The 144,179-nt window shown below is 37.5% G+C and overlaps 3 protein-coding genes across 17 annotated transcripts in view; 1 reads left to right on the top strand and 2 right to left on the bottom strand.

The window, feature by feature from the left end:
• LOC147158083 (adhesion G protein-coupled receptor B1-like) overlaps positions 1-2,602 on the bottom strand; it is a 21,498-nt gene extending 18,896 nt beyond the window's left edge. For all 3 annotated transcript variants that reach the window (XM_086062665.1, XM_086062667.1, XM_086062666.1), the window contains exon 1: positions 2,193-2,602. The gene's annotated coding sequence lies outside the window, so the exon portion shown is untranslated. The remainder of the gene's footprint in view (positions 1-2,192) is intronic.
• A 48,661-nt stretch (positions 2,603-51,263) lies between these two features.
• Positions 51,264-142,212, bottom strand: LOC147158081 (sodium bicarbonate cotransporter 3-like). Of its 10 annotated transcripts, none has more exons than XR_015091176.1 (29): positions 142,071-142,212; positions 126,616-126,697; positions 123,214-123,363; positions 122,243-122,381; positions 121,525-121,685; positions 119,390-119,578; positions 116,804-117,175; positions 108,293-108,408; positions 106,162-106,319; positions 105,742-105,829; positions 104,953-105,099; positions 102,666-102,772; positions 99,685-99,859; positions 97,992-98,125; positions 97,655-97,900; positions 95,881-95,986; positions 95,385-95,546; positions 94,913-95,026; positions 94,585-94,746; positions 92,772-93,023; positions 92,641-92,709; positions 92,392-92,565; positions 92,179-92,316; positions 90,367-90,467; positions 89,655-89,762; positions 86,483-86,658; positions 81,594-81,874; positions 76,013-76,075; positions 51,264-52,750 (listed from the first exon to the last, which is right to left on the bottom strand). XR_015091176.1 is itself a non-coding variant. In XM_086062425.1 (26 exons), the coding sequence occupies exons 1-26, from the start codon at positions 142,110-142,112 to the stop codon at positions 86,577-86,579; spliced, it is 3,774 nt and encodes a 1,257-aa protein (XP_085918551.1). In that variant the 5' UTR covers positions 142,113-142,212; the 3' UTR covers positions 83,116-86,576. The 10 variants fall into 10 exon arrangements, 7 of the variants coding, with proteins under 7 accessions (XP_085918551.1, XP_085918553.1, XP_085918552.1 ...); XR_015091177.1 differs by lacking the exon at positions 51,264-52,750 and adding an exon at positions 63,982-65,009; XR_015091178.1 differs by lacking the exons at positions 51,264-52,750; positions 76,013-76,075 and adding an exon at positions 63,982-65,009.
• Positions 74,331-82,652, top strand: LOC147158082 (homocysteine-responsive endoplasmic reticulum-resident ubiquitin-like domain member 2 protein). Of its 4 annotated transcripts, none has more exons than XM_086062433.1 (9): positions 74,331-74,405; positions 74,790-75,027; positions 75,624-75,701; positions 77,259-77,360; positions 77,505-77,629; positions 77,712-77,825; positions 77,907-78,197; positions 79,945-80,053; positions 81,612-82,652. In XM_086062433.1, the coding sequence occupies exons 2-9, from the start codon at positions 74,878-74,880 to the stop codon at positions 81,786-81,788; spliced, it is 1,146 nt and encodes a 381-aa protein (XP_085918559.1). In that variant the 5' UTR covers positions 74,331-74,405; positions 74,790-74,877; the 3' UTR covers positions 81,789-82,652. The 4 variants fall into 4 exon arrangements, with proteins under 4 accessions (XP_085918559.1, XP_085918560.1, XP_085918562.1 ...); XM_086062434.1 differs by having other exon boundaries at positions 74,344-74,405; positions 74,794-75,027; XM_086062436.1 differs by lacking the exon at positions 74,331-74,405 and adding an exon at positions 74,453-74,651 and having other exon boundaries at positions 74,794-75,027.
• Positions 142,213-144,179: the final 1,967 nt, after the last annotated feature.

The following is a 144,179-nucleotide window of genomic DNA, read 5'->3' as shown; positions in this document are numbered from 1 at the left end:
TAATGATAAAACTTAGCTATATTTTAATGCTAATTGCTGCAAATGAAAGAAGAGACTTTAATCTTTCTTTTGGTAGGTTTCATGTTTTTATAGCAATAGAACACAACATTCTGTGGACCTTGCAAAATCAGTCAAAATCCAGTAAAACAGCCTGGAGCGAAGGGGGTTGCTTCAGTGAAAATGGCTGGGAGTGAAAGAGTTAACCTGGGTTTGATCGAACTCTAAGGGTTCGGTGAGTCAGTCTCAGGGATTTCTTTATTATTGTAATCCCTTCATACAAACTCAAGGAACAAAAGAAAGTGGGTCAGATGAATGTGTGCAATATGATTCACATGTATAACGTAATGTTTGGTATTCCACAGGGTTCAATTCTAGGGCCTCTGCTGTTTCCATTTCATCTATGGCCCCTGGGTACCATCTAAAGTGCTCTCTCTAAATGGCTACTTATCCCTGTTCCTGTTGTCTTGAATTTGAATTTTTTTTTTCCAAGTCTTTTATTTTTCAATAAAAAAGGGCTCTGTGAATTTGCATAAAAAACCTGGTGGGGTTCAGTACCTCCAACAACGTTAAGAATAACCGGCCTAAAGTGAAGAGTGAATGAACCAACCCGGCGAGTTCTCTGCAGGATAATTGTGACGAAACAGCAATTACAGCCCCTTCACAGAAAGCTATATCGCCAAGCTTTTAGTCTTTCCTCCCACACACTGAACCAAACTGTGAAGCATCTGCGTCAGTCTGACGTCCATAGAAGCATTACCACTAGCGACGGCGGCCACTTAGATACTTTTTTTTTTTGCATGAAGCACAGCTCTTATTACACAGTAAACAAGAGGAATGATTAGCCCGTGCCAGAGACTGATTGCATGCCAATGAGCTTAATAGCAAAGCACACCTGAGATGAATATATGCAAGAGGCTGATGATGCAAAATGCATGAGGGCGATTGAACTTTTTAACAACACATAACTACAACTTGCATGAATGCAGATTGCATTTCTTATGAGTATGCAACAGATGCTATTAAGTAATCCGGGATGCAGAAAGTGCACAGAGTCAACATCTCCACTTGACCTGCCCTCGCTGAATAGACAGGAGACGCTCTGGCTGGTTGCTAAGCAATATCACTCGCTTGTGTTCAGTGCAATTTGTCTTATTCTTCTGCTTAGTCATTCCTTAGTGACTATTAAATTCAGGTGCACAATGAGGAGCTAATCATAAATATATCTGAATATAAAGCATAAAGGCAACAGCGCTATATGATTTGGTAATTGCAGTGGCATTCACTCAGACTTACACCTGCACTTTTCAGGCTACATCTGTTCCTCCCAACCCGTGTCTCCACTCTGTGAGCAGCATAGCAAAGACACCTGCTTTGTATAGAGAGGGCTGTCTCTCTCTCCACCCCCCCCCCCCTCTTCCGTCACCAACCGGAAGCTCCATGAATGTGCATCGGATGAAGCACGCGGTGAAAAGAAAGGAGGTCCAGCTGTCTACGCACATTGCCCACTTTCCCTCCTGACCTTTCTCTCGCTTTTTTTCCTTTTCTGCCCGACCATTTGTTGCTGGTGGCAACATTTTGACAAAACAAGCAGGCGAAGGAATAAGCTGGGGACTGTTGTCATGGAGACGCGGTTCGGGATATTTTGGGTCAAAACTGGATGATGCAGTTTATAGTTTTGAAGTGTAAAAAGAGAACAGAGCAACATTGCAAAATCCAAAATTTTCTTTCTTAGAACTTTACTTTGCATGGCTGACGAGACCACCTTGCAAATGCTTTGCAACACGTGTATGTGGGACATAAACAGACATTCAGTCTTCTGACCTCCTCCTGTTCTTTGTGAGGTGCTCTTTTGCCCTAGCAAAGCCATTTGGAAGCTATTATAAGTCAACCACCGCACTCAAATTGCTCACATTTTGAAAAAATAACCACAACAAAATGACAACAAACCCAACATAACCCCTAAAGTTCTAACAACTTAACAGAAAGTAAACCTAGTTATGCAGCAACAAAATTAACCGCATTTAAATTCGATGCATGGCGAAGTTTATGCACAATTGTGAACTTTATGGCACACAGGCGCATGGAGTTGAGAATTCAGCACCATGGACAGCAAAGAGAAAGTTTCAATAGAAGCTGCACAGCGACAATTTACAGAAAAAAATACGAAATTAAGATAAAGTATATTTTCTTACCTCGTCTTTCAATTTGAGGACTTCGGACGTGCGGCACGGAGTTCGTTCTGGCCAAACTTTTTTTTTGTTCAGTATTCGACGCTACCTAAACAAAAAAGATGCGCCAGGTCCCCTCCTGACCCGAGTGGGTCAGGCCCAAGTGTCCGTAATGCCCACAAGCAAATATTTTACTTTAAAAAGGCGACTCTTACAAACTCCAAAGAGTTTACTACCAACTTTGTTGAGTTGCTATATCCAGAGAAACTGGCGTATAGCTCGCGCTGTGATTAATCTGGCTTGCAGTGGAGCTCCAGTTGACAATCCGGAGAACCAAAACGGTGTACAGTCTCGCTTGCCTGAGCTCCAGAATCAATGTTGGTACTTCTACTCCCGGCTTCGGAGTCTTCTTGCTTGTGGCACTGAAAGTGGCTTCAGTCTCAGTGTAGCGTGTGGCCTTCTCCTCGCGGTTTATATCCAACCCCGCCCCCCCGCCCTTTGCAGTCAGTGCGTGGATGAATTGAATGAGGCAGCACCAAGACAGGAGGGGAGGGGAGGAGTGTGAGTGGGAGAAGTGTTTGTGTGCGTGCGCGCGTGCCTGGAAGTGTGAGAGTGAGCGTGTTTGCGCACAGAGCCGCGAGGAGTGCAGGGAGGGAGGGGATGCATTGATGCAGAAGGAGGGAGGGAGGCGTGTGCGCATAGATACAGGCGATTATCAACACCAAACTACGTAGATATCAACGCAGAGCCAAAGGTACCGGAAGGAGGATGAGCGCAATCAGTGAGAGAGCTCTTGGGGTGAAGCCAAGATGGCTTTTCTCGCATAAAAAGTACACTTATTGGCAACGTGCACCGTATTCTTTTAAGGCAGTGTTTCCCAACCTTTATTAAACCAGAGTGCATATTTTACATACAAAAAAATCCCATCAAGCAAAAACAGCCCCTTTAGGGTTGAATGCATTCTCCATTCATCTTGTCTAATTTTATGCACAAATGTGAAACCTGGGTCTCATATTATGTTATTTGAATGGCAACAGGTCAGGGTTCTAATAGTTTTGGAGTTTTTATTACGGTTACGTTTTATTGTGTTTTGACTTTAGTTCTTCTAATTCAGTCAGCAGGTTTGTTAGTTTTTTTCTCTCAATTTCCCCCCCTGAAAATGTTTCGTTTTAGTTTTACTAGTTTTAGTATTAGCATCAGTTTTAGTTAAAAAAATCGGACTATTTCTCGATTGCAAGATAAAAAAAAGTCGCAATATTGTTTTAACAAAGTGAAGTAAACTACAAATCTTAAAAGACTGACATTCCTTCTATACAGATGTACATACAGAAAATACATTTAAAATGAAATGTATGATATTAATTGGACAAAACAAAAAAACTAAGTTCACAATAAATTTTAGTAAAACCCCCAAAATGTTTTTTATTTCATTTCAATATATATATATTTTTCAATTTTACTTTGAGTTATTTGGTTACTTTTCCTCAATTATAATAACTTGGTTGGGCAAGTACCGATACCAGGTATCAGTAATGGGCCGATACTCTGCCTTTTTTCAAGGTGTTGTTAGGTATTGACCGTCATCTTGTGGCCGTTTTACAATCAGGAGCTATAATTAGAAGAAACGAAAATTGTCTTTATTTTTATGCAATTGTCAGTAAAATTACTGAGAGATATAGGTTGTGTAATAGACTGTGTGTAAATGTTTTTGCAATCTAGTGGTGAACTAATAGAATGACCTAAATTCGAAGCGTGTGCATTTAGAGACCACACTTCGCAAACCTACCACCAATATCTACGTTCACTACGTTCTTCTCCTTTGGGTATTCGTAGCAGAAAGATGTCGGCGAAGCATGTCAGCCTCCTTCCTGTAAGGTGCGGCACAACCTAAGTAATATAATTAGCGATTACTAGACCTACGATTATATATATATAAATTAGTGCTGTCAAAGTTAAAGCATTACCTGATTAATTAATCACAAAAAAATATCGCATTAATCATGAATTAACGCAATTAATTAATTAATTAATTTTGACCATAGATTATCCTTTAGCGTAACAGCTGATGGCTACGTTTAAGGTAGCACAGGTTGTTTCAGCAATAAACATAATTACATGCATTAAAGTAAAGCATTTAATAAATGTTTGCGTATGACATTTAGAAAATGTGTTCATGTCAAAATATTGGTGTCATTTCCCTCCCATTTTAAATTATGCAAGTAATTCATTGATTAGAAAAAGAGGATGAGCGTGTGCAGTGGATAAAAAAATGTTGAAGACGTCCTCATAACATTAAATGTCAAAAGAATTAACACATAACCGGTGCTCTTCAAATTTGGCGAGAAAAAAATATTGATAAAAAGCCTTTTTTATTAAGTGAGTAATTAATCCAAATTCTAAAATATGATTAATCTGATTACAAAATGTAATAATTTGACAGCTCTAATATAAATGTATGTTGATGTGGTAGAACATTTATAGTTTTTGCATATTATTGAAATTAAAATGAATTTAAAATGGGTTTTAAAATGAATGAACATTGAAAAATAATACAAATCTACACACTGTCCCTTTAAAATTATCTATTATTTCTTGGGGATATTTTATGTATAAAAGTACTACTAATATCAGTACTTGGTATCTGTGACAGTTTAAGAGTTGAGTATTGGTATCAGTCTGAAAAAAAGTGGTATCAAACACCTCTAATAATAACTAATAAAAACATACATGACGTATCCAGTCTGTTCCTTTAGTGTGGACGGTACATCCCACATTTAAAGAAGAGGTTAGGCTACCTCATCTCAAACGTGCACACGCACACCTCCCTGCCTCCTCTTTAGGGGATGTAGGCGAGCCTGGGTGGTTCTCTGAGTGTGAAAAGGAATAACCTAATGTGGGTGTCTGCTTGTTACAGTGCTGTTGGCACTGTTTCAAAAGTGAGAGAGGAACCACTTTCTGATCATGATGAATCAGGAAGTCTAAAACAGAAGCGTTAGTCATTGTTCCTGCTCAATATTTTCCTACAGATTCCCGAAGAAGAAAATGGGGGCGGTGTGTCATTTTGTCATAGTGCCATGGGGATCCACAGTATACTGTATGATGTCATTAAAAGTATAATAATACAACATTAATCTTCCTTTAAAACGAGTCGATGCTGTTTGTTTTGGTTAGATTTTAGTTGTCATGTTCCCTTGTATCCCCTTTTGTCAGTTTCTCACTTGTCATGTCTTGTTGCAGTTTCCAAGTTACTGTATGTCTTTTTCCTTGTGTTAGCTTTGGTACTTAAAACACTGTAAACATTTTTTTTTGGGGGGGGGGGGGGAACCTAAGTACCTTTTCCATTCTCATACATTTTTTTGAAAGCACACCTGCCTCGCCGCCTTACTTCCCTGCGTTTGGGTTCACATCCATACTTGTGCAAAGCTCTTTACCAAGCCTCATATACACTTAAAAAAAAATTACATTGATGTGAACATACCCCGTCAACCAAGGGAACGTTTTTCCCTTTTAGTTTGAAATAACTTACTTTAACCTCCAGGAACATTGGCCCACGACAGAACCCAGCTAGCTAGCTAGCGCTAAATTAACACCTGTGAAGCTTAATCTCTCTAGTCCAGCGTCCAAACTTGTAAACTGTGAGCTGCGCTGGGGCATTTAATTAACTTGGCACTTCATGGAATGCCTTAAGACCACGCTAATGTGTAAGCTTTGTTTATGTGGATGATATATTGGAGAAAAACAAAGGCGTAGTTTTAAAACTTGGTTGAAATATTTTGACGTTAAGAGAGATGTTTTAACACAGCTTGTGCTTTTTGTTTTGTGTCTGGCGGATTACACCCTGTCCTCCTGTTTACAGAGATCATCTGCTACGCTGATGATTTGCCATTGACTACATACCCATTGATAAAACGAATCATAGGGTAGCACACCAAACGATGCCCTTACAAAACGAACACACTATGGTAGAAACTATAGGAAAGGTAATTACAGCAACCTGCTAAAGCACTTTTTCCCGGAGAGTGTTTACTTGGGGAAAGGCTCCCCCCAACCAATGAAAAAATGCCCCATTGGTTGGGTAGTTTTCAGTTCCAATAATTGCAGATAGTCTAGGTAGGTGCCAGGGTTATAATAGTTTTGCATTTTTCATTACAGTTTTTATATTGTTTTAACTTTTGTTTGTTTAAATTCAGTTAACTTTTTTTTATTAGTTTCAGAGCGTGTTTGTTAGTTTGTTATTTTTCAAAATGCTTTGTTTTAGTTGTTTTTATTAATTTTATTATTAGCTTGAGTTAGATTTTTTTAAATTGTCATTAATATGCACACACAATTATTATGGTTAACATTGGAATACAAACTTAAAATATTGTTTGTTGTTGTTCATGCACAATGTAATATGGAATGGAACACCCCATTTTTTTTCAAGAACAGATCGAATTTTTATGAGTTTGCCATGAACATAGCACCCGTCAAGTGAGTATGGGTAACTTGATAGTGCCCAAGCCACAAACAAAACTTCTTGATGAGAACTGTTCATTATCGTGCTTCCTTGCCTTGGAATGGACCCTCATTTAATGCAAGAAACGTCAGCAGCAAGTCATCTTTTAAAAAGTTATTAAAATATACATTACAGATGAACTAGTTTATTCCTTATAATTGGGGAATTTATGTAATTGCATTTATTAATGGATGCTAATGTAAACTTTGTATGTTTTTGTTGAATTGTTTGAGGACCCCAGGAAGCTAATGGGGATCCTAATAAAGAATAAGAATAGTGCAATTTTCTTTTTGGATTAAGAGCTATCTTTAGCATGAAGTAATGTGAAATTCTGCACATTTTTAAAATGGTAAAATACAACTTGACCCCATTCTCCACAAATATATGCATTGTTATGAAATGTCCATCCATCCATCCATCCATCCATCCATTTTCTGTACCGCTTGTCCTCACAAGGGTCGCGTGGGTTGCTGGAGCCTATCCCAGCTGGCTTCGGGCAGTAGGCGGGGTACACCCTGAACTGGTTGCCAGCCAATCGCAGGGCACACAGAGACGAACAACCATACTCACAATCACACCTATGGACAATTTGAAGTGTCCAATTCACCTGCCATGCATGTTTTTGGAATGTGGGAGGAAACCGGAGTACCCGGAGAAAATCCACGCAAGCACGGGGAGAACATGCAAACTCCACCCAGGAAGGCCGAAGCCCGGACTTGATCTCACAACCTTTGCACTGGGAGGCGGTCGTGCTAATGTTATGAAATGTATTACTGCTAAATTTTGACGTGAACGTGTCTGCTGCGTTGTGACTGGAATTCCCCCAGTACATGCTTTCCAAGTAAGGGGCGGTAATTAATCGCGTGTCCCAAAAATTTGTGGCGTTAAAGGAACTTTAAAATAACTCAAAATTAACACACAATTTTTGACACCCCTAATAAATATAAATATTGTATCAAATATAATTTAAAATGAACATTCATGTATGATATTAATTGATGACGTGAACAAAGGAATTTTTTGTTATATAGCTATTATAGCTCGTTGAATCTAGTTTCAGCTATAATTTTTTCAAAATAATTCATTCTTTTATTTTGTGAACAAAATATTTTCAATTTTGATTGTAGTTATTTTGTTCATTTTTATTTGAACCTTGGTCGGTGCCCATGCGTGCAAGTGACGTGGGAGTCATAAAAAGTGTCTACCATGATACAATGCAGCCATAAAGGACAATCGATTAAAAATAACTTAAACATTTATTACCCTTCAGTTGTCCATGGCTCACTTAAGGGTGAGGCGTGGGCTGATGCAGACACAGTTACATAAACAAATGACCATAAAAGTAAATGCAAGCATAAAAGTTTTGGCCTCCGTGGGACATTCCTCACACTGTGCCGGTGTTATAGAGCTAGCAGGTAGCAGGGGCCCCATAAAGTGTCAATATCCTAGCCAAAGTGCAAGCAAATATGCACAAAGCCACAGATTGTTTGTGTCAATGCTGAAATAAGCAGTATTAAAGTCGGGCTTTGCAATCCCCAACTTCTTAAAACATTCTATAAAGTGCGGCTCTTCAGAACCAGCTGTGCTGTGTTGTATTGCTGGCCACATGCTGGCAGTTGCTGACCTTCTCACTCCCAAGTCGTTTCTGAAGACTGGCTGCCCTGTTTTTTACGCTCTACGATTGAGTGACCACGTGTGAAAGCAAAGTGCAAAAATGTGAGGAAGGCTCACAGATCTGAAGCGCTGCATCCATGAAAATGCAATCAATGTTTTACTTGCGTGTTTGCTAATTCTCTCCTTGTTTTAATGGTAATTAAACAGGGACTCATTTGCATGAGATCGCACCCTCAATACAAGCTGATGTAAACGAGGCTTGAAAAAGAGGGTGAAGTATAGACTAATATTATCTTCAAAATATATTTACATTCTTTTTTTAAATCAGGAGAATAGTGTCATGTGACATCACAATTATGATTTTTTTCACGCCAGTCATTTTGGCATACAACAGTAACATAGCGTCTACACACAAATTTGGTGGAGATCTGTATCAAGGTGAAGGTACTCCCTCCCATTAGGTTCAACAACAAACTAACAATTGTTAACGGACACAATAGCAGAGCTGCAGTATAACATATTTTTTCTTTATTTTTTATTTGGCCTTGGTGGAGGTCTGCCAGCTACTCAATAACATAATACTTATACAAGGTTAAAAAGGAATTGTTGAGTAAGTTGGTTTACATTAGCAATGGTTGTTTAAAAGTGCTTTATAAATAAAGTTGAGTTAACTTATCTACCACTGTTACTTGTGTGTTTATTTTATTTATTTTAGCAACTTTAGTTAGGCACTTCAATAAAAAAAAAAGTCCTCAATTGGTTCTCACTGTTGCTTTAAAGGGGATCTGCCATGACAAATAAAGTTCTGAACAGTTTGTATACAAATTTTGTTGTATCTCTGGAGTGCTTGCTTATACATGAGGGTAATGGAAACACACATAATCAGTAGTCAACTTGTGGCTGTTGTGATGGTATGTTGTCTGATTTCTTTATTTTTGAGATCCCTTCATACTAACTCTCTTCTCTCTTTATATAGTACTTTTTTTAAGCTACGGAAGAGGCAGTGAGCAGTGAAAAGAAAAAAAAGTGGGCAAGATTCTGACTAAAGTGAGAATTCTGACTTTAAAGACACAATTCTGACTTTAAAGTCAGAATAGAATAAAGTGAGAATTCTGTGAATAAAGTCAGAATTCTGACATTAAGGTGACTTTCTTACTTGATTCTCAGAATTCTGACTTTAAAGTGAGAACTCTCACTTGATTCTCATGATTCTCACTTTAAAGTCAGAATTCTGAGATTAATTCTGACTAATTCAGAATTCTCACTTTAAAGTGAGAATTCTCACTTTAATCTCAGAATTCAGATTTAGAAGTGAAGAAGTCTCACTTTTAAATCAGAATTCTGAGAATGCTCACTTTAAAGTCAGAATCCTGAGAATCAAGTGAGAAAGTCAATTCTGACTTTATTCACAGAATTCCCACTTTATTCTATTCTGACTTTAATCTCAGAAATCTGACTTTAAAGTGAGAATTCTCACTTTATTATAAATATTAAAATTAAATTAAATTATTAATATGAATTCACGTATATAATGGAACGTATGGTGTTCCACAGGGTTCATTTCTGAGGCCTCTACTGTTTTTATTCTATCTGTCCTTGAACCATACAAAACCGCCATATTCTCACACTTTCAACATTTTCCTACCACCAGAGTAGAGGAAACTGTCGAATGGGACACTGTGGCACAGCCCCAGTCCCAAACTGGTTTTGTAGCCTTTTGTCCAAGTGATGATATTGATGTGGATGTGACTCAGGGATGGATACGGCAGTCACGGCACCTGCTAACTGTTTTAAACGTTTTATTCAAAAGAATGCCTACTATGTCTCCTTTCAAACAGATGCGTAATGATGAACGATTTCCCCTTTCATTAGTACAAAAACTTTTGTCCAGACTCACCAGGGAGTACTATAAAAATGAGACCAGCTCTCATAATCAATGTCTCTCAGGTCTCATAAAATGATTGTAAACTCTTTTGATCTATCTGGCACCCATTGCTGTGTCTAATCAAAACCCTGGGGAGTCTGCGCAGTTATTGTGGCAATCAATAAACATGCAGGGAAGTAGAAGCTTTTTATCCCCTGGCCATCATGTGAGGAAGTTTGCAAAGATTCTGGGCAGATTGTTCCGGCACAGTATTATCCTTGTGCATACATAAGTGTATGTGTGATGAATTCAGCCAAGAACAGCGAGTCCACTGCAAATGCAGTGCAGGTTTCCCTGCGGTTCATCAAGAATATCAACAATAACAGCATGCTGTTCTAAACTGTCTCCCTTGTTTTGGAAATAAAAAAAACAAACCTTCATTAGGAATTAATGGTGCAGGTGGTGTGAACACGGCATAACCGATGTACGCAGCAGTGACTCAGTGGCTTTTCTCTCCACACTGTGGCAGAGAAGGCCTTCCTGGTGCAAAGTGATGCTAGAGCAGGAAAGACATACATGGTGCTACCTGATGATGACTAGTGCAGTGAATCCCAAAGAAGTGCAGGAGGAGCTGTATAACCACAACAAAGGTTCACTGGGCTAGCCTCGATGCTGTGAGTCATATGTTCCGATTCGATTCTCAGGGAGGACTTCTTATTCTGCTGTTAGAGCATATGCAGTACTGTATTTTGTTTGCAAAAAAAATTCAATCACCACACATACAATAATAATATATTTTAGTCATATACATATATAATATTGAATAACAAAATCAAAATGAAATAGATACATGAATAAAAAACAAACAAAATAAAGGTTAGCTTCTCACTATTTTCCATCTTTGCAAAAATGTAGATCTTTATAACGCAGAGAGACAAAAAGAGTGATTGATTGCCATTTTGCTACTGTAAATTTATTAAAATGTAACCTATAAGCAATAAAAACAAAATTTAGAAACAAAAACACATATAATAAAATGCCTCCACATACCTGAAAAGAGCTTAACCCTAAATCTCGATATTTGAAATATGGCAGTATTATGTATCTATATATCCTACGTATATATGAGGGATGTAATGAAAACCAATTTGAATCATTTTTATTTAGCAATCCAAATTTTATTATTTGAAAACGTAGTGTCCTTGAGTCGTATCACACTCATGTATCAACATACGTATCAAATCAACTTTGATAACATGTTCAACAAACATAGAGACTAACCCTGAACAGCGAGTTGACACACCCTGAGAGAGGAAACTGCGTTTTTGGTTCCAGGACAGCTGATTTGAGGTAGTTATATCAACGCAGAGTAGTTTCACCTGGCGTTGCTACTACACTAAAAAAAGACCACATCAATGGAGCCCCGATTCGTCGAGTCACCATGGCAACGGGGAAGCGCAGAGCGCGGCGCCGCCCTCTGTTTCCGCGTTTTTTTTTTTACCCCTCTCAACTGAAAATCTTAATGCGATGATATGACAAATTTGAACATGTTTTTAGAAAGAAATTGCAACACAGTAGCGGCTCTCCGTAGAGGAAGGCGGCGTGGGAAAACGTTGCTTCTCGGGTGTCGGGTCAATGCATAAATTTAAATGTAGTCCTTTGCAATCACAATAATATTACAGGGGAAACCTGTTGAATTATAGCTCATTAATTAATTTTATTTAGGTGCAATCTTGCGGGGGAGAAGCGCACTTAAGATGAAATATAAAAACATTATTCAAACGGTTATAAGAAAAAGGCGGAGCGCAACATACAATATATGCTGTGATGTGAGTGCATGACTACGGCTGGTAATGTTGCAAATGTTATCACGGATTAAGTTGTGTGTGTAGATGATGGACTGTGATGTGAAACGGTACCGTTCAAAAAGATAACTGTCCAGAAATGCCAGCATATCTATGCGCGGTCTGATAACAATCTCACAACGAATATTTAATTCCCTGCGCAATAATGCGACATCTTCATCAATAGGGTCATTGTCAAAAGGACATGCCATATTCGTGACAAAAGTGGACTTTACGCTCTAGACTATAGGCGTATTTACGCAAAAAGTCGCCGCAGTGGACTTTATGAATGAGGAAATGAAATGTTGTGTGAGGCTGAAAGGAGGCGGGGACAGAGAAAAACTCGAGGTTCATTGATAAACCTGCTATCAATCAGGTTTGGTTCACAGACAATGTTACTACGATAACTGACCGAGAGCTTAAATTACCTCTTTTTATGAAACAGGTTAGAGTTACCTCTTTTCCTCTGGTTTCAGTTACCTCCCTTTCTGAAACGGATTTCAGGGTTTCTTGACACAGGGTTCTCACTAAACCTGCTTTGTGAAATACACCCCAGGTATAAATCGCTTTGGTGTTTCTTTGAGTTTGATTAACTTGAATAGTATGGTTTTGGAGAAATTTTACATGTTGTTACAAATGACTAAATATCACAAAAGATACAGCCATACCATTTTGAGTTGAATCCAAATCCCATTGAATTGAAACGAATTGTATCGTACGATTCGTACCCCATGTATCAAGACACGTACTGAATCATCTTTTATTGGATAGATGCACGCTCCTAATATATATGCATATTGTCACTGCTATGTGAAAAACATTTATGTAATCCCCCCCCCATTTTTTTGATAAAACAATACAGAATCCCAAAAACCTAAAAAAAAAAGGAAAAAAAGATGAACATAAGTGTTTTTCACATAGCAGCGATGATATACAGTATATATGTTTCTTGTCAATTTTTATACTATTTTTAGTTTTAGCTAATTATATAAAATATGTTAGTAATTAAAAAGAATAGTACTGTAATGTTTTAAATGTAATTTTGTTAATGAAAATGTTTATTAAATTTACCAACCAACCTACCTACCTATTTTGCATCTGAATACTCAAAAACATGAATTACTAATTAAGTACCATATACCAATTAATGCCTGCGATTGGCTGGCAACCAGTTCAGGGTGTACCCCGCCTACTGCCCGAAGCCAGCTGGGATAGGCTCTAGCGTCCCCAGTGACCCTTGTGAGGACAAGCGGTTAAGAAAATAGATGGATAGATGGATGGATACCAATTAATGCATGACTCCTGGTGCAACCAGCATAATTTTTGTTCATGTTTATTTTTTGGCGTATTTTGATGGGGTGAATCTTAAGAGAGCAAAATGTTTTCAATTCATTTTGCACAGCAGTCAGCCTGGCTTGTCCTCTGTGCAAATGTGAAGATGTCATTCAGGGAGGGCCATTACTCGTGTTTTCTCTCTTGCTTTCGCAGGGCTTTTCATTCTCTAGTCTTTCACTGGCTCACTCGGTTTCCCCCCCTTTCTTTGTCTTGCACACATGCAAGGCCAGAGAGAGTGTGGGAGTCTGAGGGATGACTCATCTGTTGCACACCTCATCGCTGTCCAACCATATATGGGCTTCCCGGAAAGCCATTTTACTGCGTTTGTACTGTGGAGTGGAGCAGGCAGGCGACTCAGAGACAGCATGAGATCTCCTCCTCATTTACTGTTAAATGTATGTGTTGATACCTAATTACATTGAATTTTTGATTAAATGACACCTGCTATATGACCAATGCGAGCATCTGCAGCTTGCAGGTCGGTTATTCATGACAAGATTCTGCATATATATTCGTGATAGCATGCAAAAATTATTGTGGTGAATCCTGCCAAATGTTATTGAACATTATCTGGTACAGTATCTGCACACTTCACTATAAAAAAGACACATTTGAAAATATACAATGCGTGTATATTGTATCATTTTTCATCACGTGCAGTCACCTCAAAAAGGAATTTTTTTTCATTTTTTATTTTTTTATTTGTATTTTTAAAGAGCTCAGTATTGTTCATTCGGTAATGTCATCATCATTGCTTTATTTTTATTTATATATATATATATATATATATATATATATATATATATATATATATATATATATATATATATATATATATTTTTTGTATGTGGGTGAGTATGTGTATGTGCGTGCATGCGTGTGTGCGTGCGTGCGTGCGTGTATTTGTTAGCTCACCAAAAACCTATTAGAAAAAATCCCATACCGTTCACCTAAACCGAACACCGCCGTCAGGAGACCCGAGGGGACCAAAGAAAACAAAGGAAAGTGAAATCCAGCACCGACCAGACACCACCCACCGGGCCACCCACCAGAATTCTTCCCCAACCCCAGAAACATCTCAATTCCAACAAATCCCCCCCCCCAAAAAAAATCAGGGAGACCGAAGGAGAGACTGAGGGAAGGAAGGAAGGACAGACGAAGCCGAGTGAGATCCACAGCCTCCACCGATTCAATGACCTGAGGAGGAAGCAGATTGTGTCTGAGTTTCGATAGATGCTGGTGTGGTGGATCTGGCATGCATGAAAATCTCCACCAAAGAGGGGAGCCGTCGACCCCTGCCAGGACAGAGCAAGCGCAACACCTCAGGGCCCCCCAGGCCGCGGCAGCGCCAAAGGACGACCCCCGGGCCCCGCCAGGGCCACCGGCCAGAGAGCAAACCCAGGAGCAGGAGCGCCCCCCACCCCAACACGGCCCGCGCCCCCGACCCAACACAGCAGGACGGGGCACTGCAGGCCCGGGCACTGCACCCGGGCACCCCACCGGCCCACAACCCCCGCACCCCCCACGACCCCCCCGCCCCCATCCACCCCCACCATCCACCCCAACCCAGACCCAGCCGCCCCCAGGCCCCAGACCACCCCCCAACAAAGCCCCCCCCCCCGTACTACTCGGATGTTTGTGCCAATACTTTTGGTCGAGTTTTCAAATAAGTAGGTTGTAATGGCTTTAACCACATCATGTTAAGCATTCACACTTTTAAGCGTTGGGCACTGCCAACGACAACGCATTTAAGTTATTTTGTTTAAATTAACATTTACGTGTACATTTATGTTTCCAGAATTATTATTTACACATTCATACATTTTGGTATGTTTTTGTACAAGTAGCTAAGTCGATGTGTCAAATCCGCTGCTCTCCGTTATTCAATTGCATTAACCTAAAGTACGATAGCTTTTGATTGGTTAGTGTTTAGTCAGCTCATAGGGGATCAGGAAGTGTTGTCGCTCTAGCTGCCGTGTATGACGAGTAAAGTTTGAATTAAGAATGAATTTGTCTCATCTTGCCTTTTCCTTTTATAAACAGTGTCCCATTAACCACCAACGAATCCTCACATTAGACTATTGGTACGCTACATGTATTTCTCGTAAGTTTCAGAGTTTTTTTTCTCGCAAATCTGCCCCCGCCCTCTAAATTAAATATATTTATACATAGCACTAATACACTGTCGTAAGATAGTGTGCAAGTGGCAAATGATGGGAATCAAATGCAATTGGAGAGGCAGAGATATGCCACTAAATGGAAGCAGGCTTTAACAAACACAGGATAGTCAACAGACTAATTTTCATCCTCTTTACATGGAGATGGTTACATAAAAACAATACCCACTCCAACTATAACATCTGCACACTCCACTTTAGATTGATCATCAAACCACTTTGATTTCTTTTTACTGTTCTACTATTGTGCAGAAGGCTGAGTCACAGTCGTGCATTGAGGAGATGCCCATCAACCGTCATGGGCTCTCTGTTGGCTTGCCCAACTTTCTGCAGGTAAAAGCTGCTATTGAAATACAGAGACTATAGAGCAAATGGATTGACAAATGGAGACACGGTTCATCAGTTAGCAGCTGAGTCAGTATGACACACTGATGACGATCATTAAACTTATCAAAAATAAAAAATTAAAATAATTATACAATCAGAAGGATTTTCTATGGCTATAGCATGCTTACATAATGCAATGTACACAAGTAATAAAGGTAAATAGTTGTAAAGCTATTTTGTAAATGAGCAACAGCAATAACAGAAATGCAAAAAGAAGGCCAGTCGCAAACATAAATGCAAATAGTTGTGTCAGGAAGCGATTAATTGAAACTTGAAATTGAGGGTGTTATGTTCAATGTAATGGTAGGATGTGAACTACAAGAGTCATTATCTGTTTTGTCAATTTGATTTTAGTTAGATTTTAGCCGTCATGTTATCCTTGTGTCTCCTTTTGTCATATATCTCGCTAAGTTTTATTGTGTCCACCTGTGTTTGTCAACCCTTGTGTCATCCAATTAGCTCCATCAGCCACCTGTCTTGTCCAGGTGTCTCTCATGATCTCATCCGTTTGTTTATATTCATACAGGATTCAAAGAAGGAGGGAAGCATAGGATATATTTCACTTGGATTCGCCCAAGTTCCGACTTCAAGCGTTCGAGGCAAATGTAAACAACAAAGATGGCTGATTTCCGATAATTTGTTTGTTGTTGTGGTTGACTATGTCAACCACAACAACAAACTAATTAAGCAAATTAATGTTATGATAAATACATTTATAATAAATGTTATATAAATAAATAAATATTCTATTAAAATGTGTATTTCCTTTAAAAAAAAGAAAGAAAGAAATGAAAGAAGTCAAACTTGTGATATCTGCCCCTGATCAACGCAAAATGAATGACAGCAAGCAGTCAAGACATTTTCAATGTAACAATTTTACAAATTAATTCAACAGCATGATCTCTTGCTGTAGGATATATATATATATATATATATATATATATATATATATATATATATATATATATATATATATATATATATGTATATATATATATATATATATATATATATATATATATATATATATATATATATATATATATATATATATATTATGAATACCCTACAGATAGCATTAACATGCCCCATATATTTGGATAAATTCATGTTACACTGCCGTGCATCTATCTATATTTATATCTATATTTCAGAGATCCATGCCTCAATTGGGGTGGGGTGGGGGGGCAACAATCATCTTGGTGGTCAGGCACAAACCCCTATGGCTCGTCCCATGGCGATGGTGTGTATGGGTGTGTATCTATCTAAGTGCCATAGAAATTTGGCAACATGTAATAATTACTCAAATATATAAAATATTAAAGGGACAACAGTAGGAATATATTTTGTCTATAATTAATGTGGTAACCTGTTTTCTGGGTTGACCCAAAATTACGTAGTTTTTTTAAGGTATTATGACATTTTTTGAAGTTATCACGTTAATTATAGAGACAATATTAGCTTCTTATTGTTGAAATGGCTCAATGAGGCAACTATCCCTTTAAGTAAGTGGACGGTGTTTTATAATTAGGCAAAATTTACTGTTTGATGAAAATGACTGCTTATCTTACAAATAAAAATATGACAATATAATGGTGAGGGGGAGAGGGATACAGATATTGAATCTTTTAGCATTTGAATATTCTACTAAAAATTTAATCAAATAATCAAATATTTATATATTATATATTATAAAGCTTTTTACCTTAAAAAAAACATTTACAGTTCCTATTTTGTAAATTCACATGCAAAGCAGTAAACAATTTTCTTATGTAGAAACATTTTCTGTGGGGGAATTTCAAATACTGTATACATTTCTGTTTAAACTCACATTTCATATATCAAAAATATAAGCCATCTATAAAAAAAAGCCTTTATGCAACATCACGTAAGTAGCAAGTATTTCAGCAAGTGAAATATTACAGTAGGTTAAAAAGTTGTGGTGTTTTTAATCCCTGCATAAACTTGCAATGTGTCCACTTGGCTCATAAAATCCACATTTTGACGCAAAAACTGTGATGCAAAACCACTTATTTTGAGCCTTGCTGTATTTGATTTTAAATGTATTTAGCTCTTTTGTTGTTAAATGTTTTTTTTATATGTTGTACTGTTAATTATGTAAAAGCACATTGAGTTTTCTTGTGTATGAAATGCGCTAGATAAACAACCCGTGTGTGAACATGCCAATTCCACACAAGAAGCTTGAGTAAAAATTCCTCTTGATTGTGAGGTAGACAAGCAAACCACGTGCTCCTTGTATCCTAATATTTCCCCTGCAGTTTAATTACAAACTCACATTTAGTTGACAGTATCATATGAATTAATGTATTTGTTTGGTCTCTTCCCTTTTTACTGTTGACTGCTATAAGCGTTGTAATTAGCTGTTTTTGCTTGTGTTTGTTTTGACATTTGCTTACAAGATGAAGTCATGGTCCTATTGCCTTATGTAACTTATACTTTTCTCGGTCATTGTCACAATGGACTTGAAATTGCTACTTGGTCACCTCGCCAACAACATGCCAACATGTTTTGCAGTTGTCTATTTTTAGGGACAAAAACAATCATGATGATTGTACAAGATGATAGCAAATCTGTTATTGCCAAAAATTTATTTCCAGAGCCTCGCTGGCATATTCCTTGACCTATGTTTGACTGATTGGATGCTATACTTAGGCAAAAGTGGCCTCACGCAGTGAAAAACGAACAGGTCATCAAAACATATGGGATGTAGTAACCAATATTTTGATTTGAATTGGTAAAATGTTTTCAAGTCTCTAAATAAGTCATTTATTTATTTAGTTTTGCTTTATATTGTCTTACTATTCCTGAATTATTTATTCTATTCCATGTAATGGTGTGCGATACTGCAATTTTTGGTAACGATCTGATGCCACGTAAATACAGGGCCATTATTGCCGATACCGATACTGATATTGATACTTTTTGAAAATTATGGTATATATATTTTTTTTCTAAATTAAGGTAGCTGTATCATCGAATTGCTTTTTCCACAATACATTTTCAACCTTTAAGTGTGTTTGTGTTGTTTTATTTTTAAACAAAAGACAAAAATAGGACAAAGTTTATTGATAAATAGAAAATACTTAATCAATGACCCCCCCCCAGAAACATTACCACCATAAAACAATATATTTTTTACTTTTTTAAACAAAGTGCACAAAGTGATCATAGGAAAATAAATTTAAACAAATACTTTATCATATACTGTTCAGTAACTATAAATACAAAACAAAAAATTCTGCTTTCATCACTTCTTTTTCAATCTAAATAAACAAGATGTTAAAGATTATCATGCAACAACAAAAAGAGCCAAACTAAACTACTAGATCGATATTATAGTGCCAGTATCGATCCAACATAGATACTGAATTGGTATCGATAATATCAATATTTGGATCGATCCGCCCACCACTAATTCCATCTATTGGGTATATTGATTTGTATCAGGAAGATGGTTCCACACGAGAGGAGCCTGATAGCTAAAGTCTTTACCGCCCATTCTACTTGAAAATATTTTTGGAACTCTGAGAAAATTTAAGCTCCGAGAACAGAGTGTTCAACTCGATTGATAAGGCACCACAAGCTCTTCAAGGTATGATGGTGCCTGGTCATCTGGTGCTTTGTAAGGAAGAGGATTTTAAATTAAATTCAACTTTTTAGAAGAGGCCAGTGCAAGCTCGTCCGGGATGAAAGTAATATTTTCTGCTTCATTTTCTGGTTTGAACTTGTGCAGTGGCATTTTGGAGCAGCTGGAGGGTATTGAAAGACTTGGTTGAACAACATGTTGGCAAAGAATTGTAATAATTCAGTCCGGAGGTCACAAAAGCATGAACTAGTTTTTTGGCATCAGAGCAAGTGGTAGGAAATTACTTTTGGGGGGGGGGGGGGCATACCTCACAAGTGAAGGACTGTCTGAAAGATTTTCTAGCAAATGGGCGCAACATCATTTTCTCTATAATTGAATAAATGAACCATGAAGCCAGCTTCTTTTATTTTATTTTATTTTTGTTTCAGAGACATAGCAGAAGCTAGTGAACTGAGGATGGGGAAAAAAAGGACTCTTACATCTTCTAATTAAATCAAATCCAACTTTATTTATATAGCACCTTTCATACATTAAAACGCAACTCAAAGTGCTAAACAATTAAAACAGCCATAATACAATAAAAATGAACACCCCTTCCCCCGCACACACACATACCCCCCCAAAAAAAACAATAGCGGGGGGCACGGAGAAACCATGTGAGGTAAGGCACCCGGGAAACACTGGAGCTAAAAACTAAAAGACAACAAAAACAGTTAAAAGCTAAAGGAAAACAGAATAAAAGGCAAAAACAAAGCTTAAAGACAAAATGATAAAAGGAAATGGAAACTAAGAATATAAATAAAAGGGGTTAAAAAGATCATTTAAAATGCCTAACTAAAAATGTGTATCTTGAGCCTCTTAAAAATATCTATCGCCTCTGTGGTAATTTTGGATAACATTTTTGGAACAGGATACAATTTCATCTACTATTGTCAGCTAGTGTAAATTCAAAGGTGTTTGGGAAATGGTAAGATAAACTATTTTTTTGTGGAAAACATCATTTTGGTCCAGACTTGTCTCATGATTATTATTATTTTTTTTTTTAATAATTCAGAACTGTTACAGCTGTAGTTGTTTTTCAAAATGCTATATAAACAAAAGTTGAATTGAGAGCTGAAGGATTAAGCAGCACAAGTCGAAGTAAACACTAACCTGCATGCACTGTGAAACAACTGCGAATGACTCATTAAATCAGATTTCAGGCCTCTAATTAATACTTGGATAACTGTAGCAATTATTCATGGGAACTTGAGTATACTTTGAAGAGTTTGATGTTGTCGTTATCGCTTAGATGTCTTTGCCTGGCTGCCAGAAGTTAACACGAGACGGTGACGTATGATGTCGTCACCTTTCCCCAAATGCGAAAGTGCTGCGTGCATAGAGACTATTTCAAACACACATAGATACACACAAAACATTCTTTACCTCAATGAAAAAGTCTTGCAAATTAGTGTAGATTTTGCTTTTGCGTTTCACCATGTTAAGTGCCAACTCCAGTTCATTTTCACAACAACATATCGTGAAAAACACTTCTGTCCATTTTTGTCATTTTTTCAATTTTTACGCTTATGGGATGAAACTGAACGGCAGACATCCCAAAAATGGACATAAGTGTTTTCCACCGGACATCGACTATATGTTCCTTTTCTTTGTTTTCATGTCCGACCATCCTTGAAATGGATTGTTTGCTACTTGCCCATATATGAAATTAGATGCTTAGTGGCCTACCAGGGAGCAGCATTGAACCACTTTACTAAGCCAACCACTCATTCGCATTCAATTGTGACACAGCATCCTCGCGCCTTCCCAGGACATACACAATGAATGGGTTCCTAGACACCGTGCTGTGCTTTTCCAGATGCAGACACTGTGCGTGACTTAACCTCTGCCAAACCCCAGAGACTGACTCACCGATCCCCTGGGATTTGATCAAACCCAGTTTGAAAACCGCTGCTCTGTAGTGACTACTGGTGTCAATAATGTCTGTAGCTTCAACAGCTTCCTCCTATCTCTTGGCTTGAAGTCACGGAGGTGGTTCAAAAGCTCCTTGATGGATGTTTACAGCAGGTTCCGCAGTTGTGTGCTCTTTTTGGAAACAATCCGATCCGGGACTTTAGTGATCCGTTGCACCACTAGTTATTTGGGTACGAAAACTATGAGGTGGTCAGCAAAAAATGAATTGCAGTATGTCCAAGATTAGATCACTAACATCTGAAGTTGCACAAAGAACGGTAAGTAAGCAAATGTTAGTTGCTTGTCGGCTAATTATTGTTGCTAGCTGCGTAGTTAATGAGACTGTCAACTCACTGGTAACACATTGCAAACATCAATCTGTTGCACCATTCTGGGTTCATCCCCTGAGTCTCTGACTCCTAATTTGATGCTCAACCCAAATAATATTATCTATGATGTTGTTAAAATGACTCGAAAGGACTTGAAACTCAACTGTGGATCGCTTGAGACTTGTCAGTCTTGACATGGGACTTGACTCGGGACTTGAGGACAAAGACTTGAGACTTACTTGTGACTAGCAAAACAATGACTTACTCTTACCTCTGGAATAGCACCAACAATTGTAATTCTCTTAACCGCCTGTGCAAGGACTGTCAACAAATCATTAGGGTGACATATGTGCCACAAATCACAATATATCCAGTATTTATTTATTTATTTATTTTAATTCTGATTGTTGTAGTAATTGGCAGTGGTAGAACATAGTATGATATCTGTCATTATGGAATGAGACATTTGTATGTATGTATGTGAAAATAAATGAACACACCCTTTTTGTAGCCTGGAGTCTGGACATAATTTCCATTCCTTGTATAAAAATAAAAAAATAAATAAACAAATATATAAATAACAATAATAATAATAATAATACAAAAGAAAAAAATCAAAATTAATATGATATAAAAAAAGTATTGAAAATAGTTACTTTGCCTGGTAAAGAATTACTTTTATTATGAACTAATTAAATTACTAACTCAGTTACTTTTTTGAGCAAGTATTCAGTAACTATAACTAATTACTTTTATAAAGTAACGTCCCCAACACTGGATAGGAGGGGTATGATTCTCACTTTGGGTGTGAGAGGTCCCAGACGAGCTAGGGGAAGAGGGAAGCTAGGGTTTTAAGTGGTTGAATGAAAATTTAAAATTTATTTTGGGAATGTATGTGTTTAACAAAGGGTTTACAAAGGCTATTGTGTTTTTTCACAGAGTTTCCAAAGTATCTTGACTATCACAAATTTCACAAGAATCTGATGTCTGATACAGAGATGAACTGCCCTAATAACTTCCAGCTGCCCAGAGCAACAGAAAAGCAGGAACAATCTTGAAACCAACAATCCACCAATCAGGAGCAGGAGTTCGCACAGACAAGACTCAGGAATCAAACGCATCAAGAGGGTGGGGACATTGGTGGGCGCAAACCAAACCAAGCTCTGCCATTTTGGAGGGGGTCAGAGTTTAGCTGCTTCTCCTCTGCATTCAAAAGAGCCAGATGAGGTGGCTCGGGCATCTGGTTAATGGCTCCTGGACAGATGGGGGGGACGCACGTCCCACTCGGAGGAGGTCCCGAGGTTGACCCAGGACATGCTGGAGAGACTATTTCTCCCGGCTGGCCTAGGAATGACTTGGGATTCAACCTGGAAGAGCTGGACGAAGTGGCTGGGGAAAGGGAAGTCTGGGCTTCCCTGTTCACTCACCTTCTGATAGTTAAAGCGGTGTATACTGTATATTAACTTAAATGTATTAAATTTCCTTGGGGAAAATGATTCTAAATTTGAATGTGTGATTGACCATTGTTTAGAGAGAGTGTGACACTATAAATGTTTTACTTTAAAGTTTACAACCGGTCCACTGATGGCAAGCGTAATGCTGATGTGGCTCAGAATTAGAAATTGCTATGACATGCTTGGGTGTTGACTGCGGTAGGAGCATGGATAATAACTGAAGATGTGTGAAATTAAATGTAATCATCTATCTCTCTATCTGGATGTGTCAAATAATTGGCGAGGCATGCATTGTTAAACACAGGGTTTGATTTTGCATTTGCCTAAAAATACGAAATAAGATGATAGACTCAAATAATACACAGAATATTATTCTCTTTTAAACTCAACCAGCATACTTATGCAATGTTGGAACAATAAAGACCCTGCTGTGAACTACAAAATCAAATAACACGCCTGAAGACAACCAAGCTGAGCATAACAAGCAACAAAATAGACGCGTCTTTTTGTGACATACTCAGCATATTGATAAATATAGGTTTTGTTTTACAGCACTGTCGAATCATGTTTCCATTTTTTTTCCGGAGTCTTGCCAAAGCTTAAACCTTTTAAAGCAAAGATTAACGTCTTCATGTGTATTTGAACTTTCCTTTCTATTTTATCACAATTGTTTGAGTGTTTCCAATCAGTCGAAGCGGCAGCCTGCTCTCTCTGAAATAAGGAGAAATTACTACTGGCACATTTAAGGCTGTGGAATATATTTGGATTTGTTATGGTTCACGGTAAATTTCAAAAGTCACATTGTTGTGGACACTTTGCTTTTGCACCTTGCACTGATAAAATTTGCACTAAATGTATTGTAATAAAGGAGGTGAGGAGAGAACAGAATCTATAAAAATTTTTTTAGATAAAACTCAGACCTCATTGGGAAATAAGCTTTTTCTGGGCCTTTTATAATGCTTGGATGAACATATACTGTACAAAAAATGTTGACCAATGCACTTCCATTGTTGAGCTCAAAATTAATTAAATAAGACATATGGGAAAAGCCATGCAATAAACACACAACCAATTTTAATTTTAATTTCAATTGAAAATTTAATTATTATACTCATTTTAATCCCTCGAGGTGGAATTAAACTCACAGTCTGTTTTATATTTGTGCTCTGTGCCTGTGCTCATTCAGGCACACACTGGGAGATGTCAAACCGTGCTGTTTCCTTTTCTTCTACTCATTGAATTCATTTATTTTGATTAGCATTGGTCCAATGGTTGTAAAAAATGTTTTATTAAACAAACTAGTTTCTGCCTCTCCTTCCTTTATTGGACATAAAAAAAAAAAATCCCAGCTTTTTTTTTTTTGCTATAAATTTCTATCATTTTTGGAAATTTAGTGGACATTTTATGGTAATTTTCAGGATTTTTTGTGTGTGGACATTTTATGATAACTTTTTGAACATTTTCTTTCCTGACTTTTCTTAAACCAATTTTCTGACTCTTTTTGGTGGCAATTTTGTGGACATTTTATGGTAATTTCAGGGTGTCTCCTTTTGTTTTTGGACATTTTGTAGTGTTGTTTTCTTTTCTTCCTTTTTTTTTTTAAATTCAATTCTCTGACATTTTTGGCAATTTCATGGACATTTCATGCAAATTTTCTGCTTTTCTTCTTCCTTTTTGGAAATTTTACGGCTATTTTGTAACGTTTTTTCTCAGCCTTTTTTGCTATCAATTTCTAAAATTTTGGGCAATTTTGTGGACATTTTATGGCAATTTTCAGGATTTCTTTTTTTGTTTTTCGACATTTTAAGGTTACTTTTGGAACATTTTCTTTCCTGATTTTTCTTTAAAAAAAATGTGACTGTTTGTGTGTGTAATTTTTGGAATTTTCAGGGTGTCTCCTTTTGTTTTGGACATTTTGTAATTACATTTTTTCTTTTCTGACTTTTATTTTTTATTAAATTCTCTGAAATTTTTGGCAATTTCAAGGACATCTTGTGCAAATTTTCTGCTTTTCCTCTTCTTTTTTGGAAATTTTATGGCTATTTAAACTTTTTTTTCCCAGCCTTTTTTGCTATCAATTTCTAAAATTTTGGGCAATTTTGTGGACATTTTATGGTAATTTTCAGGATTTCTTTTTTTGTTTTTTTATATTTTATGGCTACTTTTGGAACATTTTCTTTCCTTTCTTAAACCTATTTTCTGATTTTTTTTGTGCAATTTTGTGTCTCCTTTTGTTTTGGGACATTTTGTAATTGCATGTTTTCTTTTCTGCCTTTTTTTTTTCCAATTCTCTGACATTTTTGGCAATTTCATGGACATACTATGCTTCTTCACTTACCTTTCATCTAACTTAAAATTTTGACTGACATTTTCTGAAAATTTTAATATTTATTTTTATAATATAAATCATTAATTCATTTCAAGAATATCTAAAAATTGACATGTAAAAAAAAAATCTAATATATTTTTTTAGAGATCCACAGGGAGCCACAGGAGAGGGACCAAAGAGCCACACATGGCTCCAGAGCCGCAGGTTGCAGACCCCTGGTCTAGAGTTTGGTGCATCCATAAAGTGGAGTATGGTGAATCCATAATCACTTTTACAAAGCTTTGAGTCCTGTTAGTGTCACAAACTCTTGTCAGCTTTTGCACTTTTTGTGACATTTTTGGAGATGGATCATGGAGCCTTTTCTAGTGGCGTTAGCATCGGCGACTCGTCCCATCCCTTCACACAAAAATTGCAACTAAAAGTTGAAGAGATTGTAGCCGGCTTCCTTATGAATGTCAAGGAAAGATATTTTGAATTTCAATTATTTATTGCATAATAGCACTTCCTTTCTGCAAATTATATTTGTGGGTGTCTTTGTTGGCGCAGCATGTAACTGAAAATATCCATCCATCAGCCCCTAAAATAAATATGCTGTAGAAATGTTGTTGAGACACCCATGACGAAGATGTCTGGCCGACAAGGCGATGTGTGGTGATGAAACGCCACAGTGGGGAGTTAAATGATGAATTAGATCACACTTCCTCCCACATTAGCCTGGGCACAGAACCAACAGTCGCTGACCAACCCTGCTATAACATTCTACACGTCACACCAATAGCTGCTGTGGATGACAACTTGGTCCAGTACCATAACGGGCTGGTAGTGGCTTGTAGGACCCCAATAAGAGGCGTATCTTAGTCTTCCTCAAAGAAAGCGCCAGGAAGGTTGAGTCATTTATCCCTATGGCGCATTGTGGCAAGACTTCCCACTCAACATTATCGATGTAATTAGAAAGGACGTCACCAACCGTATTGTCTGCCATTTGCTGCGATGTCCTGTGTATTCGTCACATACTTTATGAGGCACATGCATGAAACCTTCGGAGCCCCCCCACACTTACCACGCAATGCCTGCCCATTAAACTGAAACACATGCAGACTTAAGATTTATAAAGTAAATGCACGAAATCAACCACAGGGGAGTAGTTAAAACTCACTTTTACTGTTTAATTTGATTTGATTCCAAGATCATGACTGCAGAAAGATACAGTAGCTTTTAGTTGTTGATCTTGTTTTGACTGGCAGGAGAAACAGTTCTATAGAGCTTTGTTGTGTAATCTGATTAAATCTTTCTTCATGAAGATGACAACATTGGCTTGCTCTGTCAGTTTTGTTTGGCTTTCCTCAGATTTCGAAAATTCAAATCAATCGATGGATGAAACAATTTCTTTATGTTGCTTTAAAAGTGAATAGAAACAATTATATCATGACATTACCGTACACAGTGGCCTTCTCAAATGTATCCAACTGTAAAAATGTTTAAACACTGACTGTTATTTTTTCACTGATGATTCTGAATATTTCTTTCATCTGCTTTAATTGCAGGCCATGGTCTAGCTCACATTACCAAGCAGACTCGTGACTTTGGTCTCATTGTGATGGCCATAATTGCTCCTAGCTAATGTGCTTGTTTATTTCCGAATGGTAAGCACGATTCATCAGTACTTTGTTCCCAACCTTTTTATGCTCTGTAATAAAATAGGAACCAAGCGATTTCCAGTCCAAAGCCCGTGTTGAGAAAGGGAGAGGGTTGAGCGTCAGGTCTCACCAAGAGCCACAGAAACAAACAAGTGAGCTAGGACAGGCTTCATTTCACCCACGACCCGAATGAAGAGAAGCAGCATATAAAATGGATGGATGGATGGTGAAAGCTCACCCTCATGACATTGCTGATGGTGCACTCCATCCCGAAATTGAATATCAGCCTCCTCTCCGCAATACGCTATAGATGATTTATGGGGTTCAAAGCTTGTCAGCTTGAGCATAAAGTGCACTAACATTTTCTGGCTTACAGCTGTGTTGGCTATTACACGCAGACAAAATAGATCAAAAGTAATAATAAACTAAAAATTTATGAAAATTAACCAATGAAAATCGTATGTTGTTTTTGAACTGTGGTCCAAGAGAATAATTTTAAAAAACACAATCATGAAACAGGCCTGGACAAAACGGACGATACCCTGACAAAAGATAAAATAAATAAATAAAAGACCACTTATTCAACCAAGGTGGGTCCTCTGATTAGAACCACAGGTGTCTTTAAACTTGTAATAAATCAGTCAGCCTATTTAAAGGGTAAAGTAGTCAATGTATTGGTTGGTGACATGGTGTGTACCACACTTAACATGGACCAGAGAAAACAAAGAGTGGATCTAAAAAAAAAAAAATATTTTTTATATTCTTAATTTTTTACATAAAAAAAAAAATGCAGATAAAATATTCTTTACATGAATTAATGATTAAATAAAAAAATAATTATTAAATATTTTCAAAAAATTTCAGAGTCCAAAGTTTACATAAAAAAGAGATGGAAGTTAGATAAATATATTCAAAATTGCCTAAAAAATTCCAAAAAGTGACCATAAAATGTCCAAAAATGAAGAGGAAAAGCAGAAAATTACCGTAAAGTCTCCATGAAATTGGCAAAAATGTCAGGGATTATTTTTTATTCAAAAAAAAAAAAGACAGAAACAAACGTTCATGAATTAATGATTAAATAAAAAATGAATGATTAAATATTTAAAAAATGTTAGAGTCCAAATTTTTAAGTTGACAGAAAAAAAGACGGAGGGATGAAAACGTTTTCAAAATTGAAAAAAGATGTCCAAAAACTGACCATAAAATGTGCAAAATAGAAGAGGAAAAGCAGAAAAATTCCATAAAATGTCCACAAAATTGCCAAAAATGTCAGGGGATTTTTTTTTCTTTGGAAAATTGATGGCAAAAAAAGGCAAAAAAATTCCAAAAATACTCATGAAATGTCCCAAAAAAGGAAAAGAAAAAGCAAAAAATTACCATAAAATGTCCATGAAATTGTCTAATATGTCAAGGATTTTTTAATTAAAAAAAACTATAAAATGTCCAAAAACAAAAGAAGAAATGTCCAAAATGACCATAAAATGCCCACAAAATTGCCAAAAATGTCAGAAAATGTATAGCAAAAAAGCTGAAAAAAATATGTCAAAAACAGCAATAAAATGTCCAAAAAGGAAGAAGAGAGGCAGAAAATGATCATATGTCCATATAATTGTCAGAAATTTAACAGAAAGGCAGAAAAGTCTAAAATTGTATGATAAAGGTAGTACGGAAAAAAGTGGAAGAAAATAAACTTTAATTAGCTTTTGGGCACTCAGTATACATTGATATATTACACAAACACACTGTTCCGTTTATCACAATGTTCTAATGTTTTGCGGCTTCAGACAGACTTTTTAAATTTATTTTTTATTATTTGGCCAAAAACAGTAAATGTTGCTGGCCCGTGGTCTATAGGTCCAGATGGAAAACCATCCAATGACTTCTCCAAACCCAACCTCACATAAATTCTGTTTTTAAAATCTGACTTAGCCATACATGGAAATTCACACACATTCTCTGCAGTCCCATGATGATTAATTGATTGGTTCATGCATCATCCTCCCCCAATTCTGTATTTCTCACGAGGTGTCTTCCAGTTTGTTACATGATTCTAATTTCACCAGGGATTTTGTGTGGGTCTGTATTACGTGACACCACGCAAACAAAATGCAAGTGGTAGGTGGCTCATAAGACGAAATAATGCATGGCTACAAGACAGCTGGTAACATGCTGCTCAGGATTACATAATGACAGATTTCTGAATATAGAGAAAAAAATGTAGCCTTTAGTTGAAAAATTCTAAAGAAATCCAATACACAAGTGATGGCAGCCAACCAGAGACCATCATGGAATCTTTGAGTGATGACATCATACGAGGTCCTGCTGTAGTGAGATGTTACAAACAAGCAACAGAAGGGCTTTCTTGTGATTCATACATAACGACCTCCATCACTGCCTTCACCGTATGTGCTATATTCAAAATGTTCAATGGCATTGTCACTTGTCATGGTTTATCTAGCCCCCCCCCCCCCGTCACCATGACAACGCAATAAGCACCGTTTAAGAAACTGGCAGTATTTGTAAGTCGTTGGGTTCACTTTTCTGTTAAATCAAAGTCATTTTCATCTGTGCCTAAAAACACCCAATACAATACAAAATTATTATTATTATTATTATTATTATTATTATTATTATTATTATTATTATTATTATTATTATTATTATTATGTGATCAAGTCAACTCTCCCATTTGCTTCCTCTGTTCCATGTTAAGCGTGGTACACACCATGTCACCACTGACTACTTCTCACCCTTTAAATAGGCCAACTGCATGCAGTTTGGTAAAAAAATAAATCTATCTATGTGTACTGTATATTATAGCTCACTCTGTTCCTCTCACTCAAAAACTGCACCCCTGAGCTGGTCCTGGGGGGTTTCAAACTGTGATCCTCTGTTCCAAATCCCTAGTCCAGTCGAGCAACTGAAGACCCGAAACCCTCTGGGTATTTTTTCAGTTTTAATGCTGCAGTCGAGGATGGTCGGAAGTCGGATTGATCCCTGTTGGTTTTTGCCAGTTCTGACCTGAAAGCATTCGAGGCGAAAGTAAACAACCAAAATGGCGGAGAGCGATAATTTTTAATTTATTTTGGTCTTCAAAACTCATTTTGACCTCCAGCAAACTTGCCTTCTCGCAATTGTCATGTACGTTGTGTTACGTGAAGTTATGTCAAATATTTATGAATGAAGAAAGCTATCTAGTTTTATACTCGAGTAAATTGTGTTTTGCCATTCACGGTCTGTGTTTCCAAAGGGGTCGCCATTGTAGAATGACGTCACATTGTAGTCCTTCGGTGGTTGGGGTACTTGTTTTTTCCTGACTTCGCAAGTGGGATTTCCGAGTTCAAAGGGCCGTTCCCGTACACACTTCTTGGTTTGAAGTCGGAAAAGTCCGACTTCCGACCATACTCGAATGCGGCATAGGCAACAGTTGCTTGTGAAGACAGTCCAACTTGGATGTTTGCGTCATTGATGATTTCTGTGCAAGTTCTTCTTCAACAAACTGCTCAGTCTTATCTGGTAGACATTCGACTCATCCATCAGCTGCCATCGCCGGACTTGAACTCTATGGGGCTTCATGAGTGCCAAAAATATGTTGTTGCGCATATGTCTTATGTCTATAGGCGTGTAACGTGACATATGTCTGTATTTATCAAACGTTGAACTGTCCTTGTGTCCATGCTAAATGTATATGCCAGTGCATATGCTAGGTGTATATGCTATGTGTCTATGTACGTGTCTATGCTAGGTGAATATGCTACGAGCATATGCTACGTGTATATACTATGTGTCTATGTACATGTCTATGCTAGGTGAATATGCTACGAGTATATGCTACGTTTATATACTATGTGTCTATGTACGTGTCTATGCTAAGTATATATGCTACGAGCATATGCTACGTGTATATATACTATGTGTCTATGTACATGTTTATGCTAGGTGACTATGCTACGAGCATATGCTAGGTGTTTATACTATGTGTCTTTGTACGTGTCTATGCTAAGTGTATATGCTATGTGCATATGCTACGTGTATATGCTACGTGTTGTTGGACAATGTCGTGGCTACTTGTCTTGACTTATGTCCTCTGGATGTGCCATTTTGACAACGTAGTTATGCTTTGGTACAGCGGTGGCACCGGGCGCAATGACCGTACTGGTAATCTAGCTTCCAGATTGGCCTGGAGAGCTCGAGGACGGCATGCTACGCCAGCGCCAAAATACGTTAAAGTACGTTATTGGGGCGTAACGTACTTTGTAGATTGGAGCTAGCGTAGCATGCCGTCCTCAACTCCTTGGCACTTAGCATATACAACTAGCATAGATACGTACATAGGCACAGCATATACACCTAGCATATGCACTAGCATATATACCCATCATAGGAATGTACATATACACTTAGCATGGACACAAGGACAGTTCAACACTCGATAAACACAGACATATGTCATGTCATACGCCCATAGACATAAGACATAGGCGCAACAACATATTTTTGGCACTCACGGAACCCTAAATAACTTGAGTATGAAAATGAGCAAGTAGTGGATCAGAATAGCGGTTAGCAGCTATTCAGATTGTAGCTAGCCTTAAAAGATTAATATCAGCAGCATCGTTTTGTGTTATCTTATTACTTAAGCTAATGCTAATGCTATCTTCCTCATGCTAAACAATCAATAAACTCACCATTATGCAACTTTTTTTTTTGTTTGGTCGCTTCCTGTACCGCCACAAAGCACTAATGTCCAATGATGGCAACAGACGTATCTACAGTAAATTGTCTAATTGGTTCAATCCCTGAGTGCATTTGACTTTAGGTAGCAGAAAATTATTTTTCGTGGGTAATATTTTGCATTATTTTGGTGTCATGTAGCAACAAGTTTACTGTTTGCACCATATCAATTCCTGACTGCTGCTAAATTGTTATAAAAATAAAGAATTCCTTCTTTAGAGCACTTTTAAAACAATGCAATTGATTAAAGCGCTATATGTACACAGCAGTGCAGTTTAAATACAACAAAGAACAATGAAAAAATCTGGTAGACGTATGTGAAATTAAATAAATAATTCAAGCTCATTATGCGTGTGAACTGATGGCAACAGTCAGGTCATTAGCACTTGCTGGGGCATCATATTTGTCTCTGACTGTGAAGCCTGTGAGGGTTTGCAGACAAGTGTTGGGTGTCTGTGTCTGGTTTGCAGCATTTTTGATCTTTTGGCACCATGCAGGCAATCTGTTGACTCCTACGTGTCACAAAGACAACAGCAAAAGCACGCTTCTTAACGCCAGGGCTTGCTGCCTTTTCCCAGACTTGTGTAACACGCGTTTTGATGTCTTTAAGCAAAAGTTAGAATAAAGTAAAAACTTTGTAAAAAAATTGTAAGTGTAGTTTTCAAATATTGTTAAATATCTGATCTAAAAATATATCAAATGCATTTTTTAAATTACTGTATCTACTAATTAAATTAGGGGTGTCAAAAATTAGAGCTGTGCAATTAATCAAAACTCAATTGCAATTTTTACACTCCACAATGACAAAATCAGCATAATCCTAAAAAAAAAGATTATTAATACTGTACTAATTTTTGAGTTGTTTAATTTTATACATTTAAATCATTTAATTTAAAAAACTTGCATAATTATAGTGTTTCAAAGAATTGTATTTGTCTTAATATTTTTTATTTGTTTTTTTACGTTTAAACATTTTCTTGTTTTGTACCAAAAAATAAATGATCGTACTACTGCACAGTGCACATGCTGCACTCCAACTTAAAGTTTTTGGCAACATAAAGAAATGAAGAAATATTATTCTAAATATAGATTATTATAAATTAAAATAATTAATAAATAATAAAACGTGTGGTCCAAAAGAAACGTATATAATTATAGTGTTTCTATTTTTTTGAATTGGTCTTAATATTTTTAAATGTTAATTAAAAAATGTTTTTGTTTTGTACCCAAAAATAAATAATTATTTGAATAATCGCGATTACATTAATTGCCAAAATTATCGTGATTATTATTTTGTCCTTAATCGAGCAGCCCTAGTCAAAATTAGTGCATACATTTTTTTTAATGCGCGATTAATGACCGCCCCTCAGTTGGAAAGCCTGTACTGAGGGAATTCCAGACACATCCACGTCAATATTTTGCAGTAGTTATTTTAATAATAATGCATATATTTGTGTAGACTGGGATCAAGTTGTATTTTACAATTTTTTAAATGTGCAAAACTTCACAAGTGTTATCATGTCATGTTAAAGATTAGATAGCTTTTAATGTGAAAAGAAAAATGCACTGAGCTGTCACCAATGTCTTACCAATGCAATTATGCCATCTTGTGGCAGAAAAATGACCTCAACACAAATCAATATCACACTTGGTGTTGTTGTTTTTTTACAGTACAGTACATCTTCTTAATTTTAACTCCATTTTATAAATTAATATGAAATTACACTATCAATGACTAAAAAATGCAGCCATATTTCTATTAGTTTAATGTTTTTCCCCCACTTTTATGTTAACAAGAGTATGAAAACTTAGGGTAAAAATATTGTAAATTTTATTGTATATGTAGAACAGATATAACATTTGAGATTAATCGCAAGTTACCTAATTAAGTCATGCAATTAATTACGATTAAAAAGTTTAATCGCTTGACACCCATAAATCAAATACATAATATGCGAGTCAATATTGATCAGAAATAAAAATAAAAATAAATTCAAAATTGTTTCAGCATTTTTGGCCACACAAAGTAAAATAAAGCTGTTGACGCTCAGAAGAAAAACTATCTTTACACATTTATTTAATTTTTGTTAGCCAAGCAGATTTGAAAACACAATTCTCAGGCAAGGCGAAAGTATCAAGGGGCCGTTATAGATGTTCGCCACTCAGCTGGTGAGTTAGCACTGCTGCCTCAAAGCAACAAGGTCTCATATCTAAACCCCTGGCAACAAAAGTGAGTGCACCCCTAAGTGAAAATGCTTTTCCCCTCAGCCTATTTTAGCAAGGCGGTGTTAATCTTACCTTAGACATATTCATCAATATTCACTTGAGACAATCTGTGATTGACAGCAGCAATGTGTTCATGCTTGTGAGAGGTATCAGTTCACCGAATGACTAAAGCTAATAAAGACTAATGCTTTCCTCACTGTTATTGCACTGATAATGCTTGACAGTTTCGTCATTATGTTCAGCACCCTTAATGAGGATTTCCTTTGATTTAATATTATGCTCTTTCCTGCTCGATAACATGGCGAGCAGAAATGACCAGAACAGGTGCAGCGCTCCTCATATCGAACATGTGCTTAGAATGGTAACCAGGTTGTCCTTTATCACCATGACAACGTCAAGCATCTGCGTTGGAACGCGTCATCAAGTCCCTGAGCTGCACAGCAATATTTTTCCCCAGTAATTGAAAGAAAAACGTTTCATTTCTGGTTGACTCATGTTGTGATCTTTGTGTCAACAACGGGATGTGACGTGAGGAGTCCTGCTCTTATCAGGTCAGGCTCTGATTAACTTATCACCAGTTCATGGACTCTGTACTCACGCATGTAAGCGGGTTATTCCAAATCTTCCAAAAAATGGAATTTTGACCTTAACCCGAATATTGATGGCATGTCACTGAGCAGTGAAGGCTTGCGAGGATGTGCGCACATAGCGAGTGTTGATGGCCGCCACCCTGGTCAATCACCAGTTGAAAAAAATGTTAAATGAGTCTGAATTTGAATTGTCATATATTTATTTCTCTCTATAGAAAAACACTAGATTAGCCCATTATTGGGCTACGGGCCGGCATGGCTCACTGGTAGAGTGGTTGCCTCCCAACTCGAAGGCTATGGGTTTATTCCTCAACCCTTGTGACCATGTCCAAGTATCCTTGAGCAAGATACTGAACCTTAATTTGCTCCCAGTGGACCGACCTGGCATCAAACTCCCATTGGTGTGTGAATGTGTGCAAAATAATAAATGTGAGGCTTTATAAAGCGCTTTGGGCACCATATGGTGCAGATAAAAGCACTGTATATCTGCACTCCATTTATCAATGGGTATTCAGTAACCTGCTTTAAGTACCGGGTGCGTGTGTGAAAAATTCAAGTGGATAGATTTGATACTATAAAATACTGGTTAAAGCCCATTGAGAAACTTACTTCTTTTTAAAGTATATATTTTTTAATAAGAAAATATAGGGGTGTCAAAATTTGTACGTTTATTTTGAGTTAATTAAAAATTCCTTTAACGCCATTTTTTTTTAACGCTCCCTTACTTGGAAAGCCAGTACTGAGGGGAATTGGCAGTCGCAAGGCAGCTGACACGTCCACGTCAAAATTTAGCAGTAATAAATTTCATAATAATGCATATATTTGTGGAAACAGGGGTCAAGTTGTATTTTACAATTTAAAAAATGTGCAGAGTTATTTCATGTTAAAGATTAGATAGCTCTTAACCCCGCAGAACCCAAGATCCCTTTTTTTCGTTGGAAAATTAGGAACTATGTACTAAATGCTATAAGTCCACTCAACACCAAAATATAAAGTTTTTCAATTTTAACCCTTTATTCTCTAATTTAGGATTTGGGCGAAATTTGACCCATTGAGATTGAGGAGTATAATTTCAAACATTGATCTGCTGATCAATATAGGTGTACTCTTTCTTTCTTTTTTTTGCCGTCCCAGTGCCGAGCTTTTTCAAAAGGCTCTGGTCCAGCATACGCTTTGCCATTTCAAACAAACAGTGTTGGCATTGGACTTGATTTCATAATTGTAGGATCCACGGCCTTTCTTGGACAGTTGTTTGTCAGTTATCAGGTTGCACTTCGACATGTGGTTATTTTTCTCACAGTTTCTGTGTTTTGGATTCCCTTTGCCAATAATTTCTCAATGAGGGGCATGCAGGTGAAGAAATTGCCAGCAAAAATCAGGAAAATTACTTTCTCAGCAAGCTATTTGCATAACCTCACTAGAATGTCTACACCAACTCTCAACTGTATTACTGAGGTAATTTAGTAAAATATATTATACAAATGAATTTATTTCAAATCTTTAACCAAATACAGGCCTGTCATCATTCTCCATTTACAAAGTCACCAAAGCCAAGTGCCCGACATTTTTTTAACCCATACACCCAGAGTGCCATTTTTGACTCATCCTCTTTTGAACTAGCTCAGAGTTGCTAATTTATGCAAAAAATAATATAAAACATACCTCTGGGCATTCTGCAAGCTAATATCAAATAGATTAACAAAATATACACAATTTCACCAACTGATGGTTTGCAGAAAATGCAATTTTGTTTGGATAGATTTCCAGCTCAACAAAACAGCATGTTGCCAGCCATCTTGTCACTGCCCCTTTGGCTTATGTCAGTTCAATATTCATACATTAGATGGCTCTATGCAGGGGTCAGAAGTGGTACTCTTTTGAAGTTAAATTAGTAAAAAAAAAAGAAAAAAAGTTGTTATTTGGGTAGCAGAATTAACAGGGGCCAAATTTGACCCCGTGGGTTCTCCAGGGTTTTAATATGAAAAGAAAAATGCACCGAGCTGTCACCAACATCTTACAAATGCAATTATACCATCTAGTGGCAGATATATGACCTCAACACAAATCAATAACACACTCATTATTTACAGTACAGTACATCTTTTTAATTTTAACTATATTTTATGAATTATTATGAAATTACTATACCAATGACGAAACAATGCAGCCATATTTCTAATAGTTTAACATTTTTTCCACTCTTATGTTAAGAAGAGTATACAAAATTAAGAAAAAAATGTTCTACAAGTATTCTACGTTTAGAACAGATATAAAATTTGCGATTAATTGTGAGTTAACTATTGAAGTCATGCGATTATATATAATTACATTTTTAATCGCCTGAACCCTCTAGTAAATGTATATATATATATATATATATATATATATATACATTTTGCCACTTGCTGTGGATTAAAAATGGCATTATAACGCCTAAGGGCTAAGGTAACAACCAACTTAGGTTGTGCGCATCACATAACCAAACGCAGCAATCAGGTAAGCCATAATTGGTCGTTATCTGAGCCCTGAGCAACTGTGATGTCATCGTCAGTCGACAGCAAGTGGCAAAATGGCCGCCCCCTGACGGGTGGATTTTGCTGCTTAATTCATATTCCACGAATGCTGTTTTTTTTTATTAATGTTTTTTCCCCCCAAAGAATTGAGAATCAAATCAAGTCACGTAAATTCTAACGATGCCCAATCTAATAACTGTGACACTGAGTTAATGCTAGACTTACCTGAAGCACCTCATAGGATTAGTGGGTTAACAAGCCTGCTGAACCAAATGTATCAAGAAGGCATCTTGACACTTTCGGTTCATTAACTTGTATAGCTCTTCATTAGAATCAGTTGGCCTTTTTCACCAGTAGTTTTTTTCCCCTCTCTTGTTAAGTAAGTGAAATCTATGCCAGACCACAAGGGTAAAACACAAGCCGATTGAGGTGCCTGTCGACTTACATACTAACATCAATATAAAGACCACACAAAAAAATGACATTGGAATCTCTGAGGTATTTCCCATTCATTTTGAGGACAAGATGTTTGCAGGTGCCAAGGTCACAAAAGGGCTTTTAAGATTTCGACTTGTGCCATGAGAATTGTCATTTCCTCCAGTAACTTCCATTTCTTCTGTGGCGGTATTATGTGTATTTGAGAAAGTTTGGACCTGTCGAGACACCATCTATCCATTTTCTGTGTTCAGTTTCCAGCATTCCGAGACAACTGGTGAACTTGGCTCCAGGAGTTTCTCACTCACAGTAACATCTGGTCACTCCCACAAGATATTCACGCACCGCATGGTTTGAAGAGACTCGCGCCATATTCACTGGTAATAGTCACTGGTAAAATCAACACCTTTCCCACCCTCAGACTCATACTTGAATTTCACACGTTGGATTCTCCTCAGTTCTGACAAGTGGATGACTGCAAATCCTATCATCCAGTTTGTCAGCTGCTGACGTCCTTGACCCCTGTGATTCAGCATGTTCTGTCAAACATTATAATTTATACAAACAGCGGTCTTTGTCAACATTTATCCTCCAGTGTATTCACAAACAAAGTGTTTGCTTTGATAATCGCTAAAGCTCCATGACAGCCTTCCGGAATCTCGGCTTGGTGGAGATGGACAGAAAGCAGAATGCTGCGACAGAAAAACGGCGATGGGGTCAAATGGAAAACGAGCATTGAAGAAGGTGGAATTCACAATTCAAAATGTCACACCGGTGGGCGTTGGTTGGGTAAGTGGTTCAAAAAGATGACAATAGCAACTCCAAGTTTGAGTACTTGAGTAGTCACCGATACCATTAGTATTTTTGATGCATAACATATCCCCCAAAAAACAATGACCGATTATTTGAAAGAAAGACACATATATATCCCAATATAGTAATTCTTGTTAAAATTGCATGAAATTAATGGCAATTTTCTATTCTTCTAAATTCTCATTTCTAGTTACCGATCGTAAAACAACCACAAGAGGGCAGCCGACACTCTTATCAGCCTGATACCGATACTTCGGTATTCGCCCATCCCTAAAATTTAATGTACAGCATATCTAACCAGGGTTATAATAGTTTGGGATTTTTCATTATAATTTGTTTTTATTTCATTTTGACTTTCATATTTAAATTTTTGCTTAATTTTTATTTCGTTTTTATTAGTTTTAGCATTAGTTTTTTTTATTTATGTAGAACTGGTTCACCTTCCTTCTTCTGCATGGACATACAGTAATACCTAAACAAAAGGAAATTATTAAAACACCCCCCGAAAGCTCATGTATGATGGCAATTGATAGTAAAAGATAAAAACGAAGGAAATGGTCGCTATAGTTTTAGTTTTCTAAACGTAAGATGTAGTTTCAGTTAGTTTTCACTTCTTTAAAAGCATTTTTGTATTTATTTTATTTTGTTTACAAATTATTATTATTTTTTTCAATTTTAGTTATTTCATTCGTTTACTATAATAACCTTGGTCTTGACACACTTCATAACCAAACAATTAATTAATTAATTAGTAGTTGAGTTTGACCCCTTACTGCTGCCCTGTGAGGTACAGCATTGAGGTCTTGTGTGATTTGCAAATTACATGTGCTCAAATGGAGCCATTTTGTGGGATTCATTTGTTGTACTACAATATACTGTATATACACTTTGATTAATGAGTCGCACTCCCAGTGCAGGCCTGACAAAGGTGGCTGATGTCTTTGTTTTCTGTTATATTAGAACAACAGTATGTAGGCTAGATAAACTGCATCGGCGTATTTTCGCGTGTGAACGTGATTACAGCAGAACGAGTGGCAAACAATTTGACAGTATTTCTCTAAACTCTAGTATCGAGTGATTGCAAAGTAATGGTTCAAATGTAGACGGACTGAATGTTTCTTCAGCAAATTTGAAAAGACTTTTCCAAGCCAAAAAGTAGACTCTGCCAAACCCCATCAGGAAACTAATGCAGGGATACCCCTGTAAGGATTATACTGATTATACAATAGCTCATGTTTAATCATATTTACTGTTTATGTTGGCAAGTATCGACTAACACTAGAAGGATTTTCCTCCCTTCTGGCAGTCCTTTCAGCCTGTCATGAAAATCAACTCATCCATTTTCTATTGCGCTTGTCCTCATTGGTGTCGTACATTTCCTTAGAATGGCCGTCAGTCAATCACAGGGTATTATAAACAAACTCACATTCACACAGTCAATTTAGAGTCTTGAGTAACCTAACAAATGTTTTTTACAATGCGGGAAGAAGCCAAATGACCCAAACCTGGTCAGTTAATTAAGGATAAATAATGTCCTAATGGATTTCTTTACATAAACACAACTTGGAAGTGACTTTGGAATTATAAGAATAATTTTCTATGCTGTAAATGTAAAGGCTCACTTTACAGCTAGGCTGTAGTGAATCTACTAGTCTGGCTTGAATGAGCTCTAAAGCCCTTATCCTGCTGAGGGGCAAACATGTTCAAAATGCCCTTTCTTAAAAGACTCAAGGCAAAGGTTTAGGGAACGTTTGCGAAATTAAACGATGCCTGACTTGAAATCAACATTCGATAGGGTTGTGTTAAGTTATTAACATTGTTTTTCAGTTTCAATTTATATTTTAGCCGTTTTGGATTTAGTTATAGCTGTGGAGCTCAATGAATGGGATTGTCTATTGTATCTGTCTCACTCTCCTGAGAAAATAAGGGAGTGTATGTAGTCTGGTACCTGTCTCTGTCGGAAGAGGGGAGGCACAGGCTGATTATTGTTTTTCTCTAATCTGATTTATAGCTATGGGAACTTGCAGAAGGGAGGAGAGAGGAATTCTCTTGTATTTACTGAGTTGTAAACAAATGTATTGTGGGCTGATGGGAGGAGACTTTTCGTATTCACCCACTTTTCAATAAATAATGATGTGCCGGGGTAGAGAGGAGACAATCTGACCAGAACACGGCTTCAGTGTCGTCAGTTTTTGTCAGCAGAAGCTTCTGATAATTATAATACCTTTGCAAAGGGACTTCTTCACCAGAATCTCACCATTCAGTTAATTGAACACGCAAAGAGTACAATACTTAATATTGTCTACTCTAACAGTTGCAAATGTTCACCCCTGCTAGCCACAATAGCTAGTTAAGGCGCATAATAAGACACTCCCTTAGCTAGTCCTACTCTTGCTAGGTGTCTCGTCTTCTGCACCTATAGTCAGTGTTTTAAGTGGTCCGGAACGCACCGGTACGGAGCTCTGGCACTTCTAAAAATCTCCCTTGAGCGTCCAGGTACTTCTCAACGTGCAAAGTGCGTACTGTCAGCGTTCCGGTACGCTTGACAATGCATGTTTTTTAATCCCAAAAAGCTGTTCTGGTGAGCGCCGCTAATCCACGGATTTACATATAGTATGAAAATCCTTCGCTCATAACATCACCATGCGCACGCTTAATTCAGTTAATGTATAGATCTGTGCTTGACAAGAGACGTGCGCATACGACGTATGTAATTCAAGTTGGCCGCTGTAAACTTGATGCTAGCGGCTAGCCCAATGCTAGCAGACCCTAATGCGTGTGTACAACCACAACTCTTTAATTAAGAATAGGTTTGCCACCGGTCCCATTTTTCCCAGAATTGTTCTCTTTTTTTTTTACCAGCTGTCCTGGGAAAATACAAATCTCTGCTAGGACACAATTTGTCCCGTTTTTTAGGAAGAATGCCAAAAGCTAATTAGATTTCCTTAATTCTGTAGTCTAAAAATGCCCCTGTGCTACTGTGGAACATTCCTGTAGGTGTACTTTGGATTTCCGTAATTCTGACACCATCTGTGCTATCTGAAAAATTCCAATGGTGTCTGAAAGCTAAGCCCTTGCGCTTTACAGAAATAGTACAGTCATTACGTTAATTTCAGTCCTCCTCTCACGGAGGCCAGGGAAGTCAGTGAATCACAACGAAAGAGTGCAGAGATAAACAGTGGGATTTGTCAGACATTTCTACATCAATTTGAACAAAAATGTTAACAAGAAGGTATGTATATTGACACTTGTATCACATGATGGCTTTTTATAGAACTTACCAAGTCTGTGACTTTGTAGTACATATGTAATTGTGGGTAACGTTTTTCTAGAATAGTTACACGTTGTCACGTCGTGTTTGTATCTTATAGTTTTTTAGAGTGTAAGCCTTGTTTGTAGTTTTCAGTGTGTGTGACTAGCTGAATAATGAATATTCCCGCAAAGTTCAGACATTTTAACAAAAATTGGCACATCCAAAATTATTCATACATTTCTCCTCAAAATCAATAAAAAAGCCTTTGTTGGTTATTACAGCAAATAAAACGCATCCTATAGTTACTGATCAGCTTTTTGCATGACTCTGCTGATATTTTTGCCCATTCATTTTTAGTGATGAGCTCTTGTCATGATCTTTAGTTTCCTCCACAGATTTTTAACTGACTTCAAGTCTGGACTGTCTGGGCCACTGCAAAACGTTAATATTTTTGTCCGTGAACCATTTCTTAACCACTTTTGCTGTGCGTTTTGGGATTTTGTCATGCTAAAATGTACACATATTCGAAATTGGCCGGGTGTATGAATAATTTCAGGCTTGACTGTTAAGTGCCCGAGCTTGGTCAGAAGTCCCTTTTTTTTTCCTCACAAATCCAAGGTGGCAACCCTAGTTGAGAAAGTGAAATAACAACACTACCATGCTGTCTTGGCTAAAAGCTTCAAAAAGACCACGGACTCTGGAGTGGATTCGCAGGCTGATACAGCACGGCTGTATAATAATAATAATAATAATAATAATAATAATAATAATAATAATAATAATAATAATAAAAACCTGTGCTACTCATGCTGAAGCGAAAAGTGAAGCCGGCAGCGGCCATCTTGCGTTATTAAAATTATTTTCTTCCTCTCCAGCAAAAATACCACCATGTGTGGCGTACAGTTGTACCAATAAGTATAAAATAAGTGTGGGAGAAGCTCTAAATGCAGATTTCATCAGTACGAGTTCATCAGTAAGTTATTTTTCTGAGTGCTACTCAAAGATTGGTCTGCATTTCTGTAATCAGAAATAAAAGCAAAGCCATTCATCCATCCATCTTCTGCCGCTTATGCGAGGTCGGGTCGCGGGGGCAGCAGCTTTAGGAGGGAAGCCCAGACTTCCCTCTCCCCAGCCACTTCAACCAGCTGCTCCGGCGGGATCCCAAGGCAGTCCCAGGCCAGCCGAGAGGCATGTTCCCGGGGCCTCCCGCCGGTGGGACATGCCCAAAACACCTCTCCAGGGAGGCGTCCAGGAGGCATCCGAACCAGATGCCCGCGCCAACTCAGCTGGCTCCTCTCAACGCGGAGGAGCAGCGGCTCGACTCTGAGTCCCTCTCGGATGACCGAGCTTCTCACGCTATCTCTAAGGGAGAGCCCGGACACCCTACGGAGGAAACTCATTTCGGCCGCTTGTATCTTGATCTTGTTCTTTTGGTCACATCCCACATCTCGTGATCATGGGTGAGGGTAGGAATGTAGATCGACCGGTAAATCTTTTGGTTCAGCTCCTTCTTCACCACGACAGACCGATCCAGAGTCTGCATCGCTGCAGACGCTGCACCGATCCGCCTGTCGATCTCCCGCTCCCTCCTGCCCTCACTCCTCCACTTGGGGCAGGATCTCATCCCCGACCCGGAGAGGGTACGCCAACCTTTTCTGACTCTCGGATTTGGAGGTGCGATTTTCATCCCAACCGCTTCACACTCGGCTGCGAACCGCTTTAGTGAGAAAGCAAAACAAATGAAAAAACAATCGCTGTGAAATGTAAACTTCTGCAAGTCACGATTCACGATACTGAGATAATACTCTGAATGGTTGATGCAAACAATGAAATTTGTTCTTTGCTAGGCTCTAATTATCCCACTGATAATGTTTTCGGCGAAAAAATTTTACGGAGCATGAGTGGCCAGAAAAAGTGGAAGCGCTCGAGGGGCTCTAATCAAAGGAAAAAAGGAAGGCACTGCAGGAGAAAGAGTTGCTTACCTGTAGTGCAGTACTCGGCAGCAATCTTTTAAAAAAAAAAATATTATATATATATATATATATATATATATATATATATATATAATATTGCCTATAGTCATGGGTGACTCCATCACCCGCAAGTTCACAACCTTAAGCTTAAGATTTTTATTATTTGAGGACTACAGATAAAAACTAGCATTGTGCTAAATCTGGAGCAGCCATCTTTTTTTTTTACGTTACTGCACACTGTCCTTTTAATAAACTAAACTCAAACTCAAGAGGCCAGCCATGGTAGTGTGTCAATCTGGAGCCAGAGCGCCCAACATTGAAGCTATTTTTAGAGTGCTAGCATAACCCAATGTAGAGGCCAATACAATACTTTGATATACATGTAGTGGTTAGTTAAAGGATAGGCTAACAAGAGCTAGCTAACAACAGCAACTACATGTCATCAATCTCCAAAGAAAAATGACTTGGCATTGCACAATGGTCTTCCAGAGATGAGACTTTTATCAAAAATATATTTGTTATTTTTAATAATCTTCAAAGCTTTGATGGAACATTTAATCTACCATTTAGTCTGTTTCTTTCAAACGCTTGCCAAGACAATATTGGCACATTAAATTTTGTAGCCCATGTTTTTGCATCATGTTCTTGAAGTCTCACATACGCATTTGTCTGGGTTTGTGGTTAAAAATAACACGTAAAAATACAGCCTTGGAAGCATCCTTCTTGCCAAACCCCCCATTGATCTCCCTCACATGCGTCACAATCAGTGCTGGCACAAGAGCAGGCCATTGACATTTTTCCACATTAATGACTAACAAAGAAAGGAAAAGGAAACATCCAAGAAATAATTAGTATTTATAGCCCAGCATATATTTAGCACAATTAAGGTGGGTTGGCTGTGAAAAAATACTGTTTTACACCTATTCTTGTGACTTCCAGAGCCGCATCCGGCAGTTGATGGTTGGTGCAAAAAAATAAATAAATGTTTTTTTTAACACTTTTTAAAGTGTAAAGATATAACTTTTTCATAAATTCAATTTGGGGTTTGATTACCGTATTTTTTACGATTTGTTTTTTTACAGTGTTGCAAGACGACCACTCTACCACTGAGTCACGCCACGCATCATGCATCATTATCATGAATTATCAATCATATTAGTCATTCTCAGTCACAACTGGTCCAAAGAGGATTTAGTCAGACTGACAGTTTTCTCTATTGTGGGTGTCAAACAATGACACAATGATCTGTGACATTTCCACAAAGCAAACTTTTCATCAGTATAGCGCTCAAAACACACTCATTTTCCACATTTTGTTTTTGTTTAGTTCCAGCCTTATTCGTATATAAAATAATGGATTGTATCTACCCCCAAAATTCTACACACAGCCGTCACTTAATACTTTGTTGATATATCTTTGGCAGCAATTATTGCCTCAAGTCGTTTTGGAACTCCGAAGTTTGCCAAAATTCAGCCACTCAGGAACGATCACAGAGTTGTCCCGAAGCCCCTTTTTTTGATATTTTGGGTGTATGCTTAGGGTTGCTGTTCAGCTGAATAATGAGCTGTTGCCCAAAGTCTGAGTCTCTGGAGCAGATTTTTATCCAAGATTGTCTCCTTTAATCCTGTCTAGTCTCCTTTGACATTCAAGTTATATTTTACATTAATTTGAAGACTCTAAAGGTGCGAGTCAAGTGGGATAGGCTACAATTCACTTATTACCCAATGAGGACTAGTGTCATTACTGTAATGTAATTTTGAGAACATTTACTGTGCAGACCTCAAAAGTCAAAATCAGGACCCATGATTCTATTGTGAAAACAAATAACATTTAGGCCACTCCTCCTGGCTCACGAAGGCCGATTCCGCTTATTTCGAGCCTTGGGTGTTGCTGTCTTGCATGTTCTCCCTGTGCCTGCGTGGGTTTTCTTCAGGTACTCCGGCTTCCTCACACATTTATAAAACATGCATGATCAGTTCACTGTTAACTCTAAAAATTGTCCATAAGCGTGAAAGTGAGTGTAAATTATTGTCTATATGTGCTCTGTAATTGGCTGGCGATCAGTCCATGGTGTACTCTCTCCTGAAGTCAGCTAGGTTAGGGAACGCAAATATAACAATATAATATATAATATAATAAGATCTATGGATGAATATTTTTGCTACTTTTACGAAGGACACTGAATTAAAAAATCTGGCTACCATAAGTTTGCTATGCAGTTTTGTATGGGGTAGATGCCACGGACTTCCGACTTCCGGCTTTTACACATCAGCGCCATTTCCGGCCACTGCTGGTCGCGTTCCAACACTCGCACCTCCACCCCTGCGCCCCCCAACCGTGCGCTCCCGCTCATCGGCGGGAGGGCGTCTCGGCTATCTGAAATGCATCGGACACTGAGACAGACACTACACACTCGCAGCCTCGCACCCGTCGACTGGAACGCGCAACCGAGGGGCACAAAGGCGAAAGCGCAAGTAATGGGACGCGGCCCACACGTCGCAAACCGGAAACGGAATCAAAGTTGATGGGTAAAAACCCGGAAGTCGGAAGTCCCGCCTCCTCCGTGGCATATAGTCCATAGTCTCATTTTGAAAAAGGGAATTCAACATTCCTCTCCTGCTTCTGTGTAGATAAACTTCTGTCAATCTCGCATGCTGCTGTTGCTCTATCACTCTCTTCCTGTGCTCTTCGGGTTTCCATGGGGACAGTGAATCATTCTGTAGGTAGGTAGGTACCCAATTGTCAAAGACTTCACTTCAATTTCTACAAATCAACACGTGAACTGAAAGCGAAGGGAAAAAATTACTCATTTGAGTAAGCTATACATTTTATTCAGCACTATTGTCAGGGGACATTTTTTAGCAGATGGGGGGGGAGGGGCACAAGTGGTTAGTAATGGTACTTGTAGAAATTGTGAATGCTATAGATGTGAGTAAGATTTATTCAAAGTGCCAGAGAAAGAATACATTGAGGGCTATAATGCAGGTTCAAGCCTTACAGACCATCATTGAAGACAACATGCAAATATGGCCCCTCAATGCTGTGAATATTGTATTGGTGACAACATTGGATTGGACAGTTATTACACTTTTGGCACAATTATTTGAAAGTCCATTTGGCCTTTGATCTTCTGTCAAAAAGAGCTTGTTGCAACATGGACCTGGCTGATCTCTTATACTCTGCTGCCACTTGCTGGCCGGTTTTTGTAATACTACCTTTACTTTAAGCGACCTCTTCATGTCAGAAGCTGTATCAAAGCCTCCTGTATGCTTAAGCATAAAACACTTTTTTTTTTATGTGTAAATACGTTTTTGGTATAAGTATTAATAAATGTGTTTATACGTTTTTGAGTTTGAATGAGTTTAATTAATTTTGTGTACTTCATCTGTCCATTTTCACTATTGTTACCTAAGGTTTGTTAAGACTGTTATTTCATTATTCTATTTCGATGGTTAGCTGTTTTGATAACAACTGATGATTGAAACACATAAGAGACATGTAGGTTTTAGAACAGACAGCTCTTCCTGTGAAGGAGGGGCTGCCCTGTTTTATAATCTGTTATATCATGAGGGGGCTGCCTGACCTCCTGAGGCTATGGGAGACGGAGGTATGACCCAGTGCTGCTGTTCCTACTTGACCATATCAAAAGAAAAACAATCATTATGGTGCTAACTGAGACTTTACTAGTACAAACTAACTGCAATTACTTGAAAAGTTGACGAAATCTTGAAAGCTGGAGGCTACTTTCTTAAACCTTGAGTTTGATCAGGTCATTATTATGTTGGAGAATCCACAAGAACTTAGACAGCACTGGGAGGACTTATGGGAGTGTAATGCACTTGTGGTGGGAACGAACTGGGGAATTCAAGTGAGACTTGTCGATTCAAAAGCAAAATTGACCCAATTGGAACTAAGGGAGGTGCACTAAATTTGTTGGGCAGTTTTTGTAGCTATGCTCAGGAAATACATAGACAAGAAAACTGGACTGACAAATTGATTATTGATGATAACCAAGCTGCAGAAAGCTGCGACGGAGAAGATGTGTTGAGAGACCTTTTCCTTTCAGCTCAATATAATATAATCATTCCAAACACCACACTCAACAGCTTGGTAGTGTACAAAGACAAAAATACTTGACTTTTCATGTGTGGAGGCTGAATTTCAAGCATTCAGCAAAGATAAAGCTACAGTTCCGGTCGACCATATGAAGCTTGGATATCGCCGCTCACAGTACGCACCACGATGGCATTTCTGCAACTCTTGTCAGAGTGAAAAAGAGAGCATGGATCATAAAAGGTGGGAAAGGTTAGTTTGATAACCTTGGATCCAAGACAAAATGAAAATATATTATTCTTCACAAACAGGTGTAATTTTTGACATAAATACTATGTCAGGGTCAGCATTTGGAAACAGTAATCCACCCCTTCATTTGATCTCTGCCGGATTACTGTAAGGCATTTTATTTTGGAGTCAACCAGTCCTACCTTAACTCATTTGCTTCCAAAACCATATACATATGTTCTATTTTAAATATTACTATGCTCCCAAAGACGTATTTATATGTTTGTTTGTTTTAAATGTTTTTTTTATGCTAGCACATCCAGAAGGCTTTGATGCAGTCACTAACCTGAAGAGGTCGCTTAAAGCAATGGTAGTTATTACAAAAGAATGGACAGCAGGTGGCAGCAGAGTATAAGAGATCAACCATGGCCATGTTGTAAACAAGCTGTTTTCCCCAGTGTTTTCAACAGGTTTGTGAATAATGATGAAACTTTTGCTGCAAAATGGAAACAGATAAAAATATAAAAAATTTCCTGATGAAAGAAGAGACTCTAATCTTTCTTTTGGTAGGTTCCATGTTTTTATAGCAATAGAACACAATATTCTGTGGGCCTTGCAAAAAAAAAAAAAAGGTCAAAATCCAGGAAAACAGCCGGGAGCGAAAGGGGGTTGCTTCAGTGAAAATGGCTGGAAGTGAATGAGTTAAATGTCTCCAGTTGGCTCAAAATGCTGCTGCTTAACTGGAACATGTGAGACTTAATTTCAAAAGTATGTTGCTGAAGCTGGGTCTAAATTTGCAAATAGGAATTTATTATGGCGTATGATATTTCCAAGAGGGCGCATGGAGAGGATGAACAGGACCAAGCATTGAGCCCTGGGGTACACCTTGGGATAGGGAAGCATGGGAGCAGTTATGAGCAGCTAGCTGTGAGTTTGCTGATCTGGAGATGTTGAGGGGGCGGTTTCAAGGCGGGAGAACACAGTCTTGTTGTGATTGATAGTGTACCAAACTGTGCCATAAAGTTGATTTTAGGCACAAAGGTAAAGATTTGAAATGGGATTTAACCACTTATCATTGTGTTGGTGTTGACGCCAGGTTTTGGAGACGGCAGCAAGTTTCAGAGTTTGGGGTACAGAGCCAGAGGTCAGTCGTTAATCACCAGATAGTAGACAGTTCTATAAGATCAGCTATATGTTCTAAATGAGTATCAAAATATTTGTTGTTGTCAATTACTTTGTACAGTTGTAAGATTTTTCTCGCGCCATTTTGTAAACATGAGTCATCTATCGCGAAGCTACACTTTTACATGCAAGATGATGAGCAAAAGACATGAAGATCAGACTTTCAGATCAGCCATTGCCATGACTAAAGCAATACAAAAATAGGGATAATTGGCCTGCCCAGTTTGATCAAATTTGATACCCAATTACCTCTCATGAAAGGGCGGTCCTGCTTGAACACAGCAGGCTGAATATACCAACTTGTCTGAAAAACAGAATTACCGAGCCATTTATAGAGGCGATAAGGCCACAAGACATCTGTGTTTCTTGTTTTTTGTATTTGCACCAAATTGTTTGTATGCTATAAAAATTGGAATACAAATTGGTGGCGAGGATTAGGGTGCCAATTTACTTGACTTGCTATTTCCGAACATATCTAGAAACTGACAGGTCGTTTTTGAAGCACATTACAGCTGAAGTAAATAGATATTAAACTGTGTGTTACAAATACACATTCGTAATTGTCTTTGGCCTCTTTATGTAATATGTATTGGGTGTATTCTGTTCCATCAGTTGTTTTGTGTTTGATTTTAATGTCCTTATATATTTTGTTAAATAAGTAAAATTTGTTAGAAGCCATGTTGTCTCAAAGCTACTGTATGTAACGAACCCAGTGACAGCTAAATTGTTCTTTAAAAAACTAACTTCTGCACTGGCAGCATGTATTTAGTTCCCATTCATTTACGGTATGAATGCTTGTATGAAATATTCTCGTCTCTCTCTTTATATATGTTCCCTGTTGACTGATGAACAGTCCAGTGTGCTTTTTTTTTGTTGCCCCAAGTTAGCTTGGATAGATTCCAGTTCTGTGTGACTCTGGATAAGGACAAAAAAAACAAAGAAAAGAAAAGAAAAATAAATAAATTGTATTGTATCAATGTATCAATTCTAATTTAACTAATACATTTCAATCAAATTGTTCCCATTATAAACATTTATTAACTGTACTGGCAATGGTTAAATCAAAACAAAATATATTTATTATGCAGTTACTGCCTTCCACAAAATTTTTAACATGTTTATTTTCTGTAATTCAGCAATAGTTTGTCTTCCACTAACACTTCCAATTCCATCACTTCCGATTTTTCATTTTGCGCTTGTGGTGTTCTCCAAAGTGAAAATCATGTGTTACCGTAATGAAAAACCTGGCATTAGTCACCACTTTAACACTTATTGCCAACTTAACCACGCAATTTAGTTAGTTAGGGAGCCGGGCTTCAAAAATGACCCCAAGAGCACAGTGAAGACTCCTCCAAAAGGTCACAAAGGAACCCAGTACAACAATAAGGAAGAGGCCGGGCGAAAACGGCATCCATAGACTCCTGACCAAAACCAACAAAAAGTCTTGTCTTAACTTTGCAAACAAAACACCTGAACGATTCTCAACTTAACCGAGATGCGTACTTCGCTAATTCAGCCTTTGGTTCACACTACATGACACACCTCTGTAGTTTGTACACATATTCCATGCTAGTTATAAACCTCACAATGTTTTGTTTCAATATATTATGGTAGGCTGAATAACACAAAATATATAACACTTAGGAAATTAAATAATGAGCTGTTCTTGTAAACATTTTGGAATTCAGGGAATGTTTGGGGGTGTTGGCATAACTAGCTAGTTAATTGAATGCTGTGGTTGCGACTCATGCTTGATGCCTAAATGCGTCACTGAGCACTAAACCATGATGTCATAGTCAATGTGTACTTAGTGAGTTCTGAGCCGATCTGGATGTCTTTTTATTGTTGTAATTCTTTATACTTTGTGGACTTAAGCTTGAGAATTTCTAATACTTTTTTTTTTTAAATCAACATATTTGAGAACTTTGTTTAACACAATGTCCCAACTTCATTGGAATTTGTACTTCAGCTAGCATTTCGAGTCCACTGCTGCAATTATAAGAACATTAGCACAATTTTAAATGTGCAGCCGCTCTCCAAGATTCAGTAAGTGCAACAAACACAGCCGGTTTTGTAAATAACAACTTGAAGTGCTGCTTCTATGCAATTACTCATCCTCCACTACAGTACGTGATGTGTTTGGTGTAACCGCTGCTCATCTGTCCACTCCCACTTAAAATCACGCTTGGAGGCTGCGGGTCGGGAAGGCCTGTAGCACGAGGAACATCTAAAAACAATTCCCACCTGCTGTCAAACTCTGCAAACATTCTCCCACATCAAGACAGCGCTGCCTTACAAATCATCATCATCATCATCATTCTCACATCTCATTGTTAACTATTGACAGGTCAGTCTCGTTAAAGGTGTAATGTGTTTTTTTTGCGTCTTGTTCTACCATTTTCATATATAACCACAAAATGAAAAAAAACGAAAAAGTTAGTGTTTATCAAATGTTAATAATGACATCATTTATGAGGTCACAATCTCTGTTCTATTCCATCCATTTGGACCTTTGCTGAGGAAAATGCAGTAGAATGTTTTAGACAGGCTAAGTCAATCACCAGACTAACCTAATAGAACTTTTTTCTTCAAGGGCCACAAACAGAAAAATCGCTGGATGCCTGGGCCACATTGACATGTTTTACTCTATTTTAAACACACCAAAAATCAGTCAATCAAGCAATTGGATATTGTTTATATATTACAACTGATACCTTAACAGCATTCGACAAGTAAAAGATAGTTAGATAGTTAGATAGGCAATAGGAGGAACCAATTTTTGCTTGTAAAAAATATCTTTCTTCAGCACAATTCTGAATGTTTAAATGTAAATAGTTAATGTGCATCTTTGTATATTTAAAAACGCTCTACAGCATTTAAAAAAAAGACAATAGCAGATGTCATTTTAAGTATATGCTGCGGGCCACTTAAAAAGGGGTGGCGGGCCACAATTGGTCCTCAGACCATAGTTTGGACACCACGGTAACAGAGCATGCATTTGAATGAATGAAGAGGAGATTGAAAGGAGAAACCTCCAGAAACAAACAAGAACGTAAAGAGGCCACAGTAAAGGCCTGGAAATGCATTTGAAATTAAGAATGCAACAGTCTGGTGAAGTCAGTGTGTGTGTGTGGGGGAGCGGGATTCCACAGGCTACCAACTATGAAATGTTATTCACCTGAAGTCAATTGAATGATGTCTGTTACAATACTTTTGCTCACAATTTTTCCCCGAAAAACAATATATATATATATATATATATATATAATATATATATATATATATATATATATATATATGTGTGTACATAGTTGTAAAATACTTATCCCACCCAGATCCATTTTAATCCATTTTTTCCCCTTACGCAATTATGCATTATCTGAACTAATATAATCAAAGTCACGTCAGGACAGAAAGAGGAGCAAATTTGAATAGAGAATGTCAGCACATTGTCATCTGAAAACTGCTTCACATCTCGGAATGTGACCCTCTGGAAGGCAGCTGCAACGTCTTCATTCTTTCCTATTTGATGAGATGGCCTTGCTATAATGAGTCACCTGCGAGAACGGAAGGTGGAGAAAGTTAATGTTCACTTTAATAAAGAAAGAAAGTATTTTGTATGGTATGATACAGTGCATTGAGGATATTTGCACGTGACAACAATCATCTCCGGCAAGATTATTGATTGCACAAACTTTGTGTTCATGTCTTTTGTTTGAACCAGAGGAACTGACTCGATGTTTAATGCCAGTGCAGCTGCAGCATTAAACAAGTGAAGTGTAACCTTCTCATATGCATCCTCAGCTCTCGTCTGCCTCCCTCAGGTCCAACCAGGTATATCAGGACTTCCGGTTCTCATGGTCATTAGTATTGATGTTGCGGTGCAGACCTTCTCCCTCTTTCACACAGCCTACCAGGTTGTTAATGAACCCTTTTCAGCTGGCGTCTCAAACAGTTATTGTTTTGACAGGAAGTAAAAAATCTTTCTGCAATTTTTGAATGAGGTAAAGCGAAGTACAGATGAGAAGGTTCACTGGCATCTTTCGGAAATGAAATCCTTATTGGCATTATATCGCCACAATGTGCACATGAATAAAAGACTGCAAACCTGCATAACCTGATGTGTTGCATAATATTATAACAGTGTCTGTAACACAAGAGCCTCCAGGGCTTCCTCATGCTCAGAGCTCGGTTACCAGTATCACCATGAGACTCTGAAGTACTAAGATTTGTTTTTCTCACTGTATCAAGCGTGAAGTCATGAGTTATTGTTATGAAAAAATGAATTGGTGTGTCTGGATTAAAAAATTAAAATTAATTTAATTGAGCTTTTTGCCGAGCGAGCGAGCTGCACAAGAATCACCAACAGCAATTACCAGTCTGCGAGGATGACATAGATCCCAGCCTTTTGTGTTTTTGTGTGGCTACATTAACTGTCAGCTCCTGCCTCATTTTTTTTCTTACTGCATACTGCTAATTAGAGAAACCATCAGAAACCTAACATGATCACAATTCATAGAACAAAGAAACACAAATAAATACTAAATTTTTTCTGCGCTTTTTTAAAACAGTTTAACTCATTCATTCCCAGCCATTTTTACTGAAGCAACCCCCTTCGCTCCCGGCTGCTTTACTGGATTTTGACTGATTTTGCAAGACCTAGAGAATATTGTGTTCTATTGCTATAAAAATATGGAACCTACGTAAAAAACAGATTAGAGTCTCTTCTTTCATCAGTAACTTTTTGCAACAATTAGCATTAGAATATAGCTAAGTTTCATCATTATTCACAAATCTGTTTAAAACACTGGGCAAAGGAGCTTTTTTGCAACATGGCCCTCGTTGATCTCTTATACTCTGCTGCCACCTGCTGGCCGTTTTTACCATTGTTTTAAGCGACCTTTTCTGCAAGTTTACTTTCAGTTTGGCTTTCACAAGAGTCCTTGTGATCTTATGTGACTTTTTGTACTTGTGTTTTTACTTTATTTCTTTGCAAACCATACCAACTTTTTCTGCTGGATTTATTTAAATTGGTGAAAGATAACCAATCTGATGCATCAGGAAGACGTAAATCTACTGAGACGTGTCTATTGCTTTTTCGTTTGTTTATTTGCAAGTATCATCAAATTAGGAACGGTGCATTAAAGTGAAAGTGGCTGCCGTGGCAACAATACTTCCAAAAAGTGGATAGACTATTAAATCTTTTTGCCTGCATTTTACTTTGACATTTTAGTTCTTACATGAGTTGAATTTTAACAGTAGTGTATCAGTGTGTTGTAAATTAGGCCAATTATTCATGAATGCATTGTGCACAGGTCATGCCAAACTGCATCACTGATCAGCAATGGAAATGTGCATAATTATGTGAAGTGACAATGCCACTGTGATGAGTAATACAGAGACAACAGAGATGTGAAATGCAGTTAATCATCCTATAACAAAAGTGTGTTAAATGACGGCAAAGTGGATACACACACATTTATCTTTACCCTCAGCTCCTTCAGAGCGACAGTGGCCATCTTGGAAGTGTTTGTTAAAATATTTACAAAACCTTAGCTTTAATTTTGTGAGCGACTGTAGACCAGTTAGGTCCAAAAGTATGAACTATCCCTTTCAAATCATTGACTAAGGGGACTGTAATTTTGTCGGAATTTTGCATAATCAATGTCGTAAAATGTTGCTCTATTTGCACCTCTATCAGCATATGAATTGTAGCAATTTAAAGAGTGTGACGCATGCATGCGCGAATGTATTAACGTTATTAATGTATTAACGTTATTTGTTTTGCTTTTCCATTGCGCAAATCACTTTATTTGTTGGGTTTGTTATATCATCAACCACAAGAGGCTTTAATCAATATTTAGTGACGTCGATGGGGGTCTCTAGAGAGAGGCAGCAGATGCTGACATCAGACTGATGCATTTAGGTAGGAGAGGAAAAAAAAGCAAAAAGCAGAGATGCAATACTGAGGCCACCAAACCGCCTAGAGATTCTGTCCATAACAGCTATGAACAGAATCGGTGACAAAGGGCAGCCTTGGTGAGTCCAACCCTCACTGGGAACGAATCAGACATACTGTCGGCAATGCAGACAAAACTCTGACATCGGTCGTACAGGGACCGAACAGTCCGTATCAGGGGGCTCGGTACCCTGTACCCCGACCGATTGGTTGATCTCCCATGCACCCTCGAGGACCTTGCCGAGGGTGTAGAGCTAGTCCACTGTTCCACGGCCGGGACGAAAACCACACTGCTCCTCCTGAATCCAAGATTCGACTTCCCGACGGACCCTCCTCTCTAGCACCCCTGAATAGACCTTACCAGGGAGGCTGAGGAGTGTGATCCCTCTATAGTTGGAACACACCCTGCGGTCCCCCTTCTTAAAAAGGGGGACCACCACCCAGATCTGCCAATCCAGGGGCACGCACATCAACTCGTCATAAATGCACAGGTGAAATTATTAATCTACTGTAACCTGTTGCAGGAGCCCAGACTTCAAAGCAAACATGGTGAAGCAGCATGTAGCTGATATGCTGCTCATAAGTGGGATAAGATGCCAACAAAAGTGAAGTCATCCCTAAGTATGAATACTTTTAAATCCACGTTAAAATGACTGAGGACATTTAAAGCATTTTAGAAGTCAATTTAAAAAAATAATCCAACACTGAGCGTTCTTTTAGTAATCTTTTATTTCTGTACTTTGTTTTGAAATGCTTTTAAATGCTGTCTTAATTTAGTCTTTAGCTTGTGTATGAAATGTATTGCCTTGCCTTTCAAAAGTAGTGAGGAAAGCTGACATATAAATTGACCACTGACAAGGTGCATGTCAAAACAGACGTGCCAACTCTTAGGGTTAAGAGTCAGCCTGTCAACCTGCAACCTGCAAGAGAAACATAACTCTTTTGAGAACAAAATGCATATATTCTGGACAGAGAAGAATGATGATTTGAAAGAGAGGCCATCTACAATGAGGTTGAACAACCATCTCTAAACAGATGAGGCCAACGACATCAAGTATTTTACCACATACAATGCCGTCCTTTCATCCCATTCAAAGAGACACAATAATTTAGCCTCTAACCGATAGCAAACAAACCACACAACCATGTTTGGCTTTCACAAGTAAATGGAATATTAACGAGGATGATTCTATCCAAATAACTGTTGTTGGTGGGCAAAAACCTCTCTTCAAAGCGTTTTAATGCCTGTGATCTTTGCAACCCAAAACAGTGATGCCATTCATGGTGGAGGTGCTCCTCTAATTTGGTAGAATTAATACTTAATACTCAGAGAAAAAGCTTGCAAATTTGCCACTTTGTAAAGTGAGAAAAAAAACTTGCAAATTTGCGAGTTTATAGTGGCAAATTTGTGAGAAAAAAACTCAGAAACTTACGAGAAATACACGTACCGTAGCTATAGTCTAATGTGAGGATTTGTTGGTGGTTAATGGGTCGCTGTTTATGAAATGAAAAGGCAGGATGGAGACGGATTCATTCTAAATTTAAACTTTACTCATACACGGCAGCTAGAGCGACAACACTTCCTGATTCCCTATCAGCTGACTAACACTAACCAATCAGAAGCTAGAATACTTTAGGTAAATGCGAGTGAATGACAAAGAGCAGCAGATTTGACACATCAATTTAGCTACTTGTACAAAAAAAACAAAAAATGTATCAATGTGCAAATAATAATTGTGGAAACATAAATGTACAAGTAAATATTTATTTTAACAAATTCATTTAAATGCTTGATCCTCAGGATGTGGACCTTCGCAAAGCGAGGCGTCTTTGTCGCTGGCGGTACCCAACGCTTCAAAATGCGAATGCTTAACATGATATGGTTAAAGCCATTACTATCTTCTTATTTGAAAACCCGACCGAAAAGTATTGGCACAAACATCTGAGTAGTACGCTACGTGTATTTCTTGTAAGTTTCTGAGTTTTTTTCTTGCAAATTTGCCAATTTATAAAGTCGTAAAGTTACACGTTTTTTTTTCTTGCAAATTTTTCATTTTATGAAGTCGCAAATTTGCGAGTTTATTTTCTTGGAATACTGCCCCCACCCTCTAAAAAATATATATTTATATGTGGCCCTAATGTACCGTTAGTTAGGAGCTGTCCTATCTATATGCATAAATGTATGAAGTCTGCTCAGACCAGAGACAAAACATCTCCTAAGACAAGACTCGCCGGATCAGAAGCCAGATGGATGTACTGAGTCACAATAACTTTTGAATGAAAAATGACAGACCAGGAAGAACCAAGTCCAGAGTCCAGGCTTTGAGCTGCTCTCAAGTGGTATAGTCAGATTTTAATATTTATATTACTCACTCAACCTAGCTTTTCTCAAACCCCAACAGGACAATGTGCCGTCAGTTTTCCATTGGAGCTTTTTATTTAGCTAATGCCTAATAAATAATGAGGGAGGGAGACATTTACACAAAGAAATATGGTCAGCATGCCTTCTCAACTTTAGACCAAACCTTGGATTGAGAAATTGTCCCCAGTCAAGTGGCCCAGATTATGGTGTAGGTACCAGATTGTATCTGGGCCCTTCAGATTATTCAGAGGGAAAATATGGATATGTATGAAGAAATACTTTCCAACTTGCTCCTTGTCAAGGCGTGCATACAGTGACGCATGTACTGCATGTGCTATCCACCTACAGACATGCACATTACAGTACTACTGTTCATCAGTGACGTCTGTCTGCCTTTCCGTCATTGCTATTTTTGCACACAACATAAAAAGGTCTGCAACACATTTCTCAACCTACACAGTATTTACACTGAGTTAATAAACTCATAGTTTGAGTGTGACCTTTAGCTTACGGTATTTCCTCAATTGGTCATTGGAAGCCACCTGCAGAACTAAGAGGTGGAATGAATCATCAGCAGTTGAAAATGGAGCTGCCGTTAACATAAAACCTTTTATAAACTCATCAGGTGATTTTTTTCAAGGAACATTGTTCATATGATGATTGACTTAAATTACTTGAATGATCTCCGTGCTTGCTCATTCAACAAATGTGAAGTTATGCAATAAAGTAAATATTTTGTTGTTTATTCATTTGTGAAAAATTCTCTTGTTTATTCGTGTCAAATATATTTTTGTGCAACAACTCAATTTGAATGGAAATGTGATTCATTTACAAATTTAGAGTCCTTTTTGTGATTAAGATATGGTTGAGTTCCCACTGTACTGAAATTGTAATAATGGGCTTTTCCCTAACCACCTGTTGTTTTGAAGCAACCCTTTGTGATTAAAAGATGTTGTTCAAAGACAAATTAACCAGTAACTAATCATGGCTCATTCGGTCAACTCATGTTGTGAAGTGTTTCACACTCAAGCAGAGAAAAGCATGAGCCGAACAGTATTGCGTAAAAATACGTATTTGCATGCATCTTTTAACAGATTACTTCATGGTTCATGGGTGACAGAAAATGTGACAAATGCAAGGTGTGGCAAATCAATCTTGTCACGCTATCGTGAATTTTGTGTTTGTTATTTTGGTTTTATTAGATTTAAGTTTAGTTTCATGTTTGACTATGTGTTTACCGTGTCCATTTTGTTGTTGTCTTGCTCGTTAGGTTTTGGTTTCCACCTGTTCTCGTGTCTACCATTCAGCTCCCTAAAGCAAATAGAGTCTGTCCAGGTGTACCCCGTTGTCTCGTCAATTATTCTATATTTACGCTGCAATCAAGGAAGGTGGGAAGTCGGATTTATCCCACTCGGCTTGTCCAAGTTCCGATTTCCAGGTGAAAGTAAACAACAAAGATGGCTGATTGTGATCAATTGTTTGTTAATTAGATGAATTAATTACGTTAAAAAAATAACGCAATTGACCGTGAGTTGCAAGTGAATGCGCAAGCATTTGAAATTTGGCCCTTGAGGGACCCTTAGGCTGCAGTGGGGCGCCTCTACGAGCAGAGTGAGACAACAACAGAATGGACTTGAATGCAGCACAGGAGAGCGAGGCAAACTTTGACTCCGAGTTCACACTGACTGCGTGACGGAATTACGGACTGCAATGCACACAGAGTGCGTTGCGTGAGATGTACGTGTCCGGAAATCTGCACCCGTGAGACCACAAGATCGCGGTGGTTCACGCTGAAGAGTTGAGTTCACGACGCTACTTGCCACGCTTGCCTGTCGTTCACATCAATATGCTTTTAGGACATTATTTCTAGGACTTCTATGGTGGTTCTTTTACCATGGGTAAGTACGTTTTGTGTTTAAATAGTGTTATTTTGTCATGTTGAATTCATTTTGAGCTAATTTCTTGTCCTTTAAATGTCCGACACATGTCAAGCTATGTAGTCAGCTAAAAACGGTTTTATTTTAAAATATAACCAGATCTACCTTGCGGCCCGCATCCGTTACGCAGTTGGTGTGAACGACTGAGCTGTATATATTATGGGATGGCCGATAGACCAAGACTTTTGAAGCAGTATTCGCCATATTGCTCCTCTCAAGAAATGTTTCTTGGCATACGATCCTATACATTTACAGTATCAATATTGGAGAATATTTGAGAAACAGCATGATTTATGATGTTTCAAATTTGTTAAACATAAATAAGAGGACTTCAGACATTTTACAACTTGGTCTAAATACATGTATAAATGATATGCTTAATCACGATTACAGGAGGAAACTTGTATAGTTTTTATTTAAAAAATTATACCTGTAATTCAACAAAAGATGCCTCTGCTAAATGTAATATAGGAAGGAACTGAGCGGTAAAAGAAAAAAGGAGTCTTCAAAGCAGCACATATCGACATATCGTCCCAAAACAATTTAACAAAATTGAAGTTTAGATTATCTTTTTAAATAATGCCTCGCCTATTTCTTTTGAATTTCATTTATAAAGCACACTTCAACAACAAAAATGTAGCTATCAAATCTTCTCTTCTAAGTGTATTCGATTGATTAGTCATGCACTACAATTTTGTAAATTCAAATTAGAATTCAAATTATTTATTTGGGTCCAAACCCAGCCAAACTGATAACCAGGTAAAACACTTTTAGTCATTTGTCTTATTTTTGAGTTAGCAGTTTTATGAAAGCATCCCAATTGGACCGTACATTAGACTTTCTTTTAACTCATGCAACCTTCTCCTGGCTCTCCCGTTAAGTGACGCCCATCTCAGCACAGGCTTTTCAAGTGTTGTTACTCATGTTGTCATAGTGTCCAATAACTGCAATCAACCCACCACATTTGTGTTCTCTCAATGGACCGTGTGCGTGTGCATGTGTGTGCTCAGTCAGGACTGCTTGCACAGTTAATTGTCGTATGGCTCAGAATGAAATGGGTGCTGGCAGAACTTGTCGAGTCTCGGCAGCTCCAATGACGTCAATGACATTATAAGAAAGGCAAACAGTTCAGAATGAACACTTTTTGCAATCACTCATGTCAAGTTCCGGACACGCCTGGTCATTTGAATCTGCTACTTTGATACAATAGCATTCAAAACAGCAAAATTATCTTAGAAGCTGAATCTTTACTGGAGTTTTCCACAGTATGTCACCCACTTGAAACCTCAATATTTAAATGACAGATAACAAACGCATATATTAAATGTATTGTAGACAACCAAATATGCTCCATATGCAGCAGTAGGATTAAAAGAAAGCTGCATTTAAAATAACAAGATGCTTCCTGTCTTTTCTGCACATACATACGCTCTCTCTCATAAACACACACAAGGGTGACAGTAGATCCAAGGTGGATTTTTGTTCGATAAGAACAATGATGGCCCTTGAGCCACTTCCTCCGTAGTGCGCTTGTATATACTGTATAAACAGTGTCTATCTGCTGAGAGGTTTCTTTACTCCCGCCTCGGTAAACCTTGAGATCATTTTCCTTTATCACTTTCTCAGTATCCCACTCCATAGTTATACTCTAGCTGCATAAAAGCCATTGAAAATGGTGTGGGGGGGGGGCACAATACAAAGGAGATTGGAAACTCTGGCAATAATGCAAAGAATATCAGGTTAACAAAGGACTGCAATGCTAATGCATTATACAGTTAAACTAACATTGCCTTGTACCTGGCGATTCAATTTGTATCACGATTCATAGGTCACAATTCGATTCGATACCTATTTAATACCGATACGAATCTATAAATTGACTATTGCGATTTTTTTAAACTCAAATTTAGAAAATACTAATCAGTAAACTTGTACATGTACACTGTAAGATTTGTATGAAAATGTATTTATTCATCTAAAAATTCAGGCTTATAACTGAGCCACTGCATTAACAAACAGGTTGCAGTTTCATGTTTGAACAGCACTGAAATAAAATATTAAGGCTTAATGTTCCATTCATATAACATTCTTCCATGCTTAATGTGTGAATCCTAACCCTAAGTAAGACGTTTTGTTGAATATTCCCATAAAAAAAATGATGTTTAAAAAACAATTCGGCCGCATATCGAATCGATTCGAGAATTGCGCGCTGTAATATCGCGATATATTTCTGAATCGATTTTTTCTATTACCCCTAATAAATAAATATATATATATATATATGTGTGTGTGTGTGTGTGTGTGTGTGTGTGTGTGTGTATAGCCTATATATAGGCTGGTGTCGGGCCTTAACCTCATAAATCACAATTTGGTAAATTTAATTTAAAAAAAATTCAATCTATACTATTGGTCACGCCAAACGTGTTTTTTTTAATTTATTTATTTTTTTATTGACCAATTAAAAGTGTTGAAAATGGCTGGTTTACCAAACATGCATTTTGGGGTTTTCTGAAAAATGACTATTTTGAGGTTTTTACGCCTGACTTCTATAAAAGGTAGCATTGGTTAATTTCCTACTCAGTAACAATGTGAATGTGGAATATTTGTCTAATGACCGGCTACCAGACAAGGATGTAATCCGCTTTTTGTCCAAAGTCAGATGTGAGAGGCTCCAGCTAACTCGCAACCCTGAGTGCCATAGAAAAGTGATGAATGGATGGCATTTCTGCAATCAAAAGTGTTAATGTATGCTGCCGTGTGTCATGGATTATAAAACACAAGAGAGTAAATTGCTTTAAAAACTTCCCTCTTTCAGATTTTCCACTAAATATCACATTAATGTGTTTCAGTTGATGTCATGCTGTTAGGAATACAAGTCAAGCTTCCACACTTTTATAAATGATCTTTGAGATAATTTACAAGCTAACATGCAGGCTGAAAGCTGTAGGCCTTCACACTGTGTTTTATTCGTCCAACCTTATTGATATGCATATCCTTCCACATTATCCAACCAAATCACATTATTCCAATTTCAACATATCCCAAACATTCACACCATGGGAGCTATTCATTTTCTCATTCCAAATATTGTTTTCCCAAAATTCAACATTTTCCAATCAAACATTCCCTATTATGCCGAATTTACCCCAAACGTTGTTAGCCATTCATTCCCAATGCCACATTCAACAAAACAGATGTACATCGTTCCCGTTTGAAATTTAAATCATTCAGCTAATGAAATTTAATGGAATGCAGTTTCACTATTTTAACATGCAATCCATTTTATATTTATATTCCAGTTTAAACATTAGAAAAATTCACGCCATGGAGATTAGTATTTTTCTTATTCCAAATAATATACAGTTCTCCCAAAATTCTTTATTTTTTTAACCCCCACAAAAAATCCCAGTTCATTCTCATTCAGGCAAAATTTCCCCTCAAAAATTTTAAGCCAAAGCCACATTCAATATAAGAGATTTATATTGTTCCCATCCATCCTATCTCTTTATATCTATTGCTTATCTGGGGTTGGGTCACAGGCGTAGCAGCTTTAGCAGGGAAGCCCAGACTTCCCTCTCCCCAGCCACTTCAACCAGCTCCTCCGACAGGATCCTAAGGCGTTCCCAAGCCAGCCAAGAGACATACGGTGCGTTTCCATTACCCTCAGTTTTGCCAAAAGGCAAGTTGCGCAAAAGCAAGCTTGTAATGGAAACACATGATTTATGAAAAAACTCAAATATCGCAAAAAAGTTTTTACGCTCTCATGAGGTGGTTTTTGAGACGTGTTGAAATAGAAGTAGGAAGGAGGAAGTACGGGGCCACTTGCTTTTGTGTCGAAGCTGCCTCCCGAGGGGATAACAAGTCTTTTTAAGCACAAAGCGATTTATCTGTAGAGCCAAGGCCGCCGTTCCATACACATTCCATATCGTTGCATGAGAAATGGCCGTTCCCTCGGGCAACGAGCAATCAAGCGACATAAGGCGCACATTGTTGTTGGAATCCGTTCTATCCGTCCTCACCATAACACCAGCTATAAGAGCGCACGTACACACAATACCAACATCAAATGCCAGAACCCGCCCAATGATGGGAGAGATGTTTTAAAAGTAATCTTATTTTAAAAGTAATCTTAGCAACGCTTGGCGTCCCTCTTCTGTAAACATCACTGGCAGTACTGCGAGACCTCGCGAGATGGCCATTACAAGAATTGCGCCTCAGAAGCGAAACATTCTTCCATGAAAACACAGACAAGTCGAAATTGTATAGTATATATCGTTTTTATTTTTGCGAAAAACTGTAATGGAAATGCAGCTATAGTCTCTCCAGCGTGTCCTGGGTCGTTCCCAGGGCCTCTAGTTGATGGGAAATGTCCAGAACACCTCTTCAGGGAGGCGTCCAGGAGGCATCTGAACCAGATGCCCGAGCCACCTCAACTGGCTCCTTTCAACATGGAGGAGCAGCGGTTCTACTCCGAGTCTCTCCCGGATAACCGAGCTTCTCACCCTATCTCTAAGGGAGAGCCCTGCGGAGGAAACTAATTTTAGTCGCTTGTATCGGAGATCTTGTTCTTTCGGTCACAACCCACAGCTCGTGTCCATAGGTGAGGGTAGGAACGTAGATCGACCGGTAAATCCAGAGATTCGCCTTTCGACTCAGCTCCTTCTTCACCACAACGGACCGATACAGAGTCCGCATCACTGCAGACGCTGCACCGATCCGCCTGTCGCTCCCTCCCGCCCTCACTCGTAAACAAGACCCCAAGATACTTGAACTCCTCCACTTGGGGCAGGACCTCATCCCCGACCCGCAGAGGGCACTCCACCCTTTTCCGACTGAGGACCATGGTCTCGGATTTGGAGGTGCTGATCTTCATCGTAACTGGTTCACACTAGGCTGCGAATAGCTCCGGCAACAGTTGGAGATCACAGCTTAAAGAAGCCAACAGCACCACATCATCCGCAAAAAGCAGAGATGCAATGCTGCGACCACCAAACCGCGCTGCGCCTAGAAATTCTGTCAACAAAAGTTATTAACAGAATCTGTATCACAATCGATTCTCTTCACATTGTTCCCGTGTGATATTTAAATCATTCAGCGAATTCAATTCACAAATGGAATGCATTACATTATGATCGATCTTTGCATTCTAGTATTTTTGAAGGAACATACAGAGACCTGTCTGTAATTGGGTGCTTCCTGAACAATCAAGGGTTACATTTCTGATGATCAGTTCAATATGTGCATTTTTTTTTCTCAATCCTGAGAAACACATATCAAATCACAGTGGTGTTCTTTGTATATTTCATAGTGCACTCGTGGGTAAATCAGGGTAATTACTCACATGTATTCCAATCTATTCAATTTTTTTCCACTGTAGTAGAGAAGAGAGAGGAAATAACAGGTCAGAAAGACGTGACGGAATTCGCATATATTCTTCTGGGATGACTCGTCCATGACGTATTTAACCGAGTGAGAGCGCAACTTGACCTTTGCGTCTGTGATATTTTCTCAGGTGCTGATTTTTATGGACTGGAGTGGAGGTAGGCGGTGGAATCAAACTGTAAAATATAGAAGATTGAGGGGAAAGTCTGAAATGATTGAATGACATGTTTCTTCTCTTGTCCAAAATTAAGAAAACAGTTTTGCACAGGAAACACTACGATGATGATATCGCAAATCCGCCACGGCACGTGGTCTAAATCTGCACGGAGGCCGTTTAAACCCGGTGTTGGTAATTGCAAACACACGGAAGCCTCCGTGTGTAAATCTGCGCCGTTGTGGGAGTGACTCAATTCGCGCAATTCAAAGCGACACTTCTCATTCCCTTTAAGGGGATGGCATCACAGTATTTTAAGCCCTTCCAGAGTTAACTATAGGCATATAATGATTAAATCTTACCTTTTGACACCATAGCGATGTCATTTTTTATGAAATATTAGGTGTTTTGCTGGTTCTTTTTCTAACGCTGAAGTAAAACGCCTGGTTCAGCCTGCTGCTGAAGCTCTGCGTTTGAGCATTCCTCTGAATGACCACACAAGCCATCAATTCTTCAATAAACATTTGAAACAAAACGTCTGATTGCCGCAAAAAATCATGGAGGAGAAGGGGAGAAGAAGGGAGAAGAGAGAGTAAAGAAGAAGGAAGAAGGGAAAAATAAAATTGAGCGGGTTACAAACCGGGGACCTGCTGCTTACAGGGCGCTAAGCCGCTAACCATTGCACCACACTATTGCATTGCAAATGTGAAGGATAATTGATTGAATTCATTTGGACAGAATGTTTACTGATAAAGGCTACTTTTGTCACTATCCCATGGAGGGCTCAGAGAAAGTGGGTGTGCGTTTAGTCCGCACCTAATGATGTCATACAGTGAACACCCGCTCCTTTTCTCAGCTTGGGAGGAGCTGGTGCTTGGAGAGCAGAATAACCTAGAATTTCTCATAGAGGGGCGAATGGAGGAAAACACAACTTCGGTGATGTTTTTGGTGAGGAATTAGCATTTTAACATGGCTAAAAGCTCCAAAAAGTAGATTTTTCATGTTACAGTCCCTTAAATGTAGCGCACTTATATCGCATGGCGACATCTCTGTGCGGAAGTGTGCAGCGATCCATGCATCTATCCTCAATTTGATGCCCCAATACCAAAATACAAAGAAAAACATTTTCTACATGTTAAAAAAAAAAAGAATCTAATTGCTACTTTTATTGGCATGCTGTATTCACCACCCTCATGCAGGGAAACTCCTTTTCTCCATGAAAGACATTACCATGGTAACTGAACTTGATGTCTCCTGAGCTTCCGGAATCTTTGTTGCTGTGGTGATGTATTTCTATTGCATAAATTACAACGTTCTCACTGAAAAAAAGTGTGACCAGACAATTATACTTTATCTTTAACCTTTAACCTCAATCTCCTGTAGAATAGCATCAACTGTACCATGAAAGATTTTGGGTTTTTTAAGCATTCAAACAATATGATGGACTACTCTTCTGGTGCACAACATATGCACAATTGCGTCTTTGCCATTGTGCAAACATTTTGTGAGGTTTAACTTCATTATAATATACAATTCAGCTCATGTATCGAGTGTCTCTATCTCTGTAATCACAATGACCTGCATTGGCCGTCATTGTCTGACAGAGCCTCTGCTTCCGGCTGCAGCTCAATAGTGAATACTAATGTCATAATTATCGTAACCCGGCAACAGGAAGTGGGCTGCCCTGATGGGGAGCGGAGAGAAGGAATGAAGCCGTAACCATCACTCAGACTCGGAAGCGACTCTTGCACTCAGACCTTGCAAAAGGACTGAAGAGGATGGTAATAGTGTGTGCGTGATGCATGGATCAGATTGGTGTGAATAGGTCTGAAAGTTTCTGCCGATGTTGACATTAGATTTGACTGGTCCTGAATTGTGAAGTGAAACGAAAATGTAACAGTATTTTAAACTTACAAATAAGTTACAGGGAAAAGTAGGGCGTGCAAAACTATTCACCAGCCAATTGATTCCAGAAGTTCCCAGATGATTTCAGAATCATCCGATGTTGACCTGAATGACTTGATGATAAATGGAGACAACTAATCTAGCTATTTGTCCTGCATGGCACAAGCGAGAGGGACATAAAGAAAAGCATTTCTAAAAGAAAACCTTGAAAAATCCCCAATTTTTGACCCTTACACAATAAAAACTGGAGTGTTAAAATTTCAGTGTTAACTATTTGGGAGTTGATTTTAACTCCAAAAGTGTAACTGAAGAATTTTCAGATTTAAATGGTGTCCAGACTAGATGTTTATTCACAGAGTTGATCACCTGTGTCAGATTAACTCTGCAGAGATGCAATTAATTAAGCTTCACATTTGCACCTACACTTCTCATTCACTCCCAGCCAATTTCACTGAAGCAACCCCCTTCGCTCCCAGCTGTTTTACTGGATTTTGACTGATTTTGTAAGGCCCACAGAATATTGTGTTCTATTGCTATAAAAACATGGAACCTACCAAAAGAAAGATAAGAATCTCTTCTTTCATCAGGAAAAACAGTATATTTCTATCTGCAGCAATTAGCATTAGAATATAGCTAAGTTTCATCATTATTCACGAATCAGTTTAAAACATGGCCCTGGTTGATCTCTTATACTCTGCTGCCACCTGCTGGCCGTTTTTGTAATAACTACCAGTGCTTCATCCATTCTCTTCAGTTCAGAGGGTGCATCAACGCCTTCTGTATGCTCTAGCATAAAAACAACTAAAACGTCTTTGGGAGCATGGTAATATTTAAAATAGAACGTATTTATACATTTTTGGGAGCAAATGAGTTAAGATGTGTTCTTTCGCGTAATACATTCATTCAGCTTTTGTCATTTAGGACCAACATTTTTTTTTAAATGAGGGGGGAAAAAAACACATTAAGAAATAAATCTTTTACATCAAATAATGTGTTCTACACTCATTAACTAGTTATTTGCCAGCCGACCCAGTCCCCATCTACCGGGAATATCAGCGGTCCACTGCACAGTTTTAATAAACCTGAAACCTAAAAACAAAATGTGTCACAAATAAACAATTACAAGTTTTTGATGGCATCTTAAACACTCCAAATGATTGGTTCTCACCTCTGGCTAAAGGTTTAGTGACTTTGCTAAAGTTGACATCTTGTCATCCTGTAGAGTTCTTTGTTCAACAGGGGCAAAGGGGGACTCAACTCAATGCTTCTAAATTGATTGATCCCTTAGTTTCCAAGTTTGATCTACAAATTTTATTTTAAAAAACAACATTGACCATCAAGTGTAAAGGGGGCTCCTGCACCCAGTGCCACGCACCCCACTGCACATCCCTGCAGCACAATACCAGTTGACAGGAGCTTTTTACAGCCTTCTGCTAACCCAATGATGACTGACATTATAATGATAGGCAAAATGTTCAGCCTCAATAGCATTATTGTTTACAACATCATGCTAGCGAATAAACATTTAGACTTATTGAAAGCGCTGTCAGATGGACGTGTAATAGCTGTCACGTTCTCCGCTACCAACGCACTTGGGGCTTAAATTTAGCTTTCATTTAAGAGTTGAATGACAATCACTTTATTATTTATTTCTAATATTCATTCTGTTAGTATGATTCATTCATGAAACTAAACTGATGGAGAATAACTTGAAGTGTGTTTTCTTAGTGTATGACATAAAAAGGTGTCATTCCTTTTTCCTTCACTCAATATAGAAAAAATAATAATTATACCAAAAAGCTCCCTGTAGGAATCCCGCTCAGACGTCACTGTGCTAGCGGCAGTACTTTTAGAAACCATTAGAAGTTATTACTTGATTTGAAAAATGTGCAGTAGACTTTGAAGATTGAATGTTTTGCATCAACCAAGTGTTGTGAAAATTGGAGATTAAAACTCCAACATTTTAAATTTGGGCTTTTGCTTTGAAATTTTGGGAAAGACGTTGGGACAGGGACAAATTGAACAGTTTAAGTTGGAACGGTTTGAAACAGGAAAAAAAAGAAAAATAATATAGAGAGATTATAGGGGGCGTGGGTGAATCAAAATTATTTGGTTTATTTAAAAAAATAATTATGTGGTAGGGATGTCAGTTTAAAGTTGGAACAGTTTGTTTGTAGCAGTCAAAAATGTAAAAATTAGATGTCACAATTTTTCTATTTTGTGCTTTTATTATGAATTTTTTTTTGTTGGGGGGAATTAATTGCAATGAGTTAAGCAGTTTGAACGGGTTTGAATCAGTCAAGAAATGCGGAAATTACATGTAAAAATCAAATGTTTAACTCTAACTAACTTTGAAATATGAATAACCAGAACAACTTATAGTTGAAATGCTTTGAATCAGTCAAAAAATTGGGAAATTAGATGTAGGGATGCTATTTTATTTTGTGCTTTTATTTTGAAATTTTGTAAAAACTAATTTATGGAAGAATGGTTTAATTGGTCAAAAAATGTGGGAATTCGATGGTAAGAATTCAATTTTTGTTGTGTTGTTTTGAAATTTTGAAGAAAAAAAGAAGAAGATTATAACAGTTTAAAGTTGGAACAATTCTTAATAAAAAATTTTATGTAGAAATTTGTGGTTAAAAACCCATCCACCCATCCATTTTCTTAACCGCTTTTCCTCACAAGGGTCACGGGGGGCGCTGGAGCCTATCCCAGCTGGCTTCGGCAGTAGGCGGGGTACACCCTGAACTGGTTGCCAGTTCACAGGGCACATAGAGATGAACAACCATCCACACTCACAATCACACTTATGGACAACTTGGAGAGTTCAATTAACCTGACATGCATGTCTTTGGAATGTGGGAGGAAACCGGAGTACCCGGAGAAAACTCACGCAAGCACAGGGAGAACATGCAAACTCCCCCCAGGAAGGCCGAAGCCCGGACTCAATCTCACGTCCTCTGCACTGGGAAGCGGACAGGCTAACCAGTCATCCACTGTGCCGCTCCTGGTTAAAAACCCAAAATTTTAAATTGGTTTTCATCTTGACAAAAGAAAAAGTAATATGAATGAGCTGAACGGTTAGAATTGGTCAACAAGTGGAAATTAGAGGTAAACATTGGCCACCCCAAGCATAAAAGTATAGCGCCACCCCTGGTGGCAGCTCTTATAATGAACTTACAAAACAGCTATTTCTGGCTCTTTATCATTACATCTTTTATAGTTGGCTGTCTTAAAAGTTATTTGTACATGTACAGCTGTGATCTTTACTCCATGGGAGTAGATTTAGAAAACTATTTTTATTTAATGGAAATTCTAATTTCGCACAAAGCCATTTTGAGTGTCTGGCAAAATTTGCCAAGAGTTCCTGTTGTCCATAGCCTGCTGAGCGCCCTATTCAAGGTCTCCAAGGGACCATTAGGAGGTGACCAGAAATAGCACATTGTTGTAGCACTCCCATGTGGCACATGCATCGCTAATGGTTCCTTTGCAAATGTGGCTCGGGGCTCGTCCTGCCTTTGATGTAAACTAATGACCCACCGCAAGATGATGCAGGACGCGAATACCATTACTATGAAGGAAATGTTAAACACCCTCCTGTCTTCCTCCTAGTCATTATCACTTCCATTCAAAGCACCAGTGGGAGGGATTTCTCTGGTCCAATAGCATGCAATTGACCTTGTCTGATTTGAACATGTTTCCTTCCTGTCTTGCAAGCAGAGGGCTCTAATTTATAGAAGGTTGAGTCACGCTTATTTTCTCACAACCTTCATTCATTTTTATTTTGTTGAAATTGGCGTACCGAGAAAATAGTTGAAAATGCATCAAGTACTTTAGTTTGTTGAGTCATAAAAACGTTGTGCTGTACCACAACAAGGATTTCTCAGAAGTGCAAACCTTGGTAAAGTATTGTGTACATACAATAAATGGCACTTAAGAACGTCACAAAACTTCGATGAACTGTATTTACAAACATTGGTCTTCTGAAGTGTTCCTGAGCCCATGTGGTGATATCCTTTACACATTGTTGGTTTTTGATGCCGTGCCGCTTGAGGGATCGAAGGTCACGGGCATTCAATGTTGGTTTTCGGCCTTGTCGCTTACATGCAGTGATTCTTCCAGATTTTCTGAACCTTTTATGATGAAATTATGGACCGTAGATGACGAAATCTCTACATTCCTTGCAATTTTATACATTGGGGAACAATGTCCTTAAATTCTTGACTATTTAGGTGAACCTCACCCTATCTTTACTAGTGAGTGACTGAGCAATTCAAGGAAGCATGGCAATCATGGCACCCGCCTGTTTCCAATTAGCCCGTTCACCTGTGGGATGTTCCAAACAGGTGATTGATGAGCATCCCTAAACTTATTTTTTACCACCTGTCCCAGCTTTTTTGAAATGTGTTGCAGCCATATAAATTAAAGTTAAAGGGACAGTGTGCGCCATTTAGTGGTGAACTAATAATTCATTCAATTTAAAAACCCAATATGCGAACAAACAAAAAAAGTTCTATGACATCAACGTACAAGAGGCTGACATGTTTCACCGTCATCTTCCTGCTACGGAAAAGGCAACTTCTAGTGTTGGACCCAGTGGGTCGACCGCCGCTTACCTTCCGCAGCTGGGGCCAGCAGGTGGTCGTCGCTGAGTCCCGTGATTTGGGCTTCCGCCATTTGTCACCTTCTACTTTGCTGTCGCGGACTTTTACTAGCTTTTTTATTTTATTTTACTAACTTCTCCCGCTAGTCACTCTTGTTAGCCTCTGTGGCCGATGGCGCCGAGTTTTCTGCGTTCTATGACCTTGACTTTTGTTTACTGTGAGTGAGACAATGTAAATACAAACGGAGCGACCAATTTATCGACCGCAGGTGTAGTTGCGAGCGACCTGGCAGGATGAGTCTTGTAGTATGACGTCATCCAAGGATAACGTAATAATAATAATTTGTTTCATGTAAATTGTGTTGCTGAATTTTTGTTTTGAGCAACAAAACTACTTTCCCAAACCAAATTATTATTTTTTTATATAAAATAAATAAATAAATGGACAAAGTGGCACTTTGGGCATCACTGCCAAAAGGGCTTGTGCCCCGGCATAGCCCCTCCCCCCCTACACACGCACACACGCACACACACTCACACTCAGCACGTGCCTGACGCACACTACGGTGGCTCAGACAGACCACACTCCGCAAATGTACCATTAATTCATATTTTGCGTGAGCACAAAAGCATCTCATCGAGCGACGGTGAAAGACCAAGCAAGCCGGATTGAGCAGCTAACAACAGCGGCTAGCGGGAGAAACTAGTAAAAAAATTAAAATAAAAAGCTAGTAAAAGCTTGCAAAAGCAAATCAGGTGACAAGCGGCGGGAGCCCGAATCACGGGACTCAGCGACGACCACCTGCAGGCACTAGCTGTGGAAGGGAAGGACCCAATGGGTCCAACACTCGTTACAAGCGCCACCCAGGATAACTACGTTCGCGAAGTTCTCCTTTGGGTATCCGTAGCAGAAAGATGGCGGCGAAACATGGCAGCCTCTGGTAAAGTAAGACTACAACCATGTAAAATAATTAGTGATTACTAGAGCTAAGATTATATAAAACAAATTACATTTATGCGATACAACATTTTTTTTTTTGCATACTATTCAGTCGTTTAAAAAACATTTAATTACTATTTCTCCACCAAACGCAATAGGGATCACTGACTGTTCCTTTAATGATTGTTTGCTAAAACAATAAAGTTAATCTTGTTTAGTATTGTGTATTCAATTAAATATATGTTGAACATGATTTGCAAATCACATTGTATTCTGTTTTTATTTATGACCAACACAACATTCCAACTTCATTATAATTGGGTTTGCATAATATGCTGCGCCACTCAGTTGTGAACTTGTGATGACATACTGCCACCTAGTGGCTCATAAGGATTTATCACTTAAGTTTTACCTAATGTATTTGTTCTTCAAATCTGCTCACCAAGCAATTGAGTTGTTGTTTTCTTTTCTTCTTTTTTTGTTTTTTTTATTGCAAGTAATAAATTACACCGGGGTTTCAGTTCCGGAAGTGCATCAGTACTAATTCAATAGATATGCTTTCATTGATTTCTGGAATAACCATTGTGTTATGTTTGACATGTCTCATGTTTCATTTCATTGTCAACTACCGTATATTTTTTTAGATTTAAAAAAAACCCATTTATTTTCTAACAGGCTACTACATAAATGCACACTTGTCTTAAAAATATATATATATATCAAGTGGCTATAATAAAGCTTTTTAAAGGACTTTTTTTTTTTCAAACTATCTTGACTTTTTTTTTTTCATTATTTGAAAGAGTACTCTTCTGTTTTTTCTCTACTTTCCTGCATTGGGTCTATGCAATATAATCTTTTTTTTTGTCTATAAAGTCTATAACAAAACCTTGATTATTTCTGATGATCTGTTAATCCACAAAAACAGTGTAAGTGTATTGAATAAATCTTCACCTAAGTGTGAAAATTTGCAGGTAATGCGATGTGCCTGATAATACCACAAGCATACAGGTCTTTGCAGGTTGGGATAACAGTTACAAGTAGATTTTGACAGCTTCGTGCTTTACGCGCTAGTGAGCGTGTTTGCTTCAGATTGCAACTAACTTCATGACAGTGATAAAACAGACTGATATTACAGTGAAGGATGTCACTGTGGGCATTGAATCACCCTCTCAGTGAGAGGTCTGTTGGAAATGCGGAAAGCACTTACATGGTTGTGTAACTTAGCAATTATGCACAATATGCTTCCTGTTGTAATTCGTTACCAGTACAAAACACATTAAAATAGCAGAAGCGGGGACAGGAAAAATAGTTTTAGTCTAGAAAACACTGCATAACGTAAGCGTACCACTATGATGTATTCAATTGTGTGTTGAGCTTCCACTTATGAGTTTACTCACTTTTGTTGCCAACAATAATGGTTGTGTGCTGAATTGTGAGGGGAAAGTAAATTTTGATTGTAATACAAGCTATACATTTACTAATTTACATCGTAGCAGAATCATTTGTTCAGTGTTGTTCCATTAGGCATGGACAGATATTAGATTCTGACAATATATATATATATATATATTTTAAATAACTGTTTATAATATCTGACAGAACTACCCTGGGTGGCGAGGTGTTAAATTTACAGCTAAAATTACCTTTTTTGAAATATACTGGTAAAGAAAACAAACCTCATTTAACAAAAAACTAAATATAACATATTTAATGCTGAAGAAATGTGTAACATGATCCATCAATATATCATCCTCGGTTGACTTTATTTATGCATGTTTCACATTTTAATAACGTTATAGAGAGTAAACAGTTATCAAAAAATAAAACAAGCGTATAAACAGGGTCAGGGTAGGTTCGTATCGTGAACACTAGGGGGCGCTGTTGTACCTAAAGTTCCTTGCAACACGTTGTTGTAGCAGACGAGTAAGAATACAGCTGGGCTCGGCCGGTAGGAGTAAACACGTAAGGTAAACACAATTTATTCTTATTTTACATCTAGCCACCCGGCTTGTTATTTCATTTAGCTTTTGAGAGGCGCCTGGTACGTTTTTTCCCCGTGCTTAACGCGATCGAACCCACCAAGCCGCTTAAAATGCAGCGGGGCTAATGTTAGCCCAGCTAATTACGTCAACAGTCTACAGTTCACTGAACTCCGCAACCAAGGCAATTGTTGAATTATTACGGTGGATTGACCAGATTCGGCACACATCGAGGTGCAGTTTACCGCACTGTCAGTGACAGATTATTTTGTAATGCTATGAAAAATCGAACTCTTTCAGAATGCTAACGCTAGTTGGTGCGTAAATGAGTTCCTCACGAAAATATTGTCATCTCCTGTTTTCTTCATCTAGCCAGAGATGAACTTCACGTAACGTCTGGTGTTTCCAGAACACACCACAGAAGCTTGCACTTTCTGCATTTCAAGACAAATGCTTGAGAATGATGGCTCATGGTGTAATGGACGGTCCGGTTACACTTGTCATCAGGGCGCCTAACCAGAAATATGATGACCAGACTATCAATTGCTGCCAGAACTGGACTGTGGAGAAACTCAAAGCCCATTTGTCAGATGTGTACCCGAGCAAACCGGTGAGTATTCCACAATACATCAACTCTCGTCTCACCTGACGCTGGTCGTAATATATTGCAATAGGCATTTTAGATTTGTAAAGCAAAAATATAGCACTTAAAAAATATAAAAGTGAGCATTAATGGACATGTGGAAGCCAGGTCATGAGTTCAAGCAAGTGTGTACGTGCTATTCTGGTGCAGTTTAAATCCTCAAGTCGAGTGAAGAGATTAGATTGTTAGTGGTGTGGTTGACCTTTCAGAACATGCTTCTCCATTGAGATTTACATGGCAACATTAAACTATGCACAATGCTTGTAAATATGCGACCCTTATGAGGAAAAGAAGTACAGAAAATGAATGCCTCACCCCTAGTGAGCGTGGTGAGGCTGCAGCTCACCCGTGACTGTAATGCGGACAAGCGGTGTGGAAAATGCATGGATGAATGAAAAAACAAATCCATCCCTCCTATGCGAGTAAACCACATTCTATTGACGTACATTAAATTCAACTGTCAAACGAAGTAAACAATATTTATATACAGTCACAACAAGAAAAGCGAAAACTGGTTCATTCCTCTGACCTCATTCAAATTTTCTTTTCTTTCCTTTTTTTAGAGCTCCAAAGACCAGAGACTGGTGTATTCCGGCAAGCTACTTTTGGATCACTTTACTTTAAAAGATGTGCTTAGAAAGGTACAGTTAACTTTCCTACTCTCTTTTACAGCGGAACCTTAAAGATAACCAAATATATAATACATAACTGGGCCAAAACTGTCAGCATGCGTTATAAAACATCACCTTATATAATATTTATTAACCTGACTGTAGAAAAAAAAAGTTTACCGCTGCATTCTGTTATCTTAATGGACCAAGGATCAATCAGGAGGGTGTAACAATAGTTACGTTGCAGGCATGGTTGGTGAATATTTTGTTAACGTACACGCTCATACAATTGTAAAGAGATGTCAACATCTTAACATAATGGAAAATGTTCAAACACTTACTGTACTTGATAGCAGGTGTTGACACGTACACGGTAGACAGATGTGGGTAGCAAGTAGCGATAGCTGCAAGATATATATCAAAATATTTGTTTATTTTTATACATTTATTATGTAACTATTATATATTTATTTCCACCCCTTTATCAAACAACAAATATTTCAAATTGACATTCAAAAAAATGCACGATTTGCAGTTACTGGTTTTGTTCATAATGCTTTTGTTCATAACATGTCCGAAAATCTGGGGGGAAAACATTCTTTGTTGTTTTCCAAAGTAAAAACAGTTATTTGCAAATGCCGTATTTTGATTCCACGCAGATGATGAGTCTGCTTTCAAGGAGAACTACAGGAAAGTGAGAATATTCGGCTTAAATGACAAGGATTTAGGCAATTTTAAATTCAATAAGATCTCTGCATGATTAACCGATTAGCAAAATAATCAATTAATTCAATACCGCTCATTGATTTGTTGCCAATAGATGTACTGTTGCACCTGTAGTCACAGAACAAATTAAACTAAGTCGAGTAGAAGTGGAACAATTAATCAACGATTGATTTATAAAAGTAATCAATAACTAATTAGATTATTTTTTTTAAATATATTAATCATCGCAACAGCAAATATTCACAGATTTCTATAGTCCTCTTTGAAAGCAGACTTCTTTGTGGTTTTTCAAAATAAGACATTTGGAAAACAGTGATCAACATCAACATTTGCTGACATGTTACAGACCAAACCAGTAACTGAATAAGAATTTGGTTGTTTTCTGTACTGTCAATATGAAATGTTTTTTATCCAATTCATTGACAAATTCTTAACAAAATAGTCGTTAGTAAGGCTATTTTCACACATGCAATTACAAAGTAGCCCTCTAACGATGATGTCAACACTTCCGGTTCACTATTGGATCCGAGCTACCCAATTACAATCGCAAGTTGATTTGCATTATGTTCATGTTAAAAATGTTACATATAAACTTGGTAAGTTTACAACACGTTACAGCCATACTATCCTGGCCTTAACGCACAAAAAAAAAACATAGGATAACTCCAAAATGTTTTCCTCATGTTCTTATATGGGAAAAGACTCAAAATCAGTAAAAAAAAAAGAAGAAGTAGAAAGTAGAAAAAAATGCAGGCCTGAAGGGGATAAAATAACGATGGACATGAACTGAACTGTTCTTCCCAGTAGCACAACCAATTTGTGTTTCTCAAAAGACCTAACCAGTTGTTACGGCTTTTCCAGCAAGACGAGTACCACATGCTCCATCTGGTCTGCCCCTCACCGACACCTCCCAGCTCCCCGAGCCCCACCCGCAAGCCCCGGGAGAGCCCGACTGAACCCACGGTGAGTCCAACCCGACTCCTCTTTCGAATATTTCATCATCAGCAACACTTTGTTTCGTCATCCACTTTCATTCCGCAAGCAGTCCCCCAAGAGGCTCTCGACACAAAGCCCTGTTGAACCGTAATTGGATGCTCTCGTTGGCAGGTCACTCAAACTGCTAGTCCTTCCTTCTCTGGTCAACACAGCCAATCAGAGGAGAGCAGTGACAGACTCAGACAACGAGGTGTACCCTTCTCTCACGACCAGTTGCAGCAACAATTCCTGCACAGGTAATTTTTACATATTTTGATGTAACTAACTAGAAAACTGTACGGAAAGGTTTCCATGTATGAAATGTGGTCGCATTTGTAGCTGGAGTCATTTCTCTGCAATGTCGACCCCTCCCACAAACGTGACCCCCTACTACAACCCTATGGCGCTCATGTGGTGGCAGCAGCTGTATGCTCGACAATACTACATGCAATAGTAAGCCGCTTCATTTCACTACTCAACATTTCGTAATATCAGCTTGAAATCATGTACTTGTCTCCGTCATTCCCTCAACAGTAATTTACTGGCAGCCTCCTCCCAGAACCTAAACGACGACCTGCCCAGGACTCAGCGTCTTCCCCAGGCGGACCCCCTGAGTCAGCGTCCGCGGGTAGACCGCCGCGGCAACCCCGAAGTGGAAATGAACGCCCAAGGAGGGGAGATACTGAACGAGGAGGATCTCAACCGGGATTGGTTGGACTGGGTGTACACGTTTTCCCGGGCCGCCGTTTTACTTAGTATCGTCTACTTCTACTCGTCCTTCAGTCGCTTTCTCATGGTGATGACGGCCATGCTGGTGCTTTACCTGTGAGTGATCCAGCTACTAATGCAGGGGCCATTTGTGGTCTGTCATCTACAGAAGAGGATTAGGGCCAGTGAAGAGAAAAAAAAGGTTGGCAGGATTCTGACTTTATTCTCACAATTCTGACTTTAAAGTCAGAATTCTGACCTTAAAGTGAGAATTCTGACTTTAAAGTAAGAATTCTGACCTGAAAGTAAGAATTCTGACTTTATTCTCACTTTATATATACTTTAAGAATAAAGTGTGAATTCTCACTTTCAAGTAAGAATTCTCACTTTATTCTCACAATTCTCACTTTATTCTCACAATTCTCATTTTAAAGTTAGGATTCTGACTTTATTCTCACAATTCTCACTTTAAAGTGAGAATTCTGACCTTAAAGTCAGAATTTAAAGTAAGTACTTTATTCTCACAATTCTCACTTTAAAGTGAGAATTCTGACTTTGAACTAAGAATTCTGACTTTAAATCTCAGAATTCTGACTTGAAAGTGAGAATTCACACTTTATTCTGAGAATTCCCATTTTCAGAATTCTGAGATTTAAAATCAGAATTCTGACTTGAAAGTGAGAATTCTGAGATTAAAGTCAGAAATCAGAATTGTGAGAATAAACCGAAAATTCTGACTTTTTGTGAGAATAAAATAATAATGTATAATAAAATAATCCTGCCAATTTGTTTCCCCTCTTCACTGGCCCTAATCCTCTTCCGTAGTCATCCATTTTTGAGTGGCCTAAAATGAACGTGAGCCGCTTGAGTTTGACGTCGCACTACTGTTACAACATCGCTTTCCTTGATCAGAATCAGATTTCTTGGCCAAGTATGTAAAGCACACAAGGAATTTGTTTTCAGTCACAACCTGTTCGATAAACACGGAAAATAACAATGACCAACAGAGAAAAGCCTGGCAGTTCGCTAATTAGTGCCCCGAGTTTATTAGATGAAAGACGAGAAAACACGAGGAAGGCAGGAGGGGGGATTAAAAACAAGCACTTATTTGTGCTCATTTAAAAGGGAGCACAGTATGGACCTGGAAAAAAAGACGCAGAAACGTCATATTTTTTTATATTACATATTTTAGATACTGATTACATGTAAAAAAGTAAATACATTTATATTAATAACAGCCCACTTAATAAAAATAATTTAGTTACTGCGTCAATTGTGATTATGTGCTCCACCTTCTTTTCCATGTCAAGATTAGCTTAGTACAGCAGTTTCTGCTCATTTTGGTTCAGAATGTGGTCATGTGGTACTGCTGCTGGGCTCTAAAAGGGGCGGGTCTAATTTAGTGAGACATGGGGCTGCTGGCAACCCCCAAATTCCTGGAAAATTCTTGACTTTTTGCGGTACCACCTGTTTTTTTTAAATTTTATTAATGTATGCAAATGTAATTGTTGGGTAGAGCTGATGTTTTTATATATATATATATATATATATATATATATTAGAAATATATATATATATATATATATATATATATTAGAAATATATATATATATATATATATATATATATTAGAAATATATATATATATATATATATATATATTAGAAATATATATATATATATATATATATATATAGAGAGAGAGAAAGCCTACTGTCTGACCAAAATGATGCAGAGGTTGTCTAATTAATCAATGGAATCTTGCAAGTCCAATCCAAATCCAAGTGGGCACTTTTTGACATGTTACGTATCTTACTATTTTCAAAATGTAATTTACATGCGTAATGTTCATGTCGTTTTACAGTCACCAGGCGGGCTGGTTTCCCTTCAACCTAGAAAACGAACTGCAGCTTCCTGGAGAAAATCAGGACGAGATGGAGGCCGAGCTACACAACAATGACCTCCATGGAATGGTATGTGCCGTTGCCGTACGTGTGTTCATCAGTCATGTTGTCAAGTACTTAACAGTTCCCAGACAAATTAGAAGTGCATATCATCGTACAGCCAGCCATTTTTAAAATATATCAAATCTGATACAGTAGAACACTCCAGCCATAATAATTATCACTTCTCCTCACTAGGCCCAGATTCAAACCTATGACCTCTTAACAATGAGGTGAATGCTCCCCCAATAATCCACACTGAAATAAACCCCACTGAAATCTGAACATTATTGCTGTGCAAGTGGTCGTGATGTTGTATCCAGTTTGTGTAGTGCATTTGACCCACCTGTGCCTACAGAACAGGCTCCCTTCTTGGCATGGTCAGGAAATACAGATCATCTTTATAACTATTGTGGCCATTTTGAATTGAATCATTTCAAAACACCACTACTAAAAAGTTCTCTTTGTGACACGCCATCATTATGTGGTCATAAAGGAATGACAACAAAGGCAGGCTGTGATGTCTTAATTTATTCACTGCCAGACGTGAGATGACGAAACTATTTCAGATGTTAACAGATACAAGTGGCAGTAAATTAATGTATTATACTTACAAGTTAAATACAACTGCACTGCTATAAAAATGTTCAAGCCATTATAACATTATGCAGTTTGAACATTTAATTCTGTGATTCTCTCGCACACCACTAGAGGGAGCCCTGGTACGACCCAGCCAAGAAATTACTGTCAATAAACCACTAAACCACACGTCATGATCAGGGTTTCTGCATGTATCAGCAAATCTATTTTAATGCTTTTATTTTTTAAATACAACTTCAAACTAATTTAATGTCCATATTGTACTGCATAAAGTACACACACATATATACATACACATACTGTTTGTATACTAGGAGGTATCAGTTGATTACATTTTTTTTATTGTAATTAATCACATTAGTTTACTCATAATTAATCTCACTGTATCTGTTCCAAATGTAATATATTTCAAGCTTTTTATACTCTTAACATAAAAGTGGACAAATATGGCTTCCAAATACAAATTTGGTTGTATCTTTTAGTTCATTTATACGGTAAAAAAAACTAAACCGTTTAAGGAGTGTGAAAAATTGAATCACAGATTAGATGGCATTAATGTTTCATTTTGGACATTAGTGGTGGTTTTTCATTTCAAATTCAGAGTAACTATGAAGTAAATCCTGGACTCAAAAGTCATTGTGTTAATTGTAAATTACAACTAGTCACCAGTCCCCACAAATAAATATATATAATTATTGCAAAATTGTATTATAGTGACTCCATTGCACAGCGTATGTAAGATGAAGCGTTTTTACATCAATTCTATTTAAATTTTTAATGCCTTTGGACATTGTATTTAATGTATTTTAATGCCATTGAAGGCCTTAATTTGACCAAAATCCATTTAATGACTTGACAACCTGGATGATTGTATTAAATTCACTAGTGTGACGTATAAAGAGGAATGTTTACAAAAGCTTTCATTGTCCAAAAACTGTCTATTATTTATTATGGCATCAATCCTACTCACGTAATCGTCCTTTTCCAGGAACATGTAGCAGACGACAGCTCCGATGATGACGAAGAAGGGGAAAGCGGAGAGGAAGGCCCGGAGGACCCGAACCACGCCATCCCCCAAACGGGCGTCCTGTCCTCCATGTGGTCGTTTATCATCACCTTTTTCATGTCGCTCATTCCCGAGGGACCGCAGAACGCTGCCAACTGAGCCGAAATTCTTCAGCTGTGTCCAAGTGTTTCGTCACGAATGACTTTTCGTGCAGCATTGTTCACTGAAGAATGGACGTTGAATCGCTGTAATCAAAAGTTTGATTGTGGTGCCATGTTAGCGTAGGCTGATCAACACGTTGTCTCTAATAATGGATTTTAAAAGGATCCGCAGACACAATGCATAACACTAATATAATTACATAAGGTAAACACATGCAATCCTTTCATTGTGGGACAAGATGACTTTTTAAAATTGTGCCGTGTCAATAGAGTGATGGTGGAAGTGTGATGTTATTTTGTCTGGCTGTGTGGAAGAATTCATTGAATATAAAAGGGCTGTTGTTGAGCTGCCTGTTGCAACAATGCAGACTTCACGGATAAAATGGCTGCTGCTGCTGTTACATATTTAAAATGTACTACAGTAATAGGTATGGTAACATTAATTGGTATATGAATGTCCTGTACTGTTTTATTTATTTTTTTGGTCCAGATTTCAACCCAGAGCAACATGATTACAAATAATGACCTAATTAGACATCTTGCTCTTTCCTGGTGACATTTTGGAAGTAAAAAATGCTAATTTACACAAACATTTGCGTGGTTGATGACACTGAATGTGTGAGTGACTCGATCATTTAAAAACGTGACACTACTAACAAAATGTTAGGGATATTTGGCTTCTGAGTATAACTTTAGGACGAAAAAAATGCACTATAACCTTTGCAAGGGAACATAATTTTACCTTAGTTCAAACGTCTATGTCCAACTGTTGAACAGTATAGCACTATTCATTGAACTTCTCAAACAAGGAGCTTAACGGCAAAACATAACAGGTGTTTAATTAAATCTTTGAATCGAACAATCATTTTCTGGTTAAATTAGAATTGCCGTTTGTCTTCATGCTATGTTCACATTAGACCAAGACAACTTACCTAACCATCATTTTCCTTGTATCAATGTTGAGCTAATATGATTATTTTGTGTGCAATTTGTTTAGTAAGTCCGTTTCAGTGTGCAACTGAACTGCCAAATGTGCCAATGTCGAGTAAACATTTGCTAAAAACTAACTAAACTAAAAAACTCAACGGGGTATTGACTTGCACATACATACGCATGCAAAATACTTTTTTTTCCTAAAATATTATGCCAGTCTACTCAGCTCAAAGCTTCTACATTTTAAGCTAGAAATCAAATCATAAAGCGTCACAATCAGTTGACATTGAGAAAATTATGCGAGACAATTTTAATCACACGGAATATCGAGGGTGTGTGTGGGATCACAATAAGATTGATATACTGAATGAAGAGAGAAACATAAGTATATATATATTTATTACGTTTATTGCTTTCCACCTTGACATACATAAGTCATCATTCTTGCTAACAACAAGATACAGTTCATTTTACTTGAACACATCTCTGCTTTGTTTCTGTATGCTGGAATTTTTGTTGTTGGCTTGTACAACAAGTTGAGATTCTACAGGGTCTGTTTTGTATCAAATGACTCCAGTGGGCAGTGTTCGCTTCCAGTTTCAAACATGTGGCAGGACCCCAAAGGTGGCAAATCTAGGTCCAGAAAGTAAAGACCGTGCCACAGTCTGGCTTTTGCCCCTGTTGCTAGCTAGCTGGCTAGCTCCCTAGCAGGTAAAGGAGCACCAATGGAGATAGCTAGCTAGCACGTGGGGCTAAATGCCACAGTTTGGCTTTCGCCCCTGATGCTCGCTAGCTAGCTAGCTAGCTCCCTAGCAGGTAAACGAGCGCCAATGGAGCTAGCTAACTAGCACTTGGGGCTAAAGCCAAACTGGCAGGGTTTCTACTTTCTGGACCTGGATTTGCCACCTCTGCAAGACCCAACATAATTCATTTTGTCGACAGTCAAGACCCACCACACATCACTTATTCCATCTGTTGCGAGCAAACATTCAAGATGTGACAAGACAACGCACGCACGTACAAACATAATTCAGTTTGACGATATGGAAGATAATCTGAGTCCACAACTGCAATCTGTAGCTCGACTCTTGACAACTTGAATACAGACATGGCCGAACTACTAACCAGTTAATAAATAGTGCACTGGTCCACTCTAAACGGACGTGTCGTCGTCTTTGGCATTCATTTTGTGTATGCCGTCGCGTGGATATGTGTACATGTATTTGCTCGGAACACTTAATTCAGAAGTACAACACTTGCACATAAAGATCTTTGACAAGGCACATAGTCACTACAGCTACACACAGATAGAGCGACAATTATTCCTTACCTGGATATTAGCTAGTGTCATGGATCCATACATATCATGGAACATTTATTGCTAAAACAAGACTGCACTTAGCCAAAATTAGAACAGCTTTGTAGAATAATATAAATGTCACATTTACAGTATAAATATTTGCTTTGCATAAAATGTCACTAAAATACCATTTTTGTCCACCACACACACACACACACACAATTAAGTAATACAGACAGTATAAAAATAGGTGCAACTAACTGGGGTCATTTTGATTCTTTTTACTCTCTACAACAATAAAATTTGGCTGGTGATGTTTTTGTGTGTGTGTGTGTGTGTGTGTGTGAGAATGTGTGCGTTGTCAGCATCAAAACACAGTGGCAACTGCCACAAAGTACAGTGGAACACGTACAATATAGCAAATAAAATCACATTTGTGATTGGGAACTTCCATTACTTGCTGAAACTCAGTCCTATCTAATATAAAAGTTGTGCTTGGGCGCCATCTTGTGGCATCTTGGTGCCAAGGGAATTCGTTTAGCGCTGCGCCGCCATTTTGTGGTATCTACAGGTAATTATAAAGCTTTTCGGGGATGCTTGGTCCCTATCCCGCTCGGAAAAGAAATACCAGCTTCAACGAGGTCTGTCAAAGACAAAAAATGCCCAAAGGGCATGACGATGTCGACCACCCTCACCATAGACAAATCCATTTATTGTATTAGTCAATTAAAAAAATAAAAATATTTAACACCATTTAAAAGCAGTGCAAGGAGGGAATAAAGCCAAAATTAATTATACAAGATTCCACTCCATACTAAAAGGGTCATTAAAAAAAATAATAATAATCTAAATAGACAGTAAAATATATCAAAACAAGAGAACAAAATAATTTGAATTATTTATTATTTATAGTATTATTTTTATTATTATTATTTTATTTATTTATTTATTTAAAGCGGCTCATTGCAGAAATTTAAATATGGAATCGCTACTGCCACACGTGGCCGAAAATTAAACTGCACACTTCCTTCTTCACGTACACATTGTGCGTATGACGTCACGTCCGCAGACAGAGGACAAGAAATTCGAACCTGAATCCAGTCTAAAAACTGGCTTGCAGGAGTACCCATTGTGAGCAGTGCTAATCTAATAGAAAATGTTTGAGTCATAAATGGTCACATAAAAAAAGGCTATTTGTAAATATATTTTGGGGAAAATCGCTACATAAAGCAACTTTAAAGTATGTAAACACTGAGAGCAGGTCTAATTTTTGTCAGTTAAGGTTCGCTATCCACACATTCTACACTACTCTGTCTGTAGTAACAGTGTCGCAGTTGAGCCTACTGACAGGTGTGCGAACAATGTGCTTCTGTTTACTATTTAGGAAGACAGACTTCTTTTCGTTACCTCAATGCAATGTTTTATGTTAGTCTCCCATTTTTGGGACAGCGAGAGTGAGAAGGGACACCAAGGAATAATTTAATAAGTTTAAAGCGTGTGCCGACATAAAAACAGTAAGGTTCCACTGTACTTAGGCAGATCCTTATTATTACTACTATTATTATTATTATTAAAACCAAGGGACAGAGGGATGTCAACTACCATTGAGCTGTGATGCTAACCGTACGAGTAAACATTCATAAATAATAATCACTAGTTAAAACTGCTGTGGTAGTGATTACTGATTATAGAAATTTTGTGACCACCATCAGAAATCTTTACAAGAATCCTGAGAAATGTAATTGTAATTTCAGTAAAACAAATTGTAGGGAGAAGATGCAACATTTAATAATAATAACAATAATAATAATTCATATTGGGTAAGAAATTATGCTGGCAAAGTGCTTACTGTACAGTACAGACTTCATATGGCCTTTGAAGTAATTTTTACATAACATTACAAATTAGAAGCTCACAGTAGATATACCTGCGTTCATATTTAACCTACATAGACATTTCGGACGACAACGATGAATGAAATTTAAGCAGCACTGTTCTCTTACAAAAGAAAACCCCTACAAGATGATTGCTTGACCTGCGATGATGTAATACTACGTGTTGAGTTATGGATCATTATTTCCTGTGTTGGTTTTTGGACACATCAGTTATGAGACTATCCACTTTCATGGATATTTCCTGAATGGCCTTCACTGAATAGCGCTGGTGTGGTCTTCATATGACCTTCAAACACTGTGCTGGGTGGCTCACTGTCAACGATTATATACACAGCATAGAGACGGACTAAAACAGTAATGATAATAAAAATGAAATTAAAACAATGACACTCAGTCAATGATCCCCACCAGTGAGGCCCATTCCTTTGGCATCAGAGGTGCAAATGGTAAAAAATAAAAATAAAAAATGAAGTCACAACACGGGGCAGAATATTGTCATCTAGAGTACATTATGGCACTTTGCCATGGCAACGTGGCGACCCGCACAGCCCAAGTGGAGCTCACCTGCTGTGCTGAAGAGAAGTTGGCAGGTTAAGCTGCATATACGGTATGTTGGTGCCCCTCAGCTGTGTTGTGTGTCATGTGGGAGGAGTTGTTATCACAAGAAGGTCTCAGTGGTGGAACTTTCTCCTGGTGTGTCCGGGCTGATGTCCACTCTAACGCACGCCGCCTTCTCCCGGCTGTTAACACGGAGGAAAAGTGGATAGATGAGACCGTTAAAAGCTTGGGAAAGAGGAGAAGGTGAACAAATACAGGACGTAAAATGAAGCCTTGTACATTTTAAGGGGGGATAAGCTTAAAAAAATCATGTACCTCATTACAGTCAAGTGGGACAGTCTCATTTTGAGCCTTGTGTCCCGTTCCCGGCAGCCAATTGTTTTGTCTCACTTTTATATGCAGGTCCCATCCCTGCGGTCTTGTTTAAAATGTTTGGGGGGTCCAGTCAGATGTATTTTTTTTATGCTAGAGCACACAGAAGGCTTTGATACAGTTTCTGACATGAAAAGGTCGCTTAAAGCAATGGTTGTTATTATTTAAAAAAAACGACCAGCAGGTGGCAGCAGAGTATAAGAGATCAGCCAGGGCTATATTGCAACAAACTCTTTTTCCCCAGTGTTTTCAACAGGTTTGTGAACAATGATGAAACTTAGCTATCTTCTAATACAGATTTGCTGCAAAACGTAAACAGATACAAATATACCTTCTTTCCTGATGAAAGAAGATACTCTAATCTTTCTTTTGGCAGGTTTCATGTTTTTATAACAATAGAACAGAATATTCTGTGGACCTTGCAAAATCAGTCAAAATCCAGTACAACAGCCAGGAGCAAAGGTGGTTGCTTCAGTGAAAATGGCTGGGCGTGAATGAGTTAAAAAGGAATTCAAATTCCTTCCTATTTACCTTCACATTTGCATCATACCAGAACTTTCTGGGGGCACGTTTCCAATGTTACAATGTGGGACCGGACAGAGCATAAAAGGTTGAATCAAGTACATTGCTTGTTTAGCTCTGTTGAACTGTCAACCAAGATAGCATTTAGCATTAGCTAAAACAACAACACAACCACCAGTCAACAGATTGACTAGCAATTAAATTTGTTATAAATACTTCCTGGTGAGAATTTATTGTATGTATGATTTTCAGCGAAAAAGTGTCCCGTTTTTTTATTTAGAACATCTGGTCACCCTACTCTACTCGATAGATCAGGGGTCTTCAACCTGGAGCTCTGGAGCCACATGTGGCTCTTTAGTCCCTCTCCTGTGGATCCCTGTGGATCTCTTAAAAATAAATAAATAAATAAAATACAAATAAAAAAAAGAGTTGAAATTAATATTTTTTAACATGTCTATTTTGAGTTTTTAGATAAAATATTCTTTAAATGAAATAATTATTAAATAAAAAATGAATAAATTAATATTCAGTCCAAATTTTTAAGTTTAAGTAAGGTACATGAAAGTTTTAAAAATTGCCTAAAAATGTCCAAAAAGTGACCACATAATGTCCAAAAAAAAGAAGAGGAAAAGCAGAAAATGACCATAAAATGTCCATGAAATTGCCATATAATGTTGGACAATTGAATAAAAAAAGGCAGAAAAGAAAATGTTCAAAAAGTAACCATAAAATATCAAAAAACAAAAGAAAGGCAGAAAATTACCTTAAAATGTTTTTGGTATTGGCAGAAAAAAAGTCCGAAAGTAGATACAAAAAAAAAGGCAAAACCTGAAAATTACCCTAAAATGTCCACAAAATTGCCAACAATATCAGCAAATTGATAGCACAAAAGGCAGAAAAACATGTAAAATAAAAATTAAAAAGAAGCCATAAAAATGTCCCAAAAGGGATGTCATAACTACAGTAAATTTTGGGATAAAAACAATTCTAAATTCCCCAAAACATTTCTTGACAATAATATGCTCTATGCAGCCCCACTAGTCTAAATACTGCATTTGGTTAATATTGCGTTAGCGGAATATGACTTAAGCAGCAAAATACCAGTCATTTGATCATTCATATCCATGCAGACTTTTTTTTTTCTTTTTTTTTTTAAATGCCTGAATGTTGTTGTGTTTTTTCTCTCCCTGTTTATAATTTTAATTTTGTGATTTATGTATTGGATTGACCGGTATTTGTATTCTTCTTCTACGTTCAATAAATAATATTTATTTATTTATTTATAATGATTAAATATAATTTTTTTAAACTAAAAAAAAAAAAAGGCCTGCCCCAGATGGATAAAAACGGCTGGATTTTGCTGCATAACTCATATTCCACAAATGTAATATTAATCAGAATGTGATGTTTAGACTAGTGAGTTCACATAACATTATTGACAAGAAATGTTTAACGTTTACTTCCTCTGTAAGGTTTTATCATGGACAGGTTTTATTATGGAGACAGTTTTACCCTGGTAACGATGAATAATAATTTGATGAGGGGAAAGATTTGCAATCTGAATACAGGAGACAAAGACAAGTCATGTCTCTAATACTCTCCACACAAAATTTAATGTTTTAACAGTAAGTTTCTTTCTTTAAACCATTTTACGCCTTTCATCCCATTGAACCTAGCAACATGTCAACTCCCTTTTGGCATAAGAATGCGGACATAAGAAGCACATAAGTCAACTCAACCAAAAATGATAATTAGCTCTCTAGCGCCATCTGGTTTATTATGGCTTTTATGACTCTAAAGTAATTTTGTAGTTGATGCCCCAGTGAAGGGATAAATTGGGTAATCGCGGGAAATGCATCAGGTGTACAGTGCAACAAAAAACATGAAAAACTATGTTTTATAATGGGAGTCAATGGACCAAAATTTGGACGATTTTTACTCATGTGAACCATAACAATTTGTTTCCCACATATAATGACAATAATCATTTTGACATTTTGGACGGTGCCATTTTGAACAATTGGGTACAATTTCAGCTCACTCAGTGATTTTCTTCATATGCTTTATATTTGATAATAATATTAATAAAAAGCAAAAAGCCAAAAATTGGACACTTTCCTTATGAGGGTAAAGTTTCAAGTTCCTGAAAAATGTCTCCCCCTTGTGGGATAGCATGCGACTCACTTCACTTCTCGAAAAACGAGTTGGACTATCCTAAGACTATCAGCGCGAAGATAATTGGGAACAAGAGCTATATTAGAACTTCAGGTCTTTGCATAGCTACCTTCCACTGTGTTGGCCATGTGAGTCGCCGCTCAAGTTCACTGCTCTCCATGCTGCACTTTTGGCCATTTCATCAGAGATATTTATAACCATGGGATCAGACTCAGAACTACATGCCAAAATGCAAAGACACAAACACAAATACAGAGAAGACAAGCAGGCAGACATTGAATCAACAGGAGTAAAACACAAACATGCACATACAGTAAATCAGAGTGACACAAAGACAAAGCACAGCAAAAGCCATGTTAGGTTTTCATGGATGAACATTGGAGTAGCGTTAGTCGAATATAGACACATGGTTAGTTAGATTTTTTTTAAACATAAAAAACGAGTCTGTTTTCTAAAGTCTGTGTACTTATGACAGTTTATGTCATGCGCTAACTGTCTCTTGAGTATCAGTGTGAAATGTTAGGATGCAGTAAAGTGCATCTAATGTTTTCCAGACACACTCTCTTGCTACCTCTTCTTCCTGTGCGAGGCTGTGGTCTGCGACTACTCCTATTCTGTATGATCTGTTCAAGATGGACATACAGTAAGAACGTTCTGACCTCTTTTTTGCTCATTTCACCCCTAAAAGTACATCTTTTTGTCACTGTTTACCTTCTATGCCACAAGACATTTTAGAAATAATAATGAAGGAGGCTGAATACAAAAAAGGAACATAGTTTTCATTATAATTAAGCACATTTTATAAGAGGGTTGCGACTCACCTTCCTGAGAGGGTCTTTTCTGGGATGTTGAGCAGGTTGGAGGCCTCGTAGCTGACCTGCAGTCCCAGTTCGTCTTTGTTCTGTAATCGAGACTCTGCTTCCTGAAACAAAAAGTATCAGAGGATGAGTGAGATTGCTATTGCGTATTAGGGACACGTATAAATATATATATAGTTTTAGAGTGTGGGGGCAATATTCAGAGAAAAAAGCTTGCGAAATAAAGTCACACATTTTCGAGAAAATAAATAAATAAATATATTACTTTATAATGTGGCGAATTTGAGAGTTTATAAAGTGGCAAATTTGGGACTATAAACTGGCAGATTTGCAAGGAAAACAACTCAGAAACTTACGAGAAATACACGTAGCGTACTACTCGGATGTTTGTGCCAATACTTTTCGGTCGAGTTTTCAAATAATGAGATAGTAATTGCTTTAGCAGAGAATAACCATATGTTAAGCATTCGCTCTTTGAAGCGCTAGGTACGGCCAGAGACAAAGACGCCTCGCTTAACGAAGTTCCACACCCTAAGGATCAAGCATTTAAGTTAATTTGTTAAAATATATACGCATTCACTTGTACATTTATGTTTCCAGAATTATTGTTTACACATTCATACATTTTGGTATTGTTTGGTTTTCCGTCTTTCACTTGCATTTACCTAATGTATGCTAGCTTCTGATTGGTTAGTGTTAGTCAGCTGATAGGGGATCAGGAAGTGTTGTCGCTCTTGCTGCCGTGTATGACGAATAAAGTTTAAATTAAGAATGAATCCGTCTCCATCCTTCCTTTTCATTTCATAAACGGTGTCCCATTAACCACCAACGAATCCTCACATTAGACTATTGACCATTTGCATCGACGTCACATGATTACGTGACTGCCCTATGACGGACGGCGGAAGGAAATGATTGTTGAATGGAAGTGGACGTGACCCGGAGCGACTTAGTGACTTAGCGACTGCTATTTTACAAATTAAAAGTTATTATTGCCCATAGAGCCATGGAATCTATAACTTCAACCGCAGGTCGCCTGTCAGTCGAAGTTGCACATTTAGTCGGGACTCATAGAGAGAGATATTTACTTTAGTTGGAAATCGCTAGTTTGAAAACAGCCCCTTACCTTCTGTTGCCTGCTGTTTTTACCAAGTTAATCAAATCGCCAACTTTGCCGGAATTCACAGCGCACGACCTATATCATTATGTAGTCATTGCATCGCAAAAAATGACCGCTGCAAATCCATGAATACTTTGCGGGCTGCCAGTCCTTTCTGTTGATTGTTGCTATCAATCGGCGTATTTTGTGTTCATTAGTAGGTATGCGGTAAAAAGCAAAATTTGGTTCACTCCTTTGTCTGTCTGTACAACCGACCGCACAGCAAGATATGACCATTTTATAAGATAATCGATTAGATAAAGGACTTTATGCTGTACGAGATTCAATGGTTACAATACAGGCAAGTGGCTCTTTTGCCGTCCAGCCGTTTCCCATGAGGGCTGTGACGTCACGTGCAAAAGGTCAATAGCTATGCTACGTGTATTTCTCTTAAGTTTCTGAAGGTTTTTTTCTCTCGCAAATTTGCCATTTCATAAAATCGCATCTCTGCAAGTGTTTTTCTTGAAAATTTGCCTCATTAAAAGTGGCAAATTTGCAAGTTTTTTCTGGAAGTATTATTCTGAGAATAAAGTGAGAATCCTGCAACCCTTTTTTTTTTATACAATTCAATTTATCCTTATTACTGTTACTGAATTACAATGACTTTTTTGTCTTCAAGAGAACATAGGGACAAATGTGAACAGAATGGTAAGTACCAGCTTTGCACGTGCTTTCTTTTTCTTGTCATCTTCTTTTTTCTTTTTGCTCTCTGGCATCAAGTCGTCAAGCCAGCTTAACTCTCTCTTACTGAAGAAGAAGTCGAGAAGCTTTCGGATAAAGACCAGTGCAAGAACCTGTAAAGAATAAAGAATGCTTGTATATCTGAAACTTAAACAGTATTTGTATTGAGTTAATTGTGACTTTACTACCATCATGGGGAAGACGACTGCTGCAGCAGAGGCCTTGATGACCCAGAGCAGTACCAGACAGGTGAGCTGTACCAAGGTGAAGATATGCACTTTCCACAATGGCACGTAGCGCAAGTAAATAAGATCAGGCTGGTGTTTCGCAGGCATGCCAAACAGCTTGATTCTGTCAAAGAACTGCAGAGGGAATAAAAGGAAGGAATCAGAAAAGCACTTGGAAAGTTTTCTGATTAGGCCAACTCCGAAACTTACTTGGATGCCTTTGAGAGACGAGACACCCATGTAGAGGAAGACCCCATACAGCACTGGCATTGGAATGAACTATAAAAAGTAGAAGTTATCTAACATTGCACAAAGATAATCGATGGTTCTTTTTGCCTCACCTTGAGTGCAGATGTCATGAAAACGGAACAACCCATGAGGACAAAGATCATGAATCCGGTGACCCGCTGCTCCCGGATGCCGAGAAACTTTGGCTGTTCTCCGGGAGCGGAGCAGCCGGATTCCACCTTGAGGCTGTTAACATGCGAAATGGAGAGCACAGTGGCCGCCACGAACCAGGGCAGGCCCATAATAGAGCACACGCCAAGCATTACTGACACCAGCAGCAAGTCCAAGTGGTAGCCACAGCCTTTCTGTAGGTTGGTCAAGGAGACAAATACAGGGGACATAAGAAAAAACAAATTCCGTATAACATGCAAGGCATTTATGCAAGGTTTATGGATAATTGATCTCTCGCTGCATTGCGGTTCACCTAACAGGGAATTTCCTGTTCCCTTATGTTGAAATTTGATGTTTTAAAAGTGTGTTCAATGTGATGGGAGGAGAATTTTAAGGCTTAAAAAACACATGTTAACTTTTTAACTTTTCATTCCATTATTATTCCATATATGCTTTACATTTTAAGCTTGCCTTTTTTTTCCATTAAAGACGATTACAATGTGCTTCAAAAGTTTATTTTAATAATTTTTAATGTGCTTAAAGTAGGTATGTTTGATAACACTTTTTTTCAGACCGATATCAGTACAAGTACTCAACTCTTAGTCGCCAATACCACTAGTACTAGTTTTTCTATTTTTCTCATTTCTACTTTCTAGTTCATGATCATAAAACAGCCAAAACATTGCGGCCGACTACTGATACCTTGAAATAGAGTTGGGTACCGGTACTCGTCCATCCTGAGTTTAAAGCATGTGTGAAGGGCATTTTAAGGCTTAACAGAAAAATTATATACTATATAAGGTGAATGATGGTCCCATTACTCCCATATATCACAGATTTTCACCTATTGCGGGTGGGTCTCGAACGTAACTTATCGCATTTCACTTAACTCAATTTTGATTGAAGCGCCCCATGCGTGTCTTAATTCAGTTTCTGTGAGCATATCCGCTTTGTATTTAACTATAACATTCCAAATGTTACCTTGAGTAAATACATTTGTGAGTAAATTGAGACGAGATCATTATTTCATTGCACAAATAACATACTGTATACTTTTGTGACATTTATTGGTGTTCTGCTTGATTTTTCCAATTTAAATATGTGCCTCGGCTCAATAAAGTTTGGTAAAACTGCTTTTTAGGGCCTGTCCAACCGGCAAGTGAGAAATTAAAAACCAAAGTTAACGCAGATTAGTGATAGGTGGCTATGCTAATAGCATATTACCACTAGTAGCAGTGTACTACTTTATATTTTACAGTAGCGTGGTTGTAACATCCCTGTTTTCAACATCAAAATGCTTTTCAGTAGTGGAGGTACAGAAGCTAAATTTTCCAAGGCAGTCCTATATGGAGGATCAAAGCTGACAAAAAAAAAAAAAATAGACAAAATAAATATAAGTGAAAATAAACTGATATAAAAAAACTATAATTCAAAAATGTAATCCCAAAAAATAAAAACAAATGAATTATATTTTTTATATCAGTTTTTATTTTCACTTTTACTCATTTATTTATTTTTTAATTTTGGCAGGTTTGGTGCTCCATAGTGCTAAACCCTAAATGCATCCCTTCCGTTTGACGTCATGTAGCTATCCTGCAGCTGATGCCCGCCCTAGACAGTGTATAAAAATGCACAAGTGCACAGCTGGAGACAATGGCATAAGTGTGTACATAAATCATGAATCCCGATGGTCCATGGTCCTCAAATCCTCACAAAACAGTTGTAGTTTCCAACTCTGCAAATCCTGGGACTGACCTTGAGCTTGTGCTCTTTGCGGTTAATGATGACAGCTGTGATCTGTTGATCCATAAAGATGAGTATTGTGCACAGCATGGCAGGAAGCGCTGCCACCAACAGCGTCCACCAGGGGTTCTCTCCTAATGGGTCCATCAGCCAACCCCTGTTCTTTGAAGTAGGCTGTGCAGGAAAGAGGCAGAAGTGTGCCAAATTTAGGTTGGACAGCCTGGAAAAGTGTTAAACTCCTACTCGGAAGAAGATCATTTGCATCATTGCTTACAGTGAGCAATCTCAGCATCAATGCATTAAAATCAACTTGTAAAAAAAAAGAAAAGAAGATGCCTACCTCAAACCGATCAGGGACGTTTAGCTTTGGGGAAGGGATGCCCATTAAGTAGTCCACCAAAACCATAATCATGATAGTTATAAACACAGCAAAGTCACTGATGGTGGATCGAACCTATCACAAAAATAACAATCATTATTAATTTGGAAATGTGTCTAACCTTGTTACAATTTGACTGGCAAGCTATATAATTCCCTACGGTGCTGTAAGAGCACACTTCCAATGATGTTTGGTGTTAAAAAAAAAGAAGCAATTCAACAAAGCCAACTTTAGCCTACACAGAACATCAAGTGAAGTTAAACTGGTAGTGGGTGGCAGCATGAAACATTTGTTCTTTGGGTCCATAGAATTCTCCTTGTATGGATTTGAAAAAGCGAAAACTGAGAATCAAATTTAGACAATTTTTACAACCACAATTTTAATATTAATATTGCTTTGAACTATAAAAAGACTGTGTGCGAATAAAACCAACCTTGGTGGGGAAGTATCGCTCTGTTTTGAACTGTTTGAGGAAAGAGGACAAGAAAAAGGTGGTGAAGAAGAGGATGACGGACCAGAAGAGAACATCTGGGATGTAGGGTCCATGGTTACCGCAGGCTGTGCCCACAAACTCCCCGTTGAGCATTTTACACATCTGGAGAAAACAAAGTACATTACTGTAAGTCTGTATAGTCATTGTAGTACTAAACAAAGTGCAATTTCTGTGAATGGGGAAAAGTTGATATAGTTGATCATTTGTTAAATTGTGCAAATACTGTAGGTAATGTGGAATCAGACAATATATATACCCTGGAACGTGTTAATTTTTCAAGCAAGTTTTGAAATTTAGAAATTTGAACGGTGTAAATCGGAAGTATTTATGGGAGTTGTTTCACAGCAAAAAAGTGTATAGAATAAAAATCACAATAACATATGTGGGAATGCTTGAGGACACTTAGACACTAGAGGTCACTGTGTGGCCACCTCACCGAAACATTGAGGCTACTCCAGGGTATGGAGTCTGGACTGTATTCTGTCTGGTTCAATTTTTGCAGGAGCTGAGCTGATGCATTAGCTGGTTGAGAGCACTGACACCTGGGGGCAAGAGAAGTTAAGAATAAAAAGAAAAGAAAAGATTATTATCAATTTTAAACTTCCTCTACAGCCATGGTTGTTTTAGTTTAATCTTTGTGAGAGGACTTTGATGGGAGCAGCTACAACTTTATTGAGCAAACAGGATATTTTCAAATAATATAAAAAATATATTTTTTTTTCCCTCAAAAGGGCTCAACACCTACCGGTGAAAATGTAATTCTTGCAAGCACAAAAAAGTTAGGTTTTGTTTTCATTTGTGTATTAGCATAGTCTGAGATAGTAGAGATGTAGCAAAAGGCCTTCATATAATTTCAATCGTTGGCCGCCTGCTATAAAATGATAGCGACAGCATGAGTATATTGACAGCTCCAGTAAACTTTTCCCAAACATCCCTAATAATATTTATAGTTAATTCTCAACTGTTTTTTGCCAAGAATTCTTTTTGTTGATATGCAGGCTACATTATTTCCACTGTGTTGGAGTGCCGCTCTATTTACTTTTAAGCCACTGAGGATAAACAATTGACAATAGCAAATGTGAAAAAGACAGAGTGAAGCTAAGAGGCAGAGTGTTGGTAAGTCTCTGTTATATGTAATGCGTGGAATTATGCTATAACATCTAGTGCAGAGGTCAGCAACCTTTACTGTCAAAAGAGCCATTTTAGGCCAAATAATTAAGCAAAAATGTTTGTGGAGCCACAAAACATTTGAACATTGTGATGAAGGAAACAGTGTGTTAGTGTTAGTCTAATGTACTGAACTAGAACTAGAGCTGCACCATAAGACAAAAATATACAGCATCCAATACTTTGGCATTAATTTTCTTCTACCTTTCATTTTTGTTATTATTTATTTAAAAAAATGTTAATACATGTTTAGACTTTTCTGCCCTCCTGTCAAATTTCTGACATTTAAGGCAAACTTATATACATATTATGGTCATTTTCTGCCTCTCTTTCTTCCTTTCTTTGACATTTTACGGCTATTTTATTTTAAACATTTTTTCTGCCTTTTTTGCTAGGATTTTTTTTACATTTATGGCAATTCTGTTGACATTTTATGCTAATTTTCGGAATTTCTTCTTTTGTTTTTGGACATTTTATAGTTTTTGAATGTTTTCATTTCTGCTTTTTTTTTATTTATTTTTATAAAACTTTGGGTGGGGGGCAATTTATGGTAATTTTCGGTTGCTTTTTGAACATTTTCTTTTCTGCCTTTTTATTCAATTCTCTGACATTTTGTTTGGCAATTTCGTGGACATTTTATGGTAAATTTCAGCTTTTTGGGCATTTTTAGCTAATTAAAAAACACTTTCTCATCTATTTCTGACAATTTAAAATTTGGGACTTTTTTGGGGAATATTTAATTGTTCTTTTTTTTTTATTAAAATCATTCATTCATGAAGAATAAGTTATCTAAAAAATACATATTCATTTCTACTAATTTTTTCAGAGATCTACAGGGAGCTGCAGGAGAGAGACTAAAGAGCCACACGTGGCTCCAGAGCCGCAGGTTGCAGACCTAGTGGATCCATTTTTGAAAGTACACATTTTTAAATAAGCACTACTTTAAACAGTAACGTTTGTGCCCTTAGAGCGCTAATACAACTTGATGTGTCCATGCCATAATTATAATATACTACATAAAAAATAAATACACAAATACTTACGAATATGATGTGAGGTTATCCAAGACGTTGTTGCTGTTGACAGGATAATATTCTCCGAGATGAAAGAGCTTCTCAAGAGCCTCGTAGATAAAGATGATGCAGATGAGTGCTGCAAACGCTTCCTCTGTGAAGCGGGTGATATAGCAAACCAATGAGCTAGCATCCGTTGCAACTAGGATCAGACATAGGAAAGCCGTCCAAAGACCAATGCTTGTTCGCAATGACAAGTAGGACAGTCCGTAATCGCTGAGGTGGAAGAGGGGGAAAAGAAAAGGGATGGTTACCGATATAGTCCCACATATATGTAAAACATCACTTGGAAAGGACTTCAACTTACGCGCAGAACTTAAAGAGGATCTTCTCAAACACTAAAACAGGTCCTGTGCTTCCAAGAATAGTTAGGGGTTGTCCGGCAAAGAGAGAATACGCTACTCCAGTCAAGGATGCGCCAAAAAGAGACTCTATGGCACTCTGCAGAGATAAAGAAGGAGTGAGTGATGAGAAAGAGAGAATGGGGGGTTGCGAAATAAAATATATAATAAAAGAACCTTGTCATAACAGAGTTTTGATTGAATTGAGAGTGTCAGAGTGTCTAGAGAAGCTGTCCAAATGTTTCCATCCTCTTGGCTTGTCACTTGTCATGTCTGTGCACTGTGCAGCACAGTTTACTTTGGGCTGCTGCACATCGAGTGACTGAACTGAATAGTGGAGCAAATTACATATCTCTTGGTGTTCTTATTGGGAAACATTTTGATGCTCCACAAAATGGAACAGTTTTTTTTTTTACTAAACCATAAACAATATAGCAAGTGTCAAGGAAGTACTGTAATAACACAAAATGAGGAAATGGACAAAAAAAAAAATACAAGGAGGGAGAGTGGATCAATCAGAATTTTGGCAGAAACACCCCACGGTGTCCACGCTTCTCTTTTTAGTCACAGGTAAATATGAATTTATAAATATTAGGGGTGTCAAAATTAGTGTGTTATTTTTTTTAACGCGCGATTAATGACCGCCCCTAAATTAAAAATTTGCAGTTTAATTTTTTTATAATAATGCAGGTATTTGTGGAGACTAGGGTCAAGTTGTATTTTACAATTTTAAAAATGTGTAGAATTTCACGAATTACTTCATGTTAAAGATTAAATATTTCTTAATGTGAAAAGAAAAATGCACTGAACTGTCACCAACGTCTTACAAATGCAATTATGCTATTTAGTGGCAGACAAATGACGTCAATAGAAATCTTTTTTTTTTTTTTACAGTACAGTATATCTTTTTTTATTTTCACTAAATTTTATAAATTATTATGAAATTACTGCATCAATGACTCAAAGGTGGAGCCATATTTCTATTAGTTTAACATTTTTATCACTTTTATGTTAACCAGAGGTCTCAATACAGGTCCAGAAAGTAAAAATCCTGCCACAGTTTGGCTTTAGCCTAAGGTGCTTGTGTTAGCTAGCTCCCTAGCTAGCTCCCATGGTGCTCGTTTATCTGTTAGCACAACGGGCTAAAGCCAAACTGTGGCAGGGTTTTTACTTTCTGAACCTGTATTGAGACCTCTGGTTAACATAAAAGATTTGCCACTTCTGATGTTAACAAGAGTATGAAAACTTTAAAAATATATATTTTATTGTACATTTTATTGTAAATTTAAAACAGATATAAAATTTTTGATTAATCGTGAGTTAAATATTTAAGTCATGCGATTAAATAAGATTTAAAAAAATCACCTGAAACCCCTAATAAACATAAAGCGGTTAAGAATTACTGTAAATGCTATAAAAGCTTTACTGGGTGAGTTTGATGAAGACATTCAGAACCCTGACTTCATCCAAAACCTTTGTGATGAATAGAAACAGTGGACCAGGTCATCTCATCAAACATCAGTGAACATCATAATGGCTTGGTGTGTTAAAACTTTGTTCAAGTAATCTGCCTAAAATAAACAACATCCCTGTTCGGTGGACAAAACTGAAAACAGATTAGTTAAAAAGTCAGTTAATAGCACAATCGGTAAAACTCACTATGTTGCCTTTGGTGGCCTCTCCAAGCAGACCTCCGAATGTAATGACAGGAGACATACAAGCACAATAGAGGAAGAGAATAGAGGCGAGACACTGCAGGCTAAAGGAGTCTCTGATGTCACTCCAGTAAAATGGGGTCTTCCGTTTGATGTCCAGTATCAGACCACCGAATATCCTGCGAAAGAAGAGAGGTAAGATGAATCAGTGGTGAAAGGAAAGGCTTAAATTAGATTTGTTTTCTTTCTTTTTTCCCCTCTTTTTACAAGAACTGCACATGACCTTATTTGCATTTCAAATATGCACCTACGTATTCCTTTTTCAAATGAATGTCTCTTGGATATATATTTCTGTTGTATCTACCATTATCCAGTTATGTAGTTGTCCGATGAAGCATTCAGAAGCATTCCCACATATGTTATTGTGTTTTTTATTCTTCTCACTTTTTTGCCAAGAAACAACTCTCACATAAAACTTCCGATTAACACCGTTCAAATTTCAACTTCAAAAATTCACGCCTTCACATTACTTTACAGTACTCGCACATTTTAACGTTAATATCAACTTTTCCCCATTCATTTTCAATGGGACTGACATAGAACTTTTTCCAAGTCCCACTTTCCACATCCACTTCCATAAATACAACTGATCATTATTACCAGCTCTCTGATACTGCTCAGTGGCGCATTTGGTAAATTGCATTGTCCAGTAACCAGGAGGTCGCGGGTTCAAATCCCACCTCGCACTATACATAGCAAATATATCCATGGCAATTATGCTAAGGGTTATACATGTATACCAACTGACTATCATAGTTCCACTTTTCCATCTAAATGAATGGAGGGTACTGGATGGTACTATTGAGTGAATTTTTTTGCATTTTCCCATCGGATATCATTAGTTCCAGTTTTCCATCTAAATGAATGGAGGGTACTTTCAGATAACACTTTTCCTTATAAATTTCAACTTACTTAAACATTTCACACATCCCTGGTTCAGGTGTTCTTTTTATTCATTTATCTTTCAACTTCAATTAATACTTTGTAATTTTCACATAATTTATCTTTCAATTTACCTCGTAAGCATCCAGCTTAGCATTCAGCTATTAGCATTCAGCTTTGAGCATTCCCACACAATTTCTGCAGAAATTGCACATAGTCTAGTTTATTTTATTTTTACCACATCTGTTGCCAGCCTTTTTCAAAACCAATGTAATGTATCTTCCACACTGTCTTACTTTCTGCTAGCTTTCTTTACATTGAGCCGACTCGAGTTTATGTACACTCAGGAAGCCACTGGCTTGCTCTTGCCGTGTGCCTTTTATAGAAATGGTGAAAAAGAGGGTGAACGTGTAAATAAATCAGTGTGTGTGTGGGGGTGTGCGTGCGTGGGTGTGTGTGTGTGTGCGCGCGATTTATATAAAGCTCCACAGTTAGCCTGGCTGCAACCCCAGAGAATCAGTCACTGTTAGATATAAATGTCAGCGATACAGGTTACTGCACTGCTGACTTTTTTAATGGTTTATACACTCCTTTATTACTATTTAGCTGTATTTCTTGAACTAAATTTAGGGCACTTGCTAAACAGTTTCATAGTATGCCATAAAACAAAACATTCATAAAAATGGTGTAAAAACATAATATGTCAAAGTATTTGATCATTTGTCATACAAAACCCCCCAGTTGATTGGAAAAATGCTTATGCTGTACAAGTAACTCTAAAATATGGAATAAGTTAAAACGATACTTGACTCATTGAGCCATTTAAGAAGATAATATTTTGTCTATACTTAACATGATAATTATTTTTCATGAATAATTAATACCTTTAAAAACTAATTTTGCCACTGTCGACTGAAGAGGACTTCACCCGTGCTCAGGAAATGGGTAACGACCAATCGGCGCTCCCAATAAAGGCACACACAAACAAGGGCAAGACAGTATAAAATAATTTAAATAAAATCGACATTTTAAATTGATTCTGAATCGTACTAAATGAGAATCGTGATTCTTATGAGAATCGATTTTTTGGGCACACCCCTACTGTACAGTACACAATTTTTATGAAAAAAAAAAAAGAACAAATCCTGGGGAAGGTGGAAAAAAACTCTCTGAAAACCCCTCAAAATATTGAGGTACAACCCAAGTTAAACCCTGCAATGTATGATTTATGGACCCAAATAAAAATCTGCGATAGAGTGAATCCGCAATAAATGAACCGTGAAGTAGCAAAAGACCACTGTACAATATTACTTCCTAGAGGACACGTTTCAACTATTTTTTGTTAAGAAATGTACATTGAAAAAAACATTAAAATTAATTAATTCATTCAGCTTTATTTACTTAAAGGGGCAATCAAGCCCAAAACCTTCTTTACAATAAGTTCTATGCGCCCACTATGGGTTTTGTAAACTGCAGCTTTGTCTCACATTCTAAAAACACGTGGTAGGTTAATTGATGGCTGTAAATTCCCCATAGGTATGAATGGTTTGACTAACTGGCAACAACCAGTTCAGGGCATAACCTGCCTCGCACCAAAGGCTGCAGTTAGGATAGGCTCCAGCTTGCTCTAATGAAGACAAGTGATATAGAAAATGGATGGATGGAACTCTGGATAACTTACTTTAGTGGTTTATAATCACAGTGAACCAGTCCAGAAACCTCTCATGTTGCATTAGCATTATCAGTGGTGATTTCTTTGTGTTGTGTTGGCTGTGCTTGTGTTGATGCACAGCAAGATGATCGCAAATTGTGTTTCAAGACTGCAACATGTTATAAAGAACATAATTTGATCATGTTTATCTTGTGAATTTGTTAGTTAATTTAGCCTTTTTCATTGGAAAATTAATGAATCTGATTATTTTTTAACCATAGTGGTAAATAACATACTTCTAAACTGTAGAGGAAGCCAGTTAGCAGGAAAATAAAATCCTAGAAATTATATTCTTGATTTGCTGCAGTGCCATAAAAATGTGCTCTACTTGCCATCCAGTCCTCTGCAGCTCTGGTCCCACGTGGGGGTCGTCTTCATTTTCCAGTTCTCCCGCTGGGGATGCGTTGCCGTTTGGATGGGAAGGCCACTTCCTCTTTAGCTGCAAGTACATTCACAACCATATAGCCATACAAAGACAAATATGAGATAAGTCCTGTGAATATAAACAGTAGGGATGCACGATAAAATCTGTAGCAGATAATTATCGGCAATTATAAACCAATTTGACTTTATACAGATAAACCAGATAATAAAGAAATCCGCAGACAATAATAGACATGCCACGTTGGTCCATCTGTTGTGGTTGTGGCTCAAGTTGTGTCAACTCCTCAACCCCTCTCCTCTCCTATCGTAGTGTCGTATATTTGTGATGTCATAATGCGCGCAACCTTGTGTTCACAGAAGATGCATCATGGCGACATGGCTTTTGTTGCATTTTAAAAATATGACTTGTTTTGGCAAACTCAAAATAAGTTACTGGTTGTCTTTGAAGCAGAGATATCAATAACATTCAGCTTCATGTTGCTTTACACAATGTTTCAATGTATTTGTACATGTTAGACTTCTAGTAGAACTCAAAAGTATATTTGTATTCAAGTTAATTTTGACAACAATTATCGGCTTTCTTATTGGTTATTGACACCGGCACTTCCGAAATTAGTGGTTTATTGGTATCGGTTGAAAATAGCTTTATTGTGCATCCCTAATAAAAAGTCTACACAACCCTGTTCAATGCCAAGGTTTTTGTCGTATAAAAAGTTGAAACAAGATTAGGGCTGTGCAATTACAGTAATTTCTGGACCATAAGCCGCTACTTTTTTCACTTGCATTCGACCCTGCGACTAATACAAAGGTGCGGCTTATCCATCAGATCACAAGGGGGCGCACTATAAAGGAAGCGCAAGAGCAAAACAAATCAAGTGAGCCCAAATACATTAAGAGAGGCAGAAAAAGAGCGAGACAATTGGAGCCCTCATTATGAAAAAGAAAGTAGCGGGAACCCGGTGCGGTAACATTAAAAAGCCTGTGGCTTACAGTCAGGTGCAGCTTATATGTGTAACAAACTCGAGTATTCCCAAAATTTAGCTAGTGCAGCTTATAGTCAGGTGCGCCTTATAGTCCAGACATTACGGTAATCGAAATTCAATTACAATTTTAATAATTACACTGCACAATTACAAATAATTATATCTTCACCATTCCTAGAAAAATCACAATATTCCATCACTGGTAAGCTATTTTTAGAACAGGCTCATGGGTTGTTCATGTGGTCCTTAGGGACTACCTAGTGCCCGAGGGCACCATGTTGGTGATGGTGACTCCTGCTCTAGAAGCTCATCAAGTGTTGTCCACATGTTTACATATCATTGTTTCATCAAACAAGTATAATAGAGGTGATAAAGCCACAAATGTGTTTGCATTATTGTTGTGTATTGTCTGACTCTCATTTTGTGACGTTGTCACAGTGAATGCTTAAAAAACTGCAAGTCAATGTGATTATTAAGCTAATAACACTAATTGACGTACACAAATTATCTTTCATCCTAATTCAGGGTTCATTCACCTTTAATTTAACATAAAACAAACATATAAGACCAAAAGATTCAAATCTGAAAATGTATTGTACGAGAGATTCATTTATTGCTTGCGTTTGTCCCAACAACAAAACAAAAAAAACCTGGGACGAGGACCTTGAATCAATAATCACATATCAAATTGAAATTGGAGTTGAAAAATAAATGAATAAATAACAATTTGAAATGAAAATTGAGGGAAAAAATATTGTAATTACTATTAGATTTTCTGAATCATTCAGCCCAAATTTGCCTTTGATTGATCTAAAATAAAGTTCACATGTTCTCGTGCACTTTAAATTAATCATTGGGAGCACACGGCATGGTCCGCAGAGAGCTTCCACAGCATTACTGGGACCTCATTAGTAGTCAGGAGAAGGTACAAAAAAAAATTCCAAGGTATTATTTATACCATAGAACACAGTGAAGGTACTGTTCCATGCCTCCTCCTCCTCGCTACAACCACAGCCATCTGCGCAGTGGTGTCTTTTTACACTTGCCTTTCAGACGCAGAATTTAAAGACACAAAAACCATCACCACAATTTGTTCAAGTTTTATAAATTACATTGTACATGCTAAATTAATGTACTGTATTCTCCTCTAATCCTCATAGTATTTTGCACTTTGTGTATTCATTGAGGCAAACGCTAAATAAATCGCACGATTATTTTGTAGTGCTTTATCAGAACCAAGAAGGAAACCAACCTGGGATGGGACATTTTTTGGGGGTTCAATCCGGATCGTGGGATCCCACTCTCCAGGAGGGAGGACCGTCACCTGATCAAGGAACTCATCAATCCCAGAGAGTAGATCAGTTCGGTCTTTGGCCTTGTACGCCACGTCATGGAAAATCTACACAACAGATTAAGGCAGTGAAGTGAACTGAAATGTATCAAAACACTGTCTTTAACACATCCATATAAACTTTAAAATGTTTTCACATTATATGAGAGAATACAAAATAAATACACATTTTTGAGGACCTTTGAACTCATTTGCTCCCAAGAACGCATAAATACGTTATATTTTCAATATTAACAAAGACGTATTTATACGTTTTTATGGGGGGGGGGTTATGCTAGAGGATACAGAACGCTTTGATGCAGCTTCTGAACTGAAGAGAATGGTTGAAGCGGTAGTCATTACAAAAGCGGCTAGCAGGTGGCAGAAGAGTATACGAGATCAACCAGGGCCATGTTGCAAAAAGCTCTTTCCCCCACTGTTTCAAACAGGTTTGTGAATAATGATAAAACCTAGCTATATTCTAATGCTAATTGCTGCAAAACGGAAACAGATAGAAATATACTTTTTTTTCCTGATGAAAGAAGAGACTAATCTTTCTTTTGGTAGGTTCCGTGTTTTTATAGCAATAGAACACAATATTCTGTGTGCCTCGCAAAATCCGACAAAATCTAGTAAAACAGTAGTGAGCGAAGAAGGTTCAGTGAACATGGCTAGGAGTGAATGAGTTCATGTAAACTTTATGTATGGCACCTCGTCTGTCATCAGAGTGGCCATAGATCTGCCAATCTCATGGTACTGGGGTCCCTTTCCATGAGGACCCAAAAGCAGGAACAGAAACCTTTGGATAGACACACATTGATAGTGAAAAATATATATGACAACACTTCATTTTGTTTCTATGCTGAAGCTAAAGATTACAATTTTTTTGTATGCAGTCATTTCTGAAGAGGACTAGAAATAAATAAAAAACATACGTCTATTATCTATGTCTATGTACTGTTTTGCTTTTGGGCAGGACAAAGATAATGTCTCACCAAAAAGTATTTATACATTTATAATTCCAAAATGTCAAATGTTTAAATAGTAGTCAGATTTATAAATATAGTGAAAAGGCCAGCGGAAATGAGGTCATCCTCCAATGCATTATTCATCTTTAAATAAACATAGTACCTTGTGGGCACAGGAACCTCAGTGAGACCGGTGATAAGAACTGCAGGGGACAGTCGAACAAAGACAATGATAGGTTTCTCCAAGAAATCAACTTCGCCCACCAAAACATTGGAAGCTTCAGCACCGGGGGGAATCTTCTTCATGAAATTCATATCCACCTAAAACCAAGAGTACAACCGAATAAATCTATGGATAAGACACTGTCAATTTGAATACTGTACAATACAATGTGAGGAACGGGAAGTTATGGGAATGTTAGGTAGAAGATAAGGTTGTTAGTATGGGTTTGATAGCAAATAAGGAAAGTTAGCATCTACAAGCTTAAAGTGGAAGTCAACCTTAAACATTTCTTGACAATAATATGTTATTATTGTGACCTTACTAGTCTAAACATGACATTCTGATTAATATTACATTTGTGGAACACGAGTTATGAAGCAAAATGCAGCCATTTTTATCTATCTCAGGGGGCGGCCATTTTGCCACTTGCTGTCGACTGAAGATGACGTCAATGTTGCTCAGGTCTCAGGCAACGACCAATCACAGCACAGACAAAATGGCCGCCCCCTGAGATGGATTAAAACGGCTGAATTTTGCAGCTTAACTCATATTTCATTAACAGAATACCATATTTAGACCAGTGGGGCTGCATAGAACATATTAGAACATATTAAAAAATATATAGATTTTTTTAAATGTTGGGGGGTTGACTTCCCTTTTAAATCAGAAGAAAAGTTGGGACAATAATCTGTAGATGTTTTGACTGTGACCGACTGTCCCCAAATATACTGCATTTCCTCATAATGGTTGTGGTTTAATTTACTGTAGGTATCTAGTTGGGGTAAGATGTTTATCATGTTGGAGGCCTTGACTCATTGAGACATTTTCAACAGCAAAGAAGATAATATTTTGTCTATAAATAATGTGATAACTTAATGAACAATTAATGCATTGAATTTTTTATTTTAACACTTGCTGTCGACTGAAGATGACATCACCCATGAGGTAACAACCAATCATGGTTCAGTTTGCTGACCAAACCCAGAAAACAGGTGGGCCGTGATTGGTCGTTACCCATTTCCTCAGCATGCGTGATATCGTCTTATTGTACATGAAAAATATAATGAAGTTATCAAATTAACTTTTTTACTGCTGAAAATGACTCGATTATCCCTTTAAAGCTTCTAAACTTTGAGTTTACTGAAAGCTATACTGCGGCGGTATTAGGGCCGCGTATAATTTATTTTATTTTTTTCAGGGGATGGAGGGTAATATAAAAAGAAATACACGTAGCGTACTACTTCGGATGTTTGTGGCCAATACTTTTTGGTCGGGTTTTCAAATAAGGAGATAGAAAAATATTTTTTTTAAATGTACATTTACTTGTACATTTTTATGTTTCTAGAACTATTATTTACATATTAGAATATTACACCCACCCCAGTTTGGCTTTAGGCCACAGTTTGGCTTTAGCCCCTGATGCTAGCTAGCTAACTCCCTGACAGGTAAACAAGCACCGTGGGAGCTAGCTAGGGAACTAGCTAGCTAGCACCTGGGGCTAAAGCCAAATTGTGGCAGGGTTTTTTACTTTCTGGACCTGGATTTGCCACCTCTGAATTCCAGCACAACACCCAAAGCCACTATTTGAGGAAATACAGCATTTTAAATGAAGTTGATATGATATGAATGAAACCCAACTTTTTTTCACACAGAGTTGTAGATTGACACCTGTAGAGTACTGAGCAAAGATAGTCCAAAGCTGTGAAGCATTTCCTGCCATGGCACTTAAATATATTTTGTGTTCAATGGCAGTCTGTGCCTCTGTCCCTCTTTTTACACCGTGTGACTCATAAACAATGCACCTTATTTTTGGAAGACATAATGGGTGGTTGTATAATCCACTAATGGCAGCTTGCATGCAAGCTTGCCAGCTTCATGGAGGAGGAACAGAAATGGTGAAATGGAGATCATGCAAAGCAAAACATTTCCAAAATGTAGCTTCACTCAGCTTAAAAGGAAAACTGTGATGCTCCCTCGTAATAGAGGAATTGTCAACACATGACATGTAGTCATCATCATGCCTCCTACCACCATGGCAGACTGTCTGTGCTCAGCACTATGGTTAGGTTACCTTGCTGAAGTAGACACTGCTGCTTTCTCTACTGACCCCAACTTTGGAAGGCCGCCTCTCCACTGCCTTATCACTATCCAGGTAGTTCGGAACAGAGTTGGGATGAACGAGTGGTCCTGGTAGAGAAGAGGTGTGGGGACAGGTAATAGAGACTGTGTGAGAACATAAAATTGTTTGAGCAGAGCTGTGAATGTGACTGTGACCTAACAGTACATCTTTAAATAAACTGTCATTCACACTATGTTCTTTTATTCTAGTCATTTCACTGCACTTGTAATTGCTCAAGCGGAAATTCAATTGACACTTTGCTGTGCATTTTTTGTAGCACACCACACAAAAAGGTAGACCACACACATGCAGGTGATTTACTGTATCTTTCTCTGAACTCATTTAACCCCTGTTCATACCTGGTATTAACATTCATATGCAGATCCCAACTTGTACCAACCGTTATAACTCTTAACATTTAATAATTGGTAGGGGTGTCAAAATTAGTGCGTTCATTTTGAGTTAATTTAAAGTTCCTTTAATGTCACTACTTTTTTTTTTTAATGTGTGATTAATGACCACCCCTTAATTGGAAACCTGTACTGGGGGAATTTCAGTCGCAATGCAGCAGACACATCCACGTCAAAATTGAGCAGTAATAAATTTAATAATAATGCATATATTTGTGGAAACTGGGGTCAAGTTGTATTTTACAATTTTAAAAATTTGCAGAATTTCACAAGTTACTTCGTGTTAAAGATTAGATAGCTCTTAATATGAAAAGAAAAAATGCACTGAGCCGTCACCAAAGCCTTACAAATGCAATTATGCCATCGAGTAGCAGAAAAATGACCTCAACACAAAACAATATCACACTTGTTTTTTTGTTTTTACAGTTCAATACATCTTTTTGAATTTAACTCATTTTTTTTGTATTATTATTAAATTACTGTATCAATGACTACAAGATGCAGCCATATTTTTATTACAAACAGTTGGGTAAATAAATAACCCAAGTATGGGTCAAAAATGAACCGTTCCTCTACTCGGGTCAATATGACCCAACTTTCAAGTCAAGAAATGGGCCTTTTGGTGTAAAACCACTCGTAAATATTAGTCAGATCATTTACTTGGGGAAAAAAAAATTGGGTCATTTTGTTTAAAACAACCCAGATTGAGTCAAATTGACCTATAAAGTGAATCGGTCCATTTTTGATCCATAATTGGGTCACTTTTGACCCAACTGTTTTTAGAGTTTAACATTTGTTTCCACTTTTATGTTAATAAAAGTATGAAAACTTAGGAAAAAAATATTTTATTGTACATTTTGAAAATATATCAAATTTGCGATTAATCGTGAGTTGACCATGGAAGTCATTCGATTAATTACGATTAAAGAATTTAATCGCCTGGCACCCCTAATAATAAGTACTGTATTGGATTATAAAATGCCAACTAAAGAACAAGTCATTTCATCAAAATGTTAACATCAAACCTTTACCGTACAGAACGTATTTTATATGATGAATAATGATAGTTTGACTGCAAATATTTGTGTTACTATAGAATAAACACACATGCTCGCCATAATAATGCTGTGCAACAGCAAATCATGCAACCATCACTCAACAACAGCATGGATGCTTGCAACTTCACATCGTATGTATAATAGCTGTGTGATCGTGACACTTCACCTTTTTTGTGATGATACGGACACAGGAAACGCTAGCACTTCAGTTAACATGCGGCTAGTTATGAATGTGAAATGTAATGTCCACACAGAATGGCGATAATGTCCACACAGAATGCGTTATACTATTCTGTGTATACCACCTAAGTGACTAAGTCAGAGCCCATGTTTCCATTTCTATTTCTAGCAACTACCTCAGCACATGTCGGTCATAAAAACTAACACCAAAGTCATCCACAGCTAAGTCCAATTATTAAGTGTAAACGTGTCATTTGTTCAAGCGTGCAATTCATAACCCTGAACTAAAAGGACAAATCTGTTGGTACCCTTCTGTTAAAAAATGAAAAACCCTCACTGGTCACTGCAAAAACTTGAATGTGATGAAAGTGGCCATAAAACTTCTGGTAGAATGTCCTTGTGAAAGATACAATACATTTGGACTAGTTTTTTAGCAAGTCACGTGAGCTCTTTATTTACACATCAAGCCTAGTACTGTATCAAAAAGCTTGATTTGTCATGGTTCCTCCAACATTAACTCATTTGCTCCCAAAAACGTATAAATACGTTCTATTTTAAATCTTTCTATGCTCCCAAAAATTATTATTATAACAAAAATATTTATACGTTTTGTATGTTTTTTTATGCTAGAGCACACAGAAGGATTTGATGTAGCGTCTGAACTGAAAGAGGGTGATTGAAGCAAAGTATAAGAGATCAGCCAGGGCCATGTTGCAACAAGCTCTTTTTGACAGTGTTTTCAACAGGTTTGTGAATAATGATTAAACGTAGCTATATTCTAATGCTAATTGCTGCGAAAGGGAAACAGAAATATACTTTTTTTTTCCTGATGAAAGAAGAGACTAATCTTTCTTTTGGTAATATTTTATGAGCCATGCAAAACCAGTCAAAATCCAGTAAAACAGCCGGGAGCGAAGGGGATTGCGTCAGTGAAAATGGCTGAATGGCCAAGTACAAAACATTGGAATTATAAAACGGCTTCTATGAGCCTGACCGAAAAACTTGTTGAACACCTTTAGAAGGAGCTGAAACATGCAATCAGGAGAGGGCTCCTTTCAAACCGGAGACAGCTGAAGGAGTTTGCGCACAATTGGTTAATTTACAGTATTTTCTATCTGTTCTTACTTCTGTCAAGTTCTTTCAGTGACCATTTTATCCATAAAATAAGTGTCTGTGTTTGTAGATGCTGGGTAGATGTGACTGGTGAACAGGAGCCTGATTGCTCACATACCCGACAAAGCCTCTTGGAATAAGAGAGGGATTAGCCTAGGTTGCATCCGCTAAAAGGTCATCATTCAGGAAGGCTAAACCGTGGAATGTTCACCCACGCCAACCTTTTCAGAAGTGATGACTCAGCAAATCTATGCTAAAATTCATAACTGAAATTGGTCAGACTGTCTTTACAAAAATGGACTTGATTGTACGTTTATCTAGTCATGTCAATGTCACTAATGAGATTTGATCGAATATAAACTGTATGAGCTACTGTCTCAATAGTAGTACTCTAGTATAAAAAACAACAAAAAAAACATCCAATGCAAAGTCCCACTGTTCAGTTGCAATAATCTACTTGTACTTGTATTGTGAAAAATCGAACATCCCTAATTATCAGAGTGAATGATATGAATGAACAAAGATTCAAAACATACCAATAATGTGTAAATGCTATTAAATCCATGTTAACTCATTCACTCCCAGCCATTTTCACTAAAGCAACCCACTTCGCTCCTGGCTGTTTTACTGGATTTTGACTGATTTTGCAAGGCCCACAGAATATTGTGCTCTATCTATAAAAACATGGAACCTACCAAAAGAAAGATTAGAGTCTCTTCTTTCATCAGGAAAAAAAAAGTATATTTCTATTTTCCGGAATTAGCATTAAAATATAGCTTAGTTTCATGCAATTTTTTTGCAATTGCTACCATTGCTTCACCCATTCTCTGCAGTTCAGAGGCTGCATCAAAGCCTTCTGTATGCTCTAGCATTAAAAAAATATATAAATTAAAACATTTAAAATAGAACGTATTTATATGTTTTTGGGAGCAAACGAGTTAAAAGTATGCTCTTTTCCCATAACTATGATTAGGGTCTTTCAAAGTATTTTTAAAATCATCTTTTGGGGTCTCTTTTTCTGGGGGCAAAAAATGAGTTCACAAGATTTTACAGTACTTGAAACCCGTGTCGCCGGCTTTTAAACAAGCCATACAGCCAAACTACCGTAGGTATTTTGCTGTCCAGCACTCCACTAAATATACAGTAATGCGGTCAGCTATTTACAGCCTTAAACTTTCACCAAGGCACACTAATTAGACTAATGATTACAGCATGTTAATCCCATTCACCGAAGTAAAGTCGCTTGCCCCTTGGGGGACAAAAAAAGTATACATCCTCCTTGAAGAGGATACAATTACAGAAGCTTAGCAGCTATAATAAGATGGCCCTTTCACACAACCTCTCAGGTTCAACAAGTGATAGCTTGTACCAGTATTCCATACTTTGATATGGAGTCCCAAAATGAGACAAGCACACACCTACACGCGCAGACATCTAATAATAAACTAACAAGGAGGGAATTTAAAGTCTCTCTTGGCGCAATCATGATTGCTCGCATAAAACCACCAAAGCCTCTGAAGTGTGTGCTAAAATGCGTTGGCTGCACACATCGCACTCAGCTGAGTGGGTCAAAGTATGCCCCAAAAAAATGATAAGGTGCTGATGTAAATGATGCAATCCTGTGTGGGAACTCTGTCTGCTGACGAAACGCGATTACAGGGTAAAGATTTGGTGTCACTTTATACAACAAACAAAATAAAAACACTAGGGCTTATCGGTGCCAATAGTTGGCATTTTGATGAATATATACTGTACTATATATACACTTGCGACTGTAGTGAATTTTGGGCTTTTGTCAGGGTTGGCAAAATGTTGCAAAGATGTTTTTCTTGTTGCTAGTGTTAATTTTATCCACCATTTTTAAATTGAGTCTCCGTTTTAGTCCAGTTTCAATCACGCTTGTTAGTTTTGATCAGTCAACCTCATCCCATTTTTATTTAGTTAACTTTTAGTCGACTATAAATTTAGCATTTTAGTCTTTATTTTAGTCTAAGAAAACAATTTCATTTGTCTAGTCTAGTATATATATATATATATATATATATATATATATATATATATATATATATATATATATATATATATATATATATATATTAGAGCTGTCAAACGATTATTATTTTTATCAGATTAATCACATCTTAGAATTTTGATTACTCATGATTAATTGCTTAATTAAAAAGGCTTTTTAGCAAAAAAAATTGCCTGCCAAATTTAAAGAGCACCTGTTATGTGTTAATGTTTTTGACATTTAATGTTAAGAGGACATCTTCAACATCTTTTGATCCACTGCACACGCTCATCCTTTTCTAATCAGTTAATTACTTGCATAATTTAAAATGGGGAAAAATTGACCCCGATAGTGTGATATGAACAAATATTCTGAATGTCATATGCACACATTTAATAAATGTTTTACTTTAATGCATGTAGTTATGTTAATTGATCAAACACAACCTGTGCTCCACTATCAAAGGATAAAGGATCATCTGTGTCCAAAATTAATAATTTTTTTGAAAAACAACTTTACACACAATTACAGTATATCAACAAGTGGCTATGGCTTCATCCTATGAGCTAGTAAGTTAGCCATCATTAGTTAGCGGTCGGATTAACATTATTGTTGGAACATTATAGCCCTCGATTAATGTTGTTATACATTAGTTTTTTTTAACCTTTCACATATTTGAAAGTGGGTGTGTCACATGACGGTGTCACAGTGACAGATTAGCAGAGGCATGATTTTTCAAAATCCTATAATTTTCGCCTCGTTTTTGTCCATGATCAAAAATTTCCATACATTTTAGTCCAGTTTTTAATAATTGAAGTACATTTTCGCCTTGTCTTTATTAGTCGATGATTATGCATACTGATTTAGTCCCAGTTATTGTTTAGTAATGAAGGTTTTAGTCACATCACATTTTAGTCTAGTCTAGTTTTAGTCTGGTGAAAAATGTGTGTTGACGAAATTATTTTTGTTTAGTTTTCATTGACGAAATTAACACTATTGTTGCAAAGAAATTTTGAACATGTTCAGACAATTTTTCACTGTTTGCGAACATCTTTGGAAACCTTTTACAAACCCTGACGGAAACCCAAAATTCACTAAATTCGCAAACATTCGTCGCTCATTAATCTTAACAGATGAATTTAAAACTGGGTTAACTTCAGAGAACTTTTTGTTAATGTATTAATTAAAATTTTCACTTTATAAGAGATGCTGCCATATGCCAATGCTGCTGCGAATTCCATGCAACAAAAATAATTGAAAGTTTAACATTTCAGTTACGTTTTTTAGTTAGTTAAAAATACCTTTAACAAATATGCTCAATGGCATTTCAACAAAGTCAAGTTTTTTTAACGTTACTATTTTCTGTTTTACTGCAATTAAATATCGGCTCCAAATATCGGTTATCGGCCTCCTTGACTAGGTATATTTGTTATCGTTAGACAAGTCAGTCTATCAATAAAAAACACTCAATCGCACAGCAGTACACCTCAACAATAGACTATATTTTAGTTAGACAGATGGTAAACAGAATGAAAAAGTCATTTCAACCCTACTGTCAGACACCAGAATGACGTGTTTTCCCAAATGCAGAGTTGCAATCCACCAAAGAAACAACAGCAAAATGTTTCTGTGAGTGATAACTTTAAATAGATAAACTTCTAACACCACAAACTATGGCCCAAACAGAGGAAATTATAATGATACGTCAAAACACCTTTATTATCGCAATAAAATCAATTCTCTAAAAAATATTTAATCAAGCTAATTGATCTTTGGAGATACCCAATAGTCAGTCACATCAAGTTACCCAGCTGCTCTCTCAGCATAATTACCGTTTACCTCTTATTAAAATTTCTCAGATGAAACACCTTGACTTAAAAAAACGGTATCATGGGGCAAATAATTACATAAAATATCACATCACACATGAGGCAGAGAAGCATTTTCCGAGGGCAGCCATGACACCTCAACCAAAAGGGTATGAACAAACTTGATCAAGCAAGACATGAAGGAATGCTTTGAAAATGAGCAAGTGTTCAGAGGGGCTTAAGTGGCAGAAACCAGCCAGAGACTTGGGACATATAGAAAGAGAAGGAAAGCATACTGTAAACTAGTGATAGAGAGATTATGGAAAAGCATAACCATGACATTTACACTACTGTGCAAATTTCCACGACTGGCTTTATTGTTTCAATGGACTTTTCAATATTCATCTAATAGGAATTAGCAGTGGTAGGACAAATAGTTAGCAAGACTACACAAAACTAGAGATGGACGAGTACCAAAACCAGGTATCGATAGCATGCCGACACCCATATACCTTATTTCAAGGTATAGGCACTTGCGACGGTGGCTGCTACCAATATCGGCTACACTTGTGGTTGTTTTATGATCAGGAACGAGAAATTAGAAGAATAGAAAATTGGCGTTAATTTCATGCAATTTTAACGAAAAATGCTATATAGGGATTATATAGGAAAATATCTGTCATTGTTTTTTGGGGGGAAAAGTTATGTATCAAAATAATTAGTGTTGTCAGTATTTGCTATTGGTATACTCGTACTGGTATCGGTCTGAAAAAACTGGTATCGAAAATCCCTAAACAAAATTATGTTATTATTTATTCATTTCTCAAGTAAGACTTCAAAAGAGAACTTTTTTTTTTTGCTTTATTTTCTATCCAAACAGAGGAAGCCAGAGGTGCCAAATCCAGGTCCAGAAAGTACAAATCCTGCCACAGTTTGGCTTTAGCCTTAGGTGCTAGTTAGCTAGCTCCCATGGAGCTCGTTTACCTGCTAGGGAGCTAGTTAGCTAGCACCCATGGTGCTCGTTTACCTGCTAGGGTGTGAGCTAGCTAGTCTCGTTTACTTGCTAGAGAGCTAGCTAGCTAGCTAGCACCCATGATGCTCGTTTACCGGCTAGGAAGCAAGCTAGCTAGCTAGCACTAGGGGCTAAAGCCAAACCAGGCCAAGCCACGGTTTTTACTTTCTGGACCTGGGTTTGCCACCTCTGGAGGAGGCACATGTTAAATAGTTATATGTCGTGCTGGGTAAAAAATAAATAATAATAATAAACAAATTAAAAATCGACGTTGAATCGATTTTCCTGTTCAAGCGTAATATTGATTCATAAAACCATGAATTAATGATTTTAATATCTATTTTCCCCCCATAAATTAACAAGAAAATATCATTTTAAAGGCTGATTTTTTTTATCTTACCCTTTTCTTGAAATGTACAAGTATTTTTTTTACATTTATGAAAAACCTGACTTATTGCACTTTAAGTATTCAGAAACTTTTAAAATAATAATTACAATTATTATTATTTAATGAATTTGAATTATGTAAACATTTTCATCTCATCCATGCTGGTGTCGATGTTTGTGTAACACATAAGTCATTATAACACGTTATTTTCATTAATAAATAAATCATTTAACCAGTTACTGCCTCTGTCCTTGATATTGAAGAAGAATTGATGTTACATAATTATGGTCACCCCAGCCTAGAAAGTTGCACAGTACTGTAAATGACTGTTAGCGAAGGAGCAAGGATGCCTCACAAAGTGAGCTTTGTCATGGGTAAATGATGAGATGGCCGCAAAGTTAACAGGAAGCAGAGCTTTCATGCTAGTGCTAGTGTTTTCTGATCAAGCTGTGACTCACACTGGCAGGCTACACAGATATTTGCCTTCTAAGGGCAGCTGCTCAGATCCCTGGGATGCAGAGGATGATTGCCGGCTGAGCTGAGGCAGCGCTGCCTCTTCCTCCGTCCAGTTTGCTGGCTCGTCATCCTTGGGCGGAGATACCACCACTTCTGGGATGCTATGAGGGCCAAAGGCGGCTCCGTGTGTGCGCGGGGGGCTTGGGACGGCACGCCGAAAGGACGCGGGGGTACTTTGAGGGGAGGGGCCTGGGAGTCGCCCCGTGTTGGAGGAAGAGGATGGTAGGAGGTGGTTGAGTAGGATGGAAACTCTGGACTCTCGTCTCTGCGGCAGGTTGGAGGCAGAAGCGGCTGCTCCTGGCTTGTGGAGGGAGAGACGCGAAGAGGAAAGGCCCTCTCCTAATAGAGGATACAATGTAAGAAAAGGGAGAAAGAAGGAAGGGAAAGGAGAAAGAGGAATAAGGGATGGAGCAGATAGAAAAACATGAGAAGTCCAAGTAGGGCCCGGCCGATTATTGGCCTTCAAACATCAGTCAAAACAATCGGCCGATAGAGCCAAATAGCCAATTATTTTCCCCTTAAAATGATATTGAAGAAATCTGAAGTTTCCGACGCTGTGAAAGTACCCTGGATGCACCATTTTGCTTGCGTGGCCTTAGCTGTTTAATGACATCCCAGTTGGAGGTAACTGTAAAACTAAACATACGATGTTAAGAATTACATCCACTGTATATTTAGATATAAAACATGCTTTGTTTTGAAAACATCGCTAGCCTAGAGCTAATGATAAAAGCAAAGGGAGGATCCCATTCAACTTCGACGGGAGCGCTTTTCCTTCAAATAACGAATATCCACACACAAATGTGGGAACACATACCCACAGATGAGACACACAAAAGCACAAATTCTTCCCAATGTGTGAAAAACAAGTTATTTTAATATAATTAAATCACAACTTTCTTCTGTACTCACTTTAAGTGTGTACGCCATGGATGAACGGCACCACAGAAGTCAGTAATTGTTCGTACTGTTTTGTCAGTTTCTATTATTTTAGTTTATTCTTATTTTACTTTCCTATTGTTTTATTTTGTCATTGTCCTTTCAAGTTATATTTAAAGTTGATAGGATTCAAAGATTTATTTTCTCAAAATTCAAGGATGCAAACATCCAAGGATTTTTTTTTTTGTCTTAACTACATTTCCACATTACATGGCACAAAATACAATCCCCCATGTCCCAGGTTACTTTTGAAAATAACACAAGATAAAAAATATATAAAATAAAAAAGGTTAATGCTTTACAGCAGTTGTAAACAAGTAAGAATGCTTTTATTATTGACACATAAAGATTTAACTTAGTATACTTCATGAAATTTTTTGATCACACGATGGACTTATTCAAAGCAGAGAATCTTAATAGCGAAATTTTGTGTATAAGTGACACCCATTAAAAAGGAATAGGGGAGGGAGTAATTTTATGCATTATATATACATATTTAAATAATCGGCAATTGGTATTTTTTTCAGCCAAAAATCGGCATCGGCATTGAAAAATGCATATCGGTCGGGCCCTACCAAGTACATCAAAGGGATGGTATCTGAAGGAGCCAGCCAGAAAAGCGTGAGCAGCAGGGACATAGCAGAAATGTTATTAGAGAGATTCACGCATGCATCAAGTGAGCAAATAAAAAAGTCCAGTGCAGAACACACTGAGAATGATTCAGTGAGAAAGGGAGGGGGTGTCCGCAAGGCCCAACAACCTGTCTCATTCAAGCTCAGTCAGTCACGTGACTGGTTAGACAAAGCTTCAAATTGCATGCCAGAAAATACAATATCAGTGCAAATATCTGGAAGCAAACTCCCATTGCAAAACAGTCCAGAACACCTACAGAGATAACAATTTATCGGACTCACAGAATTTATTGTTGCCACGACAGCAAATTACCATCACAGAGAGACCTTATTTTGATCACAATCTTAAAATATTTTTCTAATACACCGTTGCAGCCATGCACTTGTTCAAAAAGGATTCAAGATCAGGAATTCAAACCAAGCCATACAGATACAATAACTAGCACCCAGATTTCTCTTTCACTTTTGAAGACAAGACTTATTACTAGTGTTGTTCCGATACCAGTATCGGCAGAGGCCCCGATACTGCACAAAAACAGTGGTATCGGCATCGGCAAGTACTAACAAGTAACATGCCGATACTATTATTTCCGACGCTAATATAGGACTTTGGATGCAGCATCTTGTGTTTTACTTGTGCACAACATTCACTGATGTGTGACGTGTTCACTGCATGTAGGATATCCCATTGGCCCTTGAATGCTCTGAACCAATGGCAGGGCAGCTTTTTCATGTTGAAAAAAACAACAACCCAGGTATCGGCCGATACTGCAAAACTGGGTATTGGAATCGGTATCGGGGGCCATAAAAACGGTATCGGAACAACACTACTTTACTATTGCTTGATCCCTTGATGGTACTCACTTTTACCATCCACCTTTTATGCACGCGTTGAAAGATATAAACATTGCATTTTTAGACATTTTCTTAATAATGGATCAAATACAGGAAAAAGAAAAGTGAGTGCACTGTAGAATCTCACCGTTTCTTTCAAGCAAGAGAGGGTCAGAATGTTTCTTGCCTATGTCAGCAATGGAGCGCACCAAAGGGATGCGGTTACTGAGTTTTCTCTCGTTCTGATGGTGGTGCTTCTTTAGCATAGCCTCACGCACCTTCGCCCGCAGGTCCTCCTTGAGCTGGCCCGACGCCACCATGCTATCTATCACCATGTCTGTATCAAGAAACAGCACATTACAACAAACCTTATTAAATCCAAATTTCCTCAAATAGTAGCCACAGGTGTTTTTTTTACGGAAGAGGATTAGGGCCAGTGAAGAGGAAAAAAAGGGTTGGCAGGATTCTCACTTTATTCTCAGAATTCTGACTCATCTGCCAGAATTCTCACTTTAAAGTCGGAATTCTGAGATTAAAGTGAGAATTCTGATTTTGTGATGTAAACTATGAATTGTGGGGAAAGTCAGAATTCTGAGATTAAAGTCGAATTCTGACTTTACAGTCAGAATTCTGAGATTAAAGTCGAATTCTGACTTTACAGTCAGAATTCTGAGATTAAAGTCGAATTCTGACTTTAAAGAGTCATAATGATGCCAACTTTTTTTCTTTCTCTTCACTGGCCTAAATCCTCTTTTCAACTGTGGTGATTGGCAAGTGTTTATTTGAAGCATCGGTAAGTCGGCGAGTTGCTCTTGATTGGTCAACGTAGAATCCTAATTTTCATTTTACAAGAATGGAGTGTGTAATTCCCTTCTTGTAGCACTTGGTAGCAACATGGCTAAAATTACAAGGTCTAAAATGAATTTTTTTGAAAAATTCAGGTAGATAAAAAAAAAATCCCCATTGAACACAATATATTTTATTTTTAAATAAAATATAGAATATTTTGTACATTAAGAAACATGAACAATATTAAGTTCAAATGAATAATGTAATAAATAAATGATAAGTAGCAATAATAACTAAATAAATAAATGATAACATTCGCTTTAATTCTTCTTAGTAATTCACAGTGTCCCATCACATTTTTAGAACAGACCTGTGGGCTACTCATGTTGTCCTTGGGGCTAAAGCTGCCACTATGTTTTTGTTCTTTTCTTTTTTTTTTAAGGACAATGCAAATCAATCAGAAGGCATTTGTGTCTCTTTCGTCTAATGTCCCTCCATCACCCATCCTCCCCACTCTCTGATCACTGAGAAGTGGTCAATGACATTGTGCCCTGCTTAGAAGTCCCCTCCAAAAAAAAGAAAAGAAAATCACATTAACGGTATCAGCCAGTTATAGCGGTTATTGAAAACTTGACCACCGTAAATCAGCCATTTAAAAAATTAAACAATATAGATATAAATCCCACATACATAAAATACTGGGTAATCATCAGTAAATTTCACTCACTTGTACTTTAGTCACAAGCTACTCTGTAAACAAATACAGTGCAGCTAAGCCTTTTGTTACAGCTTGCTAGTTTTTGGTGACATGTCAAACTCATTTGAAACTGCCTTTAAAAATGTGACATTCTGTAAATGTATTTTCAGAGGCTATTGAAAGAAAAAAAAAAGCTTTACTGTTCTTAACTTCTAGAAAATGGGTCATGACTTTGCAACAAACGGAAAATGCGGGCCCCAGGGTGTCAACAGTTGGGAACAACTGTTGACATCTTATTTCCATAAACAGTTTTTTTTTCTTCATTCATTGATTATTATGTATATCACCATTTACCGCAATCTATTATGTATTGAAAATTGTATGAAAATCCTCTGTTAATGACAAAATTACATTCCCACGAAGGTGACACAACCAGAGTTGTAAGCTAGACTAATGCAATATTTAAGTCCATCCTTCTTGTGCCATACATTCTTACAGGACTGCCCAAAAAAAGTTTATTGCACACTGTCCGCAACCTCTACACTGATTTTATGACCAACAAAGCCCTGTAGTGATTTTAACATTTATCATCAGATGGTTGTAAGATTACTTTACTTTCAACAGAAACACGTATAACGGCGTCAGAGAGCAGAGGCCAGTATTTAAGGAAATATTGTAATACAGTAATAATAATAAAGTTTGACAATTAGAATAACTTGGTGGTGACGAGCTAATGATTATTTGCATTACATTCAACATTTAAAACAAAAATAATGCAATGAAAGAAGATGATCTACCAGCAATGTCCTCTATACTGTTGGCCCTCATATCCAGCATGACTGTGCCATTGAGGATGCAGCTACGCAGTTCAAACAAACTGTGCAGCGACAACGTAGCCACATAAGGTTTGCTCCATCTTTCCCCTCCATCTTCCACATCCTCTTCAAACTTCAGCCACCTGTAGACAAGTTTTAATTAAAAAAATATGTATCTATGGTTGGTATTTAGTGCCATACATTTGGTATGGAAGAATATCTGAATATCTGTGATGTGTACTTTGCAGAGGTGGCAAATCCAGGTCCAGAAAGTAAGAACCCTGCCACAGTTTGGCTTTAGCCCCTGATGTTAGCTAGCTAGCTAGCTCCTGGGGCTAAAGCCAAACTGTGGCAGGGTTTTGGCCGGGTAACATCAGGCTGCACTGATGTTAGTTAGCTAGCTTCACACCTGTGACTTGCAATCTCCATCTCAAGTTGATATAGCTGCCCAAGCTTACTTTGGCAAACTTTTGTTATGCATAAGAATATATGATTGTTTGATATCAGTTAAATCCTTCTTAGTGACACAACAACATACATTGCGGTTTGTGTGTGCGGGTTTGTTTGCAGCCCCACAACTTCTAAACAGAGAATGTGTGTCAGATTTTAAAACGCAATGTGGGAATGAAGACTCCATAATTTCCAGGACTACTGTGACATAACATTACAATAAGGTTTTCTTCAGATCTTTTAGTCTGACCTGGCAGTTTCCTTCCATTCAGTGGCACTGCCATCTCGAAAGGACAGTTCATCCAACTCGGTGAAGAGGTCATGGGGAACATGCTCCAAGTCATCGTCCTCTGTGCCCAGAATGAATTGGACCCGTTGGGACGGCGTGTCTGTTGAAATAGTGGAAAAGGGAATTCACATAATCAGCAGTTTAATATCTCACTTTGACAATATCTACATAAATCAATACTGTACATTCTGTCATACTGCAAAAATGTGAAAGGAACGAATTTATGATATTTTTGGAACCATACTTATAAAACAAAAGTACTTTACAATAATTTTAGATGATTAAAGTGGTCCACAACTTTTCTGACAATCTACACTTGATTTTCATAGGAGGTGACAAAAAGCAAAGTGGTCCACACATACTGTACCCACGCTGACCGTGGGAACAAATTATATATATCAAACCAGCCAACCTGAATGGTCTGCTTAATTCATGTGGAATTAGAAGTTCAAAAAGGTGTTTTGGACTTAATCCTTTGAGTGATTTGTGCATACCAAGTTAATAATTTGGAGTTAATACTCAATGAAGTGATCTGAGTCTACATTTTCTCAAACTCTTTTCACTAATGACATTTACTAGAAATTAATTCAAGTAAAAAGTTACTCTATGTCAGTTAGTCTGTTTTTTCACAAGATCCCGTGACTCTTGTGAGGATAAGCGGTACAGATAATGAATGGCTGGATGAAAACTACAAATACTGACCTCTACTGAGTTTATGTGGCTATTGACGTGTGAATTAAGGATCCAATGTGTTCAGGTGAGCGAGATATATATATATATATAAGACAACCAAGTTTGAAAACATGAATAAAATATATTTATTTTTATGTTCATGTAATACTAGCAATGGTAAAACTGATACTTTCCGGCCAAAGTGCTTTGTGGAAGTAGAACGTATGTGCATGACGACTGTTTAGGCGTTGTGCTCTAACCATAGGGGGGAGATTCTCTGTCGTCCTCCTTTCCGTCATCAGAGTCTTTATCCCTTCTCTTTCTGTGGTGCCTGTGTCCTCTGTGACGATGCCTTCGCTTGCTTTCCCTTCCAATTGGAACATGAACGCCTACATACACTGCTCTGTGGCCTAGAAAAACAATTTGTAAAGTACCATTAAAAGAAACTGCAGGAACAAAAGAAACATCTCATTAACATGACAGAAAGAGGGATTAGGCATTTGACAGTAAATACAAATTTTAAATGATTAATAGTTGATTGAGACAATTTATTCAAAGGTAAACTACCTCTCAAAAAGCTATTTCAGAAGAAAAAAAGAAAAATCAAATGCCATAATTGGACAAAAATCAATAATTTATAAATATTGACAATGGATGCTGAATATTGAAAGACATTCTTCAACACTGAACACTAATTGACGTTTTTTAAAAATATGTATATTCAAGGGTTAATTAAATAGAATGTCCTGCAAAGCAGAGTTCAGTTGAAAAAATTATTTTACTTTTTGCAATTAGGCTGACTCCATTGCAACAATGCAAGGCCAATTTGCCCAAAATATACAGGTGCTGGTCATAAAAGGAGAATATCGAGGAGAAGTCAATTTATATCAATAATCTGTTTCAAGTGAAATTTTTATGTTATATTAGTTCACCACACATTAACTCATTCACTCCCAAAAACGCATTAATACGTTATATTTTAAGTGTCTGTACCAAAGATGTATTACGTCCACGTAAGTTTTTTTAAAACATATTTTTATGCTGGAGCATACAGAAGGCTTTGATGCAGCCTCTCAACTGCACAAAAAAGTTGAAGCAATGGTAGTTATTACAAAAACGGCCAAAAAGTGGCAGCAGAGTAGAAGAGATCTATCAGGGCCATGTTGAAAACAAGCTGATTTACCCACAATTTAAAGCAGATTTGTGAATAATGATGAAATTTAGCTATACAGTATTCTAATGCGAATTGCTGCAAAACAGGAACAGATAGAAATCTACTTTTTTCTGATGAAAGAAGAGACTCTAATCTTTCTTTTGGTAGGTTCCATGTTTTTATCGCAATAGAACAAGTGCTGTCAAAGTTAAAGTGTTAACTAATTAATTAATCACAAAACATTATTGCATTAATCATGTTTTAACGCAGATTAATCACATTATTAATTTTGACCACAGATTATCCTTTAGTGGACAGTGGATGGCTACGTTAAAGGTAGCACAGGTAATAAACATAACTACATGCATTAAACTTTAATACACAAACATTTATTAAATGCTATACTTTAATCATTAAAGTATAGCATTTAATAAATGTTTGTGTATGACATTCAGAATATTTGTTGATGTCAAACTACTGGGGTAAAAAAAAAAATCATTTTAAATTATGCAAGTAAAGTAAAGTGGAGGATGAGCGTGTGCAGTGGATCAAAGAATGTTGAAGATGTTCTCATAACATTAAATGTTGAAAGAATTACCACATAACAGGTCCTCTTCAAATTTGGCGGAGGGAAAAAATGTTGATAAAAAAGTATTTTTAATTAAGCGATAAATCAAAATTCTAAAATGTGATTAATCTGATTAAAAATGTAATCGTTTGACAGCTCTAAATAGAACACAATATTCTGTGGGCCTTGCAAAATCAGTCAAAATCCAGTAACAGCGAAGGGGATTGCTTCAATGAAAATGGCAGTGAGTGAATGAGTTAAGTTAAATATTTGAAGCCTTTATTTGTTTCCATTTCGATGATTATGGCAGAAAGACACAAAAATAAAATATCCGGTGCTTCACAAAATTGGAACATTGTGACAAAGCTCTGTCCCAATCTTGTCAGCTGGTTAATGCAAAACAACTGTAGAGGTTTTCATGACTTAAAGGTTGGGCAGGAAACCATAATTGAAACCCTCCATAAGGAGAAAAGGTTACAAAATGAAATTGTCAAAGGAGATGGATGCTCACAGAGCACGGACATGAACGGCGTGTTAAGAGGAAGAGGAAGAGGAAAACGCGGCCAAAAATGGTACACATTTGACAGGGATGGAGATGATGGCAAGCAACAGTCCAGAATTTGGCGCACCTCCATAAAGAGTGGACTGAAGCTGGTGTGAGTCCATCAAGAACCATCACATACAGATGTCTGCCTGATATAGGCTACAGCTGTAGAATTAAAGGCAATATCAAAGCATTTTGGGCTACAAATTATAACACCTGAAAAGTGTAACAAAGGCTGATCGTCTCCATGCCACGTCGCCATGGTGCTGTCATTAATGTTATGAGGACCAGCAAAGTACTGAAGGCATATAACTTAAATATACAATTCAGAAGGCCAACATTTCTGTGTTTGAGATCCCTTTTTGCTGGTCAAATGAAATATTTAAATTTTGTGATTTATTATTATTGCTTGAAAAATTCACGCCTCCCGGGGCGTGTGGGGGGGGGGGGGGGCGTGCGTGCATATATATATATAGATAGTAATATATATATATATATGGGTTCAAACCCCGCTTGGACAACATTTTAGTACATTCGATGGTTCGATACCAGATGACTATCAGATCAGATTATAATTTCACTGAAATGATTAAATGCATGTTAGCTTTCAGCATCAGATGACACGTTTTAAAATAAATACGCTATTAACCATGAATTTGAACAAGTCAAGTTAGGTCAGTGCTCAGAGCAATTTCCTTTCACCACGGAGAACCTGGGTTCAAACCCCACTTGAATCACATTTTAGTACATTTGATAGTTCAATACCACCTGACTATCATACCAGGGAATTGATTATAATTTCTCTAAAATGATTATATCCCACCTTTGACAGATTACAGTTCAAGTTTTCTTTTTATTAATTTGTCATTTAACTACAGGTAAAAAAAAATAGATTTTCACATCATGTATCTTTCAATTTACTTAAGTACATGTATTCAAATCTTAGCATTCAGCTAATCGCATTCAGCATTTCAGCATTTCCATGCCTTTTCCACACAAATTGCACTTTGTCTAGTTATTTTTTGTGTCTTTCTACCATAATCATTAAAATTGAGACAAAAAGTCTTGAAATAGTTCACTTTGTGTGTGGTGAACTAATGTAACATGCAAGTTTCACTTTTTCAAACGAATTAGTCACATAAATGGACTGTTCCTTGATATTCTAATTTTATGACAAACACATGTAGTGCAGAAACATTTAAGCACCATTAATCAGTTTGGAACTAATAAGTGCTTGGGTGAGCCATAGAGCAAAGGGCTTTGGAAGGTCAAAAACAGAGTGAAGATGAAGTATAATTTTTTAATGAAGGACTTAAGCAATGAGGTATTGAAGCCACATAACCAGATACATTTATGAAAATACATAATATTCAGTCGTGTCTTAATTTATGACTTACTTTCTAAGTCATCCTTTTCACAGTTTGTTTGAATGGTGAAGCTGCTCTTTCCATGGTCAACTATTGCCTCCTCATCTAGACCCTAGGAAAAAGACAAAAGACAAAAGACAAATATGTTTTAAAAACCTTACAGGTCTAAATTCACCCAACCAAAGTGTGAACTTAATCTCAAAATTGATCCAGAAATCAGCCTAGGATTGGCACTGATGGATGAGCCAACATGCATACATCATTCATTCGTTCTCATCTTGACAGGCCATTATAGATTATCAGAGGTTTATGCAATGAATGAGAACACACACTGAGTGACAACAACATGAATAGTCACACTCATGGCAAAATTGAATAAGAATAATCTGTTAAATGCAGAGGTTTCGGCCAACTACATCCTCAAATATTCTGCAATAATATATACAGCTGGACACGATGGCCAATGCCTGAATTAGCTACCCGAGTCTCATCAGCATGCACAATTTAGGCTTGATTCAACAAGGTTAAAATCATCAGCTCTAAAACATTACATTCATTTTATATGGCTGGTGAGTAGAGCGTGACCGATATTGAATTTGGGGGGCTAATAGAGATATTAATATTGAAAAGTTCTTTATGCAGCCATGGGTGTTTGCAAATATTTAAAAAGTAAATGCTGAAGCAAATGTGAATTTTCGGGGGGGACAATTTTAACTCATTTACTCCCAAACACGTATAAATATTTATATGTTTTTTAATGTTTTTTTTATGCTAGAGCATTTGATGCAGGCTCTGAACTGAAGAGAATGTTTGAAGCAATGGTAGTTATTACAAATACGGCCAGCAAGTGGCAGCAAAGTATAAGAGATCAACCAGGGCCATGTTGCAACAAGCTCTTTTTGCCAGTGTTTTCAACAAGAATGTGAATAATGATGAAACTTAGCTATATTCTAATGCTAATTGCTGCAGATAGAAATATACTTTTTTTTCCTGATGAAAGAAGAGATTCTAATCTTTCTTTTGGTAGGTTCCATGTTTTTATAGCAATAGAAAACAATATTCTGTGGGCCTTGCAATATCTGCTAAAATCTAGTAAAACAGCTGGGAGCAAAGGGGGTTGCTTCAGTGAAAATGGCTCAGAGTGAATGAGTTAATAGTGGACAGGAAGGGTTCCTTAACTCTCTTGTAAAGAAAGTGTCTTCTACAAGGTATGTAATCCCAACCTTCCCTTCAATCCATGTCACCTACCCAGCTTTTAAGCAGTTTGAGCCTTTGACTATATCCTCTTTACAGGAGAATGTGGGTCGCCTGAAGCCCTCACGATCTTCTAATGACGCTGTCCCATTGCGCTTAGACAAAGAGGTTTTCCCTGTTTCACTGTAGGACCATCTGTTTTTCCTCATTAAAATACCTGTCTGTCTTCAGGTGGGGTTGCAAAAATGTGTTCAGTTGTTACACCTTTGATTAAAAAAAAAAAAAAAAAACTTGGGTTTGAGCCTACTGTCCTAGAATAATGGATATTCTCTCACTCAAAAGTTGCGATGATATCAACTTTAAGGCCTGACTGGCTCACATTTTATTTGAGTGGGTGCAAATCGAATGGAAGGGGAAATCGACAGGTGGATTGGCGCAGCATCGGCGGTGATCTATTTTAGTGTAGAAGGAGTCGAGCTCAAAAGGTGAAGCTCTTAATTTACTGGGTGAGCTACGTTCTTTAACCGAAGGTGTTCCACAATATCCCATCAGGAGTTGGGACAACCAACGACAAGTTGGAGAGACTCCATCTGCCAGCTGGCCTGGGAACACCTTTAGTTTAACCCAGAAAGAACTGGACAAACTGGCTAGGGAGAGAAATGTCTGAGTCTGGGCTTTCCTGCTTAGGCTTCTGCACCGTCAACCTGACCCCGTAAGCAAATTGATGCATTGAAGGATGGATTTAAAGACATACGTGGATGGAATTCTGGAAGCTTGTCAGCCTGTCAACGGTTGGAGTGAAGCAGTGTGTGCTAGTTCCAAACACACCAGGATTATGGAACAGGGACTGTTCTTAGTCTTGGTTTTTGTAAAATACAACATCCACCCCCCGCCCCCAATATGTGACTTATACTGTGCTCCGCACTTGGATGACTTACATTGTTTCTTCTTCATGATACTTTTTTTTTTTTTACTGGTGTAACATACTTCAAAATAGGGCTGGGCTATAAATCGAATTTATTCGATACGTCGACATTTAAAAAATAAATCGTTGAAAATTTGCTAAATCTTGAAATTGAATTTTGTCTTCTGCATAAAAGCTGTTGTTCTTATGTTCTGTTACAGCCAAATGTTTTTGTGAGTTGGACTTTTGCATAAGTGGCAGAATGCTGGATGGGTGATTTACAAGAGCTACCAACTACTTAATTTTGGCATTTAAGCACAAACTATGAATTTTAAGTTTATGTTAAAACTGATTTTGATTCAGCATACATTATTGTTGTCTGAACATTTTGCACAGGAATTGTTTTTGAATAAATTAAACCTTTAAATATGTTTGTTGGGTTTATTAGATTAAAATTGATTAAAATTGTAATCATCCTGAATGACTGAAAAAAATAATTTGATTTGATTTTGTTGGCAATGTCACCCATTCCTACTTCGAAGCAACTATTGTCCGAAGAATACAGTACCGGTTTACACTTAAAGTCTATAAAAAAAGTACTAAAAATAAACAAACACTGAAAAGTAAATATAATATGTATAAAAATATATAGAAAATACTTAACATTTTTGTGAAATTTGTGGAAGAAACCATTAATTTGAAATTTGCCTCATGTCCACACATTTTTACAATTTAGTAATTGAGCAATTAAGCAACACAATAGCTGACAAAAAGCTTCATAAAAAAAAAATCATACTTTGTTTTCAATGTACCACACTATACAGTAGGCAGGCTGAATTTTAAAACACAAGTCAAATAGTAAAGTGCAATAGACCGCTTAGCTAAAAGTATAAAGAAATACCGTGTTCTATGCAATGGACTTTAATTTAATAAAATAACTAAATGCATATACATGCATACAAAACAATATACCTCTTCAACCAAAGACGTGGTTGGTCCAATTATAAAGTGTGTCATTGGTGTTCTCTTGACTCCCTGCCCTTAAGTGTTGGGACATTCAGACAGCTGCAGAGAACCTGTATTTAGTTACTGCAGCGTGTGTGGCCTAAGTGGGTGCACCACCGGATAACATATTCACATGGATGTCGCACCATGCTACACCCACAGAAAACATGGTGTGACCACATCATAACTTTACAAAACTTCCACCGAATCAATACAAATAAATAAACTAATTAAATAAAACAATAGATTTACCATTAATAAAAATGAAATGATACTCAATAATGTTTTAACCTGTAGACTAATGGCAACCCCCAGTCATACATTTAGCCAAGCATGACGTCCTATGTTGAGACATCGGAGGCGACATAGTCACACATGGTTTATAAATACCACAGGATGACAGTGAGTGACCTAATGTTGGCATGGGCTGGCGGTAGATAAGAATGGACTCAATTAAGGATAAACAAAAGGAAGAGTTTAGCATGGGCATTCATATGAACAAGTCCTGACCGACACTTATTTCATGTCAACAGCATTCTTCAACAAAGGAATCAAATGTGCAATTATCTGGTCTCATTGAGAAACGGTGGTGCAACACAATCCTATCCTTTCCATTCCTGCAATCACTCACAGAGAAGTACTTGTGCCAACTGGGAAGGAATGCAAAACAAAAGGTGATGAAGGCGCATACTGAAAAGATACATGATACATTGGCGTCATCACTACCACATCTTGGCCTCTATGTGCGAGTCACTACCACAGACATGAACAATATACCACTACTTGCTTTCCATGTTACATTCCTGATCATGAGCCTGACTTAAATGACGATTCCCACATGTATTACCATAATCACTCTATTGTTAGAGTTAGGCCATCTGTGACTGTGTGTGCACTAGAAAGTGTGTGTTTTATGTTTGCATTCCTCTGAAGTGGATTTGCATGATAATGTGTGAAAGCACGCAAAAAAAAAAAATGGTGGCATTTTACCTTCCTTACTACAGGTAAGTACATTTGTAAGGATGACTAAAAGTTGACTAAACTGTTCGTAGCTAACAACACAAGTACTGCAGGTGCTAGCAAATAAAAAAAACATTTTTTCTGGGATTAATATTGGTGACAGACTGACGACCTAACCCCACCAATCAGTGCAAGTATGATCCGGAATCACATGATACAATGTTTACATGCAAAGGATAAAGCTGGTTAAGAAAAAAATAAATCTTTTTAGTCTTCTTAAGCACCTTAAAATTCCATTTACACAAACGTGTTTTTAGAATACAACATACATAACCGTTAATTACGCCTTCAAGTTTGTTAGGAAGTTCGGAACACTGTGTACATTTGTACAAAGTACAACGTAAGAACACATGATGCTCATATTATGGTTGGGAATAAACATGCAGTCTAGCAATATGTAATGTATTGTAGTGCTGTCACTATCGATTAATCGACTAATCGGTATCATTTGAATTTTTCATTAAAGTGTATTAAAAAGACCCCCCCCCCCCCTGATTACTGTTTATTAACCAGTCATTCGTGGTTATTTCATATTTGTATATAGTGATTAGAAGAAAAAAAAGGGGGGGGTTGATGTTGTATTATGTTACTGGTTTGGTCATTGTTTTCCAAAGTAAAAACAGATGTTTGCAACTGTCTTATTTTGATTAAACACAGAAGGACTGTTCTTTCATGAAGGACTACAGAAATTAGTGAACAATTACTGGAAAATTTTGAATCAAAAAATGTCTCCAAGCGATTATTCAATTATTAAAATAGTTGTCAATTAATCGATTAATTTTGACAGCTCTATTGTATTGTGCATCATTTAAATTATTCACTTTTCTGAAGTTCAAAATAATCATCTGTATAATTGTGAAAATGCCCTTTTAAAGACAGCTACATTGCTTGAATGTAAATCCCGTTATTATTGAATGTTTTATTTGTCAATCAGAAGTACGGATGGAATTAAATGTTTCCACTGAGACATATCTACATTGTAGCTGCATAATAACGGCACTTGTGTGGAAATGTTCAGTTAATTTTATCTAGTTTTTAAAAAAATTATTAAAGTATTGCCTGAATTAAATCACTGAAAGGGACATTAACACTTTTTAATATAACCTCGGTATTTGTAAATGCATTTAACTCATTCACTCCCAGCCATTTTCGCTCCTGGCTTTACTGAAGCAATCCCCTTCACTTCCGGCTGTTTTACTGGATTTTGACTGATTTTGCAAGGCCCGCAGAATATTGTGCTCTATTGCTATAAAAACATGGAACTTACCAAACGAAAGATTAGAGTCTCTTCTGTCATCAGGAAAAAAAGTAATATTTCTGTTTCCGTTATGCATCAATTAGCATTAGATTATAGCTAAGTTTCATCATTATTCTGTTGAAAACACTTGGGAAAAGAGCTTGTTGCAACATGGCCCTGGTTGATCTCTTATACTCTGCTGCCAACTTCTGGCCATTTTTTGTAATAACTACCATTGTATTAAGCAACCTCTTCATGTCAGAAGCTGCATCAAAGCCTTATGTATGCGGTCTTCAAGGGCCGGAGTCCTGCAGGTTTTGGAGGTTTCCCTCTTCCAACACAAGCTGATTCCAATCAACAGGATTGTTATCAGGCTTATGCATTGATTAATAATGAGCTGATTATATACCAGCTGTGTTGGAGAAGGGAAACATCAAAAACCTGCAGGACTCCGGCCCTCGAGGACTGAGTTTGCCCACCACTGCTTTTGCATTAAAAAACATTTATTTTTTTTAAACCTAACAACGAATAAATACGTTTTGGGGAGTTCAGGACCAAGAAAACGTATTTATACTTTTTTTTGAAATTGGATGGGTTAAGTCAGGGGTGTTCAAGTTCGGTCCTGGAGAGCCTCTATCCAGCCTGTTTTCCATGTTTCTCTCCATTATCACACCTGATTCATGATCAGGATCGTTATCAGGCTTCAGCAAACCTTGCTGCTTAGCTGATCATTAGATTCAGCTGTGCTGCAGGAGGGAAACATGGAAAACAGGCTGGATAGGGGCTCTCGAGGACCGAACTTGAGCACCCCTGAGTTAAGTGTTTAAAAGCTGTATTTCAAATCAATTTTTGAGTTTCATGATATCTAGTACTGTATTGATATTGTCCGTATCGTTATATTCCTTTTCAACTAAACTCTCAAAATGACAGTGCAGTATGTTGATAAAGAAAAACATACCAAAAAAAGTGTCTGATATTGCTGCTATCATCCGTATCCCAACAAAAATATTGTTCCTCACTGAATGGGGACGATTAGAATCAGTGCTAATAACTCGACTGAACGTCATCTGTCTGAACAGCATGCACCACCTTCATGTTCCACTATCTTGGCAGACCCATTTTAAGCCATCTCTCCCAAACAGTCTCTCTTTTTCTCCCTTTTCTCCTTGTCCCACTCTTTCAAGCAGCCATAACAGTCTCTGCTGGTTTCTTCTAGTCTTCACTCCTTGTGATCAATAAAGATTAGAAAGCAAACGTCCCCATTTCAGGAAGCATGTCAAATGAATGAATGAACGAGTGAACAGCCTCTAATCACCCCTGCTTTCACCTTGAATTTGACTTTCTGAAATAGTGCCTTCTACCAGACAGTGCTCTAAGCACCTGCCCTACTTAATAGCGTTCCTGTCTAGAAAGGGGGGGGGGGGGGTACAAAACAAACAATGCATGCAGCCTTATTGGAGATGGGACATTGTTCACGTACCAACCACGGCAAATGCAAACACGGGAGGACCTACCGTTAGAACATGCTTTTCTTCGCTCTGTTTGTCCATTGAGATCCTAGCAAAGACAGCAAGGACGTTAGCTCGATCCCTGTTTTTGAGTTTCCTCGTACGGAACGGACTCAGTCAAGACACAATCACACTTGTCTCTTCCCGATTCCTCTGCTTGTGTCTTTATACAGCGAGGAAGAGAGAGGGAGAGGGGGAACGAGCTGCTTCAGAACACAGTGCTCTGCTCTACCCTGTTGTCAGCCCGCTCTTTGCTCGGCAGCCAATCCCACCATGGCACCATTAATATTTTATTTGCCCCGGCCAAGAGCTAAAAAAACGCACACGCGCGGCAACACATGGAGGACATACGCACACGTTCAGAGGACATACAAATGTTTACCCGCTGAGGTATTCAGGTCACAAATGAAAACCAATCCCCCATGCAGATAAATGGAAACAGACACACAGCATGGCATTCTTCAGGCGGCGGCTTTGGATTGAAGCTAGGAATGCAGTCATTAAGATTCCCAAAAAAACGACATTGAGATTGCCATTGAAACATTTCATCGAAATTCAAAGAATAGCTTTCGCTCAGGTCATAATATTGTCTTCTTTTTGAGAGGGTGAAAAGAGGTAGACACAATAAGCAATGGTCAAAGAGGATTCCCTAGAGATCATTATGGTTGCCTTACTAACAACACTATAAATATGATTGTTTATCTGTTCTATTTAGTTCCATAACAAGCAACAAAGTGATAGCAAAAGGTGGAAGTTGGAACTAAATTTGAAACAGTAATTAGAGATAGACGGATATGTTTTTTTCACGGCTGATGCTGATACCGATTATTAGTAGTCAAGAACGCCAATAACCGATATTTGAAGCTGATATTTGTTTTCTAAAAGGGAAAACATTGGCATCAAAATTTGAAAAAACTCCAGATCTTAAATTTTTAAGAAAATGTTTATTAAACAACTTTTAGGGTTCGTTAAATTTTGGAGTAAAAAAAAAGTCATCTTTTCTTTTCTTTTTTTTTATCTAACAAAAAGTTCAGGGATCTCACAGGTGCAATAGCATATTTTCAAAAGTTAAATAAACACTTAATTAAATAGCTACCTATTTTCTACAGTAAATAAAGTTTTCCTAAATATCTGAAGTACAGTATTAAAAGTTTACTTATCTTAGTTTTAATTTCAAACAAAAACAGGTGGTGCAGGGCCAACAGCATCTCTGAAATTTTTTATAACTAGTGCCCTGAAGTTAGTCGATTATTGGGCGTACACTCTAAAAACTGTTGGGTGAAAAATAACCCAACTTTGAGTCAAAAATTGACCAATCCTCTACTTGGGTCGATTTGACCCAACTTTGAGTCAAGAAATGGGTCTTTTAGTGTAAAACAACTCATGAATATTGGTCTGGTCCGTTACTTGGGTCAAAAAATTGGGTCATTTTGTATAAAACAACCCAGAAAGTTGGGTCAAATTGACCCATTAAGTGGATCGGACCATTTTTGATCCATAATTGGGTTACGTTTGACCCAACTGTTTATAGAGTGTATGAGTCTTCAAAATGGCTGATGCCGATATTTGTGAAAATATAACAGAATATCGCCGCTGATAATCGGCCCAGCCAATAATCGGTCTATCCCTAACAGTAATACCTGCAAAAGTGAAGGATGAAAGTGCGAAATAATGATTGTTAGAAGCACTTTGATGGCTATCCAGTGGGAAGGAGGAGGGAGGGCGGGGGTGGGGATGGGGGTGGATCCATGTTTGTTGAGCAGCAGCAGCTACACCGGCTCCAAAAGGATGAGTAGTAAGTGTTTTAATGTTTACATTAACTGGCATGTTGCTGGCCAAAGTGCAAAATCTCCCGCCTGCAGAATTTTCCGATGATGAGGCCATAAGGAAGGATTCAGTATTGGTGATACATAATATAGAAATATAATCCAAAAGTTGTGTATTAAATAAATGGTATCTAACAAAAAGTATTCTGGCAACTAAGGAGACACCATTTTAGTTTAAATTTATGTGCTAGTGCTTCCATAGCTTCTGCAATTTACTCAAAGTTGTTGACCTTTAACTACAATTTGACACAGACACTACACCAGGTTCAAGTTACAAAAGCAGATCAATATTGACAAGCTTAACACGAGTACCAATAAAAAAATAATAATAAAAGATTTTGCACAATCTGCTGTTTTAGAACAAGGATATGAACTGTAAATGGTGTTATTCATGGACCATCCAATACACTTCCTGGTTCAAAAAGAACTCGTATTTACAATCCTCGTCACCATGCGACATCCTGAGACCAAGACGACACCTAACAATTATTACCTTGCCACCACAAGGCTTCAAACAGGAGAGGGGAATAACCTTTAAAGTGTCACAGTATCACAAGCAGGTTGCAACAGAGATACAGAGAGACTGGAAGAGTCACAGAAAGGCACAGATGTTGCTTGAAATGTATTCATGGATCAAACACCTGTTGTGAATTTTGCTCCTTTTTAGACAACAGCAATTTGATTAAAAAGTACTGAAGCAATTAACAGATTAACAGGTTTAGGAAAAGTCAAATCACCTGTTAAGGTTAGTAGTGCGCTTTAGTTCATCCATCCATCCATCCATCCTATTTGGATGAAAGACATTTTGTGACAATAGAAAGTTTTGAATCTGATCGAATGGCCATGTGGAGTCCCTCAAGGGTCAGTCCATGGACCCTCCCTCTTTTTTCAGGCTTTTGGGTCAAATGCTTCAGAACACCAATGTTGGCTATCATCATGGCTAATTGGCTATGCAGCTATATTTATCAATTTCCCCAAATGATAACAGTTCAATGAACGTGTTGTGTCACTGTCTAAGGCAAATTAACAAGTGGATGAATCAAACATTTCTTCAAAACTTGTTGGTTAACACTTGAAGTCACTGTCTTTAAAAAACAAAGACCTAGTCTGAAATCTCGGGGTGCTGATATACTCTTTATCATATTAAATCAATCACTTAAATAAAAAAAACATATGCATACTGAAGGGTTCCATGCTCCAAGCAGACCGGGTGAATCTTAGCCATGCTTTTATCTCTAGTAGACTTGATTATTGTAATAGTCTTCTGGCTGGACTCCCTCAAAAGAGCATTAAACTGATACAGCCAGTTCCGGTTCTGCCCAAAACAAAGACATCAGAATATATTACTGAAGTCTTCAAGACTGTAGAATAGATTTTAAAATTCACCTTGAATAAAGACTTAATACATCTAACTTTGCGGAACATTAATTTCTTCGATTATTTACAGCTAATCTATATCAGCAACTTGGACAATGATGATGTTTCTCAACTGGATGTGGCAGTCAGGTAGGTCCAAGAACTGTTGCCTAAAAGACTAAAAGGGGACATGTGAAAATGTTTACTTTTTATTGTTTACTTAAAGGAGCTAATGGCATGGCAAGAAATACGATGAAAACGATGCATAATTACTGATCTTTGCTCTATAATTCTAATTCAGTTCATCACTGTGGCGACCCCTGACTGACAGGGACTTACACCAAAAGTCAAACAACAACCTACTTTTTTATGGTCAACTTTAATGTGCCGGTGAGTATTCAGCACAAAAAGGAATGTTTTGCCATGTTACTACTGTGATGTAATAATTTTCCTCTCTTCCACCCTACCCTTCTGTGGGGGAAATCACAAAAAAGCTATTGAAAGCTTGTGCAGTTAAGTCCTTAGTCACAGAGCAGAAGTCTCGCGCAATGTGTCAACAGCTCACATTACTTTACGTCACATTAGGGCTGGGCGATGTGGCCAAAAAATAAAATCTCAATAAAAAAATTTCAGCCATTCGGGACGATTACAATTTTAATCCATGTTAATCTAATAAACCCAAAAAAAACATTTATTTAAAGGTTGCATTAACTCATTCACTGCCATTGACGACTATAGATTCATGTGAACCATTTCTATTAGTTTAATATTGTTTTCATTTCATTTTTATGAAAACCTAGAAAACATTATTATTGTACATTTATAACAGATATAAAAAAATTCATTAATCATGAGTCAACTATTGAAGTCATGCGAGTAATTACGAATACAAATTGTAATCGTCTGACGGCCCGTATTTTTTATTTAAATTAGGGGCGTCAGGCGATTATAATTTTTTTTGTTGTAATTAATCACATGACTTCACTAGTTAACTAACGATTAATCACAAATTTTATATCTGTTCTGAATGTACAATTAAAAAAAAAGGTTTTCATACTCTTGTTAGTAAAAGTGGGAAAAAAAAATTTAACTAATAGAAATAGTTAAAATAAACTTTTGACGTCTATAGCCGTCAATGGCAGTGAATGAGTTAATTGTGGGAATGCTGAAATTGAAAGCATTCAAAAAGCATTCAAAAATTCACATCTTCCCTGGAGCTATTTTTGCCCAGTCCTAAGATCTCCAGTTTTAGCGTTATTCGACATTATAAACACACTTAATCGCCAATCATTTTCAATGACACATTCACTCTAAGACATCCTTCAATTACATTTCACAGCAAGTCCTCTGTGGCTCAATGGGTAGGCTACTACAGCAGAGCTTTGACCGGTAAACAGGAGGCAAGGGTTTGAATCCCAACTTCACCAGATTGCAGTTCAAGTTTTCTTTTTATTTGTTTATCTTTCAAGTACAATTAAAACTTTGTAATTTTCACATAATATAGCTACCAATTTACATCATCAGCATTCATCTTAGCATTCAGCATTCCCACGCAATTTCTCCAGAAATTGTACTTTGTCTAGTTCAATAATAATTCCTGTGCAAAATGTTCAGACAACAATAATATATACTGATTCAAAATCAGTTTTAACATAAACTTAACATTCATTGTTTGTGCTTAAATGCCACAATAAAGTAGTTGGTACCTATTGAAAACATGTTGTGTAAACCACCCATCCAGCATTGGGCAAAATTACAACTCACAAAAACATTTGGATGGAACTGAACATCAGAACAACAGCTTTTAATAATAGAAGACAAAACTCGATATCACAATTCAGCAAATTTTCAACGATTCCATTCATAAAATGACAATTAATCCAAATAATTCGATTTATTGCCCAGTCCTGCGTCACACATAAGGATGGCCAAGACCTCCATATTTTTATGTGACGTTACAAGCAGATTTTTCATGAAAATCTTCATGCAATCCATTGAAAATGTGACCGATTCATTGCTCCATACTCAACCAACAGGAGGCAGCAGAAAACATTATGAGACTCAGATGTCTATCATGTCTATCATCGGATGACACAGCATCAGCAGCAACTTCTTTATCTTGCTTTTTTTTATTATCACAATTTAAAACAATTTCCAGAAAAATATGTCTGTGACATGCTCTCATCAAAATACCTCAAGTATCATATAGCACAGCACAGTTGCTAGTCTCCAAGGTAGCTACTGCATACTCCACCCCCAACCTGCTGGGCCAATTACAAATAGTGTTGTTCCGATACCGATGCTGGTATCGGCAGAGGCCCCGAGACTGCATAAGAACGGTGGCATCGGTATCGGTGAGTACTAACAAGTAACATGCCGATACCATTAAGTCTGACGCTAATATAGGACTTTGGATGCAGCATCTTGTGCCTCATGCACGACATTTACTGATGTGTGTCATGCTCACTGCATGCCAAGCTAACATATCCTATTGGCCCTTGAATGCTCTGAACCAAAAGCAGGACAGCTTATTCATGTTGAGAAAAAAACTACTTCGGTACCGGTATGGTATCGGCATCGGCCGATACTGCAAAGCTAGGTATCGTAATCGTTATCGGAGGCCAAAAAACAGTATCGGAACAACACTAATTACAAATCCTGGACATTTTCACCAAACCCCAATGTGCTGCCACCAGGTCGACAACTTCCCTCCAGCAATCAAATACAGTCAAACCTTGATTCACAAACGCCCAAAAATCGTTTCAAGAAAAAACATTCATACAAAAATTGCCTTGTTTCACAAACTAGACAAACTAAATTTGTCAACGTTTATTATCTACGTGGTCAGTTGTAATGCCAATCACACAGCCTTATCATTAGCTCCATCGTGGAGCCATATCATGTGGGGGTGGGATTTGTAGATAAACTACGTATTCTGAAATATTTTCAACAACAATTATTCAGCTACAATAGGAAAAGGCAGGTCCCTGTGTGCCACAATTGACAGAAAATGTTTTAGACAGGCGTGAACGGATTCCAACTTTCACTTTAAAAAGGCTCTGGAGCTTTGCCTGCACATGTGATGGGCGGAGAAACTGTGTAGAGGCTGGAGGATAGAGGTTATTTATGCAAATTAGCCCAACTGTAAGGTACTAAGACAGATTACTCACAGCCACGTTTTTAGGAATATGCAGATACAAGATTTACTTGCTTATGTTCACACTCCAAATACCCAACCATTTGCATACAAACCATTAAAAAGTCAATTTTCCATAATGGACACATTGATTTAGTATTTTTAAACATGCAACAATTTGCACACAGGATAACAATGGTTCATTCAAGATGTGAATTTTCTTGGTTTAATGAACACAGAGAATTTGTGCGGCATCACAGCAGCTTGCATTGCTTCTGTAACAGCAAACCCACTGGCTTCCGTGGCTGGGGGAAAAACGTAGGCAGTGATCAAGTGAGCTCTTTTCATTGAGCAGAGAAGGGGTCATGTTTCCTCACCAGTAAGCACATGCTTATACATGCAAAAATAAGTGCCTAAGCCAGGGGTGTCCTAACTTTTTCCTCTGAAGGCCACATACAGGGGGGAAAAAACATCAAAACATCAAAGGATTGAAAGGCCACGTTGAAATGTTTTTACTTTAATTTATCAAGCACACCAAAATCAAAGAGATTTGGGGGTGGTTGAGAGTTGAGACACTGTAACCCATCAGAAAAAGCCCCCTGCACTGATTAGCAGCTGCATCAAAACAGATCCAAGCTAACAAGATATTGCATGTGATATTTTCACAATTTGGACTTTGACAACAAACTGAAGGAAATAATTTTTGCTTGTAATAGTGTTTTGAAGAGAAATGTTACGTTTGTAATTGTAAATAGTTGACTTTGCTGGTGTCAGGCTGTTGATTGGCCAATTTGTAAAAATAACACCCACATGTGGAATGACCAATCACTAGGGGTGGGAATCTTTGAATGTCTCACGATTCGATTCCGATTTTTGGGTGTGCGATTCGATTCAGAATGGATTTTCGATTAAGAATGATTTTTGATTCAAAATGATTTGATTGGCAATTATTTTTGCTTCAATCTATAGATGTGCAAGGAATTGTAATGATCTACTCCAGTCTGACTCGCTAATGCTAATTAGCACGCTACTGGCGGCACTTTATCACTCAAAAGAACTGCTCCACACTGCAAAAAAAAACAAACTTTTATTGGAATAACTTGATCGTGACTTTTTCCTTCTACTCTCTAATGTGGCTACAACTTAACAGTGTATTAGACCGCATGGAACCACACTGCCCCTCAGTGGCCAAACCGGGTACAACATGAACAGCGCTCCAAATAAAGGCACACACAGACAAAGGCAAGACAGTATAAAATAATTTAAATTAAATCGATTTAGGGACATTTAAAATCGAATCTGAATTGTACTAAATGAGAATCGCGATTCTTATGAGAATAGATTTTTTGGCACACCCCTACCAATAATATAGCTTTTGGGGGGGGAAACGAAATTTAACAAACTAACTTCTGAGGTTATAAATATATATTTATATTTATAAAAGCTCTATAGTATATACAACAAATGTATTAGTAGCAGATGTGATTTTTAGCACATGCTGTGTGCCGCTTAAAAATAAATGGCGGGCCACAATTGGCCCCAGGCCATAGTTTGGACACCAATGGCTTAGACAGACAGACAGACAGACAGACAGAAACATAGCAGTAGGCAACCCTACACCAACATTTAGATCAGTCCGTTAGGCATTTTAAACTTAGCACACTGCAATCTGTTTCTTTTTTGGATTTGTTCGCACAGCTCTGGAGTTTGACAGTCATGATCCCATCTGTCACTAATGCTTTACTTCTGAGATTCTGTTCCCAATCTCAACTGTAGTTTACTTTCTGATTCTGCTACGTTTCAAATTTCTCTTCTCTAATTAACTATAAGTCAACATTTCCTGAAAGAAATCTGATCCATCACTGGCCTATTGTCTATGTAAAATGTCACAATGTACAGTTAACGGGATGGATCTGAACGAAAGATTCTGCTTAAATACTTAAACCTGCACAATCTCGTGCCCGGTTAGCCCATTAGCTAGCAAGTTACTACTATATCCCACCATTAAACAGAAACAAAACGCCAAGAAAAGAAAACACATTTCCACGGAACGCGTCATTCTGAAAAGTCCCCTTTCGCAAACAAAGTCTAAATCACTTATTTTCACCATGCCACGTGTCAGAATAAGAAAGCCGGCTAACAATAGCAGCTGCCGGAAGGTAGTCCCGTTGAATTGGTCGCCCAAAGCATCCCTTGTGCTTTTAACCAGCTGCCTGGCAAACACAAGGTAAAAGACGGACAAAGAAACAGACAGACGTGACGCTCAGGAAGTGGTTGTCGGTGTTTTGCGGGTACATACCGATCTCAAGAAGGGCCGCGTTTGGTCCGAGGATTCATCCATCGCACTCCCAGCGAGACTTTTGGGCCACCGGTAAGTTATTTCTCTGCCGGTTGTGTCGCGTAGAGGAAACCGGCGAGGGTGACACTTGAGTGAACATAGGAGGGACTGGCTGGCGGTTGCGCGTTGGTCAATGACGTACTAAGGCCACGCCTCCGAAATGATTGGCATCTGTCGGTAGCCAATAATATATTCCCTGCAGATTTTTATCCAATCAAACCGCTTGTCGTCATTGTAAGGTTGGATTTTTGTTCGCTGCAGAAAGGGAAAGCGGGCTTTTTGTTACGTTATTTTAATTCATTCCTAGTTTACGTGCAATGTGTAGGTTATCCTATTTGAAAGTAACAATGTTAATTTACTAGCTAACATGCAAATCACAGCCAACGCCGTGTTGCATACCCATTCATATCCAAAAAGCACAATGACACAAAAATCTCTTAATTCTTAACAATTCTAAATGCTTTTTACTTCGGTTTATTCTTGCTTGTATTACGAATGTATTGAGCAAGATTTTGGAAAAGTGTACATTTTGAAACTATGACTGTGATGGTATTTATGATAAACAATAACCCAAATGATGATGATGATGATGATGATGATGATGATGATGATGATGATGATGATGATGATGATGATGATGATGATGATGATGATGATGATGATGATGATAAAGAAAAATTAAAACAATTAGATTGTTTTTTTTATGTCGTATAGAAATTCTAAAAGTCCCCAGAAATGTACCCAAAACATGTTCATTATAAATAATAGTAATGTCTTGGGTGATATGGGCTTTTTTTCCGACCAGAACTCGTATGATTGTTAATACTCAGTAATAAATACTGTATTTGTTAATTATATGATGTTAATAGATTGATAGATTGATGAAATTTGATCTCATCAAATTTTAACGAATCCACAATCCTCATCCAAAATACTAAAACTGATAAATTGTCCTGAGACCAAAATTTAAAAAACTAAGAGAAAAGAATGCTTGCAAATATTTTTTAAAACACTAAATCTGGAGTATATCCTTTAAAACGTAATTTTTCGGTCCCCCCACTTCCCAAATGACAAAATTTAATCTGAAATACAACCGTTAAAATGAAATTTATTTTTATTTTGTCATTGCTGTCTCTTCTAACTGTAGGAACATTCGTTGTAATAAACATAATAATAATAATAATAATAATAATAATAATAATTTGTAACTCTGTTGCTGTGATGACGAAAGTGATGCTGTTGCACTCCATTAACAGTGTTGTGCTAATCAAGCCTTTGGAAGTGTATTACTATTGATGTTTTTTTAGTTTGTTTTTATGAATATGTAGCAAAAAAATTCTGAAAAGGGAAGGTTTATTTTTCAAGAATTTTGAAGCCCAAATGTCCTCCAATTCTGGAATGACCCAATATTTGTTAATCATGATAGAATAGTTCAACATGTTGCAAACCACATGAAAACACATTTTGAATTGTTTTAACAAGAGTTTTCCAGCAGAGGGCAGTGTTGTATCAACAATTTAGCTCCTGCCGGCTGCAACTGTAGGTTGTTGTTAAAAAAATGAATTTTAATCCGGTATTCAGAAATGTCACTTTATGTCTGATAATCCCTTGCTAGGTAACTCCTGCTACGAAATCTCCCATGGGTGATTTTCGCAACTTGCTGGCTTTTAACTGCCAATATAAAGATCTATTTTGATTAACCAATTAAAGCTTTATGAATATGTCATCTATAAATTGGCTTTATGGAACACACTTCCCTAAAAAACGTACACCAAGATAACCATAAGAGCTTCACTGTTGTATTTTTATAGTTATATAATTGTAATATGAACTAAAATGTAATGAGTAAAGAGTAAAAATAGAGCACATTCCTCACCTGCCCATCAACCTCCGGCATAATCACTCGCTAGCTCAGAAATAGAACTGAAAAAGTGGGAGCTCAAACTCTCACCTCTTAATTGTACCCTGAATCGTAAAGATACCGAGAGCCTATTAGCACACAAGGAAACAGTGTGCTGTATACCAGCCAAGACACACGCATCTAAATAATGCAGCTGGGAGATGAGTCAG

The sequence above is a fragment of the Leptonotus elevatus genome, chromosome 19 (genome assembly GCF_054856555.1).
Source record: "Leptonotus elevatus isolate MCC_2025b chromosome 19, RoL_Lele_1.0, whole genome shotgun sequence".
NCBI lineage: Eukaryota > Metazoa > Chordata > Actinopteri > Syngnathiformes > Syngnathidae > Leptonotus > Leptonotus elevatus.
Note: the sequence above shows the minus strand (reverse complement) of the source record. Positions and strands in the feature narration are given on the sequence as shown.

Excerpts from the sequence above, each read along its gene's own strand:
- LOC147158082 (XM_086062433.1), top strand. The coding sequence starts at position 74,878 with ATGATGGCTCATGGTGTAATGGACGGTCCGGTTACACTTGTCATCAGG. Across the intron at positions 75,702-77,258 it reads TAAAAGATGTGCTTAGAAAG|CAAGACGAGTACCACATGCT; the intron begins GTACAGTTAACT and ends CGGCTTTTCCAG. Across the intron at positions 77,630-77,711 it reads CAGCAACAATTCCTGCACAG|CTGGAGTCATTTCTCTGCAA; the intron begins GTAATTTTTACA and ends TCGCATTTGTAG.
- LOC147158081 (XM_086062425.1), bottom strand. The coding sequence starts at position 142,112 with ATGGATGAATCCTCGGACCAAACGCGGCCCTTCTTGAGATCG. Across the intron at positions 121,686-122,242 it reads GAATGGAAGGAAACTGCCAG|GTGGCTGAAGTTTGAAGAGG; the intron begins GTCAGACTAAAA and ends ACTTGTCTACAG. Across the intron at positions 97,901-97,991 it reads ATCCTCTTTAAGTTCTGCGC|CGATTACGGACTGTCCTACT; the intron begins GTAAGTTGAAGT and ends CTTCCACCTCAG.